Raw genomic sequence first — 117,931 nt, 5'->3', positions numbered from 1 at the left:
GCACAGAATCGACCAGATTGAAAGCTGATAAAATCTTACAGTCGTTTCCCAAGATAACACATTTCGTGGAAGGCAGCGTGAGGGGTACCACGTAGCTGTTCTGTTTGCTGATCCTGGAGCATCATCCGTCTGTCGTCTGTTCATACCCTTTATTGCTATGGCATCCTAATATAGCCAATAAACACAACAACCCGGCCAAATGCCCGCTCTTTGCCTGTCAAACTCCCCTAACAGAGCTCCAGTTGGAGATCCCCATCCCACGGTAAGGGAAGATAAGCTCCAAGGCTGGAGAAGAAAGGAAATTACAAACAAGTATGCAATAAGCCAGAAGAAGCCTGATCTTGCGTTGCTTCCCAGTATCTTTGTCGGTTCAACAAGCGTCAATCTGGAATGCCAGATCGGAGCCGGAGCCAGAATGTCTTTGGGAAACAAAGCATCTCCAAAGGAAAAAATAAGCAATTTTACAATTTCTGTACAGAACATCCCTCTGGCCCTTGCAGCACAGAGCGGCCAAATACTAACTGTAGGCTTAACCCCTTTCAGAGCACTACCTTTTGGAAATCTCCTTTAAAACAAAATTTTCTTGCTTTTTTTTTTTCAATTTCAGACAGCTCCTTAACATGGGTTTGATACAGATCTTCGTTTTCATGTTAGTTAGGGATGTCAGGTCAGAAGAACTTCCAAACCTGAAAGGGACTGCTTCTACATGTTCTCCAGATCACGGGTTTTAACAAAAAACTAATTTATTTTACCCTGGGAAAAAAGTCACTTAAAAAAAAATAGTACCCAAAGCATTGGTAGTAATGCAGGGATGTTCTTGCCTGGCCTGCGTGGTTGGTTGGAGGGGGAAGACTTGGCAGAAGGGTGACGAATGTGTAGAGTGGGATGGTGGGGTTAGCCAGTGAGGAGAGCGAAGAGACTGTTTTAGCATGTTGAAGACATAATATCCTAATGTAGTTGGAGGAAGAGAAAATTGTCAGGGAGGGGGAGGCATAGATGAATGCAAGGAGGTTTAATGAGGGGTAGTATGACGAAAGGGAAAATTTGATATGAATCTCTGAAGGAGCTTCTAGGACATAACCCCCACTAGGTTGCCAGGAGTAGCAGTAGATAGCTCATCGCTTGGGCCTTTATGGTTAGGTTTGACAAAGCTCGAGTTCTCAGCTTTGGATCAGATAGCATCATGTCCGAGATCCGGACATTTCCAACTCGTACTTTTAGCTTTAACATGGTTTCCTACCATATCTCACCAACTAGGGTCTTGACAAATATCTTTCAGTTTTTCCTGTGCAAAGAAAAATAAACTCTGTCGTCTCTACTCCTGGATAACCAGCCGGATTTAAGGAGATTTTTCTGGAGAAATGAAGTGGAGGGGCAGTTTCTCTGTGGCTATTAGGCTGGCATGGACAGAGCAGAAGCTCCTGGGGGCCAGCAGCTGGGACGTGGAGTTGTGTGCTGCGCACAAGGGGTGACCACTTGTGGCCTGGCAGGATCTTGTTTTCCTCATCTAGCCTTGGTCCAGTTACACCCTCATTGCAATCAAATTACGGTACCACCATTAATGGCATAACATCATCTTAAATATTAACTGGTTGTTCTTTTGAGGCATTCACCAAAGCCCAGTGAAATGCCTGGAAGGCCTCCCATGATGTCAGGGAGTTACACAGTCCTGTCCTTCTTCCTTCTCGGCAGAAGGACCATGTAAAGGCAAACGAAAAATGCATGTGCTCTCGCTTTTTCTTCCTGCTGCACTCCTAAAGCCCTCTGTAAACTGAACATACATCAGAGAAACTGTTTTGTGTCGGTTATCCAGACAGTTTCGCTAAAACCTGAGCAGACGACAAGCAAACAAGAAACAGCCCCGCAAGCCTTCGCATGAAGTAATCGGGCTCGGCCCTCTCCGTTCCGTCCCAGGAAGAAACTGTCACTTGGCTGGATTCACATCGGACTTTTGTTATTAGAGGAATAGAGACACGATGGAACGTTGCCACGAGATCCATGTCTCTTGTTTTTAAAATAAACATCTTGGCTTTGACTTGATGTTTATTTTCCATAAATGCCTCAGCTTTAATTTGGCATTTCTGCAGCAGCGGGAGGCTGTTTTCCTGTGACAACACGCAATTCCAGTGACATTATCTCCTGATGGCATGTGAAAGAGTGCGCCAGACACTGCATGTAGTTGCTTTTAGTTGAACAATGACATGAAAATGGACGACAAATGTATTGAATACCAGGAGAGGACATACTTACCAGCACCATACCATGGGTGTGACACCACAATGGCATGAGGGACACTGTCTTGTAGGGTGTGCGGGTCAGTATGAGCATGCTGAGCTTGGCTTGGTGGTCTGGGCTACTGAATGCCTACCAGCTCTTGTTGGAGCCTTGGTTAGCACATGCAGGACCGAGCATACTGATATTTTGAAAAGCTCTGAACCAATCTGAACACACACAGATATGACCTGCCACGCTGGAGCACTCCACCATGGTAACTCAGCCTCGTAGAGCAGATTTTTATCAGGAGATCCTCTTACAGACTGCCGATTTATTAGTTACCTCCAGTGATTCAAGAAGTGCCATTTCTTCCGTCTTTCTGTCTTTCTGTCTTTCTGTCTTTCTCTGGGTAAAAAGATGCTGAGGAACAGCCAAGCTGGAGGCCTCCTCATCTCCTGAAATCTGTCTTGTCCAAACAGCCGGACTGCAGGAAAAGGCTGAGTTTGTCCAGTAAGTTCAACTCCATTCAGTCCCCCTCAACTGGACCAAAGGACTCTGGTGAAATTTGTGTTTCACCTTTCTCAGTTTGGTACCTCCATGACCCACACCTGCTGTTGCTGACCAATGTCTCACTTCACAACGTGATGTTACCGTTGTGTCACCAATCACCCTGCAGAGCTGAGTTCTCGTTGGGCAGAAACAACATTCAAACATTAAGAACAAGCCTCGTTTGGTGTTTCTGGAAGCAGAGTGGTAATTTTGCTATTGATGCAATTTTCATAAAGTTGATTCCCCTTTTATTTACAACCTGGTCTAGTATTAATCTGGAGCAATACTGATGCAGTCTTTAATCCAGATTATAACTAAAAATTGCCTTCAGTTGCTCCATCTGCCAAGTCTCACTGTCTCCATCTCCCTATACTTTTTTGACATCCAGACTCCTAGACAGAGACACTGGCACTGTGAGAAAAGCCTGACTAAGACTGCCTCTTTTTTAAGCACCAGCGATTCCTTAGAGAGGGGTAGGAAAACATTTTACAGCAGGCCAGAAAACACTGGTGGCCAGAGGCTTTGTTTATACAGAGGGAATGTGGTCGAGGGATCAGAGCAGAGGAGTGATGACTAGGAGTCCTCTGAGACTTCCTCCTAGTCTATTCCTGCTTCAACACATGCTGCCTACAAGGAGTTGCTGTACTTCTCCGTACCGAAGCTTACCCATCTGTAGGACAAAAGCTGTATGCTTCAGGAAACATCATCTCACATTGTTATTGGAACAAAAAGCTAACCTTTTACAAGCACCTGCTGAGGTGTGGGGATGTGAGGTGCACTGGAAAGGCACGGTGATGGAGTTTCAGTGCCAAGCAACGTGCTGGCTAGTGAAATGTGCATGCCAAGAAACCTTTTCCTTCCTCTCCGCATCACGGAGGACTACAGCTCCCAGGCTGATGTCTGGGACATGCAAAAAGACTAATTCAAATGGCTTGTATGTGTTCTGGATAAAAAGACTGACCTGAGCAGAGTGGCCGTGGGTCCAGCTCCAGCTGCCTGTGCTGGTGTGTGCATGGCTTGCAGTGATTTTGGTGTCTGGGCAGCCCAGTGTCGTTGGCTGAGTGTCTCCAGATGTAGGACCAAGGCTAGATCCTGTAGGGAAATGAGTTACGGCTCCCACTGGGAGAAAATATACTCAGGATTTATTTTTTTTTTAAAAGCAAGAAAAGTCAATTCCAGTTCATGCTAACTTAAGGCAGTACCCTGGGAAAGAGCTCTGAATAGCTGAGACTTTGTCAGAACATGTGAAAAATTTAGATGGTTGTTCCTTTCTGGTAGCATTAAGAGTGTGTTTTGAAGCTTTTAATTTTTAGCTTTTAAATTTAAAATTTTGCAAATTTTATTCTTCAGTCAGTATTTTTCACTGTTAGCATACACCTGTAGTCCTGTGCATCCTCTCAGCAAGCTTTCAAATACACAACATCAACCTGCCATGCCACATACTCAGGTGGATGCTGTCTTTACTACTCATGGCACAAAACAAAGCTATTTTGAAGTAATGAATCATGCTTCCCTCCAAAAAGTGTTGGACCCCGACTGCTTTTATTTGGTGCAAATATTCATAGGATTAGTTGAAAGAGAAAGAAGCAGTATGATGAATCAATGTTAGGTGGGTAGCACGCAGAGCTGTGTGAGGTTGCTATTATCTAACCCCAGACAGCCCAAAAGCTAACAACTATCCTAAAAATCCCTCCATTTAAATCTGTGGAACAACTTTGGTCTGTTTCTGTGGTGCTGTTTCTTTGGTCCACTGATAAATGTTTTTAACATTTAGTTCTGGAAACTGCTGAGACAGTTTAGACATCGTTAACATCAGTCTTAGATATAGTTAGTGCATGGCATGGAGTGAAAGCTACTGTGGCTCAATTGTCACAGACTGAACTGTTGACTTGCACCTACCTGAGCTGTGGGTAAAGTAGCCTGCTGCCAATTGATGCATTGCCCCTGTTGACTTGCAGGCTGCTGGAGTCCTCTGGCAAGTGGGAGAAGTGCTTGAATCCCGTTATACCTGCTCCTTCCGCGCATATTCCTGTGGCCGGGGTCAGTCCCCAAAGAGAGCAGTGGGTAGATGGTAGCTATAAATGAGGCTTCTGAAATGCACGTTTCTGGGGAATGCAGAGCACCCCCAAGCTGTAGGCTCCTCCAAGTTGGATTTCAGTGTGCTGCATCCCTGGGGGATCAAGTATAGGCGCTGTGTTTAAGATACTTGAACCAGTGCCATTCTCTCTATTCATGTGTTTTGATTATGATCACCAGTTTCCACAAATCAGTTTATTGCATTGCTACCAAGCATGCACAGGAGAAGGCTTGTGCTGTTATCTCCATTATCTGTTTAAAGAGCCATAAAATTAAGACAGTGGTTGCCAGCCTCATATCCAACCAGACAAGATATACAAGTGATAATGAAATGAATGTGAAGTAAGAGAAAGGATGTGCATAGTTCAGCATCGTTTTATAGTCTCTAAAGTGCAGCCGTAATGTAAGCAGTTTGTCTTGCCCGTGCGGACTCGAGTACATTTAGAGTGATGTTTACTTTTGTGAAGAGGTCTGGCGTTAGTTCCTTCAAGGCTTAAGTGAAATATTAAAGCCTCTTACTGCCAAGTCTGTTCAGCTAGCTCTAGTCACTGGAGCAAGGCTGGTACTCTTTGACAGAGCCACAGAACCAGAGTGGTGATGTTCATGAGAGGTGTGAACAGGGCCCTTTTTGTGTCCGTATCCTTTCTCCTCATAGCAGTGACAAGGAAAAACACCAGATTTCTAGAAGACAGCAAAATTCCAAGTATCACCTGGATGGCCCAAAGATGAAGGATGAGAGATCTCAGAGATTCACCTAAATCAACTAACAAGATCCAAGTCTTTTTTCATTGTGATAAAAAGCAAAAAGTAGCTGTTATGTCATCACTGGCAAATCAGTAGATGTATATATGGATAAAATATATATAAGTTACACATATATATATATTAGTCTATGTCTGAAGTGGCCATTAAAATAGACAGAACATTTCTGCAATTACGTTATTGACTGCTACTCTGAGTGGAAGGGTCAAAGCAAATGACCAAAGAAATTCACCTGCCTATACTAACTGCTTTTCACTGGCTTTAGAAATCTCTGCCGACCCTTTCTAGGTGGCCTTGATACCATTGCTTTGGATTAAGCTATTTGTCACATATACACATTTTGTTCTTCAGCAGTTTTGGTCTAGGGCATGCACTTTTTTCTTCTATCTATAATGAAATCATGCTGAGATAGTGAAAAAATATTTCACTGTTCACTAGTTTGCTTATTTGTTTGTAATAGCAAATTAAAGTATGATAATTGAGCTCTGCAGGTAATAGCATATTTCTGATATCAAATCCTCTGTGTAGGTACCTCCCATTGGGAAGCATCTGTTTGGTCTGCACCTAGCAGCAGATACCTGGCATGGTAAGCTGAAGTGCTCAGCCTTCCTGTTTCCTGGAGGAAAAGTGGATAAACATGTACTTTCTACTTCTGAAAATCTGGCCCAAATTTAATGCTATATAACTAAATATTTCAACAAAATTACTGTGGTCTTGAAGCACAGCTATAGCTTAGGAAATAAACAGCTTATAGCTTTAGGAAATAAAGCTGAAGTGATCCTAGGTCTGGCTTTGGTCTCAGTGTTTCTCTTTTCATCATAACTTGGCCCAGAGTTTTTCATGAGCCAAATTACTGTCCTGTGTTTAAAATCCTGTGTTGTGTTGGCACTGAAGTCTGACTATAGTCTTTGCTGCGAAATTTGGATCTGATTTTCTCTCTCTGTGCTGGACTCCATAAAACCCTGAGTAGCAGGGCCTAATCCAGATGTCATCCCAGTGCTGGCAGCCCCCATCTGTCCCCACACCTTAACCATTCCACCCATGCTTTGCATAGAATATTTACCCGAGTTACAGATTTTTGATTAAAGAAGATGGAGAGAGAGGGGAAGGCAGTCGGCGTGGGTAAACCACCAAGGTTGTAGGGATTTCACTGGAGCTTTACTGGAGGCATCCAGCACGGCACTGCCAGCCCTGCAATCCTCTGGTTGTATTCAGCCTGATGAAACATCCCTGAGTCATTCCCGAGTTTGATCTCTATTCTCATTTTAAGGGCTTGATTTTTAACTCAGCTTAACTAGACCTCCCTTTCCCACTTCCTCTTAAATCAGCAAGAAATTTAATAATCTACAAATACCTCACTGTGGCTTCAAGCTAAATTCATTTGTGACCAAACAACATAAATGACACCTGCAAGTAGTTCTTGATGCACCTGCTGTTTATGCATAATGCCTTTGGACAATAAGGGAGATTAACCTCTTTCTTTGTAAATTTTCTTTGTTAGCTATTACACTTAGTGCATACGGCTCCCTCACATCTGAGTAGCAGAAACTTACATCTGCCAATGATTTTGTAACATATTAGTAACAATGCCGTAACTGCATCTAATAAATATTCTCTCTGCCCTCACAAGGCTTTTGTGAAGCTGAATAGCTGTGCGCCACTTTGCTGACCTCATCTGAATGGTCCCCTATAGACTGAATAATATCACTATTTTAAATAGCAGCGCTGTTAGTGAGAGCCCTCTCTGCTCAAGCTGTTCTTGACAGTAACCACAGGCTGCTCTTCACAGCCTCAGGATCTGGAACTGCTGAGCTCCCAGTTAACGTAGTTATTCTCACTCACTAAACACCTTGTTCTTTATGATTTATTTATCCCCTTATTCCGAAGTCTATCCAGGAATGAGGTTTTGGTTCCTTTTTTATACATTAATTATTCATAATGATTCAGGGAGCTTGTTTATGCAAACATATTTCAGGCCACGGGCTCCCTGTGAACTCTTTGCCTTCGTAATTGCTTTGTGTATTTGCTGTTTGTCGTGTGCTGCCTGCAGAACTCGCAGATCGCTGTGACTCTGTCGTGTGGCATTGCTTTGTACTCCCACCGATGAGTCTCCAGCCCAGGAGACGTGTTTCTGGAAGGCACGAGAGTGCTTCTGACAGGAACATCTGGGCATCTTCCTATTTTCCAGGTCTGCAGCTCTCCTTCAATTCTTTCTGAAATCACAGATTCATTCTCATGTATTTTTGGAAAATGGGCTGAGCAGGTGACATTGCTCACTCGACTTTTTACTTCACGTGCTGCTACCGGTTGTATTACAGTGGAGGTCAGTAGTGAGATGGGAGTAAAACAAGTGCCCTCCTGCGGACCTAAACCAGGCCAGTTAGTTAAATAAGAGGGGAATCAAAGGGACAGGCAGGTTAAATGGCTTTCCCATTGGCACCCAGGGCTGCTGCAAGGTTAGAGCCAGACAGCTTCAGCATCTCAGCCTGTGTTTGGTGTGTTGGATGCTGCCTGCTGATCCCACTAAACTTTTCGTTCTCTCTTTATACCCACTTCTGTCTCTTGTTGCTCTTGGCAGCAGTTACCATACCATGAAAAGACATTCCTGTGGGAGTAGGGCAGAGGGGGTGGTGCCTTTGCTTTTCTCTCGGTGAAAAGGTCGAAGCATCCTGGCGTGCTGTAAGGTCTGTGAAGAGTGGTGACCACTGTAACACAAGCATCACAAGCAGGACAGCAAATACATGGAAGACGTAAAATAATCCCTCTATTCTACTGAAGGTCTAGCAAATCAATGCCTGGCATTACTTTGCTGGCAATGCCTGTGTCCAGACTTGGGTGCCAGCTTTCAGAAATATGTGAGCCTAGTGGAGCGATCCCAAAAGTGAGTACTGAGAATGGCCAGGGGCCTTGACACCGTGGCTTCAGTGGAAAGACTGAAAGGACTGGGTTTGTTTACTCTGAAGAGATCACTAAGGGGACGCTTGATGACCGTGTAAAATGTTCCTGCAAAGAGGAGCAGAATAAACTGTTCTCTGCTGGATGTAGGACAAGAAGGAACAGAAATATATTGCAGCAAGAGACACTTAAGTTGCAGCAGGCACTGCTGGACTCCAGACTTTAATAAGACTTTAAAATAACTTTGAGCACTTAAGTAATGTCTCTAGGTTAGGAGCATTGTTGAACTTTAGGGTTTAGGCTTCTTCTATATGTAGCAAAGAGAGGCGGTAGTTCTGGCCACTAGTTTTGACTAGTGAGGGAGCTCGGTCTCCTGCTTTAGCTGATTTATTTAAGTGCCCAAGTTAGAAGGGATGGATCTTTGCTCTATGACTCATCAAACCCAGTGGGTCCCTTGTCACAGTCTCCAGTTCCTGCCTTCGTCATTGATTTTCAGTTTCCTTGCTGTGTTCGGCAGTGAATCTCTGCTTTACAGAAGTTTGAACAACCTTAGCATAATACATATTTCCTGTTCTTCAGGAAGGTTAATGATTTGTTTACTGCATCAAAACGTTTGATGACTTGCCCCTTGAATATATAAGCATGATTCTGTAGGCTGCATCAGCTAAACCATTTTTGTTTTAAAATAATGAATAAAATAATTGATAATGAATAATATTTTACCTGGTGGGTTGTATTCCAGTGTGTTAAAAAGCTACATAAATGTAAAATAGTTTTAGTCTCAGTTTTTAATGTATCTTTACAAATACAAATGAGTAAAAAAAAAATAGAAAAAATACCATGGCAACATCCTAATAGTCTGACTGTCCTACCAGATCAGAAGATGTAGCATTAAAAAAGATCTATCTATAGCCCTGTTACTGTGGATCAAGGCAGTATTGGGGAAATGTCTTATGCTAATTAACAACAAACAATGTTTTTTAGCAGAGCAAAGATCCCCTTCCTGGAAGAACCATATTGGCCTGAAACTCTTGAGGTCGTACATATGGAAAAACTGAGGTGGTCTGATTTAAACGTGCTCTGTTTTTTGCTTTTTGTTTTGTTTTGTTTGTTTGTTTTTTGTTTTGTTTTGTATTCTTTTGCTTTGCTTTTTTTTCTGAGTCTTTGGGGTCACAACAAGACGCCGGTGATATGGCACAAGCTACCCCCGTCAGCACGACAGGCGTGCTTCCACGCTCCCTGCTAGCGGCAGGGTTGGATGCTGGTAGGTGAAGGCACAGCGTGCCGATGCTGTTAGCCTGTCTTCTCAGGGAAACAAGACCTACAAACTCAACTCTCTGTGACGTGTACATATATGTGTTTCTGCCTGTTGGCCAACTTCAACCAAAACTGGTGGAGGACAAGAGATTTCCAGTAAAATAAATTTCTGTATATGTTAATGGCAACAGGAGTTGGGTAGAGTGAAGAGAGCCTACTAGTGTCTTGCTTAGGGAAAGGCAACTGCAGAGCTCCTACCTCAGCAGATATTAAAGAATCCACACAACAGAGACCTATTTGAAATGAAGCTTCCTGCAGTTTTAATTTTCACGGGAGTAGTTATTTAAAAGAGGTTTAGTTGGAGTCATGACAGGCAGGGGCTCTGCTACCACCTACCCATCTACTCCTAATCTCCCCAGCCCCAAGCACTTTGAACCCTTTTACTTCCTATCAACAAAGGAAAAAAGACAAGTTAAAACATTTCCTGGGAATGACATTTCCCTGTCCTGTATTTGTTCCCTACACTTAATTTTTATTTTATACTCACTGCAATTATCTTTACTAATCAGTTTTTTATTATTATTTATTTTTATTTACTTTTTTAATTGCCGGCTCAGCCAGGTTTACTTGCTATCTTATAATCAAGTGTATTTTCCTTCCAGCTCTACAAACAGTGAAGCTCCTGGACTCGGTTAGACCGCGGCTACTGCTGTTGCACTGCTGTAAAGGCATGAACTGTATCAGAGCACAGCCTGCTCCTGCAGCTGCTCTGGCTTGAGAGGGGTGTTTGTGTCAGTAAACTAATCACACATGACTTGGACAAGAGGCAGGCAGGGAGCAGATAAGGGGCTGTTTTTGCAGAGCCCGTTCTTTGTCCATGACTATGTTTTGGTGAATGAAATCATCGCAGTGCAGACAGCAATGTGGCTGCACAGGAAAGGAGCCTGGTTGCCCCTTAGTTACAATCCCCACTTGGTTATGTGCTCCCAGCCTTGGCCAAATCACTTAACCCTTGTGCCACTTCTGCTCTGAGCAGTAAAAATACATATAAGAGCAGTGGACTGCTGTCTGGAGATAGTGAGCTTCAAAAATACCATATGTACAAAGCAGCCAGATGGGAAACATGCTTTAATTTCCACTAAAAAAAGAGGAGAAAAGACCTTCCCAGAGATTTCTTTATAAGTGGGATAGAGTAGGGAGAAATAGTACTTTTTTTGCAATATTTCTCCCTCCTTTGTGACTGGGGCATTCTAATTTCAGGGTTGGTTGTGTTGGTGTCTTCTTTTCTTTTTTCTTTTCTTTTCTTTTCTTTTCTTTTCTTTTCTTTTCTTTTCTTTTCTTTTCTTTTCTTTTCTTTTCTTTTCTTTTCTTTTCTTTTCTTTTCTTTATTTTTCTTTTCTGTTAGTACAAGAGACTGGTACTAGGAGCTAGGTATTGCACTGTACTTTCATTACAAAGAATATACATCATCAGGCATTTCATAATGGCAGCTGGGAAACAAAAAGGAACTTCAAATAAAGGAGTCAAAATAACTGGAGGGCTTCCTTCTGTGGCCAAACTGGGAGGTAAGGCCCTGATGTTCACTTGCATTGTCCATGGGGAAGTGAGGCATGTCTTCAGTGTGAAAATTCTGGTTTCACCAGAGGTGAAAGCCAGCCTCGCACTGACATCAGGAGAGCCAGGACAGTGTCTAGAAGCCCAAATGAGCCATTGCAGCAGCCACAGCAAGTGAGCTATGACAGTCCCTGCCAGGCTTCAAAGTCTCTTCAAAACATGACCTAGCTTTGAAAATCTGACTGACTGCATGTATTGCTAATTACACAGAAAGATAGGAAGGAAAGATGTTCAGAGAAGCTGTAAGGAGAAAGAAAACGAACACTATGTTATAGGTATCAGCCCTGTTGTAGTGATGAAGACTACTGCAGTGAGCATGGATGGAGAAGAACTTGTGAGAACTTGGAGAAGAACTGAAATGGAGTGAGGTTGGCAACACAATGGGAGATACCCTGAAGAATGGCTTTGAGTAAGATGCCTGAACATATCTAGGCCAGCTGAAGAAGAAGGAGGAATATCAAACAAAAATCCTGCCAGTGTGATCTGGTAGGCCGCAGAGTGGTCTCAGAGAAGCAGTGGAGATCCTCATCCATTACATCATTACAAAGCAGAACAGAAGAACTCAAACAGAAAGGAATGGACTATTCCTATTTTGTGAAATTCAGCATAGCAAGGGCCATCTGCCTTGAGAGAGACAGAGACAACACTGAAGTTACAGGACACTAGCTAAGATTTTTATTTTTTTTATCGTAAAAACAGAAGGGTTGACCCATTCAGTTTATTAAATATGGCAGCTCGCCTCCATAATTTTTTATCATTTGATATGTGTTCCCTGTACAGCTCAAAAATATAAGCTTCATCAATTAAGCAATGCTGGAAGTAGTTTTAAAACCTCGCTCAAGAACCACATCCAGAAACTCAAGACAGCTGTCTGGATCTGAGCCAGTGGGTTTTGACTTGAAAACAAAGAAAACCCTCCTATGACCTGAGAGGTCTATTACTATCAGTTTGTCTTTGTTCAAAAAAAAAAAAAAAACACTTTATCTGCTTCCTTAGGATCAAAGGTAAATAGTTCACGGACACAAGAGAAAAGTAAAAAGGAATCATCTAGCCAGAGAACTGTACATTTGGAGGCAGCTTGTTGTTATGCAGTCATGGCATTACCATTGCTCCAATTAACCAGGAAAATACATAAAATAAGGAATAAGTTGAGTTTTTCATAGCACTAGCTTCTTGCAGTAGTTGGCATCCAAGGTCATCATGTTGTGGCTGTTGGACTTCTGCCTTTTCCCTTCAGTTTCAACTTACCCAACCTAAAGAACGGAAGAACAGTCTGCAAAGAAAACCTGGATAAGTATGTGATCATGTAGTGGGCTCGAGAGAGATGTGGAGAACACTTTGCAGAGCCTCACATGTAGTGTGTGTGTTTCTTAGCATTTTTGTTGAGTTCTCCTCTTCTCTCCATTCTCCACCTCTTTTCCAATCTCAAGGCATTAGACTGTACTATACGTTTTACCCAGAGGTACTTATTGCACCTTATCCATCCTGGTTGGACGGATGAAGCGTGGCATTGTAGCCTTGCAGAAGAGTTAGTTTGCAGAGGTTAGGTCTGGCTGGATCAGCTTCTCCTGTACAAGGTGAGTGAATGAAGACAGAAGGCATGATGTGACTGAAGGTCCTCAGCTTCCATGCCTGCTCTTCCTAATTTGTCTCTGTTTATCCATACCCTGCTGAAGTAGGGCAGGGATTTGGGTTCTTCACCAGGCAGATATCACTGACCTGCACAACTGATCTTCCCTTGTGCAGATCAGCACAGGTTCTGGAGAGTCTCGCACATCAGGGAGTCTCTTACCAACGGGAAGACAAATAACTGTTGGATATTGAAGCCTAGCTAAGTGATACTTTTCACCCAAGTAATCATTTTCATCCAGGAACCTCTTCTGATGTTGTTTTCCTGAAAGTTCAATAGTTCAATCCATGGCTGGGGATATGCGTGGTGACACAATAACCTTTATATTTCATTCTACAGGGTGTAGCTTAATCTGTAGGTTAGGTTTTGATTTGCTGCAGAGACTGTTACTTAGTTAGGAGGACTTTGGATTAGTCTATGAGGACTAAGCTGGGCTATGGAAACTGCCCACACAGAGCCTTTTCTGTGCCTTGGTGCTATCTCACGTCCATGAGAGCACTAGTGTCCGTCAATACAGATAGGAATATTTGGATCCTTTCATCAATAACAGATAATATGTCTCTGCTGTAATTAGATTTTGAACACCACACAGCTTTGCTCTCCAACACAATGAAATCTATCAAGTGTTTATTGCTGTCCTGGTTAGCTTTCTCTCAAAGCATGAGCCATGAAGAGAAAACCCCATTTTTTTATCACACTCATTGTCATGACAACAGATCTGTGTTCTGCTGCTTGCCATTTTGTAGCCTCTAAAGCTGAGGAAACAACACTGCTGTACTTCAACTCCATGAGCAACAGTACTTTAGACTCCTCTTCTGACCTGAGTTCTTTTGTGAGCTCATGCCAACTTCAGTTTACTTCTCCTTCTCTGGGGAAAACAGGAGGAAGGGACCAAACAATTGTTTGTATGGGATAGTGTCAGGATGCCAAAGTGGGAGTGAAGAGAGAAAAAGAAGTAGTATTAAAGTGATTGAGACAAACCTCTAACGCCATTGCACTGACATACAGGACTAATCCACCCATCCTCCTCTCACTTCGGATGCATAAACTTGACAACAGGTTTAGGTGATCCATTGTCTCTTAACTCACTGCAAGGTGCTACAGTTTGATGGAAGGACTTTTCTCTTTCTTAACCTTCGTTTCTCCATTTGTAACTGAGGAAGCATTTTTAGCCTACCTTAATATGCTGTCTGAGCCAGAGGTTATGTTCCAATGGACAGGGGTGTATTCTGATAATGGGATCATGGCTAGTGCTATATTTTCTGGCTGCTTTCCTAATAACCACTAAAGACCTCATCTAAATGATAGGAAACAAACAAACAAACAAACAAAAAGCAGCCTTGGTAAAGTGAAGATTTGTTCAAATATGTAACTGGAAGATGAGTTGTCTCTGGGAAAAGAACCTAAACTATCCCTAAACTTCCTTGCAACCTGATCATGACAGTAGGACTGTTTTCTGCATTATCAACACTTAACATAAAGATTTGTGTTATTATATGGCCATTCAAAGCAAATGAAAGGCACCACATAGTAAGATCTACTCTTCAGGGTGACAGACTGAAGACAGATGAGCCAGGTCTCCTAGTAAGGTTCTTGCCTTCCCTATTTTCTGTCACTCTCTACAAGTGATGGCAGGATCAGGCCCAATGCAATTGTCTGGGTTGAGTTTCCCCAGCACGCCCCAAGCTCTGGCCTTGCTGGTGTGCGGCCGTGCTCGTTGCTGTGCCCAGGGCCTCAGACATCATCCTCACGGCTCTGTCAGCACTGTCCCTCAGCCTAGTCAGAAGGTTTGGGTGCCAAGACTTGCAGATCCTCCCTCTCAGCAACTGATGTGACTTCTGCGTGAAGAGAAAACAAAGTAGGTTAAGCTTGATTTTAATTAAACATTTCCTGCTTTCACAATGAAAGTGGAAAACACATGTGGGTGTCTCCTCACTAAGTATGAAGGACAAAACAATGCTTTGTAGGAATGGCGCAGATGTTAAACACTTTGGCACATCTTGTTCAGCTCCCTTTCCTTTGAAGTCAGGCTGGGGTGATTTACTTAAAGTGCTTCCCTCCTGTGCATGTCTCAGAGTCCTGTGGATGATTAGGAAAAATGAAGACGTCCTTAGCAAGCGTGAAAAAGCACTCTTTGAAACAGAAAGGAATCTTCAGAGAAACAGTCTGTTTTCCCCTGTTCGTAGCTCTGTAAGGAATGAGAGAACATGAAATATCATTTAGGTTCAGCCCTGGAAAATGAGATGATATTTGGATATCTGTAGGGATTGTTCCCTATAAGTCTCTGTGTAAAGCTTCTGCAAGGCTTCTACCTGGATTAAACCATTCACATCTGCACTGCTGCTCTGCTGTGGTCCTGCCAGTCTTCAGTGTCTGGAACCACCTCAGGAGGTGCCTTTCTGGAGAAAGCAGCTGATTTCACAGGGAAGTAGTGCACAGGGGCAGTCAAACAGCAGCCTCGGCCTGATTAACTAGATGGAGTACTGCTCTGACTCAATACGGCGCTCTCTAGGCCTGCATGTCTCATGGGTGTGATAAGGGACACTCGTATGTGTGAGAGATGTCTCCTTTTCCTAGAAGACATAGTTAGTGGTTGCATCTATTGTTTTGGCTTAAGCCCCGTGACTGAACCCAAACTCCCCGATGATGCGAACTGATCCCCGCTCTGGCACTAGGTTGGAGTTGGCCCCTTGAGCAGCGGGATTAACTGAGGATACTAAAGATCAGTCAGGGATGTTTTCCTTGGAGTGCTGCCTTCCTCTTCATGTTGTGCAGCCTTTTAGGCAATGAATTAAAATGAAGACACTTGGAGGAAGTGCATGGAAAACACACTCTTCTGCACAACCCGTGATCCTGCACAAGTCATGTGCATGCAACTGGCTCTAACCCTGGCTAGCTCTGAGAACTCAAGCCCAAAATCAAGTCCAGCAGTCAAAGTCCAGCAATCAAAGTCTGAATCTCCAGTGTTGCACCTGCTGCTGCAGCTCAGGTGTTCCCAGTCCCATGCACAACAGGGTTACTCCACACCTCTGAAGCTCGAGCCCAGGCATCCCACCACGCTGCTCGCCTGTTTTGCAAAGGAATATCATCGAGCTCATCTTGCAATTCAGTCTACCCACTTTTCTGCAGCTATGTTTCATAGTTTCCATTCTGCACTACTCCCTACAGAACTACCTTTTCCATTTTTTTTTTCAAATTGCCAAAATACTTTTATATTTTAATCTTGATTGCCAAAATGCTTGCAGTCCCCTATCACTTCAGTGGCCTCTGTAAATTTAGCAGGTGTGGTCTCTCTTGGTGGAGTCCCTCAGTCTAAAAAAGCTTTGAAGCTGGAAGTGAACATTACATCCAAATTGCCCAGCTCTCCTCAAACCCAAGGGGCATTGGTTGGGCTTTTTCTTTTAATAGCCTGCATTAACATGAAGGAATACAAACAATTGTGGCCTGACACAAAGCTATTGTCAGAGATGCTTGCACTTTCCTAATGGAATATAAATGTCCTCTGAAAACAAAGCTTCAGCAAAGCTTTTTTAGAGCAGACTAGTGAAGCTCAGTAGATGGACAGGCTAGCTAAAGGCTTTCAGGTGTGTGCCTTTTGTCTTTGTCTTGCACTTTTGTTCCAGTGTTCATATTATGATTTTGGCATAGATACAACCTCCATTTGTACGTGATCAGGAAGCGATACTTGGTAACTCATTTTTGGACACTGCTGCAGAGGACTGAAGCGTAAATCTTATACACAGACAGATGTTTCTGGAAAAGGTAAAAGGTGGATTATACTTAAATATTAATGAAATAACTTCCAAGAAGAATTTCTATCCTTCCCAGTACTAATCTTGATTTTTTTGTTATTTTAAATTCAAACCCACTATTTTTTTGGACAAGGTTTTCTGTGATGCACAGTGCTGCAGAGATTTAGGCACAGAGAGTTACTGTGACAGCACAAACCATAACACTATCCATCTAGGCCATCAAACATATTTCCCAAAACACCCAATAAAAGAAAGTGGTATTCTATCCACTTCCTGATTGCTTTTACTCAAAAAAAAACAACCAACCAAACAAACAAAAAAAAACAGAAACTGGATGAGAATTTGCTTGAGGTCATGAAAATTGAGTCAATGCAATCCCAACTCCAAACTCCTTGCCTTTAAGATAGATCTACTGCAATTGCAGATGATGATGACATTAGGATGGCTTTAACTTCTGTTAAAAGACACACTGCCCTTTCACTCTCCCTCCCTTAATTCTACTTTCCCTCTTAGTAAAGCAGATCCAAGAGCGGGGACAAAGACCTGAATTCTCCTATCAGGTTACCTTAATGCCCTGCGGGTCTCCTTGCCAAGTGGTAGGAGAACCTGACTTGGAATAAAAATGGTCAGAGCTCTGTTGATTTCTGTAGAGTCAGGATAATTTGTGCCAGCAGAAGTTTTCTCAGGACTCTTAACAAGAAAGAAACTAGAGGATTACAGGGAAAACTGTACTGGTATTCATGGAAAAGGCTAATCTCGTGTGTGAATATGGTCATGCTCTGGCTAAAGTAATTGCTGGCACTGGAGAATAGCAGAAGTTAGAGCCTGTCACTGAGAACAATCTGTCCTGGCTCATCTCGCACTGGTTATCATGAGAGCTGTGGACGGGGGCAGACTGTGCTGCCCCACTCCCATCTGGCAGGGCTGGCTGTTGGTGATGCCCTGGAGACAGTGCAGGGGGATAAGTGCAGGAAGCGCCTTCGCTCTTTTGGAGCTACCGATCCTTGCTCCCTCATGCAGCCTTCTGCAGGAGGCAGCAACAAGCAGAGCAAGATGCACGGTGTCTGAAGACAGACAGCCTCTTATCCATGGCTTGTCAATGGCTTTAGTGAGGCCAAGCAGCTGAGAAAGTTTGGAGGTCTTGGGAGGACAAAATGGGAGAAGGGGAACCGTGTGATGTGAGACACGGAAAGGGGAAAGAAAAACATCTTCCTCTGTGTCGCAGTTACCAGGAGCATTGCAGTATTTGTTAGAGCAGAGCCCAGCTGAGGTCGGAAACCCACTGCTAGAACACAAACACAGGCAGGGATAGCTACAACAATTTAGCTGGCAAAACAAAGGGTTAGTAAATGCACTGAGATACCCCAAATCCCACCAGAAGTCAGAGAAAGAGCCAGGAAGAAACCTTTTTGAATGATTGATGGTTTTGTTTATTTTAAAAAACTATTACAAGCCCTCCAGCTCCCCACTCCACAAGTTTCTGGAACTCGATGTAAAGAAAACATTTCATTTCAGATTCAAGCATTGTAGCATGTTCTAACATCTATTTTCTTGAATAAAGTGGAATGAAATTTCTAAATGAAGAGCCATTTCCAACTGGAAACCAAATGTTCTGGCTGGAGTTGCCAACATGAAAAATATTCAGCTTTCACCATCTATTGCGGTTTGTTATTCATGGACAGTTAAGCAAAACGGAGACAAATTCGCAAAACATTTACGTTGCTGGCAGGCCTCCTGACGCTCTGCGGAGTCCCACCACCAGGAGCTCCTTCTGCGTGCTGCCTGCCAGGGCAGTTTGCTTAATCCTACACTCCCCACTGGCACCTGCCTTGCCAGCAATGCTACCTGTAGCCTATACCACTCGACCCAGTAGTAGCAGAAGCCCAGAGCCCCTGTATGCCACCCTTCTAGAGCTGAGGGCTCTAGACACCCAAAGGGGTGTTAGTTCATGCTCACTAGCGTTGGTTACAGGGTGAGCTGGGGCACACAGCCACCCACCCCACATACACTACAAATACTTGGTGCTACTGCGCAGAAACCTGCACCAGCATCTCGGCCAGAGGCTGCTGCTGTAGCAGAGGCTGGTTTGTGGCCAGCTGGAACCTGCAACTGGAGAAACTCCTCAGTTTGCTTGACTGATAATCACTCCGAGGCATCTGCAAGCTGGACTGCCTGCAGGCTGATCCCGCTATGGCAGCAGATATTCAGTAGCCAGTGAATCTCTCCTAGGAGTCTGAGAAGCCTTTGTCTTTCCTGGGAAAGGAGGGATTAAGCTCTCCTTGTCCTGTATCTGTTTTAACGAGTTCATACTGACCTGATTTTTAAAACTGATTTCCTAGATTTGTTAGCTAGAGAACCTGATTAATTTTGTCACAGAAATATCACCACAGTGCTAACAGAAGCTTATTAAACTGGATATTTGAGTGGAAAAAACATATTTAGCAGCTGTTCGCAGATGCCTGTGACTTGACAGATATTAAAATACCATAAAACTGTCTCCTCGTTCAGACAAATCCTAAAGCTATTTATAACTATTAGCTATTTATCTATTATCTGTTTGCTCTCCGTAGCTGTTTATAGCATCATGTAGTGCACTACAAGGACACGGGACTTCGGCACCACTGGGAGTTACCATGGTGTTTGCAGGGAACAGAACACGGGGACCTGAACGTTGCCACTGTTTGCATTTTGCAACACACACACACATGCACTTGTGGTGCCAAATACTTGCTGGTACAAAAGAATGAGACTCCCACAGTGTGCCCAGAGCAGCACCTGCTTACATTCGCGGGGCATTTGGTTGTGTGATCCATGCCACACTGTCACATGCAAGTAAGAGTAAGATATCTGCTGAAGATGGGAACGAAGAAACATACACATGGGCTTTTACCACCCTCTAGAATAAATCCTCTGTTAATAATGTTACTAAGAGGACAAAATTCTGGTTCCTTTCTCTTCCAAGAACCACGGTCATGTTAATTTATTTTCATTGCCCAGTCAAGTAAGGAGTTGGCTTCATGTTCCTCCTGAACACTGGTCAGAGCTACTTGAGAAACTATTTTTATTCTCAGACACATTCCTTGGATAATATTGCTATAATTAATGACGAAATACTCTCAAAACATTTGAGATATTCACAATGCAGGCAAATTCTGCTGTCTTATATTGTAGACAAGGCAGGGACAGATGGAGTTAAACATCCTAAACATCTGGAAATTACCACCATAAAGCCTTGTTCTACATTTTGAGTCAAAGAAAAAAGTACTGCTTAGCACTCTACTCAGGCTATTCAAATCAAGGAGCTTGCAGGAACAGCACCGGTCTTCCTAGGCATTAATATGACCCAGACAATTATTTTTTTCATTTCCTTTAGGATAAAGATAATTCAAAGATATCCTGGTGTGTGAGACATAAGTGAGAGAAGTAATGGACCTTCTTTGACATGTTGTGAGTGGATGCAAGGAAATTGAGGTATCTACAGTCAGCAAAAGTTGGTGTGAGAGGAGAAAGTTCAACTAGCCTGAACACAGATAAGCAAGCTTAACAGCTGAAGCAGGTTTTAAGAAAGGTTAGAAGTAGAATAGAATAGCAGCATTATGAATTTTCATTTGAACTTCTTAGGAGAGAGTCATGATGGGAACTGAGAGACACGCAGCAAAAGAGATGAGCAAGTGGTACAAGGTTGCTCAGAGAGCCCATGAGCTAAAAGCTGGCTGACACAGGTGGGGAACACAGACAGGGCTTTCAGACAAAGGTGCCAGTTCACCTCTGGGGCAATTTTCTCTGCAGCAGTGACCGTGGAGCAGCCAACAGGTTGTGCTGGAGCTGTTACAAGTGCGGCAAAGCCCCCAGACTTCAGCGGCCATGGTGAGCTCTGGCACAGCGACCTCTCAGCACAGGCTGCCACTGTGCAGTGGGATGCTTGGAGAAAGGGAACTGCTGGGAGCCCTTAATGGCAGACCATTGAGTTCCTGTTTTTTTCCCCAGCTTATCTGAACTTCTGGACTGCCTTGTGTGGAGAAGGAGAGAGAAAAAACAGGAGTTGGCACTTACTATTGTGTTTTCCCTTTTTTTTTTTTTCCCCCAGCTGACCCGTGATAAAAAAAGATCCATTTCAGCTTAGAATAACAGAAATGGTATCAGAGAATTTACAAGCAGAAGGAACCATCTGTTTTAGGTGCCATTAGACTTAAATGGGCTGTGTTCCCTGAAGCAATGCATCCGCTATGTTTCCTTCAGGCTATCTCACATCAGTACCTGGAGGTGAGTCCCCTGTGTAACAGAGGGAGAGGAGGATGCTGAGGCTGTGTTAGCCCCAAATGCCATTAGCTACCTGATCATCAGTATGCCAGGTGTTGTTTTTTTCCCTAAAATAAGCACAACTGTACTGTCAGTTTAGGAAAAGGAGTGCTCAACAGAAACTGCAAATATAAGGCACAAAATTTGGGAACTGGAATAGGACACACATGTTGACAGCTATGGAGAGATACCACAGAGAGCTCTGGAGTGCTGGTGAGGACCTTGGTACAGAGTCTCCGTGTGAAATGGTGCTGTGGTACATATAGCACTATACACTGTAGGGCATGGTGGGCTGCCTGGATGTGTCTGTCTTCTTACTATGGAAATGGGAATCTTATTAAGCATTTTGAGAATGGTTTGGTCAAAAAGTCTTCATAGAGCCCACAAGAATAGGACCACAAGCCCCAGCGGGAGACTCTCATTACCAGCACAAGTTTTCCACCAGATAAAACACTGGGTTTTGAGAGTCCTTGTCAGTGAGCTCTCTCACCTCCAGCTGCACTGTCTTTATTTTTGTCGTACTTTATGTAAGCATAAGTGTGTGGTTTTATTAATGATAATGTGAGTAGTAAGCTTTCCATTAGCACCAAATATCCAAGTCACATATTTCTCTTTGAGTGTTGGTTTCTGTTGCTCTTATCTTGAAGATTTTTTTTTTTATTATTATTATTTCACATGACATTAAGCCTTTAATTACTTTTAAGAACAAAAATTATCCAGATCAATTTTTATGTAACTGCAGGTCTTTACAAAGGAGTTAAAATAAGTTTTAAAAGCAGAACTCAGCAAAGAGACATGTTAGATAACCTTCAGGTCTACCTAAAAAGAGGTCCTACACATGAACATGTGGATGTACACTTATGTATTTTCCATTCATACAGCACTTCCCATCTAACATTAAACTTTGCATGATGACTCCATTCTGTTAATGAAGAGTTAATTCCTTGCACATGTTAGATTCATATAACAGCGATAAGAATAATATTGAAAAGCAGTCAGGCCTAGGGACATCAAGCAGCATTAGCAAAGGAATAAGACTTTCAGGTCTGTGTTTCTGTGTACAAAGGGTGTAATACCTGAGACTTCTACTGTAACTCTGGATCCAAGCACCTATAAAGTACAGTGGATACTCCTTTAGCCCATATTTTCCATGGAGATGAATCAGGTATCACACTTTCTGTGGAGCTAATGGTTGAGAATTAGCAGCCTGTGGTCCACATTTTTATTATTAACAGTGCAGTGGAAATTGCACAAGATGCATTTAATATGGAAGAATTAAGAAAGTGTTTGTCCCAAAGAATTTTCTGACTTGAGACAATTTACCAACAGGAAGATGAGAACAAATTGAATTCAGTTATCACCCTTAGAGAAGTGTGGCTGTCTCATGAGATCTGTGAACCTTTGGTATTAAGGACTGTAACACTTTAGAAAATAAGTAGCCAGCCCCCTTCCCCAAAAGACTACTTATTTAACCTTCATGATTGCAGGGAAACTTGAAAACATAATCCGTGAAAGCAAAATATCCTCAAACATAGTTTTTAAAAATACTTTTTTTTTGATTTTAAGTCAAATTTTTGACCTGAAGAATGCACGAGGGTGCATGCATCAGGTTTTGGCTGCATGATATCTGTATACTGGTTGTGAAATGAAATTAGATTCTTTTTGAGAAGCTAGAATACAAGTCTACTTTGGAACAGTTTTGTGATTTCTGCTGAATTTTTGTCGGTGGGACTGTTAACTGTGCAACAGACACTGGATCCTGCTAGACTGAACTGGTAAGATCTTTGAAAGGCAGTGAGCGTAAGCCTCCTATACAGTTCTATTTATAAAAATCCCCAGCAGCTGGTGAAAAATGAAGTCTGTGTACCTTACGCTGCCCCAGAAGTTGTGAACAGCAGCTAAATGCAATCCTGACAGGCTGCAAAGATGCTGTGAGCCAGAAGCTGCATCTGTTCAGTTCCACCCTGGGAAATAGATGAGTATGGAGGCAGAGACTGGGAACCTTCTTCTGGCCCTTTCTTCATTGTTTACTCTAAAGAAGTGCTAGAGGAAAACAACAACAATGAAAAAACTTACAAGGGCAGTCTGAAGGTAGGAGGAGGCAGGACTTATTCCCTGCCTGAGGATTTGGAGTCCTCTGAAAAGTGCTACAGCTAGTCCAGGACATACTTCAGAAACCTTAATTAGGAACCCAACTGGCTGTTGCCAATACGGCTTCTTCAAATTGGCCAAATTCTTAGAAGAGCACAGAAACCAGAAACCCAGAGCAGGGCAGGAAAGTCTGTGGGGTCCTCTGTTCTTCATCTTGTCTCCTCCCACTGAAAAAATAAAAAATAACAAAAAAAAATGGCAATACTACTTTTCGTTAGCTAGCCATTATTTACTACACCTAATCTGTACTTCATGGCACAGATTTCACATTCTGCAAAGTTAAAATATCACTTATTGCACTAATAACTGATTTTTAAAGCTTTGCAATGTCACTGCTCCTTCACACAGAAATCAGAATGCCTGTGTACAACAGTGTGCTATTATACCCGCGTTGCACAATAATGTTGCAATCATTATATTTAAACTACATGTCAGAAGCACTACATTAGAACCAAAAAAATGATGCCCTTCTACAATTTCAAAAAGTGTTAACATGAGGATGTTAAAGTCTCATGTGCCTCCCCGAAGTGGAGAGGGGTTCCAGCATTAAAAACTAAGGGAACAAATCAACTTGCTGCAACTGTTTCTCTCATCCCCTGCTGAACAGCAGAGAAGGCTATAAACAGCATTTGCACACCCAAAGTGATCATTTGTCCTAACAAAAGTTCTGTTGAAATAAGGCTGGAATCAGTCCCACAGGAATTACTCTCTCCTCCGAGAGGCAGGGAGGTCTCGGTGACCTTTCTTCTAGCGAGGGACAGCCCGTCTCCTCAGCTCGCCCTTCGCGAGCTCCGCTGGGGGCTGCCGGCCTGGGGCAGAGCTGAAGATCTGAAGATTAAATACAAGGAAACTCTCACAACTGGCAGCACAGCCTTGCCACAGTCCTTATGCTACATCCCTAGAACAGCTGTCTTCCCACCAGCTTGCCACCACTCAGGTAAGTTCCCTATTAACTCACCCCAGCTGTAGCACAGGTCCAGATCTTCTGCTGACAACTGCTGTGCCTGTGGCAAAGGCTACAGAGAAATTTTTAGAGCTGGCTAATGCACACCGAGCTCTTTGTGTAGCAGTAAAATATCACAGGAGGGTGATATGAAGCCCCTTCATTCCAATTAAAGATTCGAAAAGATTAGAAAAGAGGACCATGAATGCATGATTGTGGAAAAAGTCACAGAATCACAGAATCACAGAATCATCTAGGTTGGAAGAGACCTCCAAGATCACCTAGTCCAACCTCTGACCTAACACTAACAAGTCCTCCAGTAAACCATATCACTAAGCTCAACATCTAAACGTCTTTTAAAGATTTTCAGGGATGGCGACTCAACCACTTCCCTGGGCAGCCCATTCCAATGCCTAACAACTCTTTCGGTAAAGTGTTTGTATTCATCCACTTACATCATGCACATTCAACAGAGAAGTTTGTTCTCACCTCTAGTTACCTGACACCCAAAGTATCTGTTTTCCTCTCATACGTAACAGAGGCTGCCTTCTCTTCCCTTCACAGACTGTTTTATTGTAGCTGGCTTCACATACTCTGTCAGTTATGGTTCCTCAGACACAACCAGTGTGCAGGCATGCAGCTTGATCCTTTCAGTCCCCACAAGCTTTTGGCAGTTTGTCCCCAACAGCATCTATTGCTGGCTGAATCTTCTCGTCATGTTGGATGACTTCTGCTCTCAAAAGGCATAGACCTGAAGCAACTTCAACATAAATTTTCACTCACCTTTCTGAGCATTTAATAGGTGAGAAATCATTACCACAGGCTGTAATTTCAGCCTAGGGTGGGATTCAGAGGCTGCCTGGACCTTTCCATGGATAAACACCATCACCTCTGGTTATACCAATCCTGTACAATCCCAAGATGTTAGAGGAAAAATTGCAAGCTATAGTGTCACCTTAGACTGTCCAGATGATGAACCAGACAGTAACTTTGTCTAAGACATATCATCGTCTCGTTGCTTTTGAGTTTCTTGTACTTTTTTCTTACAGTTTGTAACAGGCACCGTGTGCAGCTACCCATTACCCAAACGTGCAGTTCCCACTTCTATCATTTCCCTGTGGGTAAGCAGTCATTCCTGCAACCCTTAATACAGCAGAGCTTGCTCTTGCTGCTCATCACCTCACAGCTTCCCTTGCTCAGTCACCCTTTCACCCTTGCTGCTCATCATCCCACTTTTCAAGCTAGCCAGAATGACCTGTCATGTACTTAGCTGCATCTCTTTGGTGAAAGCTGTGTGTATCGTCACGATCTCTTCCTAAACACTGTGAGTTGACCGAGATTTCTCAGATATCTAGCACTGTAATGGTTGCTTTGCACCCCAGGGGAAAAAACCTTGTGGAAAGAAGAAGTGACCTTGTAATTAAAGACTGCATTGTAATGTAAACATGTAAGAGAAAGAAATACGATCTGCAGAAATTATTCAAATTCTTGCATTTGCTGAACATGAAACCTCTGATTTTCCTATCAAAGTATATTTCCCATGCAGTCAGTCAGTCAGACGACACTGATTGGCAATAGGAATAAAACGAGTTTGTCTGTTTCCTATTCTTTGTGCCTTTCTTTTATGACTTGAGAATGGCATTGTATCCACACTGTTCAAAAGCCAGCATGTCTGACTTGAGCTGATACGTGGCAAATGGTATCTGTTTGATGTGATACACGCTTCCCCAGGCTCTGACAGAAAGACTGTGGAAGAAGAAAGCCTGTGAGGCTGTGAGGCTGAGGTTGCACAGGCTGGAAGGCTAGAGCAGCTGTAGAGCAGAGGAGGAACCAACCTCCCCCCACATGAAACCCATGAATTTAGTCCTTTTAAGACTGTGAATGTATTTACAGCGTATTTACAGTGAAGCCTTCTTGCAGCATCATTATTTGTAATAACCCACTGCCCTCTTCCACAGGACTGGCAAAGGATTCCCTTTGCAGCCTGGGGTAACTGCACGGTGAGCTTGACCTTGCTGGAAGCAGAAGTTTTTTCTAGTAAATTCTGTGCTGCTGAAAGATTAGTACCATGCCAGACTGGGTGGGTGTTAAGCTGTGCTATTTAAGGTTCTAAGCTGTGCTATTTAAGGTTCCAGTTGAAACAAAAAACACACAAATACACATGTATTATTTTATACACACAAATCTCTTGGAACAAAGAGCCAAATCCCCCTCTTTTCCAGTGTAAACGCTGGGTAGTCCGAGGTGCCAGAATTCCACAGGAACTTGCTTATGGGGGACTGTTTTTTGATTTCATTTCTGCACCATGAAAAAAAATGCTGTCCTGGGAAAATTAATAATATCTAGATCAGAGACATGAATACAGAATTGTGGGCTCCATTCCCACCCCACCTGGATTCCTGGGGTCACCTGGAGCAGTAAATTAATTCCTCTGTGCCTTAATTCTCCTTGACAGAGAAAGATAACAATCCTTGCCTGACAAGGACTAGAGAATAATTAGGAAGTGTTCAGATGCTTACAGCAGAAGGACTAACTAATGGCTTGGAAAAAAAGAAGTGTTCACACAACCTTAAAGAAGCAAGTTCAGCTCTAGCCCTCAGAAACACCATCTACAGAGAATCCCATTATATTCAAATACCTGCTTAAATACCACAGAAAGCTTCAATCTCTGGTTCACTCCCCTTCTTGTCTTGGAAGGAAAAGACAGGATTCTTATCTTTGATGACTCTGCCATGCATCTAGGTTATTGTCTAGATCTTTTCAACATATGTGCCTGTGGTGCTATTTTCATCCACAGGAATTTTTTTTACCTGAAAGAAAAAATACTTTATAGTTGTACAAAAGCAAGCCACCTATGGCTGGAAGATACATGACAGGAGTCACTTTATTAGTATGAGAACCAGATATTTCACTAGGATTCTAATACTTCGGTCCCCAACAGGATACGTGCTGTCTTTAAGAGAGAATTTACAGCAATTTTTTTATTTAGTCCTCCCTCAGCATTGTGTCTAACCAGCTGCACATATGAAAATTCTTCAAAGGGTGACATATTTTCTTATGGTACCTGGGAAACACTTAGCTTCTTAGCATTAGAGGCATGGAGAAAAAATCACACAGCAATTAGCTTATTGCTGAAAACTCAACACCTCCTTGATGTTTGATATGATTTCTTGCCCATTGCTGTGATGTTTTGGATGTAGAAAAAAAGTAATTCCAGAATCACTACCTACTGTAAATGGGCACATAAAAAAGTATTTCAGAAGCTTCTTATGTGTGCAGTGCTATATATCCTGGATAAAGACTATATGTACAACACTGAAGATGATCTATAAGAAGAAACAGAGCCTGAAGAGATCTGAAGATACAAAGCAGAAAGCTTTGGAGGAACAGAAAAGTATGTATCAAAGCAACCGGCTTGGAACAGAGTCCCATGCTGAACAACTCTTTTATCTGCTTGACTGGCCCTGGGGATGTAATCATGCCGTAGTTGTACTGACACTGGCAGTGAACAGAGAAAGGTTTTACATTCTTTTTCCTTTACTGGGAAGGGATACCATGTTAAAATATGGTAAAAGGATAAGACTGGAGGCAGAAAAGAACAAGACAAATCTTGAAATATTCAAAACATTTTCCTATTAAAATTAAGAAATGTACCAGAATTTGAAAAAGAAAGAAACAACCCTCAACTGGCCCAGTGACTGACTGAAAGGGGTAAAGAACTGCAGGGATACCTATGTTTTTCCTTCAATATTTTCAAAATACAATATAAAACTTCACCCATATCTTCAATGTTTGTTAATGTAAGAGAACATACATACTTCTGATAGAGCAATCTTGCTACTTTTATTCATATGGTTGAAGTTGGAAGGGAACTCTGGAGATCCTCTTGTCCAAATCCCTGTTCAAGCAGAGCTGTCCAGGACCATATCCAGTGGATCAAGTCCACTTCAATTCCCATGTGAATAGCTACTCTGGGGATCAACACTGGGAGATGGGTTTGCAACCTGTTTCTCACTTGATCTCTGTGGTCCATTTGTATATAAACTTCACAGAGATAACCAGATGTTCTAGATCAGAAGGAACAAGTATGACAGCACAAGTGAATGAAGTTCTTGGGCAGGAAAGATAACACAAACCAGCATGTAAAGCCATTACCTTTGAATTTTCAGCATGTAAAGCAGAGCATGCTAACCCTCAGATAATTTGTTAATTTGTTCTTATAAAAGCACACAGTACGTTTTATACTGCGTCAGCAAGCCCAGCATGCTACATTTACAGCATCAAAGGGACGTGAACTTGAACCTCAGCTGAAAGAGAGACCATTTGAGATAGTGCCCCAAGATTAAACCATGTTTTGAAATAGAGTTCAACGTAAGCCTTCTGTCCTCTGTGGAGTAAGTTATCACTAGTTCTGCAAACAGCAAAAATATTGTACGTTTCTCAGAGTAAAAGGGATCCTGCATACTGAGACTCCAGCCAAAATCAGAACAATCTCAGTGTATATCTTGTTTATTTTAGTTGCATATCTTGAGCTAATGAAGTAATCACTTTTGCAGTGGGCAAAAGGACAATGTTTATAAAGGTTCAGGCAACCAAGCATTTATGAGTTTAGTGCAGAGGCATACATCTTTCTGAGAGAACAAATATACGGGAGATTGAGTATTTTTTTTTTCATTTCAAACAGGAGAAAATCTGAAGGGGCTGAAGAGCAATTACATTTCAATTACTGTGAAAAGGATGGGTGTTTTTCATACCTGTTGCACGTGAAGGTGTAATATTTAGGATGTTGCATCTTCCACAGACCAGAAAAGGCGGATACCCACCATGTCTGTGTGCCACATGGGTACAGATGAGGTGCTTCCTTGCATGTTTAAATTAATTGATGTTGAATATAAAGTCATACTGGCTGCACTGGCAGGTGTGGCCACTTGTTTTGCACCTGTGAAGTAGGCTACAAAAGATTGGAAATACCTCCCGGCATTGCTGTCAAAACAAAGGAGTCAGTCTGACTAACAGCCTGAAGTAAAATATTTTACTAAATTTAAACACACACGTTATTCAGTATTCTGTCTCCTCTGCCTTTGTCCATGTGCAGAGGTATGACCAATATGCCTGGTGACTCACACCAAGAGACAAGAATAGCATCAATGAATTACTTGAGTGTTTACAGCAGGACTTGCCAGAAAGGTGCCTTGCTCACAGCTTTAGATAAGGCTCTAACTGCAGTTTGTCATAGAAAGTTCAATTGCTCTGAAACATGAAAAACTGTGGCTTTGTTAAGCTCGTCTCAGCTAAAAGTTGCTATTTCTGTCTCTTATGTTAGCTGAACTTCCACACAGGTCTTATATTATTGTGAGGCTGTCAGAAATCTCTCAGCAGGAGCAATAAATGCCAGTGAACTGTAAAAGTGAACCATCCATCTCTAATAGCATTCTGAAGGAGGGCGATAACATGTTGAGTAGATAATCAGGAAACTTTCTTACATGATAAAACTCTTCAGCCATTCAAAAAAAAAATGGGGAGACTGAAAAAGATCAGGAGAAAACAACTTATGTAATGCATGTTCAGGATTTCCCAGAACCATCAGATGTTTCCGTTTGTGTTGTTGTTGATGTCTCTGAATTTTAGTTTTATTACCTGCAAAGAAGACTGTGCATGCCAGATCTATGGATAGTGTAAATGTGAAACAAGGGTACCAATTCAGATATTTACTATTGCTCCAGGTACTGGAACAGCAAGGTTTCTGCAAAGAATATTCCATTCAGGTGCAAAGGCACATTATTATTAAAATTATTAATTTTTAATATATTATATATATATATATAATTAAGTTTGGTGGTAATAATCTTCTAAAAAGACAAACATTTCATGCTTTTTCTTTGGGTTGTTTCTGAAAGAAGCAGCACCTGGCTCCCTCTTAGATGGAGAACTACATCCATAGATGAAAAATAACTCCTGAGTTTCTCCAGAATTTTCCAGGAAAATAATAAAACATCTACCTGACATTTCTAGTGGTTTTAAAATACATGATGTACCCTTCTCCTTTTTCTTCCTGTGGGCTATTATGAAAAATAATTCACTTTGAATCAACATTTATGTGACAGAAAATTCCAAGAACTGTGAAAAGGCTGCTTTGTGACTTGGGCTTCACAGACGTCTCCATTCAAGGATCTCCAAAGTCTCCATGCTCCCATGATCTGAATTGCTCTGCACAAATACACCTACAGATGGAAATTCTGTTAACTATGCTGCCTTGTCTATGTCAGCAGTGTGTAGCTGTACCTTTCATTTTCCTTTACATTTTCTGGAAAGGCCATCGTGCAGTTGCTGTTTCTCATGACCATTACATGACTCCTCTGAGGCCATAGCAAAGCTTACTCATCTACATGTCTGCTGTGGAACTTGTGGTTTCATAACTTAGCAACTTCAAACAAAAACAGGAATGAGATTGCTCTTCTACCTCTACCAAAGTAAATAGCAAGTGACTGAATGTGCTGTGACCTGGGTGACACAATCAGGTGTTGTGGAAAAAATGGTCTCCTCTTTGCAACCTCTCCCTCCGTTCTTTTATTTCCTAGTCCTATCTTGTATGTTTGTCCAACAGCTGATCAGTTTGTTGAATAACGTATTTTAGTTCTTGTGGGTAAACATCTTGGAGAACATGTTTGTTTGGTGCTGTTCAGAATAAGAGCATGGAGCAACGGACTCACTTTTCCTGATCTTTATGCGGTCCTTTGTGTTTCTCATGTTCCTGGCTGAATGCTGTCTTTTTTGGTTTCTTTAGCAAAGCTAAAACTCAGCTCCCTGTGTATTTTCTTGTACTTCACCATTCTTAAATGCAGAATCTCTTTTCTCTAAGTTTTCATCCTTTACATCTCAGATGATCTGTGATCAGTTTGGTCATTGTTAGATGGAGTCAAGATCAGAATCCACCGTAAGTGTGGGTGCCATGCTTACAGCTTCTAAACTAGCACTTACACCTTGGGTTTTGTAGCATCTACATGTGTCAGATAAGGAAAAGAAGTGGACAAACAGTGGGCTCTGTAATGATGGTAGGTTCAGATGTAAATCTAAGTCACTATTAGATCCTACGTCTTCCTCTAAAATCTCTCTCTCTCTTTCTCTCTTTTTTTTTTTTCTTTCATGAACCATGTATCTGGAAAGCCCTTATTTAGCACTGAAGTTTTCAGGTGACAGTAGTTCATTTGGAGTGTCTTCGCCATAAAATCAGCTCAGTTGAGCAAGTGGAAAGACCTAGGCTGAGCTGGGAGAAAACTGTCACTAATGTCTATGAATCACACAAACTTAATTTGCATTTCAAGCCAACCTCGTGCATCTAGCTGTGTCTTAATGAGAAATATACTGAAATGGTACTGTGTCTGTCCACACAGCCCCCATAGCAAGGCGCTGATTGCACTGGGGATCAGCATGAGCGGTTTTCTCTGCATTTTGAGGTACTTTCCAGTTAAAAATAGAAAAATACAATACCTTGGGTTTTTTAACTGAAACGTTGTTCAGCGGAGGAAAGGAGCAGCACTGCAGATCCTCAGAGGACATTTTGCCATGATACTGCCCTGCTCCCCTCCTGTAAGCACTCCCCATGGCGGGCAGAGTTACGGGCAGACGAGTGAAGCCTGAGCTGACCGCTGTGCCCAGCTAGGTCTGATAGCAAGGGGCTTGTGTCTCCATGATGCCTAATGCAACAGTCTTCCACTAATTGCAGCCAACCAATTTCCTTCCTTGCCCTACAGCCTGCTGGGGGTGTGAGACGCCGAATTTGCACGTCTGAGCCCCAGTGGCAAAGAGACATGCTAAGTGATGGCAGGTGCTTGCTCTGGGTCTGCACGTGCATTGCTTGCAAAGGCTTACGAGCGGAGAAAGAAAAAGAAACAGCACGCAGCGCTGAGCTACAGTCTGCCTTTGCTTTTGGTTTAAAGTTGGAAAAAGTATCAAACAAGATAGATGGAAAACTTGAGGAGAAGGTGATTGAGGAATCAGGTAGTTGGCAACTATTTTTGGATGAGACGACTTTTAGGGGACTGTGAAGCTGAGTTGAATGCAGTTGTATCTTATGGCTAAAAAAAGCTGATCAGGGATTTTTTTTTCTAAATGTTAACAGATTTGCCTTTGACAGCTTTTTAAAGGGAATATTTCTTCTTGGAAACAGTCAAACTTTTTTTTTTTTTTTTTTTTTAACGTTTTCTAAATGAAATTTCCCATTTTAGAAAGGCATTTCTTTTTCTAAAATTGCATTTAAAACTAAATGCCTAAAGAAGAGCATTAAATGAACTAAATTCTTCCAAAAAAAAAATAGAGCTTAAATGTGAATGAAACACTGGGGCTTGACCCTAGAATGAAATGTTTGTTTTTTTCCCTGAAACGTTCCTGCTTTATTTTGTCCAGAATTAAGTCACCTTCTTCTGATTTTTTTCTAGAGCTTGGGTAGGCTGAGTGACAAACCTCAGCTTTTTCCGACAGAGTAAAGGACGTCAGAAATACGTGCAGAACATGGGTGAAGGTTAAGCTATGCAAAGGTTGAGCAGAGACAGACGGCAGCAATAAGCCTTTTCACCAACTACTGCAAAAATATGCCCTTACCACTCTTAGATCTTTTTGTTTGAGGAAACCAAGGTAAAAAGGCTTGGAAAGATGATGCTCCGTGTGTCACTGGCAGCCAGAGCACACAGGAGGAGATCAGCAGTGGGAAGTTTATTCCCTCTGGAAATGCTGTGCATACCCGGGCTCTTTTCTCCTCACAAACTAAGTGTTGATCAACAACATCTCCTAAGCTAGACAAGCTCTTATGACTCTTAAGAGGCTGTCCCAGTCCCACAGAGCTTTTCTGCCCTGTTGGCTGAGGTACCGACACCACCTCTGGTTGCGCCGTGTTGTGGAGTATGACTGTCCTGAGGCCTTTATGGACAGAGTGATCAACTCAGTAATTTTTATGTATCTTATCTAGGGATTCGGGAAATGCATTTACTGAATTTAAATGGAGTTAGTGATATCCTTTTCATTCATTGTGTCTTTGATATAATTTTTGAAAAGTGAACTATTGCTTTGGTTTTATTGTATAACAGAGCGGTATCTCATTCTCATTCCAATTACCCAATGGCTAAAAGACCACAACATGACACTATCTATGAAAACAATATCTTTCTACCCATCATGAAGCAGAAAAGGTGCACAGCTCTGTCAGTCCTTCCTTTACAGACTGGATATCTATAGCTGCCTGAGTAACTTCTCATGCAGATGACAAACACAATGCAGATGAGAAGTCACAACAGCTTACTTGGCAAATCAGTATATTTGTATTTAATATAAATATAGGGGAAATCAACTCATGTGTAGAATACATGACATTTCAATTTTATTCAGCAATGTGAAAACAATTCTAAAACAACGTGAAAGTACCTCTGGAGAGTGTCAGGAGAATGGTGGTTTTAATATCAGCTTCATATAGCATTTTATAGGTTTTTAATTGAGGGCACCACAAATATTGTGTGTCTGTGTGTGAGAACACTTACCTACTTTCCCAAACACCTAATAGATAAGTACTGTAGTAGGGTTTAGGAAACCAGCAGCTTTATTTTTTAGCACTACCATTGAAGATACTGATAAGCTGATTTTGGCCCGACAGCTTGATTTTGGCGAAATCAATTTTCTTACAGTCCACATACATCAGGCACTTTGATTAGGTTTCTACATAATTAGGATTTAGATTACTGACAGTGTTGTTCAGTCAGTAAGAACGCCCGATCTGGCCAGCTTAGCATAAAAACTGGAGGATGCTTATTTCTGTGTTCTGGGTCCTGTGGAGGTCACGTATGGCCAGCCCCATCATTTGACCCTAGATCAACACCCAGGCCCAGGTGTGGTCTACAGCGCAGCTTGGAGCTAGATCCCAAAACAGTTCAAGGCAGTGGAGAGGAGCAGGGCACGGGGCAATCCTCTGGAGCCAACCAGCCTGGCTGTGCCATAAAAGCTGGCTGGTTATGCATGCCATATTTTAATGAGAGCACTAAGTTCTGACCAGGAAATCTGGGATGGGTCTGTAATTAGTAGCTCACATTTAAAATGAAAAATTAAGTATGGCCAATGTCCATTACTGTAGGAAAGTAGGTGGTTCTAAAACATTTTTCTGAGTAAAGAAATAAGATCACAGTGAGTTGAATGGTTTGTGGTTTCTTGAGCATGCGGCTTTCTCCAGCAGAAACCAAAGAAGTCTCATTTAATTGATGTCTTCTTTCCTGAGAGGAATGTGCTCATTTTCACTGTTTGGATCACAGACAGGTCTGAACGAGACCACCAAGCGGCACAAACTTTGGCTGGTGGCTGAGGTAAAAGCAGACTCAAAACCATGAGTGGGTCCCACTTCTGTCATTTGTCAAACTCAAGCAATTTGGGAGTATACGAGTGCCAAGGCTGGTGAAGTACCATTTTCTCTAAATGGCTTAACAAGAACCTGGAATTTAAACTCAGCTCAATGTATGCAAACTAACGCAGAAGCAATCTTAGATTTTAAGATTGTATCTCAAGTGGATCTTGGTTTCTGAATACTTTTTTTGATTTATTTTGCAACTGGCTTTCTGTAACGAAGGAGAAAATGAGGCAAAACCTGCCTCTTCTGATCTGATAAGCTCTTTGAAACATAAATGGGAATATAAATGGGGAAATGGTCACAGGTTCATTCTGACTTGATTTCTGACATTAGTCTGTTCTGCCATGCTGTCTTCTGGAATACAATGTCTTCTTTATGCCCTAAATTTCTATTTAGCCGTAGAAATGCAAGGTTTTGTATTAAATCAACATTGGTATCTTGTGGTCCCTGTGAACTGCAATGGATGGTATAGACAGTCATTTCCAGCTCCCTTTGAATACGTGGTAAAAAGCAAGCAGGTGGAGTGCAGCTGCTGTCCCTGCTGTTTCACGAAATACTCTATCAAAAGACTGTGAAAAGGAGACCTCTGTCTCTAGTTTCTAAGTTCCTGCTGGGACCCTGGAGACAAACTGTTCCCAGTCTTACTTTATATCCTGTCTCCAGCTTGAAAATGGAAAAAAAAAATAAAACAACAACATATTTTTTCACATACCTATTCCTAGGTTATTCCTTGGTTTAGATCAACATTCCATTATGTTAGATGTTTAATATTAGCACAGCATTAAATCACAGATACCGAGCTGAACCTACAGAAAGCATTTCCAGCCGGGGCAGTCAGGCCAGTGGCTTCACTGAGCCTCGAGCTTGATGGAAGGCTCCTGGCAGTGTCCCTGCACGGAGGGAGTCTGTGGGAGGCAGGTCAGGCTGGCGAGTAGCACCACCAATTCCAGAAGCAGTGAGCAAAGAGTGGGAGATAGGCAGCAGCAGAAGCAGTGAAGAAACAGCCTTTCAAAATTCAGGTTAACTTCTTACTTGAGGTTGAGCTTGAGCATCACTTTCCTACACCCTTGTGTTGTAGAAGTGTTCTTGCTGGATATACAAAAGGTGCCAGACAAAACAATGAAGAAAACACAGGTGGTAATCAGATTTTGTCCTACGCTGTGAATCAAAACCCAGACATTTCGGGTGACACTTGGCAGTAAAAGAGTGAGCAGAATGGGACCACAGAGTCCCTTTTGTGGACACGCACTTGTGAGGGACCAGGAGCCTGAGATCTTCAGCTTTGATAATTCAAGTCTCCGACCTAAAGAGACCACACGGGAGCAGGAGGTCCCACATGTTGATGGCCAGCTCCACAGGCATGCAAAGATGAGATTTATTAGACTTAATCAATGCCCAACTGAGACGGTGTGGGACAGTTCATACTTCTCAAACTTTGTTTCTTCCTTGCAGAGTTTGAGAAATGCCATATCAAGTGCTCACTCCAGTGTTTCTGCCTAGCTAAGAGCTTGGGGAGAAAGAAGCCCCTCCACTAGTGCTCATGTTTTCTTTACAATACAAAAGGAAGTGAACAATTACTTCAATTAAACTCTTTGGAAACTGATTGAGTCACCAGAGGAAGGTTGGTAGGGAAGCATCACTTCAATCTGACAGGCACACACTGCGAATACAAATTGCCAAACAGAAGTTTAAACTCCATTTTAAGGGAAAGCGCAGAGGGAACATGAGAGGCGTCAACTTCCACAGTCGCTGGAACAAACCTTCAGGTCGAATTGCACTGTCATGTGCCAACGCTCCTGCTAATGCTCATCATCGCCCACAGAGCAGAAAGCGGATGTGCTTCCTCTTCCACGCACCCCTCACCTCCACTCTTCCCTGAATCCCTTGATGAAAGACAACAGATATTTTGAGATCTCACTTCTTTACCACGATTTTCTTTGCTCAGGTTTTGGGGCTGCTGTAATTGGCTGCGGTGATATTCCTGGGGAAGGAGGTGTGAAGAGGTCGGTCTCCTGGGGCACCCTGTGTGTCTGCGCTGCCTTCCTCAAAACTAAAACAGAACAGGAGATCGCAGAACGCTGGTCTAACTAATACAAGTATGTATGGCTTGTCAGGGGGCTTAGATGCAAGGAACAGTAAAGGGGAATAAGACACGGCTTTTCAAAAGGACTTAGCTCAGCCTGTAACGGTTTACAGACATATCCAGCAAATCTCCAGATAATTAGGCCTGTTTCTGGCATACCAAAGCAAATTGTTTAGATCTTTTTTCCCTTTAAAATCACATTATCTGGAATGCCCTTATTGATAGCAGATGTATGAGGCTCAGAAGCATGAAATCCTTTGTGCAAGAAGATGAGGGAGCTGTATTGGTCTTTTCTACTAATTTCCATGAACTTCATTCTTTTTCTTGGGGAGGCTGTCACAAGACATTCCAGAGTGTGAGTATTACCTACCTCTGCTGAGCACGAAACCTGGAGCAAGAATGGGCAGCAACATCTCAGATAGACTCTTGGAGAGCAGCTCAAATGCAAAAGAACTCCCAGACCTGTGCTCTCAGCCTCTGCTTTCTCAAAGTCCTCTAATGTATCGTCATTTCCATTACTACTGAAATGGCCTTCCTACCTATCGAAAATGAATGTACTCTCATCTAGTGCAGATATGTGAAGCCAAGCCAAAATTAGTAAGAACTTGATTTTAATACCATGCTGGGAAGGTTTTATTCACTGAGTCTGCTTGCCTCAAGACACGCTGCTGCCTTAGAGCAGAACTCCCACACATTCTGGTTTATTACCAAAGCTCACATTTTATAGGCAATTCCTAATCCTCATGTTATTTTGTTACTCAGACAAATTTATCTAAATCTGAATTTTTTGCAAGTATGGACTGTGCTGTCTGAGGATAGAGTCTGGGACTAACTGCATAATGCAATACAAACAACACAGTTATCCTTTGCTAAGAAGTTTCATGTCAGAAAGCTCCTCAAGCCCACTTGTAAACTCACAGAGGCAAAGGTTAGCAAAACTGGGCTTACAAGCCCAACCTCAACAGTCCAACTCTTACGGTAGAAAGTACTGTGAGCTTAGAAAAAGAAACTCCTGGTCTCTGTTCCTGACTGTCACTTTTTAATTCTGTGGGGAAAACCTACAAATTCCTTACAACTTGGTTTTAATATTTCTAAAATGATGGTATCAACGTGCACCTTCATCCTATACATCAGGCTCCTCAAATTTGACAGTAGAGTGTATGACTTAGATTTCCCTTTGATGTGAATACTGACTTCTGATCAGTTTTCTCAGTTTACCTCAGCTTAGGATCCATCCAAATAAGTGTCAACATTTGTGTTTTATTTTTATTTATTTATTTATTTATTTTTCAGAGTAGCTCTTGCTTCACCAATAATGCATAATTTAAATGCGTCCTTCTGTTATCCCTTTAAAAAGTCAAAAACCCTATGCTACATTGATTCAGAAGGGTGCAGCAAAAGGGGTTTTAGGAAGAGATTTGATTTGTGAGCATGCATTTAAAAATGTTCTAAAGTTTCCTTGGGGTCAATCAGGAATGTTGAAAACTATGTCAAAGCTTATACAAATATTTTAAGTGGAAGGCTTTCCAATGTAAAGCTAAATAAAATGAAATCAAATATGTGGTGCAGAAAAAAAAAGAACTAAATCATTACTTCACTTTTTTTTTCTATTTGTCTATTTGTAAAGTGTTTTCCAATGGATGCACAGATCTGTTTATGGCAAATTGAAGCTGGCCAACATTACTTTCAAAGAGCCTCACATGATATTCCACCAAGCCTTAGGGACCCATGGATCATTAGGTAGAAACAATTGAACTAGTTTTCCAAATATTTCCTTCTGTTGCTCACAGATACATCCATCAGCTCCCCAGACTTCCCTTTACAACATAACAAAATGGACCTGTAATATCACATGGCTCATATAGTATGTATGTTATAATTCAATGTGGCAGAGAAGAGAGTGATTGGTAGGACAGCTCAGGGCATCGGGTACTTACTGCCAGCACCATCATTAAGCTAATTTGCTTTAGACAGTTCTGTTCACCTGAAAGTTTCTGTTACCATGGAAAGAATAGAAAAGAAAAAAAAAAAAAGGAAAAGGATGGAGTCTCTGGAAAATCAGGGACTTAACTTTACCCATCTCCTAATTACAATATTGAACCTAAACATCTTGTTAAATACTAAAGTTGCAGAACAGTGGTAGGTAGCAGTTATGGAGAGACATATAAAAGACATGCACTGTCTTACAAAAATGGTAAAAATCAGTAAGACATGGGTTTTTGTATAAACTGGTAAAAACTGCCTAGAGGATTCTCAACACAAAGCGAATGACAGTGCTCTGGGCTCCCAAATGCTCTAAGAAACATTGGTCAGTTTACATGAAAGTAAATGTCGTTATCGTTAGTTTTCAGATGTGAGACACTAAGAAGTAGCTTAAAATGTTCCCCTTTTAAATCTCTGTACATTACCTGTGATTTGACATCTCATCTCTTACACTCTGCCAGCTGGGAACACTAATGTATAATGGGAAGTTGCTTTCTTGTTTTCAAACTGGAATAACCAAACAAGGAAGGTATACAACAAAGAAGCTGTGAACAGAGAAATAAATGCACTTAGTGCTGCATGAGGTTTCTGATTGAAAACTCTATGGAAATGTAGCCAGAATAAAAATAGCACGTAATAGCTAGCCCAGACTTTTAATGGAAAGAGGGGAGAAAGACTATATGAGTATTTGTGCTTCTAATGTTTAGGCTGACCTGTGATAAAATAAAAACAATTTAACCAATTTTAGTTGGTCTGAAGAGGAGAGAGGGTGCTCCTCCTCCTCCTTTCAAGCTCTGCTTGTTGCTAGAGCATCTGTTTTACTATTGTTATTAGAGATGCATCTTACTCATAAAACTTGATCTTACCACCATCTATGAATGCCACGAATGCCACGAAGGTAGCTTTTTCCTCGTGGGGATTCATACTTCCTGTTAGGAAGACTGACAGGGCAAAATGATGGAGTCAAGTCATTCCTAAACACTAGTTTATCCTTAAACTCTTTGATTTACTTAGAAAATGGCAAAAATAAAAATTTAACCTCTGTGTCTACATGTTGTTTGAGGACAGCAAGAGAGGGACTGCTCCCTTCGATGAGCCTGCCATCCACCTGCACACAGACAAAGGGGCGAGGAGCCCTGGCGTGGGCAGGTGCTGGGTGCTCTTCCAGGGAAACACGAGCCAACTCTGGAAAGTTACAGACGGCTTTAAGATTGAAAACGTGAGGAGTGAGTCCATCCCACTTCCAAAACAAAGTTTTGGAAAAAAAAAAAAAAAGTTGATATTAGGCCTAATAAATGTTGATATTCTCAAAAGCCACTTTAACAGCCCACCTACACGGACCATCTGCCTGTTCTTGCTGCAGCCTCAGTGAGTGCTGGGCCACCACCAGGAGCTGGGTACAACCTCGCAGCCAGCCCCTGGCATGTACCAGCTCCCGGCAGTGAAGAGCAAGGGGGAGAAAGCATTCTTCTTAAGAGAAAAGAATAAACATAGAGAAGGAATTCTGCATAAACAAGCAGGCTTCTAGATGCAGCTCTGTAAATGAGCAGATCAGAAGAGCAAACAACTCTTGACACTGCCAATGAGTCACTCCCACTGCGCAAAGGACAGGGATTTTGTGGAGCTGTTATTTCATAGCTCCTCTACAGAAGATAAAATCTGCATTAGGTTATATTTCTTCTGTTCCATGCTTCAAGAAAAAAGAAGCTCTTACAATAATAGCATGGGCTGAGAATTCAGAATAAAACTGAATTCTGTTAGATTCTTTCTCTTTGAAAGCCAGTTATTTTCTCTCTCTGTACATCAGTACCTGAGGCATGTCATTCTGAGACAGCCATACCCATGCACATACCAAGTTTGATACATCAATGTTTGAAGGGCTATTTAAATAGGTACAAAGATAGACCTGCATTTAAACTAGGATATATGCACATCATCACTACATTGATTCCTATTCTTCGTGTAAAAACTTCTAATAATCCCATGGTGTCTAGTGGGTCTACTCTGGATTCTCACTGTCATAAATAAGATTGAGATTCCACCTTAACTAAGAAATGACTATAAGTGTGAAAGGATTGAACAGTGTAATTCTGATTCATTTAGTAAAGGAGTATAAAGATATGTCTACAAATTAATATCATTTGCAGGAAAATTTTCAAATGTATGATGTTGGGAAATTCAAACTTCCCTTTTTAACCATTTGAAAGTGTTTGATGACATTCTCTGTGAGGTTTATTAGGAACATAAGTAAGTCGGCAACAGGATACATACATAAAACATCTATGGAAATCTTGCTGGTATTCATGTGACCTGTAGAACTTAAGGTCAAGCCTTAAAGCAAAATTTAATAAAGCCAGCTTTCTTCAGGTCAGTTTCTCCTTCTTTAGAAAGATACCTGAGCTTATTTTAACTCCAAGTAAACTTTTCAGTTTAGGTGGTTTTGTTTGTTTCTGCTTCCTTCACTCATATTGAAAGAAATTTGGGAGGAAATCATGGTAAGTTCAAGAAAAGAGGATAAATATTGTTCTCTGTGCTGGAGAACTGTGGCTTCCTTAGAATTGCTAGCAACAAGACAGCAACTCCAGGAGCCAGAAAAAGGGCAATAATTTTAAAATTTCTAAGCACCTCTGAAAATTCCTGGCAATCAGCATTGCTCTCAATCAACTGAGGATGGAGAATAGGTTGACAATTCAAGCTATCTTCTCCAGGGCAGCTTAGGCCCCTCTCAAGGTGGTAATGACCTGCAAGTAAAGTAAGGATGCAATATTTCAAAGGTTACAAGCAAGCAGAGAATAGCTTTTTTAAAGGGCTGATATCATCACTACAAGGTCCAGATGAGAAAGCAAAGGGAACAAACTGACTATATAAAAATTTCCTTGGTAATTCTAAACAATGCACTATTAACTTTCATGTGAAGTAACCTTTAAAGTGTGCAGTGATAAAAATTAAATCTTCAAAATACACTGTTATTCAGTGTTTAAACTAAGATCTATCTGGAAAAACTAATTTCACAGGTCCTAGAATTACAGAACTGAGCAATGGAAATGAATTACATGTCCCTGCATTGCTCAGGCTCATATGCTCTTGTACCTTTATTAATGCTTTGTTTAGCCTCGTTTGAGCAAAGTGAATTTCCGCATTAAATTCATTTCTATGCATCTCAGAAACAAAATAATCTACGTTTAAAAGCATGTTCCAATGACAGCAAGCAAGAAAGAAATCTGTAGGCTTAATAGAAAATGGCTCTAGTGTGTAGAATAAGTAAAATGGTTATATTAGAGATGTAAGTAAGGTGGTGTTTTGCTGTGCTCAACTATTGTAATGGAAAGTACATTTTAAGGCAGAAAAGAAGAAGGAGGAATTAAAAAAAGGCACAGAGAGAAATAATAAGCCAAATAGTCATCAAAAAAAATCTATAACTGAGCTGGCAAAGCTACATGCCAAGTTTCAGCTAAGGACATTGAATTTCAGCTGACAGGTTCATCTAATTTACTGCTTTGTTTTGGACATCAGGTTAAAACACTTTAAAGAAAAGCTGGACCAATGCTGCTATGTCCTGAGTTTTCCAAGCATGATGAGCTCAGCTTGGAGAAGGAACTGAGTATTTGACCTTACTGTGCAGAACTTGGGCTCTTAATTTTCTTGTTTTCTTTCTTATTATTTTTTAAAAGGCTATTAAATCATGTATGCTATCAAAAGAAAATATTCTGAAGGCAAGGATTTAAAAGCTCAAAACGGTCTTTGGACAATAGTGAAATGAGAGCACACAGTTAAGAGTGAAATTCAGTCTGCTTACTCAGGTGGTGTCTAAGTCCAGTCTTGGAGAGCAATTTGGATTGCTTGCACCCCAGCAACACCCAACCCCAGAAAAACTTTAACACCATTTCCACCTTTGCTGAAATTTCTGCAGGCACCCATGTGTGTTGGAAAGGCTAAAGCACAGAGGTGCTAGTACCTCCCTTCCCTCTGGGACAGCAGGGAAGGCCCAACTGCCCATCTTAGTGATAAGACAAAAGGAAATGGCCTTAAGTTGCACCAGGGGACATTTAGGTTGAAAATTAGAAAAAAAAATTCTTCACTGAAAGGGTTGTGAAGTATTGGAACAGGCTGCCCAGGGAACTGGTTGAGATACCATCCCTGGAGGTCTTCAAAAAGTGTGTAGATGTGGTGCTTAGGGACATGGTTTAATAGTGGACTGGGCAGTGCTAGGTTAAAGGTTGGACCAGATGATCTTAGAGGTCTTTTCCAACCTAAATGATTTTATGATTCTATGATCTTGAGCACTCCTGTTCCACCACAGGGCTTATGGGGGGGAGTCCTGTCTGGATAAAGATGAGCCTTTGCTCGGTTACATGCCTGTCCTCTCAGCAAAACACATTCATGTTCTATAAACTCAAGTGGACAAATGAATGGTGAGAAGTCTTCACTGCTGCGCATGGCCAAGTGAAGAAAGGGAATTTACTTTTCCCACACAAGGCCTTTGTAAGCATTTAACTTTCCTGTACAGTCAACAAGGAGAGAAGAATATCCCATTCTTTGTCTTTCATTGGTGTTTTCTACAGTTGTGTAGAGAAGTCTTAGAGAAGTCTTAGAGAAGTCTTCTCTCTCTCTCCCCCCTTTAGATATTCTCAGTAATTTACAGGGGTAGGTATCTGCTGTTGTGGGGTTTGACATTCCTGCAGTTCAGGGATTATAGGTCCCCAAGGTGGGGTGCAGGACTTGGAAGAAATCATCTAAGTAGGTCTTAGAGGTTGATTTTAAGCACATGCCTAGCATCTAACCTAACACTGTTATATTAATTGTTTGTTGAAAACTCACTTCCACAGATCCTTCTCTCATTCAGCTCTGTTGAAACTTTAGCTTGAATGCTTCACTCCTAATTGCCAGTATTAGTGTCATTCCTCACTTTCCAGAACCCAAGAGCTGAAGAGACACTTAGCATATGGACAAAAAATTCCTGTTCTACTCTGCAGTAGATTGGAAAAATATCCTTCATTGTGTAATGTGTCTCAAACAAAAATTAGAATCCCAGGTTGTTACTCGCTCATTCCAAGTAGCAGAAGTCAACTTTTTCAGCTTCAAATGGCACGCCTGAGTTATCATGAGCTGCAGAACCATGCAGCTCCTGAGGACTTCTCTTTGCAATCGATAATACAGATAGCACTAGCTTGTCATTGCCTCCTAGGTCCAACTTCAAGAGCAGACCACAAAGGCAACTATAGGTGGTCATCCGATCATATTCTCCATGGGCAAATACCTCTTTTTTTTTTTTTAATGACAAATGCAAAACCAACTGAAACATTTTGGAATCCTACAGCATGACCGAAGTGCTCAACCCCAGGAACATCTAGTAACCACACAGCAAGCGATGCTGCAGTTGACGACTTCGATGAGCTGGCAGAACAGCCTAAGGTCCGTACGCTGTGTTGCCTAGCCACGTTGTTAAATCATTTTAATTACCGAAATAGTCTAGAAAGTCTGCTCTGTCTCTCACCTTCCCAACATAAATAAAGTCATGAACATGTTGGCTGGATCATTTTGTGTATCTTTGCTTTCTGCACATTCTTTCTGGTTTGGGATAGAGAAGTATAGTCCTTGTATCCACAGAACAGGCCCAGTCCTGGCAGCAGCTATTCAAGATTAACCACACCTGCAAATGAAAAGCACTGCGTAAAAATGGCTGATACTGTCTCTTCAGAATGGCGCTTCAAGTTAGTTCTGGAAGAACCCACTCAGAGACACTTCTGTTTCACACATTTCTCAGTATTTTACCTTTCTACAAAGTCAGTCCAAATATGTTAGCGATGATGGCGTTTTCTTGGAGGGTGGCCACATGGCTGCTGAGAATAGATTGAGGCCGCTAATAATAGATCTTAAATAGGTGTAAGGTATGCAATGCTTGTTTGCTTCCTATCTGGAAGTCTTCCAGCCAACAAAAGTTCTGGTTTCTCAGATGAATGAACCTAGTTTTGGTAGATGTAACCCAGCTGAAAATGTAGTCTGTATGAATGAAACCTGCAATGTACTAAGAGTGCTTCAGTCCTCCTCAGCACCACAAGAAATTTCTCATTTCCTACGAGAAATCTTGTCTTTTCTGTTCATGCCCATTGTTGAGTATCTGCTATATGTTCTTCTGCAAATTTAGCTTGTGGTTTTCCTCTCAAAATTTTGAATCAACTTTATGGTGAGGTAAGGTCTAAGGATTTGCAAATGTGGTGATTTAATCAATTCCAGAACCACATGCCCAAATATATATTTTCCTACAGTTTCAAAATAAGTTTTTCACTGCCGGATGATTCATTTTGCTTCTTACCCATTGCATAATTTTAGCAGTGTTACTTATTAAGGAAAGAAAAATACACACAAAAGTTCAAGCTTTAGATAGAAAGTGATATGCAGTTTTGAGGCACTCATCATTGTCAGAGGAAGTAATGTCAAAATAGACAGGGAAATGGAAATTAGTTTTGGATTCCAAGGCTGTGGAAGTATTTATTAAGTATCTACATTGTACAAGGGTCTTAGAAGTGGTATTCTTCCAACACTTTTTGTTCTCTGTTTTTGTAAAAAAAAAATAGTCAATTTGCTTAAAATTTCTCAGTGTGTCTGTGGCTAGATTTTCCCATAGCATACAGGTAACTTTGCTGCCACCTTGAAGCTGTGTGGACTTCTAATCCACAGCAATTGAAAAATAATCTAAGTTACTGTAGCTTTCAGTGAAGATAAGCTCATTCAAAAAACCTTGCTTGTGACAGGCCACAAATGTCCAAATGACCATCTTAAGTTGCTGTATCTTGGCTCAAGATATAGGAAAGTTTAAACTTTTTTCCAAATACTTCAGTGATTTTGCCGCTAGTCCCATTTCCAAAGATCTGAAGGGCTAGGAAACTGAACATAAAACAAAAAGACTTTGGGTCTGATGATGAAAATACTCACAGACATCTACATTACAGCATGTTGAGGTGAATGTAGCCCATGAAAAGTTAATGCAACTGTAAAGCTAATGTAATGGAATATAAATATAATGGGAATTTGTAATGTGTTAGCAGCCACAAATCTAAAGCTGGGCATTTTACTATTTCCACACTTAAATAGCTGACCTGATGTGGCAAAGGCTCAAAGTTACAGCTCCCTTCTGAGAGCCAGGAGCAAGACCAGGATCCCTGTGATGCTGACGTTGTCAACACGCACGGAAGGTCCCACTGTCACCTCCACTTCCTCAGGTGTGACACCAGGGCTCTCCTTCGGGACGGTGAGCTCCAACAGCCCCTGGCAATTTGGAGCTCACTGGAAGTGGTTTCATTACTGTCACTTCTCATTAATCTGAGCTCTCCAGGGATCCGCTACGAATTGCTGATCTATCGAAGTGAAAACCTTGAGCCATAGCCATCCTGGAAAATGTTGGCAGAGCTACGTTCAAGCAGATTTAAGAAAATCACTGATAATAAAAATTCCAGTATTTCCTTTGTATATAAGTTGGTATCTCCGTTTCCCATTTTTCCTGATACATTTTATTCTGTAATTTATATCCCATGTAGAAGCAAAGCCTTTTAAACATAGGAGAAAACCTAATGTTTCACAGATGTTATTGGGAGTTTGCAGTTAAATTGAACATATTAAAAATGTGTTATACACTTAAAAAATGATGAGTGATCTTTGTTGCTTCTGCTTATAGATACCAGAAGAAAAACAGCCCGCTATTCAGGAAACATTAAACAGCCATCTTATGAAAATTTGATCCATTTGAGGGAACATTAAATTGGGTGTCCCAAAACTGAGGTATCATTTAAGCCACTTAAAAATATTTAGAACAGAGAGGCCGCCTGAAAACTAGAAAACTAGAGTGCTCCAGGACTTGCAAAGATGAAAGACTTTATGGTAGACTAGCACTGCATTGCCAGATTCCTGCCTGATTCTTAACTTAATTCTCAACTTAATGCTGTTTAGGTTATTTGATTTTTTTTTATTATGTTTATTGAAGGATGTGCTCTATGGAAGTGCTTATAAATTTCAAAATTAAAGGAAAAGAAGGATTCCAGGAGATTAAAGATGAGAGTGAGCGTTAGCCCCTCAGATTTAGGATGACAGAACATTGTACAGTGAACAATATCTTGCTTACGGGATGGAGAATGTATACTACTGAACTGGCACGCACAAACAATTTGACAATAGATATTAACCACCTGGCCACACCATTGAAAGAATCTGTTTTAAGAAGTTGTGTAAACAAACTTTGATAGTTTGCATAATAACATGCTCTTATCAGCTCTGAGGCTGATGAGTTCAAACAGCAGGACACCGGAGATCAGCAATGTGAGCCTTTCTTTGGAAGTGGGATTCAATTCATCCAGACTTTGAACTGGCTGGGGCATTTTTTGCCACCATGAGAAACTCCCATAGGCATAGACATATGTTATATATATATATTTTACATTTTCACGTATTTATTTTGTATGGTAAGTGGTGACTACAAGCTAAATTCAGTGCTCTCATCTCCCTTTTCACACAGCAGAAAGTTTTCATTAAGAACACACAAAATGCAATGCAACCTTTTAAACACCAGGCAAAGAAAAAGAACAACCTAGGAAATGCTTTTTATGGCAGGGCTATTTAAATATAATCACATATCTGTCATCAGACAGGCCTGCTTGTAACACTTTGTCAGTTCTCCTGAAGAGGAGGTGGTCTGCAGTCAGGGTTTTTGAATAAGTCAGAGTGTAGGATTTTTTTAAAAGGCATAATGAGCAGCAAAGAAATAATCTGCAATTTTCATCATTTCTTTCTATTAAAGCAGCACTCAGCTGTCCTAAGTTAGGGCTCGAGTCCCACTGTGCTAAGCACATGAAAAAATTAGTGTGTGCCTATGCAGCTGTGTATTTATGTACGAGCAGACCTCTACTAGGGTGAACAAGCTCCTTGCTGTCAGCAGTGATGCTCCTGGACAATGAAGCACGTACGTGTTCGTTGAAAAAATTGAAAATAAGTAGACTCTACAAGGATCAAAGCCTTCCAAAACAAACAAATTTCCCAGTGCAGGTGCAGACCGTGGTCATGTTGGGAATGAATTCAGATTCATGTACAGTGTCTGTGGCAGGGGACAGGGAGCAGGTGACAGGCTGGTGAGGTAGGCTGGGCTCTTGCTTCCCGTGCTGATCTGAAACATCTCACTCAAATACTTTGCTTACGTTCTCCTTACTGAGAAATTAAAATGCCATTAAAATTGTCAGTTTGGCACAGAAATTTTTAATTTGAGGATACAATAAGCAGAAGACTTTGCCTCAAACATTAGTAAGCCAGTACCAGCAAAACCAGTGCTTAATTTTGGCCTAGGGAATTAGGAAACTGATATATAATCACAGAGAAGCAAGTACTCTCAGCTCCCCCTGCCATAACAGACAAGACCCCTCTTGTGCTGTTTTTTTCTGACATTTTTCGTTATTCATCCTTACATTCTTGACTAAAATAATAGTTGTATTAGTTATAGCGGTTCTTTTGTTTGTTTGTTTGTTTTTGGTTTGGTTTGGTTTGGTTTTTAATCTTAAAAGATTTCATAGAATCATAAAGGTTGGAAAAGACCTCCAAGATCATCTGGTCCAACCAGATTTGTGTGTGACGCTCCTAGGACTGTAAAATAAATAAACCAAAGTTAGCGAATCCGAGGGGGAAAAAGTTCCTAAACTAATATCTTAAAATTTTTGCTAAATTTATGGGTCTGAGATGCTTATTTCCCATTGCTAATGTTATGTACTAGCTGCTTTACATTTCAAGTACCTTTATGGATAAGGGAAAATAGCATATTTTTCTTCCCAGCATTTTTCTCAGATACTGCAATGTCTTAAAAGAAGAATCAATTCAGGGAAGGTTTGGAAGAGTTAAAAAGGCAGCTTTTTGGGAAAAGCTGAGCTTAGGATCCCACGCATACTAGAATGAGGCTCTGTAAATTGGTTCTAATAAAACACAAGACAACAGGGTTAGTACATCAGACAGGAATTCTTCAGGATTAAAGGTAAAAATAAACCAGGCCAGGCTAACAGATTTATGTATGATTGCAGAATTTCCTCCAGAAAAAAAGGCTTCCTGACTGTTTTTCTGGGTATTTACCTCGCACCTGGAGCCCTCCTGGATTCCTTACAGACACTGACTGAGGTCTCACACAACACCATCCCAGGGCCATGCCTTCTGCTTTCTCCTTTTGATTCGGAGATTTCGGTGCTGGTTGCCTGCTGGTGTGTTAGAAATGCCTCTCATTACCTCTTGCCTGGACTGTAGCCATATTGAAGATGAACTCATCACTGTTTGATGAACTACAGCAAAGTCACAGGACAGGTCCCAATGAGTAAATGAGAGCTCATTACACGTCTCCCTCCTCTACCGAGACAGGCTTCCCACAGAAGAGTGCCATCCAACTGGCATCAATGGGACTTGGACCACTGTCTTTCCTCAGAAGAGATGACTGATGGTGCAAACTGCCAAAAGCCTCCCCTGGGCAGAGGGAGCTGAGTCTGCTCCATCCCCTGTCACTCTGCAGGACAGCAGTAGGATGTGAGCCCCGCAGGAAACAGGAGTGATGGGAAGTGGCTTCTGATGCTGGGAATAGAGAACTGTGGATACAACGGTTTATACAGAAGATCTGTGACTGAGGAAATTGAATCCTTCTGCTCAAAATATCGAGTAAAATCCATGAAATTGTTCACAACCTTCTAGATGCTCAGTGCCAAACAAAAAAAAAAGTCAGCTGATGAGAAAGAACACTGCTCAGTCACTCACATTTCTATTATAAGGGTAATAGCCAGCAGTTCAGGAGACATCTCTGTGGCTCGTTCAAAGTCATAGAGTGAACTTCTGTGGGATCTAAACATCACCTCACCTCCTACAGGCACTCCAAACATGGCCTTGCCAAACCATTTCTTCCCCAGACGAGAGAAGGAGAAAAAGAAAGAACCACAAATGATGATTCCCGCTTGTATGTTGATTAACACACTAATGAAGATGCTCAGTCATTATGAAAAAAAAAAAAAAAAAAAAAGCTGAAGAATTCAAGTATCCTTTCTGAGCATTGTACAAATTACACCTAATGTCATCCATAAATTGTCAGCTCACAGTCTCAGATCAGCTGTAAGCTCGTGTCATGCAAGATGGTTTGTGGAAGTGGCACGTGCTTCCACAGTGGCTTCTTCTAGTCCTCACCCTAATTATATACAGGGAGGCCTGAGAGGTGTTTTGATGGGTACTCTTTGGCAGTAACTCCAGAAGCAACCTTGTCTCTGGCCATATGTACTACTGGATTTATCTGTCATGAACTCAACATGCAGCAGCTGGTTGGTGTGATGGGGTTGTTCCTTGCTGAGCAGACTGAGCCAAAATCTCAGGAACGCTGGTAAGAACTGAGCAGCTTTGCAATGACCTGCAATGGAAAGGCCTTCACTCACATGTGTAGGACCTGTTGTATTTTGGAGAAGGACAGATGTACCACAGTGTAAATCAAACCCTATATTTAATGCTGCTTTGTTTTTCATTCATTCCAATCAATCATCTCTTGAGTAACTAGAACAAATTAAAATAAATAAATAAATAAATATTGTGAGGACTGCTGCATCTCTGGCCAACTCCAACATTTTTTCAGCATGTGATCAAACATCCGCATAAAAAGTCTGATAAAATCTTGGACCCTTTGGGGATTGAACCTGGAGGGACATGTAGTTCAGCCGAACTCCACAGGCCCTTCCGGAATTCCTGAACTAAGGACTTAATCCTCCCAGGTCAGGAAGGTTTAATGAATTTGTTTGCTTCTCCATTACTGAGGCTTCAGGAGGAAAAGCAACGGGAGATCTGTATGTGAGCAAACAGGCAAGAGCAAGCCACTGGCATGATGGAAGCAGAACTGCAAATTTCATAGAAGTCATTTATTATTCTGGCTTCTGCATCTATTTTTAAAGCTATTTTCCTAAGAATAAATGGTGCTAGGGAAATAAACCTGCCCTACCAAGTTTTATCATCATTTATATTACCAGAGTGTCTAGGAGTCCTTCTCAGAAAAATGCTCCATTGCATTAGGCGTTACGCAAACACGTGGGAAGAATAAAGGGGGCTTCCCACCGAGAGCTGGAGGCTGGGATGATGAGAAATGTTCAGCCAAGGACATGATGAAGGAGCAGTTTCCACATCAGGCAGAGTACCTGAATAAAGTGACATACAGAAGCAAATAGAAATGGAGATTTCAGAAATAAAACGCAGGTTGTATATGTTGAAGGCAATATGTTGGCAGGTCAAGAAGATGGAAGAGATTTGGCTAGTAATAGATCATTAGAAACTGTGCTAAGAGCAATTTCAGTGGTCTGCATGGGGACACAGCCAAATTAGTGGGGATGTAATACAGAAGTGAAGCACAGGAAGCAGGAGTTCTTGTTAACAGCACATTTCATGAGTGTCAAAAGAAAAGGGAAAGGGATGTACAAGTTAGGAATATTTTCTTCGAGTATAAGAGAAACTAAATGACTTTTCTTTTGTGAGTGAAAAGAGCTACAAGTGGGTAGTCACTGGGACTTTGGTGGAGGTAATTAGAGAAATGAAGGTAGAGTGAAAAGGGTCAAGTGATGGTCATTAAGAAGAAACTCAGCAGAGATTAGAGACGAGTGCAGCAATGTGGTAAAAAATGCATCTATTTGCTGTCTGGGAAGAAACGTATGAGGTCTATTGCCCAGTCAGAGGCAGGCCAGTTTCTGACCCACGTGAAATGCTTGCCTCCTCCTGACTGGGACAGCTGAAGTGACGTTGGAGGCTGACAGCAAACATGAGGGGAAGAAAGGTTTAGCTGACAGGTCAGAGGCACTGGTGTGGTGCACGTCCACCAAGACGTCGTGCTTTGAGGTGCTGCCGTCCTCCTGCCCCTCACTGCTGGTTTAGGCCAGAGCTGTAGTGACCCCTCTGAATGCATGAAGGTGTTTGGGACCCACCATGATGGGACAAATATGTTCCTAAAGGGAATAACGGATTTATTCCAAAGGATTCAGCCTTCACATTTTATATCGCTGAGTTAAACTTACTACTGAATCTCTTCCTATTTTGAGGCAATTTCAGTAGACATCAATGCTGATATACACTATCAGAGTGCTACCCAGGAACATTAGGCTAGGGAATTTCCCTCACTAATTTCCTTGGTTGACAAAAAAAAAAAAAAAAAAAAAAAAGGATAGGATATTAGATGGCTTATGGTAGTTCCCAAAACATATTGTTAAAGCAGAAAGGTCAGAATTGCCTCAGAATAACATTGATAAGTTTTTCTTGAAAATTTCTTCAGTTCACTGTAAACACTTCTCAGCTTAAAATATAAAAGTTGCCTAAGCTAGCAACATAATTTTTTTTTGATCGTAAATACAAATTTCTTTCAAGATTGTGTGAAGCTTCAACACTGATTAAATCTAAAAGAATCCTCATCTTTTTTCTTTTTTTTTTTTCTTGTTGCTGTAACAAGATGCCCCACAGGCTTTCTACATATTAGAAGTTGGAAAACAATTGCCATGACCAGTTCATCTGAGCTAGACCATTCTCTGCAAAAAAATGCATGCCTGTTGTCAGGTGTCTATAATAACCTAGTCCATCCTACTGTCAGGACCAAAACTGTGACATGCAGAGTCCCAGATGGCACAACAGCAATCAGACTACCATAGTGTATGAAAGGAGAGACCCTGTCCTGAGCATCTATGAAAACTGTCCTCATGAGAGGGTACATACTTACACAGACCAGAAGCAGGTCACAAAGGTGCTGAGACTCCAGCCACTAATGTTTCAGAATCTTTATTTTTTAAATCAATGGGTTTTGTGCATATTAGAAAAAGATGATTATATATCTCTCTAGAAAAACAAACAAAAAAGACAAAAAAAAAAATCAGCATTCATCTTTCTTCTTGACTTCTCAGTAATTTTACCTGTATTTTATGCACTCCTTGTAATTTAAACCTACTGTAAAGAGAATTGCTTTGTTCAGCAGCCTCAAGTAAATAAAAAATGTTAACCCCCTGCTAAGTTTAATTTCATGACTACTCCTGTTATGATTCAGTAGGTGTTTCATTTTGCAATTCCAAAAGGCAAATTTTGTCACTCTTTACTAGGGATTCCATCTCTGAATGTCCCAGCATATCCTCTGCACCTTCCACATAGTCTAACAAGTTCTGCCTCATATGCCTCCTTTGATTCAAGTCTGCAATAACAACAGCATTTTATAGCACTTACACTGCTAAGAGCACAGCAAAAATGCTAATTAAATCCATCTTCCTCACTCAACTGCATAAAGGAGAGAAAAATTTAAATGATGGGTTTCTCAGTAGCCCCCAGCAAATTTCCCTTGGATTTAGCTGCCATTTAGAAATCGATGCTCCTACGCACTGTTTGGCACGTTTCAATTTTGTACTCTCTTGTGTGATTCCATTTGCTTAATGGATAAAGGTTCTGGAAAACAGCTCCATCTCTCATTCTTAACAATCTCTGTAGTTTAGTGTTAAACCCAGATAACCTGTAAAACATTACAACTTTAGTCAAGTCATTAGCCTGTTAGTGTGCATAAGGAGAAGGAGGGAAAGCGCAGAGGCCTTGATCTAACTACTACTTCCACTGTTAGACGGGACTGTACTTTCTGTGAAACACAGCAGGCTTATCTGCTGTCATCTCAGACACAGAGCTCAGACCCATGCTAGGGAAGTGATGTGCTTTCCAAACCCTGCTGCATAAATAAGATATTAAAACTGTTGTACTGCCTTCTCATTAGAATATAGAGATGATGTTAGAACAACTTCTCAGTTCTCAATGACAATGCTTGCAAACTTTAACTTCAAAGATCAAACAACATTGTTGTTCCGCAGTAGAATTTACACACAAATATACAACACAGAGGTAATTTTGACTAAATATTTGGTTTTACTACAGCAACCTCTTCATTAATATCTAACTACTCCTTAATGTTACAGTTTCGTTCAGCTTTTGGAAAGCATATCCATTACTTACAGCCTGTTGATAGGCTCTCTGAGCATTGATAAGCCCACGTGTTCTGCTTAAGGGAATGCCTGACATAGGACAAATATAGAGATTTAACTGAGGGTTACAGCGTGCTAATGCTTTTCCAGAAAAGAAACAATATGCATTGCTGTAGCAGTACATTAGAAAGCTACTCTTTTACACTTCAAGTCTGAAATCCTTGCCTCTGCTTTCACATCTTTCCTTAAGGAAGAAGGCAAAGGCAACCAAACCAGCTCTAGAAAGCCCAATTACAGCTAAGGTAAAATTTTGCTACAAACAAAAGCATGCAAAATTGCGGTCAAATACTGTTTTCAATTTCTGTTGGGACTGCTTGCACAAAATACCAAGGTGACAGGTGAAAAGGAAAAAATTCAGATGAGGAAGCAGGGTCGGGATTTTGAACACCCACAGAAAAACAGACTCTCTAGATTGGAGGGACAGGGAAGGGAGAGAAGCCTTTTAAAGACTCATCTATCCCATGTCTGGGTAAGTTCTTGGCAGGAGACTGCAGAATCCCTTGCAATAACAAGAAAATATTTTGGCCCCATCATTAAATTTCAAACGAAAGGCTCCCTTCCCCTGCCTTTAGGAAGAATGTAAGTAATTGCTTCTTAGAGCAGCCACTTTGAGGCCACGGAAAGGGGCAGTGCCTTCCTCAGTTCTGGCAAAATGCACAAATCCAGCTCAGTCAAATATGTCATTGTACACAATGGCATTTACTACCATGCAAGAATCTATAGGTTTGTACATGCAGGTTTATTATTATTATTTAAATTAATACTTAGATTAAAAATTGGGGGTGAAGATATCATTTCAGATGAGATGAATGAAAATAAGTGAACTTTCAGCTTTATCATTCAAAGCGAATGCTCACTAAGATGCTGAGATATCACACAACACCGCTTAAGCTAACTGGGTTAGGTTTGGCAGAAGCTTTATATGCACTTTATATGAAAACATAGAAATGCAAATAAGTTTGCTTGAATGTTTGTCAAATTCAGTCTTAACGCATTAGGCTACACTGAATATATTTCATCTGGATGGAAAATCAAAGAAAATTAGTTGAGTTTTATAGGTATTTGAATAAAAATTAGCAATATTATTTAACAAGGAGGAAAAAAATCAACTTAGCTACACTACTAATGCTCACCTATTGCAGTAAACAAGACAGAGTTTTTCTGCATACAATACTTTCATCAACAATTAATTACTGTATCATTAAGAACACGATTCAAAGCATAATAGATTATATTTGTAGGTATGCTGGTATTGCTCCTCAGTTGTATCACTGCACAAGAAGCCTGTATTAGTAGTCTATATCCATATGTTCTTAGTCAAAGCTGTAAAACTGTTATCCAAGTGAAATAATTATAATAGTACAAGCTGTTGTTAGAGTATGGTTCGACCATAATTATTACAATTAAACATTTTTACTATGATAGTTATTGTCAACAGAACAAAACGTTCACCTCTCTAGGCAAATGAGGAAGAAATGGGGGAAGGTTGTATTCCCTCATTCCTCACATTAAGGTCTGGGTGAAGCCAAACCAAGCATTTGCTTACAGCAACTCCCTTCTTTCCAGGGGCCATGCAACGTCAAGTGGAAGGAGAATAGCTGTGTCTATAAGCACCCACACAGTGCAAACTGTGGCACAGTTTACAGGCTAATATGGCTAACCTTGCTCTAAAGCAGACCTCAATGCACCAAGACCTGTTCCAGTAGCTAAGATAGTTCTGAGCATCTCTGAAAAAAAACAACTAGAAGTCTGCAAACAGTCTGTGACTCATCCAGCACAACATTTTTCATCTCTCTTATGTGCACAAATGGAATAAAAACAGATCTCTTGTTTCCAGATCACTGGGTAAACCTGAAGCTGGAGAGTCTTCATGACTGCACCCTGTTTTACCAAACCTCAGGTCCGTGAATGGTCAGTTGACACCCATGGCTGCAGAGCCCTGCAGGAAAGGGAGTGTGAAACAAATTGTACTTGTTGTTTACAAGATTTTAATCAAGTTGCAATGCCTTATGGCACACACATTTCATTACTTCCACATCTATGTTGATGTAAAGATTGACAGGCAAGCCAAGATTTGAAGGAAAAGATACAATTTTTAATGTTTATTTTTCCATGAAAAAGCTTTACAAGGAGAAATAGGCTTCATAGGGGAGAGAATACATTCTTCAATCACTGTTTATTTGCTGAATTGAAATCTGAAGCTAGCATTTCTTCCACAGTGTATTTATTTGTTCTCATAATATTACAGGACATTTACCTTTTACTTAAAAAGGATCATAACCCATGAATATTGTTAAGAACTCTATTAGGTGATGCTGTGTATGAAGAATCTCCACAATCTACATCAGCTGCAGATGATGTGCTTTCAGTTCTAATTCTTCACATACTTTGTACTAACAAATATAAAACATACCTTTTAAACGTTCAGATATTTGAAAGGCTTTGCATCTCATGCAATGGAAAAAAAGAGGTTTAGTATCTCAAAGAGCAGACAAAAATATTCCCATGTCCTTAAAGCAACACTGTAGTACTCAAGGAAGAAAAAAAAAATACTCCCCATGTTTCCATCTAAACAATATAAGCCATGTACTAAGGTGTTAAGTGCTCAGCTGTGACTTTCTTCACTAGTGCTATACTGCAGGGATTTTAAAACATCCCAACATCAGAACCTAAATGACGTTACATGGTTTCACAGTGAGAGAACCAGACCCTTCATAGCTGTCTCTATACACAGCCCTCTGCCGTTTAAATAATCTTTGCTTATAGAAGAAAAAAAGGAAAAGAAAAAAAAACAACAACAAAAAAGCAGACCAACTCCCTGTCCCTCAAATGCCAAGAAGAATCATCCTTGCCCTTCTAAATTAAAGTTTTAACCTCCATCTCACTTGCATCCCAACTTCTGCAAGATGTTTTTAAATGTACATAACAGGTATGTTTGCAAGACAGAGAAAAAACCTTTTGATAGTAAAAGTACTTCACAGGAAGAGTAGCTCGAATAAAAAACACTTCAATTTCAACTTAATTCTACAAGATAACAGTGAAAAAAACTTTACAGTTTCTGAATTAGTACAGAATTTTAAAAAACAACACAAAACTCACAAATCATGAAGGTCAAATAAATACCTCATTTCAATCAACACTCCAGCTTTTCTACAAATACACACTTTCAAGTATTTTTATTCAAGGCACTGATTTCTTCCTTCAGTCATCATGATGTAATGAAAATGCGGAATTTCTGTCACATTGGACTGAACTACTGGCCCTAAAGATAGTTGTTGGTAACCTTGGAGAGAGCCTGCATTTCACCTGGTTGCAGTTTTTCAATTACCTTATTTTTCCTTATTAATATCTATACAAAATCACACAAATCCATCATAATTTAACAGTACAATGATTTACAGAAGAGAAAGCTTTAAGTGCACTGATTTTCTTTTAAAAGCAAGACTGAGTATTTTTGAAGTTAGATACTGTAGATATAAAACATTTAGCATTTCTGTTATGGAATCATTGAACATCCCAAATTGGAAGGGACCCAAAAGGATCATCGAGTCTAACTCCTGGCTCCACACAGGACTACCACAAAATCAAACCCTATGTCTGAGAAGTTGCCCAAATTCTTCTTGAACTCCAGCAGGCTGTCCCCAGAGAGCAGAGCTCAGCGCCTGCCCCTCCGCTCCCCTCGTGAGGGAGCTGCAGGCCACCATGAGGCCTCCCCTCGGCCTGCTCTGCTCTGGGCTGAACAAACCAAGGGACCTCAGCTGCTCCTCACACGTCTTGCCCTCTAGGCCCTTCACCATTCCTGTAACCTTCCTTTGGGCACTCTCTAACAGTTTTATGTACTTTTTATACTGCTGTGCCCCAAAGTGCACAGAGTTCTTGAGGCAAGGCCGCACCAGCGTAGAGCAGCAGGGGACAATCCCTGCCCTTGACCAGCTAGCAGTGCTGTGCTTGATGCACCCCAGTGCACTGCTGGCTCTTTGGGCTGCCAGGGCACACTCGTATTGACTCATATTCAACTTGCCATCAACCAGAACCCCCAGATCCCTTTCTGCAGGGCTGCTCTCCAGCCTCTCATTCCCCAGTCTGTTCGTATACCCAGGGTTGCCCCTTCCCAGTTGCAGAATCCAGCACTTGCTCCTGCTGAACTTCACTGAGTTGGTGATTGCTCAGACCTTTAATTTGTTGTGAACTCTCTCCTTGCAGGCCTCTCTTCCCTTGAGGAAACCAACAACTCCTCCTAACCTAGCGTCACCTGCAAACTTACTTACTATGCATTTGAGTCCTGCATCCAGTTCATCTGAAAAATCAAGAGAGCCTGTCCTAAAATTGAGCCCTACGAAGCCCCACTAGTGACAGGCCACCAGCCATTTACTGGAACTCCACTTACTATAACCCTTGAGCCTGATCTGTCAGCCAATTGTTCACCCATCGTATTGCGTACTTGTCAAGCTGTATGCTGAACATAGGTGAGAAACAATACTGAAAGCCTTGCTAAAATCCCCCCAAAATCACACCTATCAGCTTCCATTGGTCAACTAGATGAGTAACCTTGTCATAAAAGGAAATTAAATTATTTAAGCAGGACTTTCCCCTCATGAACCCATGCTGGCTATGTTCCACCATTTAACTATCAATTCCAAAATTTTAAAACCTGGAAGTTATCCAAAACAGCCAACTCTCAGCACACATGCCTTGAATGGGTGGTTCAAAACCAGGTATTTCAGCTTCATCAAAAACGTGAAGTACAAGCTCTTATTTTTTTAAAAAACCATAAAACCAAATGGGGAATAGTTATCTTGCTTACTATGAAGTCTGACAATGTCCAGATGGGTTGAATTTCTAAATACTTAGTCAAGAGGGGAAAAATATATTGTGGAATATTGCTCTTCTGAGGCATGTGGAGTACAAAGCATTAAGTTAAGGTAGACTTATAAACAGATTTCTATAAGTGTGATTTCTTTAACTCAAAATTATCAGTGTTATAAAGGAACCAAGCAAGGCTTGAAAAACACTTGTAATTATTTTTCTTATCCCTAGGGCCTGCAGTTGGACAAAAAGTCCTCTTGTATGCCTTGAAAGCATTGGACCAACAAGGCAGTACACTAAACAACAAGTAACTATAGGTGCACAATCTAAGGTTTTAGCCTTTCAGCTGCAACAAAAGTACGTTACCCTGCGATAATAATTAAGCACAACCTTCAACAAGATAGCAAGCTGGGGTATCTTTCAAATCACCTAATACTCCCAAGTATTTAATCTGCAGTTTCCTGAAACTAAGAGCCAACAAAGTCCATGTATAGGCTACTCAAGTTTGAGATGCTGTAGGAGATCTAGAAACAACTTCAGAACTTCATTGAATAGGGCCAGAGATAAAGGTAAAAAAAAAATGATGGTAGCTGCATCACTGTAGAGTTTGATGAAGCTGACTTGGTAACATTAAAGTAAGATTATGTCCTCTAGAACTGTACGGAAGGCTCTAGACAGGTCCTGGATTTCAGTAACTATTAGCAGGTTATCTTAAAATAAAGAGCACTAATTAATCAATTGATTAAATATTTTTTCCAGTGAGAGTAAGGGCAAAATTCTCACCTTCTGTATGGAGCAAAATTTTGCAGGTCATAAAGAGGAGTAGACCTAGGAAGCAGGTAACTCCAGAAACCCAATATACACTAGATCTACCCATTCTGAGGATCAGTGCTGTGCGACTCATCTTGAAACCCTCACCTCATTTGCACCCGTTCGGAGTGAGCTGCCAGGTAACATTGTCCTTGTATGGAAAAGCCCTATTGCACTTTCTTTTTACTCCCCTGCCCTAAAGCAGGGGAGGGTCAAGATGCTGGTGGAGGGAATTATCCTACTTGGATCCCTCTATGGTAATAAGATACTGGCCATATTTCAGTCCTGGGGAAGCTACAGGAGGAAAAGATAGACACAGAAACCTGACCAACTCCTCTCCCCACCCTAAACCCCCTCCAATATTATGACAAAAATCAAAATAAACCCAGAAATTCAAGTCATAGTTGAATCCTTAATAAGAATGAAAGCTAATCTTTAACAAGAGTAAGTGATTTTACGTACGATAGTTCAAAATCTACAAAAATATAGGAACAGCTGGTTGTGATGGAAGACAGTAGTCAAGCTTGGTTATATGAACATAATAGAATGTAAGATATTATTAGAAATATTTCTGAGTTAATGATCTGCTGCAGAATGCAAAGCCAGAAGTGATGGTTCAATTAAAAAACAAAACAACAGGTCTCACTTTTGCAGTGACTGTCTGCAACTAACTCTCACTGTTCTTATATCTTCCTGATGAGGGACAGAGAAGCTCATGTAACCCCTGACAAACTTTTTTTTCAGTGAAAATGATAATAGTTAATTTTAAATACTAGATCTTTGCTAACTCAAATCGGTTATCTTAGCTGATTATACAAACAACTGAGCTGGCAGATTTGAGCGTGCAGTTATCATCAGGAAGGGTAGGTAACAAACTGCTACGCATGGTAAATTCTTCTGTTAGAAGAACTACAGCCCGGAGGACACACACACACAACCTGTTACAGCATCTCTCACACATCATACAGTGAAGAAAACTTACTTTTGATTTGCAACACAGTTTATGAACACACACTTCTGTGGATATTTAGCTGCAATATGTCTTTGAGGTAAGTGTTAAGGAGGAACAGTAATTTTCAAAAAATACATAAATCTCTGCTATTGTCTGCTAAACTGTAAGCCATTTTATACTAGATATATCACTGATAACTCTACAAAGTCAAACATTTAAGGCTGTCATGTGCATAGCAAACCTTATTAGGAATCAAAAACTCAAGAGAACTTGAAACTGTTTTCAATAATGCAACTCTCTTTGCTAGAGTGAATAGTCAATAATTAAAGGAGCAAAAGGACATGCCCCTGTACAAGAAGGGAAGTCACTTTGTTCTGATCATCTCCCTCCTCTAAGCAAGAGATAAGGAACAAGTTTTTCTTGATGCTCTCACAAAAGATACTTTTACTTTGAACTACAAGATTTGCCCATTGGAATAAAGAAGTGCATAAAGAATATATACAATGTACTGAAAGCCATATGCACTTTTACTCTGGCTAAACAAACAAACAAAAAAAAAAAGAAAAAAAAAGTGCTGTTCCAGGAAAGCAAATGCTAGAACTAAAAACTGCAAACGCCTCTGAACTTTTTTCCATTATCCAATGCAAGCATGACCAATATTCTTTAGAGATTTGCTACAGTAATTTATGACTTTATAGGTCTGATGCAAAACCTATTAAAGTCAGTGGGAAAGCATGATTTGAAAAGGCCTTGAATTACATACTGTTACTGTAAGATACGAATCTGGGAGTGCTGAGCCATACCAATATGCTGGTAGTTGAATTTTTTTTTATATCAGGAAACACTATAAACTACATTACCATACAAAAAGATAGCAGCCATTTAATTTTTCAGTATTTAGAGACAGTAGTAAAATTTACTATTTTTCTGAATTGTATTTTGAAGATGGTTTCTGGTAACTTAACTGAAACTTCTGTAGCTTGTACAAGCTATTGTTTTTGCCTGTCTGGTTACATTTATGGCACTTCTTGCTTTAGTGTAACAGCATCTTATAAACCCTGGAGAAAGCAATGGAAATAGCATCCCTTTTGTAGAATAAAAGTAAACATCATAAGCTTTTAAAAAGCATGTTATTCTAAATATAGAACATTCAAATGTCTGTACGCCACAAGTGAAACGTAAGGAGGGACTCAGTGCTGTGTGTGCTATTCCTTGGACAAACAAAACAGGCTGTGTGATAAATGCCAGTCATAGTGAACACACAGACTGAGGACCAGAAGATCCCCAGTAACATCATCAGGAAGAACTGGAGCACACTGAGAATCAGTTACACCTAAGAAGATGGACAATGATTACAGCAGTGTCCTTGTGTGAAACCCACTAAGAAAAGTCAGGGAAAGAGGCTCTCCCTTGTAAACTGAGGGGGTTATTGCATAGAATGGTTTAGGACTTATGGGGTGCAGGGGGAAAAGCATTTGAGGACATTCACCTTTTCTTTCAGGTCAAGTTTTTGAGATGGTCTCACACCTTTTGTCTCTTTTTTAGGATAAAGCCATTACAGATTCTAGGAACAGAATCACAGAATCATTTAGGTTGGAAAAGAACTCTAAGATCATCTGTTCCAAACGTTAACTTAGCTCTGCCAAGTTCACCATTAAACCCCCTGGTTAGTATACACCCCTTAGTTTATATAGGATTCAGTCAACTGCTGCAAGACATCGACTTCAGAGAAAGAAAAAAAAATGGTTCAAACGCATTTTTCTACTCTCCGCTAGTAAAGCAGAAATTGTTTCATTATTTAAAATATGGCTACAACTAAATATTTAAAGGTCCTTTACAGTCTGATCCTGGACTTCAGCGTGATGCTTACACAACAGTTTTCCTACTATCTACTATCATGTCTTCCCAATAAGCTACAGTGGTTCTGAATGCATTTACACACAGTAACTAGAAGCTGAATCTTGAAAAAAAAAGGATATATGACCTTTAAACATCTGTTTATATTTTCGATATAAATGTATGTATATGTCTACAACACTATATTTAAACACTATCTACTGTAGTTAAAGTTAGGAATATGTGGCCTTTCCCTACTTTAATTAAAGTAATACTTAAATTAAAAAGTGTCATTAAGATAACAGATTTGTTGAGACTTACTTTTTTCTGTATGCCAAAATACAAGGTAGGATTTGATGATCTTGTCCAATCAAAACAGACAAATATTTTAGTTGGAAATAAGAGAAAAAAAAAAGAAATCTATCTGCTGAGTTGTATACTCAAGATAACTATAAGAATTTAATTTGTTATTCTGAACTTCTGAAACTAACGCTTGCTTTTTACAGTAAGCAACAGAAAAATTGTGAGCTAGCTGGAAGCTTATCTAAGGTTTCCTGGCTACCACCCAAAGTTAAATAAACAACAACAAAAACTCTTAAAGATTTGTAATAAAGTGTGAGAAGTGATTAATGCCCCATAATCGGTTTCTTTACCTTCATCCTTTCAACAGCATTTGCAATCTGTGAACAAAGTAGCAAAGCTTTATCCTTCTTCAAAATGGCATGTGAGATTGAGAAGTTTACTCAAAGGAACTGAAACACTGAATTAGAAAAGTTGCTTAAAAAATAAACACAAGAAAATAATAGTTCAGGCCTTGCCTTGCTGACAGGTGAGATAACTACCATTTCTGGTCCTGTAGAGAACTCACAGATATGCTGGCATTTCAATAGAAGGAAAAACCACACCAATCCATATGGTTCCCTTAAAACAAAAGCCTCTGGAGTTCATGACCAACATTTCAATCGGTTTTCAATTAGGAAAGAGCAAAAACAAATCATACCAGGGATTTACTGACAGGTGTCAGGAACAATGGTGACTGCTTTAGAAAAGACAACATAAAATTCTTTCATTAGTATACATCATACTATATGTAAAAATACTATCTTCAAATTTAAAACAAATTCATCTTCTCAGAACTGATCCTCATAATCAGAGCACTGGACCTAATCCAAATACACTTAAGCACTGTGGAAATCCTTCCAATTCAAGTAAGAAAATTGCACACCCTCCCGTATTCCTGCTACTTCCTATGGCAAATTGATCAAATTTTACTCGCAAAACATTTAACCACCAAAGGCAGAGTTTTGGGAATACAACTTCAAATCAAAGCACTTTACTCAAAGATTGAATCACCAGCTTTCTAGCAAAAGCTCAGAACCTCTAGACATGAATGCAACCATCCATTATTAAACATACGGTTCTGATTCAGAGGCCACCATAACAAATGGGTGGACAAACAGCAACTTCAAAAGACTTTGAATCACACTTTAGGAGTGTAGTATCATTCTTAATATTGTATGTTTCCAAGACAGAAGTCTTCAGACTGGGTTTTACAAAGAAATCATAAAAGTGGGAAAGGAAAGTGATTCACCTGCTTGAAATGGTTGACATTTAATTTTTGCAGTTTAGATAATCAACCATTTTCTACCACTTACATAAAATGCAAATCAGTATATATCAGAAAGATTCCAGCATTTTCTTTTTCTTTACAAATATACACACACATTAGAGAGGCACATTCTTTGTTAGAAATCAGCATGACTTTTTTTTTGTAGGAACTCAAACATTTCCTTTCACAGAAATTTTTCCATGAAACCGTGCTCTTCGTATAAGGCAGTCATATCTAGTTAAACAAAACAATCAGTTTGCATAACATTAGAGCTGCACCTAGTTTCAGATGTATTTTCAAAATACATGTGTCATAAACGCCACTACAGAAAAATAAGCAAGATGCTCCTTTTATAGCCTGGAGAAAGAAACTATTAGGTTTGACATTCTATTAAAATTTAAGGGCACAAAAGGAATCTGTAACTGTTAGTCTGAAATGATCTAATTATTCTAACAGTACGTATAGTGCAAAGAATTTCTTACAGTATAATCACAAGGCAATAATAACTCTTTCAAAAGGACACTAAAAATTTTTGCTCATCGCTTAGAATAGCATATGTCCAATGTATTCACAAATGGCAATGGAGTCTGAAGTATTACAGTATCATTGTTTCTACTGCAATGAAAAGAAATCAGGTTGTGATTATAAATTTTCATGTTAAACTGTAAGGAATTCTACTGCATTTTACCAAGAATATTATTTCTTAGGTTTGTCATAAGCTCCAGGAAAATGGCCAATGGAGAAAAATTATCTATCCATATTTTCTCCTACAGTGGACAGCAACATATAGCACCACATTAGCTGGCTTTGGGTTAGTTAGTTAAAAATGTGTATGTTAGTTCAACTTGAGTCAAGCTGGCTTGGTTTTCACTCGTTATCTGTAAAGGCTGACTGAATGAGATTCCTTTCATCATACAGGCACTGCTATCTTTGCTGCAATAGTAGAGGCACGCTTTGATAGCCAGGACAGCTTCAGCTGACAGACAGCTCCTTGGTAACTGAAAGGGAATGACAGTTTGACAGGAAACATCCTTAATTTCTCCAGACAGACTCTGTCCTTGAAGCAACCATGTATCATCTGCAAAAGAACAACAAGTTTTATCATTAGGATATTTAATACCATGTCTGAAACATATAAAAAACACTAATTTTACTCATATGACAACATGACCTTTTTCCATATAGAACATCAGGGGAAATCTCCCTTCTGATTTTTTCAGTCTCGGGGAAAAAAAGGAAAAGTAGTTTACAAGTCCTTCTTTAGTTGTCTTTTAAAGATAATCCAAAGCTTTGCTTCAGAAATGTGGGTATATCTATCTCCACAGAATACCTTAGCTAAATGCAACGAATCTGCAATTTGTCCTATACACTTTTAAGAGGATATTAAAATTTCTTCTGATACATAAGCAAAACTCCTGAAATAAATTGGCTGTAGTATGTTTGTATTAGAGGTCTAATACTCCAGGCAAGACGACTGCCATAAATTAACAGGACTGCAGGTACTTTATCATGTTTCCAAACAGAAAGGTTGGTTTTATAAATAGGTTGCTGTAATTTAGCTATGTTCAGGCTGACTATTACAACAAAACTTGAGTTTCACATTTATTTAAATATTTAAGAGTATGTGAACTGCAAAATAAACTGCACAATGCATGTACCTACTTCATTGCATTGCACTCTGTACTCTATTGTACAGTGAGATGGATGAAGTGCTCTTTCTGGCATTTTTAAGAAAATAACTTAAATTTGGCTCTAGAAGTTATGAGCTTGAAATGTCTTGTTGAGTTTAAGTTGCTTATCTTCTCCAGTTTTACTAACCCTTGAAGCTCTGACATATATCTTCACCTCAACAATATTTGGAGATTTTTATAGGCCAAAAAGTGTGCTGGAAATAGTCTATTTGTACTCCAAAAGCAAACTGCGATGAGAAACTGCCTTAAATCATGAAGTGTATAACCAAATTGCAGGCCCTGTACAGTATTTGTTGATTGCTTTTTAAAACGACCCATTTAATTAAGCTACCACATGGATATATAGACGCTTTGAAAGCTAGCCAACAAAATATGAGTCAGAAGATGAGATGTTTAGCTGCAGATCATTTTAACTGCATCTACAAGCAGTAATGACTATTAACATGTATTTATTATTGTAAAAGACAATATGGCATGTAAATTCAGGCTGAGAACAATTACTAAGAGTCAGTAGAATTTTAGAATCCAGCAGCATTTCCAAAAAAAGGAATGTTTTCCAATGCAGTATAGTAAATGAGCAAAAATAATTGAAATAAAAATGTTTTGTCCATTGCTTCTAAAAATCTATTGAAGGTCCACATGATGAAAACTCAACATCAAGAACATGACAACAAAACTAAAGAAAACTATATATTTTTATTTTTTTTTAGCTGTTTGGCAATGCTTTCCTCTGCTCTATATAATGGCTTATTTTATTATTTTATTTGGTTCCTCTAAGAAGTAATAAATAGTTCTCTGTGCATCACCTACTTTTAGGGTGCAGAGAGTCTGACAGCAAATGTGCTTACAAAGGTCAGAAATTTGTCAGAGTCTGAATGAAAAGTATCCTCCCTTCACCCACAAAAGGCAAGTTCTTTGTGGCAGTCTTACTTAGGCACACATGGTAAGGTACAGGATACTTTTTAGAAGCCTTGATTCCAGAGATCAGTAAATTATTCGTATACCATGAATATACTAGACTTAAAGTAAACGAGTCATACCTGAGTAACTCAATAACCAGACAAAACTGTTTCGACACAACGTGAAAAAAATAGGCGTTATTATGTACATCAGCTTCCATACAGTACATCCATATGTAAGCCTCTTCTTTCAAATGGTACTGCCAAGGGCACTGACAGATACTCCCTTCTGAGCACAGCTGGAACACTGGGAAGCACTGTTCCCAAACACTTGCTAATGGTCACCCTGTGCAAGAAGGTGTTTCAGATAACCTTACTATTTTTGTACTGAAAAGAATTTTAGGGAACACACAGAGTTTATTCTACTGGTCATGCTTCGTGCATAGTAATACCCAGCGTAAGGATGGCAACGATGGTTAGAATTAAACCATTCCAGTCACATGCCACATGAACATGTTCCATGTGTTCTTTTAAAATACTTCAGAGTTGAAAGGGATTAATTAAGCCTCACGACGCTGCTCTAACATGAAATATTATTCCCATTTCACAGTAACCAAGGCATGCAGTGACTGTAAGTGTTGCCCAAGGCCACATAGGAAGAGAGTAAAAGTGGCCTGCAATAAATGCCAATTATTTCTGCTGCCTTGACATACCACAATTTTCCTCCTATATGAAAGCATGCCTTATTATAGAAATATTCAAGTACAAATATACATATATGAAGTATAACAAAGTAGGTTCAAAGTGGTTAGGTAGAAATTTACTTCAAATAATTTTTTGAAGAGACGGAAGGAAAAAAAGGGAATCTTTCTGGAATATGCTTCAGCTTCACAGCAACCTTTCTCCCAGAAGCAGACAGTAGGGCTGGGATAAGCCTTTCATGGAGACAGCGTGGTGAGAGCAAGCATCTAAGGAGGAAAAAGCTCAACTGTTCTGGGAACAGTTCCTCTGCAAGCCCTCGTTGGCAACTTGTTTAAAGAAAGTTTTAAAAAAATTAATGCAGCATGTATTAATTCAAGCAAGAAGCTACAATTATCAAGTTCTTTTTTTTTTTTTTTTTTTTTAATTCTTCCCACTCCAGCTGTTCGATGTATCAACACTAACTAACATTTACCACATGACAGTGTCATATAGGAACAGACTGGGAGGGACGTTTTGGTTCATCACACTGAGATCCCTTGCATGGCAAGCACATCCTGATATAATCTACTTTGCTTCTTATCTACTCCTCTTCAACTGATAAAACAACACAAGCACTTTACCTTCTGCTGTGATAAACCAGGAGTTGGGTGCTTCTTCATTCAGTGTTGAATCTGGAGGGAGGGTCAACTTCAATAAAAACTGAATTGTCTGGCCAGGAGCTACAGTCAGTGAACAAAGTTGAATGTTTGGTGCAGATTTAGGCAGTTTTGGAAGGTTTGCTGTTTTGTCCTTTTGCACAGGCAGATGATCTGGAACATCGCACATTTCTGGATTCAGGATAGGCAACTATCAGTAGAAAGCAAAGTATTAATTTTCATCTGTCCTGGTATAACAAATAGGCTTTCACAATACAATCACACTTTGATGGCTGACATGAACTCAGAAAACTAACACATGACAATATGGTTGCTGTACTGAAACTTTCTGATGGAGCACAATAACAGTGCAACGATACAAACAAAAAGGAGATGACAAAATAACTTTTTTAATGTAAGAGATAAAACAGATTGATACAGATAAAAATATTTACTATTAAAATCATAAAATCTGTAACTACTTTACAAAATCCACTACTTAGAGTATCCTTTAACTTAATTTTTTAACATTTGCATTACATTTTTATTTTAAATAAAATTTATAAGCATTTTCTCCCCATGGGGTGGTAACTGTATCCTTTGGTAATAAAACCCAAGATTCTAACCATGCAGATTATGCAGCAAAGTAAAGGACGATTTCCCAGAAAAGGCACCAAGATATTACATGGTATGGAAATTTAAATACACATTAAGATTGCATACTATTAAATGCAAGAAGCTTAAAAGAATATAGTAAGACTATTATCTCATATATATACACGAGAACACCAAGACATGGTATCATTATAAGATAGACAGTAGTACAAATTTGTTTTGTTTTCATGTTTACAAGCAAATTGAGCACTGCTGTATTTGAAAGTGGTTTCAATTTGACAACTTGAAAGCCACAAATAAAGAATATATAAAATTCTGCATGGCACTCATTAAAAGTTAAACACCATTTAAATGTAAATTTTAAAGTTCAGCAAAAAGTTCAGTACCATAACAGCAAAACAAAGACATCGCCGTATCAATATTTTTGTCAAATTTAGAAGAATTTGGATTTAGAAACTTGGTTTTGGAACTATAAGAGAGTGATGACAGCTCTTCTGCTCTCCCCACAGAAGTCATGTTAAATAAACTGTTGTTGACTTTTCTCTCTAGACCACTGTTGCAAGTTAACTTTGCTGTATTTTATATTCTCAGTATTCTGCATGGTTTTGGATATTTTTATGTAAAAAGTTTAATATGCAAAAGTTCCCTTTTCAAGAACAGGGCTATCAACAAGCATGCTAACAGGTAATGCTTGTTTGCTAGATCATCACAAAACATTGTATGAATATAACTACTGTCCCCAGAAAGTTTATTAGCTATATGATTTTTATACCACTTGCTAAAGTCTGCAGTAGTAATTTACAAAGAAACACCACTATCAGCCTGTTTAATAAATATTACTTGCCATGGAAAGAATTTTTGTTTCCAAATCCAGCACTTTAATCTGATGATTATTTGTGTCTGCAACATACATCAGGCGGCCATTCTCTTCAACACACAAACCTCCCGGTTCATTAAAAGTTGACTGTGTAAAGCTGGAACCAATAACATTGCTTGCTTCTCCTGTGCCTGCCAGGGTAACACAGTTCTTCGTTTTGGGATCTACAACCTTAATCTAAGATAAAAACAAACAAAAAAGACTCTCTTTGAAAAAAACTACCAGAATGTAAAAGTTCTGCATTGTCTTACAGCCCATATTTTCAGAAGCCAGCAATAACTTTGATTATCTTAGCTCACGAGCATGTGTCCTGGAAGCTAGGTTATCATACTTTATCAAAAGACATCTCTCATCTTTCTTCCTAGTCCTCATTGTATGTTCTCTTTCTAAGGCACCTACCTCTTTGGTATAAAAGTATGCTTGCTGATCAGATTTATTTTTTTTTCCTAATATTTGTTGCCTTCCTGAAAACATTTTCAAAATAGTAAGAGCATAATAAAACTGTCAGGGTAACTTTTTTTTTTTCCTAAAAATAGATTAAATTTTTCTTAACTTTTTTCTTAAAGTAATAGCAAAAATGTTGATAATGTTTTATACAATACTTTAAACAAAATTTCATATGCCCCACGGGTTTTAATGAATATTTAATGATATATATACCTTATTCTGTAAAACAAAACAAACTACTTATTTTTTAATACATTTAATCAACATACAGTTAGGAACCTTATAGACATTAAAGCTTGAGAACAATAACACAGAACAACCTGTCTCATCTTTGAATTCCATGGGAGTAACCCACAATACTTCTTCTCAAAATATGGGTGGTTTTTTGAGGAAAGAACAAGTCCTCTTGCTCTCCTGGTTTTATCAAACCTGCAGTATTCCTGGCTAAGCATTCCTAGCTGTTTTGCCCCAGTTTAGCCTCTTTGGAAAGATATAAAGAAAGAGTCTTTAGTTGGAACTGTAACTTGTTACAAATTCACCTTACCCAAGGGACTGTCATATCAACACAGCAGCATACAACAACAAAACAATGGGTAAAGAGAAGGACCCATACGGGAAGGAAGGAAGGAAAAAGAACTCACAAAAGAATTCTTATCATTTCTTTCTTCAGCTCAACCAAGTACAGTGTTTGTATGTTCTGAAAATAAACTCTAATAGTAGTAAAAATTGTAAAGCCTGCATATGTCAAGCTACTCTATATGCTTACCTTATGATTATAGGAATCTGCCACATATAGCAGTTTTCTTTTCTTGTCCCATGTTATTCCTAGGGGATGCTGCAGCTTCGCATTTATGCCTGCTCCATCCACATCACCAAAGGCAAACAAGTTCTGGAAAATAATATTATTAAATTAAAATATTTGATTACTCAATGTTGACTTGAATTTAAATGATTGTAATTAAATGGAAATTCACTGAGAAAAAAAAAAGCAAGACAACTTTATAACAAGGATACTGAGAACTAGGAAATAAGGATGCTAATGATGGAGATGGAAACTACCACATTTAAATTAACAATATGAATCCAGCTGGCTTTAATAACAATACAACACTGTTTCAGTTTGGCTATTTTATAAATAAGTGAAGTAATTTTGTATCTGAGGAGCAATGCTCTGCACTACAACTTGAGCACCACAACTGGTACACATTTGCATTCCAAGCAGTGAAGTTAAGAAACTGATGGCCACGGAAACTAATTTACCCTCTCACCCCAAAAGTGGTTCCTCCAGGTCAGGCTTGAGGAATATTAGTAGGGCAGTGTGGGGAAGTTTGAAGTGATTACCAATGGATCTCTCTCTCCTCCTACAAGGTGCTTCACTGCTCCGTCTTTCAGAGAGATTGTTCGCACGGTGCTGCTCTCACTATCCGCTACAAAAAGGCAGTTCCACGGTTCCTCGGAAGCCAGAGAGAGACCTGAAGGTTGTGCAAAGCCTGCCTTGTGAGGGTAGGTGTTGTTTCTGTTCTCTTCATTTCCACTCCCAGCAAATCGAAGACAGGTTCCTTTCTTTAAATCACTAAATGAAAATAGTACTTATATTCAAGAACAAGTCTGAAATACTTTAGACATTATGCATGAACAGAAATCACAGGAAAAGCACTTGTGAATTATAAAACCAACTGTATTGCAGCACAAGAAATTATTCCATGCCTTTATGCTAACTTTTTTCACCTTAGTTAATCATTCATCACTAGATAATTCAGCAAATGCAATGAAAAGTAATATTCAATTATATGTACGTTACCAAGTCATAGCTTTATAGCTAAAGTAGAATATTTCATTTCATCTAACAGATGTGGGTAAAAGCAGGCAGGCTTTAACGGACACAAGCCTTTTAAGTCTGAAGAGAAACAGCAAGCTTCAAGCTAAGTACAGGTTGAGAAAAAATACTTTTAGTTTAATTGGATTATCTCTTACTGTGGGGTTTGAAGGCTGTTTATCCAGACAAACAGCAGTTTCACATGTCTTGTATTAAAACCGCTTACCTTCCCTTTGGCAGTTTTCCACCTTCCAACATCAGTGCCCATATCTGATGTGTGCCTGCCATCGCTATCCATAAAACATCGTCTTCCTGGGTCTCTGAAACTTTTAAAGAAATGGATGTATAAGAACAGATGAAAAAACCTCTTTGGGAATGCTTCATAAAACAAAGAAGTCAACAAACAAACCCTACCATCCCCCTTACTCCAGCTCACCATTTGCCACAGGGAAAAACAAACAAACAAGCTACAGAGCAAGCAAGCAAGAGAATGTCTTTCATTTATGAAGAAATCTGCTATTGCTGTTTTATTCTCTTCCTAAGGATATTAAAAACACAATAAAAATTGTGTATCTTTGCCTGGTAAAGGCAATACTTCAAACGGGATTTGCTCTTTGCAAGATTTTGCTATTGGCTCCACATTTCACCTGTTATTTTGGCATCATACTGGTTAACAAATATGTACATATTTTTCTTAAGCTATGTTTGTGGGGTGTTCTTTTAAAAACAAACAAACAAAAAACCACCACGCACTATGCTGGTGATAAAATTAGATATTCCAAAATGCTATTGAGAACTGTTAATACATTTTAAGACAAATAACAATGGCAGTACCTTTCAGACCATACGCTCCTGCTAGTTCCTGGTCATTTATCCTGCAAATTCTGATGTTCTTACCATACTACATGTAACAGTCCCACTGAAATCAGAAGTACTACTAATGACAGTAAAGAGAAGGTACATAATGTTTTTAAGATAATGGAAATTGATGCTTGGGCATCATGGAGATTTATGCTCTGTAGAGCAACAACCACTGTTCAATCAGAGATGTGTGATGTGTGCAGTTACTGATTTTCCTCTGCACTACGCATCTGGTTTCCAAGTTGTACTCCGCATGCACATGTGCTATCACAAATGAAAGATGCAGGTCCACGGAACAGCGACTTTCTCAAGAAGATTTCAAGTGTGTATCAAGCATCTAATTTTTTCAACTTGAAGTATAACATTAATATTCACCAATCCAAATCTATAGAATTAAACAAAGCTTTTCTAGGTAACACTTCACAAATACAAATGGAAACAGAAGAACATACAAGTGCTTTACAGCTTAAAATGTGTCATATTACAGCGTAAGAATGCATGAAGACAAATTGTGTAAGGATGTTAAAAAAATATATATCCTTTTCTGAAAAAGCTAAGGAACAAGAAAGTTGATGTCTAAAAACTGCATTAAAATGTGGCCAGTGTTATCTTTCTAACATTTTACTAGTTCACATACATTGAATGGCTCTCTCTGATCTAGTTAAAGACAACATTAAAATATTTTCCTAAATGAATGTATTGGAATGACTATTAGCTAGTCAACAGAAAAACACAAATTGCTCACAGAAGCTTTTTATTCACACTAACTTATAAAAATGTGCATCTCATACTTGTTCCTGCAAACAATCTCACAGTCCAGCCCCTGCCACCCTCCCCATTCCTTATTCCTTCAGAATAAAAGCAATTATATGTAAAATGCTTGCAAACATTTTAAATCTGTGAAGTTAGTGCAAATCAATCTTTCTGAAATGAAATTGCCACTATCCCCCCCAACTGAGATCCTGCCGCTTTTCTTTCAATCCTAAATCTCTCTCACATTACAACTGCAAGGAGAAAAAAATAGTTTCCTATCTCCAGAATCAATTTCCTCATTCTGTGAGCCCTCCTCGGAGTACCATTGGTATGGTTTTAATGCAGTTTATCTTCTGCCTTTTCTGTTTCTTGGATCAAGATACAAGTTTCCAAGGCCATGATCAAAGGAACTCGCTGACTCTCTCCTGCACTTCCACATGGCTCCATGTTTTTACACAAACTGGAGTTCCAAGAATAAAAGTCAGACTTCCAAAGCATGTAAAAGCTTTTTGTTGAGAGGGAAGGTTTTCAAAATGAGTTGGAAAACAAACGTTTTAAGTCACCAGAGACGTTCCCAAAGTATTGGTAATACCAACACACACACCCCAGTCCCCCTAACAAAACCCCAAAACACAGAATCCCCTTTGATTAGAGGTTGTTTCTACGAGATTTAAATCGAGAAAATTGCTTAGGAAAACATTTCACTACTTTCTATATAGTGCACGATCCATTTCCAGGATTTTGTTTCCATGCCGCATAGCTTGCATTTTTCAGATGCTGCTACTCTGAGTACCCCCAAAAGATCTACGGTAGAATCACTGGTCACTCAGAAACGGAGCTTTTCATCTTACTACGTTGTGCCATTCATTCTGAGGGATGTCAGCAAGTGCTTTGTTCATTATTTAATATTCACTTCATCCAACAATGAAACGAAGGAGTAAGACTAGCACTGAGCACTTCAGAAAAATCTATTCCATAAAATCCAATTTCTGTAATTCCGCCCACTCGCACTCCCCTGTGACAGCACTATGGTGAAAACATGAAAAGGTGTCTCACTCTAATTCTGCACACCAAATGTCTCTTCAAACATGAGGAAAATATAAAAATATTAATTTGAATTTGACAGAATATGCAAGATCAATAGTGACAAGGTCCTTTCTTCAACTAGAGAACAGGACAGGAAAAGTAAGAATTCTGCAACTGCAAATTTTAACACAAATATTTTCTTCTGGATAGCAATTAGAACAAAGGGATTGGGTACAGGCATGGGAACAGTACGAGCATACTGAATTGTGGAAAATGTGTCAAGAGCTTTAATAAAAAAAAATTATACAAAACCAGAGAAGTAAAAACAATTCATATGGCTGCAGAGATAAGGTATTTTATCACACAATGGTCCTGACACTACAGGATTTAATGTTTTATCTTCTGAAACAAAAGATAGAAAACTTCTTTGAGGATAAAACAATCTGGAGACATGCCACCATTGTCATCCTCGTACTGTGCTTGCAGGAGAAGGGGGACAGGGAGAACCAACATGTTAAAGTTATGATAATGCCATCATTACCATAACTCCTTATCATCCCTGAATGGAAAGAATTTATTTTTAAAGAATTTATTATAAAGCAACATAAAAGAACAAAGCATTTATTTTACATTGATTCAATTAAGCGCCACATTCCAAACTATCTCGAGCTGTTTTAAAAATCCACTTTAGTTTCTCCTTATTAGGGTATGGACTTTCTTATCTTTAGTGCTGCCTGTATCAAAGCAAAGTATGGCTTACAAATATGATATACTTAGGTTATAAAGATTCACTACTAATGAACTAGAGCTCTGAATGCACTTGTGTGATGTAGGATGGTATTTCAGTGCTTTTCAAGTTCCTGAGTCCGCCTCTGCTCTATATCCATGTTTTAAGAATTAACAGTCCTGTTTGTGTACACACACAATTTTAAACAGTTCAGTTAATGACCTTTTTAAGGCACTATTTCTGAGTAAATCTGAGCACACAAAAAAGACTTAAACAGCAGGCAACAACACCTAATTGAAGAGACCCCATTCCCAGGGCTTCCACACACTTCCAGTTCCCCAGTCTAGGGACTGGGGGTTAACTTCCCGACTGAGAATTAAAAGTCTGGGAATCAAAATCACATTTTGTGGCTGGCACTACTGTTATTTTCTAAATAAATTGAAGTTTGAAAATATTATTCCTGTCTTCTCTGATTTTATCTTTTAAGAAAGCAGTAACAAGGAAGAAGCCTGTTGGTACGCTCATCCGCTGCAAAAACACAAGCAAAAAGGGCTGCTCGGCGGCCCCTCCTGCTCACAGATACATATGGTGCATACTTACACATATGAATGCGAGTATCGTCTTCACTTAAGTCAGTGGAAGTTTAGCAAATTATATCCAAATCTAACTGACAAAACAACTAGAGAATCACTGGTCTTCAGTGAGACAGACGGCAAATCCCAAAAAGGAATGCTTTAGCACGAAGTCTGGACTGTTACACGTACACGTCATCTTTTTTGAATGAGTAAAAATTCATTTTCTCCTTTTTCCCTGTGCTACCCAGCACTCTTTCACATACTGTTGGATCATGCAAAAAGCATAACCCTTTATGAAACCAAACACTTTTAGAATTTTCCTCCTTAGTAAACTACCCCTACCATCCCATCACGGGAAATCTCTTGGACGTGGATACCGAGAGGATGTCATACAATGGGAGATAAAAGGGAGATAAAAATAACAACTAGGATCAACTATTTTCTTTCTATCCCAAGTTTTCTCATTCAGGTCTTCTGACTGTAATGGAATATATACTTAAATAAATAAACAGAAATCCCAATTGCAAGTGATGGCATTTTTTAACATGAAAGTACTTCTGTAGATCATCTAGTGTTGGGATACTTTACTATAACCAGTCTTAGCTTTCCTGTAGTTAGGCGTTTTATTCATTCCTGTTTCAGAGCAAGCACATACACTTGAGGGTACCTCAGCACTGCACTCCCCCCATCCCCAACAGACCTTGCACACTGGGAAGCACTTTCAGCACCAGATTAGACCAGTTCAGAAGCGTGTCTCATTCTGACCCTAGCACGCCCAACAAAGCCTCTTTAAGACTTGTCAAGGATGTTTACTTTCAGCAGCTCTTCATCTGGAACTTTACATTGAAAACAGTATCTAGTACCTAAAACAATGTTTAGGAATCTGGTTAGTAGTTTTAACTCCTTTATCACAAACATGTACCTAATTCACGAAACAAAACATACAGACTGTGGAAAAAAGAGAATAAGAAACCATCATTCCAGGTACAAATCTCATCATTCTATACAGAGGGCACATAAAAGGCACAGACTTTAAAACGTTACTAAGTTTGACATCTGTTAAGATGCTAACTTTGCTAATCCAAATGTTTCTTTTACTGCAGAAAGTAATCATCATCATCATCCACTTTGTCAAGATTTAGAGAAGTCCAATTTACTAGAAAATGAGTCTGTCAAACTGAATTGTGTGGGATTGCTGCTGGAAATTCAGTCACAGCTCCCATCGCATTCTTATGCTATGTATATGTCAAAGGCATGCTTATACTAAAATATTAATGCAAATATCTGATTTCTTGACCTACTTCTACAGGAACATGTAAAAAATTAATAAAGCCTGTTGCTTTACAGCCTACTGCTGTAAATTAAGCACTACAATAAAACCCTTAATCTCTTTGCTTTGGTCTGGAATACAGGAACAGGGCATTCAGGCAACGGTTTAACTGGGTTGCTGTACAGAAAGTCTGTTGGGGCGATCATACCAGTTCTGAAAGTTTCTCTCTCCTCAGTTTTCCTTCAAATACTTAAAGGGAAAAAAGAAAAACAAAAAAGAAAAACACACAAATGCCAGTTTAAGAGCAGAAATGAAAGCTGCTTAGGGATGACAGAATCTGTGCATAGATTCAGCTGAAGTTTTCACATGTCCTAACTTAATATATTTGTCCCTCTTTGGGATTCTGCCAACAGTATGAAGCTGATTGACCCACTCGGACAACACATATAAGAACACAGTGCGCTTCAGAAATCCTCCCAAAACATTCCTGTATAACCTTCTTCTTCTCTGCAGTCCTTTATTGCAACTACGTAATGTCACATTTCTCAAAAGACTTTTTCTCCTCAAACAGTCATTACATGGGAATGAAACCCTACAATGTCTTCCACTTTACTTTAGCCTTAACTTTAATGAAGCTTCTTTTTCTTTTAAATTTGTAGTATTTTATAGAAAAAAAAATGACCTTTTGCAAGTAGATTTAGGATCTAGTTGAAGAGAAGACAGACGATGCTTTCTAATGTCAGTGATGCCTCTAACGTGGTTTTCTGTGCCATTAACTTTTACAAGGGCAGATGCAGCCCAAAACTGGGCATGGGATCTCTGAGCTTCTACTTTTGCACTGGAAACTGCTGAGGAGATGAGAAAGTCTTCTGCATTTCAAGTTAGTCTACGCTGACACATCATGCAGTCATAGCACATAAGCAACATACATTTAGAGCAATTCAAATTTTGAGTTGTCAAGAAAAATGGTTCCTAATTAAACGCTGATGATCTCAAAAGGAGCTCTTTTATTTTCAGCTCTCATCAAGGAAGATTCCTTTCATAAGGCAGTGAAGGCTAGAGCCTCAGTGCCAGAAGGAGACCAGACTAGAAGGGAAAAAAAGTGACATGTAGAAAGCATGCTTTCAAGATAAAAAAAAAAAAAAAAAGATTAAAAAGAAAAAAGAAGTATTTCCTCCGGAATGCAGTTGTACTAAACAATCCTCTAGCAGAAACACAAGAAAAAAATTGTACGTGCTTTTGCCTTTTAAGGGCTATAAAGATTGCACCAGTGTGATAGGTACAGTACTTTCATTTCAATAATACCTATGTAAAACCTGTATTGACGTAAACATTTCCAACTAATTTGCTGAACACATGGGCAATACTGTGCCTGGGAGTTTCTATAAATAAAATACAACCATGCAATTTCAGGCTGGATTTTGGAATGTGAACCACACAGTTATGTCACCAAGCACAGGTCATCATCCTGTTCCTTCCAGCAAGAATGCAGCTATCAAGAACATTTCACACTCAGATCAACTTTGCATTTAAGTATCACTTGCTTTCAACACCCACTGAGTAAAAATAGAAGAGGACAACATAGAAAGCTAAAAAAGCACACAGTAATTTAATAACGTATTTTTAAGCTGCTGGCCTTCCCCCCTGTATTGTGTATTTCTTACACAATCTATGTCAATGGAAATTTCAGCACCACCTTCAACAGCAGAATTTAATCCATCGAGTTCATTCAAGACTTTTAAAGGGGGAGGATAAAACACAAGTTCAGTAGCCACAATTAAAGAAATTAAAAAGATGACACAGAAGAATACTGTCTACATGAACGCCAGCACAGTTTTTGTCTTGATTAACTCCCTTATCTTAGAGAGACATTTTTATCAGCTTTCTATTAAATTGTATTTCAGGCATTTAACCTCATGGAAGGTGGTTGGGGGAGGATTGGAATTAGATGGTCTTTAAGGTCTCTTCCAACCCAAACCATTCTATGATTCTATGAACTCTTTGCCTCAAACTTCAGCAAAAAATGGGGGAAACAAAAGCTTATTATCTCACAGAAATACTATGATGATGGTTAGAAGTATGACAGAGGTATTTGTTTTAAAGATGAACTTGTCTATGCCTTCAATAACTCTTCTCATTACTTTCATATTTGAAAATATACAGAAAGCAAATTCCAATCACACAGAAGTCTCTATCAATGGGGATACAACTGTTTTTGACAAAGATGGTATCATATCCTTTCAGGTCTTGGTTTTACTCATCAGATTAAATTAAAACTTTATCCTTATGAATGCTGATTTCCAAAAATGTTTTCCAATGTGATCACAGTGAGACCAGATACCACAGTGCTGAACTGCATAAGAAGTTAAGTCTGACTCTTAGCATACTGGGAGGCAAACACACACACAAAAAAAGTCATTCACTGTTTTCTGTATTGTCAAGACAGATGTCAGCAACAGATTTGATGACTTCAGTAGGCTTTGAATCAGGCTCGATGTCATCTGGAATCCACGAAACACTGAAATGTTACAACTTAGCTTTGTATTTACTTCACACCTTTGACACCTTCTGCCTCAAAGTGATAATGACTTGTGAATACAGTGCTGGAGGATTACTGAGCGCTTTTCTTGGTTCTGTGAATGGCATCTTTTATACGATGATTTGAATTAGTTTAATTTCACAACAAACAATACATTAAAAGATATAAGCAAACAATGAAGCCTTTTAACACATATTCCTGGCTCCTTGTGCACAATCTGTTTGGTTTTGTGCTTCATCTTGAGACAGTGTCTCAGTGAGCACCATTCCTTCACCTGCTCAAACCTCCTCTGATTCTTCCAGTTTCCTTGCAAACAGTGACTTAATTGCATCCTGCAGTTTTGGCCCCTTAAAAACAACCTTATTTAGATCAGTGTTTCCAGGCTCTGGGACATTCTCTTGTTAACACTGTACTCAATATAACCTGCACTTTTGACATCTCTCTCTGGTCATAGTTTTCTAATGAGATTTATGTAGATATTACAGTCATTTACATATGGCAGACAACTACCTTACCTTACTGACACAAAACCATATCAGAACTCTAAAAACAAAAAACAACAAAAAACAACCGAAAGCAGCCCCCTCATTTTACCTATCTGGCCTTTTACCCTCCCAAAGAAGGAAATTAAATTGATTTGATCTCCTCTTAAGTGATGGGTTATATTATATTTTGTACAGATCTGAATAGCCAACTGACTGGTAGGATCTGATTGAGTATGAAAAAAAATCATACTGGTCTGAAAACAGTACATTTAGAAAGTTTGATTTTCATATAAACACTGATATAAATTCAGCAATGTTAAATAGATCAGATGACTAATCCTTCACAGGTGACTAATTCAGTGATTACTGTCTTCATGTTGATAACAATCATATAATTTAACATTTCATTTAACAATCAGAGCTCTCAAAAATAAAAGTATCAACAGATACTGGCAGAAGTAGAAGAAAGCATCAGGAAAATGGTAAGTAAAATTAAAGGATATTTTGAATAGTTCTATTAACCAGCTTAAATTTCTGATGCACTGGGGCAATACTTTTCGAGTTAGTATTCCCCTCCATTACTGATCTGCAAAACAGCTCTGTGACAACATCCCACAGCGATCAGCTTGCTGGTTCAAGATACAACGAAAACTACACCATCGAGTCCCACAGAAGTTTACTGGATCACAAAAGTGAAATCAGACTGGATAAAATCTATTAACAGCAACCCAGATCTGGTGAGATTCTCTTTCAGGTACTCCTATTAAGTAGGACTCCCTACTCCTTGACTCTCTTAATTAGTAAGGATCATTAACAAGCCTTTCGGTGTAGAGTGTTTTGTGTGTGTGTGTGTTAAGTCATGTTACTGAAAGTGTGAAATGTGAAATTGATGCCTGTGGCTTACTTTAGTACTCAAGCTTTACGGTAGTACGCTGTCTAAACTGGCAATGTATTTCTACCAGAAGACTTCCATACAATCAGCATTCATGAACCAGCTACATGTTCCCTTAAACTAAATCTGAGTGTTTTTCCTCCCCTGATATAAGGGTTTTAAGCTACACTAAATCATTTTACTGTCGTTAAGAAACTTGCATTTGTAACCTCTAAATTATATTGAGATGGAAACGTAAGAAACATGGCAGTTACGTGATGTAAGGCTCAGGAGTGTGTTAAGTTGATCAGAAACGAAAACCACTTAAATCCTCAGAAGCTCATTCTTACATCCTATTATTCAAAGATTTTATTTTTACGCCCTGATGCTCGCAAGGTGTTTTCTGAGGTGTTCTTCTTCTATCTGTTTGCCTCTATCATGATCTTGAATCTAACAATTTCACATCATCTAAACAGGAATAAGCAGAAGTCACCAGATAAAATTATTTTTATTTCCTGAACTCAAATATTTACAAGTGGTAAGACATATCTGTATAGTCAAGGAAAAGAACTTTAGACAATGTTCCCTTCCTGTAAAATACATCTGCTTCTTAAGCAATCCTGACGTAAAGCACCGGCCCACCAAAGGTAATCACAATTTCCTTCTGTATTTGGATCCAATAACTACGTATCTTGCTACAAAATAATTATTCTTCAGGTCAGGTAACAGTTCATGTTTTTTCAAGGACTTCAGAAACTTCGATTCAGCTGATAACGGCAGTACTTGTGAACAAGAAACCACTGTTTTTAGACTCACATGTAAAGTAATATTTACTAAACTTCAAATTGTTACCAGAGTATGAAAACATTTAGCAAACACTTATGCATGCATAAATATGAGATGTTAAAAGTTCAACTGATACTATACCTGAATTGCCAAAAACCACATCCCACGGAGAGCTGATTGGCTGCTCTTCTCCTTTTGCTCCACCTTCCTTGTCGACACCTTGTATCCCAATGCCTGCTGCAGTAGTCACAATCTCTAATTCCAGGTCAATCTGCAAGAAGCAAAATGATACGTGCTAAATGTACAACAGCACCTTGAGTTAATACAGAGGTAATACAGATAATCTGACCTAGCTATGTTTAAAACAGACGATCTTTGCTTGCAACTAAAAAACAAATCCTAATACTTGTTTATGAAGGAGAATAATTAATTTTACTATGTTTGCTGCTGGTGGGGGACAGCAGGAAAAACAAATGACTGAAATTTTCTTCCAGATGCACCAACAATGAACTGTCAAAATTTGGTCAGCAACTCTGGAAGAAAGTATCAACATTTTCTAGAGAAGTATTCAGATGGACAGTGGATGTGGATGTTTCATTTTAGACTTCTTCTAAAAGAATATGCTATTAAAAATCAGATATTGTAGAAGTATTTCCCATCTCTACATAAAATAATCTATACAAAACATCATTTTTGCAATTAATTTCATGCCTTGGAAGAAAAAAGAATTGTTTAATTTCTGCAACCTAACTCCATGTATCTTTCCTTCCTCCTCTGTTTATATTCTAAGTGACTTCCAATACTTCTCATTAATTTATTGTAATGATTATATAAAAAGGGAGTCTTTCACACATGTAGCATGAAAACTAACTTTTGGAGCAGTTTGCAAGGCCTGTGTCCTGCACAAACATTTGAAAGGATGTCCTACAGCTGACAGATTATTTTAATTCTTGGATACCATGATGGCAAACTTAAATGAAAGGGAACAGCTAGTTATCATGACAGATGCTGAAGCAACATGGCCCAGATCTTCAGCTGTTTCTGTACTGTTAACCGTAACACATAATTATCTGTGGTCACCAGGCTACAGTGATGAATATTATTAAGATGAAGGCATTGGATCAACAGGGCCACTTGGTCCTTTCCAGAATAAAACTGGTAGCCAGTGACAATGAATACAGCACAGAGGGCTTCTAGACTAGTGCTCTGAAGTGAAACACTGAATGAATGTGAACATACTGAACAGTAAAAAAGCTTTTTAAATTGAGTAAGCGTGTACCTCTTCTGATCATGACTCAGACATCCTCCTGGTGAGTAAATCTGAGTAAAATATCTTCTGAGATGCATAAAAACTTTTATTAATACGGTAATATGACATTGCTTCAGCAAACTTCTGATTATTCTAAATTTTACCTAACTGGGTTTAAGATTCAACTCCAGTTTATACTGAGCAACATTCCTGTGTGCTAAAAACTTCAAGTATTTAGTTCAAAAAAAAATCAACACACAAATAATTCTGAAATTAAAGCAGGTATGCTTACAGGCCCAAACAACTAGTTAACAAAAATTCAGATATCCACCAAACCATAAGAGTACAATAACCTTAGATAAGAATCTGAACTGTAAGTGAAACAGAAACAGTTTCTGCTTCCAATACTAAGAATAGATGCTTCTCATAACAGGAAAGCAAGTCACAAGTTAAAAAAAAAAAAAAAAGCTATCAGTTATGCTAGAACAAGTGGCACATTCTTCATTTCTAGATGATCTTAGAGGTCCTTTCCAACCTGAATGATTCTATGAACGGAAGTACAAAAGCATATGTAGCCCTTTAAAAAAGGAAATGCACAACAGCATTTATTTATAAGATACTAGTCCAAATTTCTTTCCTGATGTTGAAGGTATTTATAGAATAATTAATTTGGTATAAATTTTCACCTGTGTAAGTAGGGAAAGTACAAGAGGTTGGTTCCTTATGGAAAATTTACCTTTCTAATTAGATGATTTTCTGTATCAGCTACGTAAATAACATTATTTTTTATAGCAATTCCTTGTGGTGCGTTAAAAGATGCCTCTGAAAATCTTCCATCTTTTCTTCCACTGTTTGGACCTATAAATGAAACAAAGCAAAACTCAAAAGTCATTTTGGAAAAATAAAACTTAAAAAAACCAAAGTGTATGTATTTAAACCTGTAAGATAATTACATATTCTAAAAGATGCTTTCATTGCACCTTGTATAGCTTTTTTTAAAATTCCTAATTAACAGCCAAACCATTACCAAAAGCAGCCAGAAGCAAAGATTTTAAATTCCAAAACTCAATTACATTTCAATGATTTAGATTTTGCTGTAATTACAATGAAACTAATATTTGATTAGCAGCACTTTCTTGTTAATAATAAAAGCTGACAAAAAGATGACATGCAACTAATTACACGGAAGAACAGTGAGAATGATGGAGTGACAGTCTTCTGTATGGCACAAAGAAGAAATAGAGGGAGGAACATGAGCTGAATAAAACAGCGTGAAGGTAAGCATCGCATTTTACATGGAGTAACATTTAAAGTGCATTAGCACTGTGTGTCAGCAAAAGACATTTAGATACATGAGTTATTATGTGTGCATCATGATTTGTGATGCAAATATAGTAATTTCAACCTTTGTGCATGCCCACATTTATTACAGTATTACCAACTTTGTTACACTATTTTCTGCCCACAGAATCACTTAACTGAGTCACTGAAATACACAAACTTTTTACAACTTACTCTCAGAAGACAATTCAGACATTAACAGACATGAAACATTGAGGTGCTGGTGTTTCAGTTTCCTATAGTTCCCCTTGGAACTACATCAGGATGCCCATTCATCGGGAACAGCACAGAGTGCCAAAGGAAGGAGGGGTACCCGTTAAGAGATAAGGAGACTTCCCTCCAAGTTGCTATTTAATGAATATCCCAGAATACTAAAGGGTCTTTTGTTGGCAGAGACTTCATCTCACATACCAAACAGAAACCAAATTGTCTGACTCTTGTCATAAGAAACCTTGTTTGTACTTCCCATAGAAGGGTATTAAGGCCTTTATCAGGTTAGCTTGGATAATTAGCCTGTCTATTCAATGCACTGTTCCATCAAATAATGAAATATTTCCTTCCTTTCTTAAAACAACAATGCCACTGGTATTTTTCTGATGTTTGTGAATCCTATTGAGGGATGTTCTTCATTTAAAACAAAGAAAAAGCACCCCCAAAACACACCATCACAACCAAAACTCCATGTTTGTTTTTTCCTCTTGGAAAGGGAAGTATTTTTCTCTTTTCCCTATCTTGCTGCTGGATGTGAATGCATGTCACTGAAATCCAAACACATTTGAAACTCTTTCAGAAGATACTTGGACCGGATGATCTTGGAGGTCTTTTCCAACCTTAATGATTCAATGACTCTATTCTTTTGTAATTCATATTGGCTATCACATGAAAGTACAAAACTTAGTCAATGAAATAGCAACAACAAATAAGGGACACCTCAACCAGTTGCATTAACAGAGCCTCCCACTGATGGTACTACGCTATATTCCCTCATGTCCTGCAAAAGTGATTTCATAAGAAAAAAAATTATCAACGCTTATGAACAGCTAGGTCCTAGCACCACCACAGAACATAGTCTACTCCTAAATAAAATGCCTATAATAAAACTTATATAACCTTACCTCCAATAGTGTGTAGAATCTGCCCATTTTTCCGAGTAACCAAAATCCTGTGATGTCCAGTGTCTGCTATTACCAGCCTTTCTCCTGAATTATCTACTGTCACTTTGCCAGGAAACAGCAGGGGAGAAGGTGGGAGGGAGTCTCTGTATAGCTTTATTCCAATATTGTTGTCCTTGATTTGTCCTCTCTCCTTGTAGAATTTCAGTGCTACAGAAGTAAACAAAAACAGCTTCTCCTTGTGGCCTTCTCCAACAAGCGAAAAGAGCATGTTTCCACGAGGGCCAAGAATGACGAGAGTTGGCCAGCAGGACACTTCTAGCTCGTGCCACAACGTTGCATCTGCATCATTTACTACAGGGTGGACAATATTGTATCTCAGAACTGCACTCTTGATGTTATCCAGGACTTTTTCGTTTGGGAATTTCGCTGAATGGACACCAATAATAACAAGGCCATCTGAAAGGGAAAATGAAGTATTGTGTTGAAACATATTTGTATTTCAATTAAAAAAACTTGTAAGAGGGAAGCACAGTTATCCTACAACATTACTAACTGCATTCCAGAAAAGAAGATTTGAACAAATAAAGAGCATAATATGTTATAAATTGTTCTTAAGCCCTGAATCTCTAAGGCAGAAAATACTTTCAAAATGAACTGCTACAGCTCACCCACGTTTAACTGATGCTTTGTTCTTTCAAGTGTTTAGGATACCTCTTTGACTTTTGCTTCCTTTACATAACTATGGTGTTTACAGAAAACTAATTCTTTTCCACTGTAAACAAGTGATCACAAGTCCAGAGTTATCCTGGCACATCTAACTCTAGATAGACAGTTAAAAAAAAAAACAAAACAAAATGTATAGGCGCCTAAAATCAAAATAGTATCCTGTATTTAAAAAAAAAAAAAAAAAGAATTAAATCAATTAAATTATCATTTTTGCCCCTCCCCTTACAGTTTTTAACCTAATTTCTATATTTGGTTAATAAAGACAATGAAAAGTTCAGGCTTTTCCACAACAGAGATAACTACACTTGAAATCCTAGTGTGAAGGTGCTGCACAAGCACCAAGTAATATAATTCAGCTTACATACACAGAATACATAGCATCAGCCCTAAAAACAATCAAAAAAGCACACGATTACCGGAGTCCTTGAATTGCTTTGTTCCTCAGTTTCATGAAATTCAAACAGAAATAAAAATTTATGGCTCAGACTTCACTTGCTTTTCTCTGTGCGACAAAAAAGAAATACACATCCACCCCCTGCAGACATTTACGTAAGCAGCCCTAAAATTTCCATTCCCCCTACCTACTCAACAGAAAAAGAATGACGAGCCTTCCTTTAGTCGAGTCACTTTTCGGTACGTCCTAGGAGCAAAAAAAGGACCCCTAACAAACAAACAAACACCACTACAGCCTTTTTTCAGAGCCTTAAATTCCGTTTTACTAGCATAAGCTCTACCAAATGCAATGAGCTACGTACATGACATCAACCCCATATTTCGTCTCACTTTATACCAGAGAATAATTAGCAAAAAGCATAATCTTGTTATAGTCAGAATAACTTGTCAGATCTGTGATGATTTGAATTTGGTGGTATTCTTATTAAACTTCAGAGATCTGAGCAAAATAAACGAGACTGTCTGAACCATGACATTTGATTAAATTTCAGAACATTCCATTTCCAGAGTCTGCTGCTCACAGCCATCATGAGACATTTCGGATTTTTCCTCACTGAAGCAAGGAAGATAACAACAATAACCATGCAGTTGTAGAAAGATGTAATACAATTTTAAACCAGAACTGTTGATCTAAAGGAAATCCCTACATACTAACCTTCCTATGTATCCAAAAATCACTTTCTTTTTGGATAGTGCAAGCTTTTTGTATCCACGGACAATGAGGATCATTCTACTACTTTGTCCAAGTAAAAGTTTTAAACTTTTTATCTCATCATTTGTGTTATTTTGAGAAGGGTGAAATTAACTGGGAAAGAGAGTAGCCATACAGTTGACACCCAGCTTGGTTAAATTTACTCCAGTATTAGAAAATATTTAGATAGCAACAACAAAAAAGTGTTTTCGTCCTCCCCTCCAGTCAGGTCTAAACAAATATCGAGCATTTATAAACACTTTTATTATTAACATTCAAATATCTGTAGCATTTCCTTCCCTCCCTGAGTCACCAATGTCTATAGGTGGATCCCTCGTAGCCTTGTAGTACAACATTTTTTTCAGTCATGCAAGTAATATCAAAAAAAAAAACAAAAAGAACTTGGAGGCCCTACAGGGTGGCACGGAAGAAGAAGAGACATTATCCAATCTAATCCAATTCTCACGATGCTTATACTTTGAAATAAAATCAATGTAGACCCCTGAAGAGCTTCATGGCTCTTAAACTATATTTATCTTGAATTACTACATTATATCTTAAATTCATTTGTGCTCCTTCACTGCAATCAAAAATGTTGTATTGTACCACTACAGACGAAACAGATTTGGTTAACAGCTATTAAATTTATATAAGCAGGATACAATTTGCAGTTTGAAAGGATAAAGGCTGATGTGCAAAGTCAATCAACTTCCGTTATTTGGTGTTGACTTGAATAATACGGTTATGTTTTGTCCTAAACAAAATCCAATGGAAAGAGCCCTCCCCAAAGGTCTCTAATTTGGAAAAGACAAATTTTAAATAAATGTTTTCTCAGCGAAGTTTTAAGAAGATTGCAGAGCATGAACTATTTTAGTTACTTGAAGCAGCAGTTACTTAGTTTTTAGAAGATGTTTTCTGCCCTTATTCAAAAATAAGCATTTGTTACAAGGGAGTGAAGATTTCATCAGTTTACCACAAATCTAAAAGGAACAAAACCTAAATATTTTCAGTAACATCGCTGGCAAATTTATTTCTCATCTTCTAGTTTCTCATAGTTGCCAGAACAAAGCCTCTTTTCCCTCTCCTGTTTCTCTTTCCCTCTTCCACTTACAACTGCAAATATCAAAATCCATAATTAGTTCTTTAAGATGGGAAAAATTACAAAGGAAATAACTTTTTGCAGCTTGCATGATAATGCATCTTTCTCCTTATCAAAGACATTCATTTTATTTAACAGCATTCTAACATTTTATTTTTTTAATTCACAGGAAATGTATTTTTTTTCCACAATAACTCACCTATCACATATTTTATTTAATTTAGGATCAACTTACGTGTCACAACTCATTCTGAATTGGAAATTTACCTGTCAGATCATTCCTGTTATTTGGCATTTTCTACCTTATCCATTAAAACACTTCACTGCTTATAAAACCCTGGACACGTACGTAAAAGCAGAACGCCTTTTTTTGTACAACCGTTCTCTGAAAGCAGTGCAGCTACAGCCAGGGGAGTTCAGCACTGCAAGAAGGGTGACACCAGCCCTCTGATCAGAAAAGGGCCCAGAAGACACCTGTAAACAACCACATGCAAGGAGATGGGTTTGAACAGAATGCAGTATTTGGTTTTAGGTTTTCCTCCTAGCTTTGTGGTAGGGGTGGGGTCTGGTTAGCTGACGGATCTTTCTTCTGCCCCTGTCTGAGGCAGGAGCCAGAGAGCTCCACCATCCCGCCTACGCCTGCTACTCTCAGTTACTAGACCATTTCTTTAAATCACTCTTCAGTTCTGTCATTCGACCAAATTCTGACCAGACCGGCCCTTAGATTTAAGCAACATTTCAAATCCTGCTTTCAGTAAACACTTAAAATCAGCCAACAGTCCCACATTACGCCAACACTGAATTTGACTAAGTTAGACTAAAAGTAGTTAGACTAAAAGTGAGGTTTTTCTTCTCAAATTCACAGTTCTTGCCTTCACTGGCACACGAAGAATGCTTACTTTTACACAAACCCATATGAGTTCAGAAATCTTTGCTTTGCTTTCAGGTAGGGATTATATTCAGGCATTCGCTACGTTTTGCCATTGTTTTTTCCAACGGCATTCCAAATTCCTCAGGGCCTGACTGCCAGCACGGTAATCCATGCTGAGTTGGTCTGAATTTAGGATTGCAGCCTCTTTCTTTAGGTTGCTCTTCTTCAGCCTACCTAAACGTACAGCTGCAAATCTCTTCTTTCCCTGTTGCTCAGTGGATCTTTTTTTCAAATTCACTTTTTGTAAAAACAAAAACAAACCAACAACATGAATAATAATGCCAAACCTTCTCACAGTCTTGAAGATTTCTACAACTCGGGTGATATTAAATCATGACATTCCCCTGAAGTTTTGCCATTTGATCCTATCTAAACTGTCATCCCAATGGTTTTATTTCCAACACCATGTTTTCTTCCCAGCCATTAAAAACATTTGATGTGATAGGAACACATGTCCAGCTTGCTCTATTCTGCAATGCAAAAATCCAGATGCTGGCTTCAGAAAGCATTCCTGTCATGAAGAACTCTATGCCAATTTGTTTCTAGTGCCTGCATTGTTTGTTTGTTTTTTTTTAAATTTTGAGGCTTAAACCAGTATGTAACACAGATTATTGAAAAACTCCGTATTACCACAAATGACTGCAAAAAAAAAAAAGCTATAAAAAAGTTTGTCTTTTTTTTTTTTTTTTCAAATGTATTATAATGTACAAAGCCAGAGCAGAAATAATCCCTTTCTCCAAAAAGGGAGTAAGTGTTTCAGGATGCATTATGGTTGTCTGACACCTGCTGAAGGAAAGAAGTTTTCTACAGCAATGCACACTGCATTGCTAGCATTTGATAAATTAGCTCTGTAAAAATGGAAGGCTGCCAGAGCTGCTATTGTTTTGGCAGCACAATCCGTATTTAATTTTTATTTCAAGTCAATTATTTTGATGGTTTTGTGGTAGAAATGTAGGAAAGGCAATTACTTCATATCTTAAACAGTTGTATTATTGAGCTCATAGGAGTTTAACTAATTTAATGTCAGATTGGCTTTTTATTTGGTTACAGAGAAATTGAGAACTATTTTTCTATTTTGGCCCTTGTCCCCAACTGTAAAACAGTATTAATGGAGAAGAATAGCATCTGCAGGAGTGGTAATATTTCAATATGAGAACAAGAAACAGTAAAATTCTGCACATTAATTGAATAAAACAAGTACACAGATAATTTTTTTTTTAAATCACTGATATTGTCTTTGCCAATCCTGCCCGCACAGTACATTGCTGTGAGACAGCTCAAGTTGTAGTATCGTAAACTGTTGAGCTCTGAACAGCAAAGTCAAACATTTTAACTACAGTATGATTAACAGCAGTGCTTATAAATTTGTCCATCAAAAATATTGTTAGAACTAGAAGGACAATGCTATACTGGACACCTGTACAGCATATATACATTAAAATACGCTCTCATGAAGAAAACTCGTGTGGAAACTGACAGATGCTACACTGTGATATAAAAACATGCACACCGTTTAAAACACTTTATTTGAAGGATTATAGCAGAGCACAACACTGGACTTATGCCAAGCTATTTCTGAATATTAAAAAGTACTCCCTCTTATAGAAGTCATTTCTGGACTGCTGATAACATGAACTGAATATGCACTGGAGTTTAAAATAACTTTCTGAACGCCACTTGAAAAACAGAAATAGCTCCACTGAAGATAGCAATGAGAACGTATCGGATAAAGATGCTAGGCGACATTTAATCCTATGGAAAGCAGTCTTTATTTTGAGACAAATCTCCTTGAGTTCCAGGCAATAGAACTGTGTGCGTATATACTAAGACATTTAATGGCTTAGAAACATCTTAAAACTACAGGTTCTCGGGTTCGGACATCTCACGTCTGATGATCACATTGCTGAAGTTTCAACATACTCCACATACGCCAGTATTTGAACCATGTGAACAAGAAAAAAAATAATCAGAATATCAAAAAATATGTACAAAAGGTACAATCAAAAAAAGATACTGCTATTAATTATATCAGTATTAAGGTTTGTTCTCAGTTATGCAGAAAGATGAAGGCAACACTCCTTCAGCTGTTCAAACAACAGATTAAGATCCAAATGCACAGTGACATTGATGTTTTGTCAGAGTAAGATGCGTGTTTTCACTCTATCATTGTCTGCTAGATCAGGATCTTCTGTCACTACCACAGCTCTGTAAATATGTTGATGAAACGTGTATATAAATACTATGTTTACAAATCTGAAGTTTAATAAAGTTACAACTTCACTATATATTTAATCTCTTTATTTTTCCAGTTACGAGGCAAGAGACTGGGGAACCAGCTGAGTGAAAGTGAATCTGCCCCCATCCTGTGAAGGGAGAAGGGACTTCCATTAACTAAAGAAGACAGCAGAAGACATTAAAGTGTAATGAAACTCCAGAATCAGGATGAGTATCAAGATACCTGCATTAATATATCTTGATATTCTTACACTATTTTTGGTACATCTGCACCCTTTCAACTTCAGTCTTATTCTTCCAACCTTTTCTCAAGTTTCTCAAGCCAAACAACTTCCCGAAGTGGAAAAATTTATCTATTTGAATCTTCTGTAAAGTGCCATTTAAGCCCACAACATATGAGTGAACTACTTACACTTGCAATTTCAAAGACTCGGAAATTTTTCTAGTGGGAGTAGGTAACACATGAAAATAAATGCTGGCAAAATGAAAATCAAATCAGAAGAGCAAATGGAGAATCAGAAATGTAAACACTATAAGGCAAGGTTATTTTTATTATAGTATTTAATACAAGATTTTAAGGACCGAAAGTAACACTGTTCATCTCATCATTTAGCCTATCAAAATAGCCAAGTTAGTCGCTGATACATTCCTGGGTAAGACCACATTTTCTCTCTGACAAGTCATCAGGATGACAAGAGACTGAATTCTAAATAGCAGTTACCCTGCATCTTCATTCATTCAGAGAGAGATGGAGATTTTATCTCAGATGTGAAATTAAAGAGATTAATTCCCTCTCCAGAACAGAGAACTACTAACTGAAAAGAAGGCAATGCAAATACCAAAAAATAAAAAAATCTTAAACCATGTTTACGTATTTTGCTATTTCAGTTAGAAAGGGGGAAAAAAAAAAGTCATCTAAACTACATCCATTCTACCATCTGTGTAACATTCTGCTCAGAGCTGGCTACTAAGCAAAGTGTACATCTATCAACTTGGAGCCCCCGTCTTACGTCCTCGCATTTTGCAAACCGCCCTATTCATGAGGATATCAGATTTGGGCTTCAAGCACATATCCCGTTTCCTTAATTATAGAGACACAACAGATGCCATATTTAACCCCATCTAAAAATGTGATGAAAGCATAGCCAGTAACCTTTTTTTTTTTTTTTTTTTTTGCAATACTTAAAATATTAGAAGACATTTTTAGGCACCCCTGAAATTTTGCCAGCTGTTTAGTAACCAACAAAGTGACTCAGCTACTCCACCTGCAACACTGCCAGGAAATTTTGTTCCAAGCCAGCCAAGGCTCTTTTACCTTTATCAGAGTACTGCTGCTCTAACTCGTGGAGATCAGGCAGCAGGTGCAAGCAATTGATACAGCAGTAAGTAAAGAAATCCAACACCACCACTTTTCCACAAAGGTCTTTGTGAAGAGAAATAGGACCTTCAGTGTTCAACCATTGTAGATCTGCAATTCAGAGAGCAGAGATACCCAGTTAGGGGAAGGGCAGGGAAAGGAAGATATGCCTAATTTGCATGACAACACACATTCCTAGTATATTTCACTAAAGAAAAGTTACAACACAACTTTCTAGCAAGTACAAAAGCAAAACAGAAGTCTCATATTTATCAAACCCACTCTTATATTATACAATTCTTCAAAATTAGTAAATGAGAATATTAACAAAATGTAATGTAACAATGAAAGTGTGGTTTATATAGTTAAATTGGCACCTTTTAACTGAAAGAACATGGAAACCTCAGAACGATTCCCATAAAAACATCTTGGAACATGATCTACATTATTCAACACCTAACAAAGACACAGGTGTAATACCTATTTACTTAAACCTCAAATAAATGCAAATAAACTAAAAGCCTGTTAAACTCTTTATGATTTTATAACATTTTTGTAAAGAACTAACTTCAGAAATGACTGCAATATTTTTGTACTTAGAGTTTTGATCTTGATTTTCAACAGTTTGAAATGACAGGTATAAAATAACGCTGCCACCTGGGAATATAACCCCCTCATATATAGCCAGCAGTACTCCTGGACAATTATTTCAATTACTTGATGAGACATTGAGGCAACGTTTCCTCACTGGTAACTAATATTCCTTTGGTCCCATAAGAAACTGGTATCAAGACATAGATGTCCTAGACTATGGTCTGCCATTATTACCACCCAACTCTTCTGGAAATAATGGAATAAAAACAGATAGCTAAGACACATTTTAAAGTTGAACTAAGTTTTTGAAGAACTAATTTTTTTTAATATAAAAATTTACTCTGAATAATCTAAAAATACTCACAGCTTCCACCCTGTCAGTTTCAGCAAACTAAGTTCTTACTGCCCCAGGAGAAGTTACAGCTACTCCAGTCAGCAGGTTTGTTTCCTCCTTCAGTAAGCAGAAATTTGGTCCCTACCTATAATAATATATACATATATATCTAAAAGCATAAATGAATGCACACGCATTTCAGTTTGGTGACAGTAATTACAATAATTTATACATTATTTCCACTGTGTACGGGCAAGGCTTTCCACTTTGCTTTTTCAAAAGAAAAGAGCAAGTTATTTGTTTCATGACACATCTTCCTTCTTCAGTAAAATTGGGATATCTTTCCTAAAAATAAACTGGAAATAAATAACTTTGGCTACTATTTGAGCTGATTCCTGGAGAACACAAACTTTGACAGAAGACAGAAACTGAAACGTTACTGATGATGAAAGTGAAAATTAAATTCAGGAGTCCAAATCTAGACCGAAAAAGCATTCACTTTGCTCCATCAGTTAGAAGTCAGAATTCACTCCTATGCTACGCATGTGATTTTAATCCCCTAGTTTATCTGCTTAGGCCTCTGTCTTGCAAACCCTTAATCTCTCAGAGTCCCAGAGAGCCCCACTAAGGTTACAAGGACCCTGAGCAGGACTTGCAAGACCTTTACGTAACCCTTGATTCACACTTTTTACAAGAAGAGATGGAGAAATATGTGAAACACGAAGGGGAAACGGGCAGAGCACTGAACAAGGACGATGTCTCCAGCACAGCGTGCGTTATGGTGCACGGACAGAAACCGACGAGCACGGGTAAGCCATGGAGAGAGAGCTGAGAGCAGGAGGAAGCTTCCTGTCAATACACTGAAGAAAAACGAAACGCTTTATTGGAGGGAAAAATAAAAAAAAAGAAGTTAATGAAGCTAAGAGAAGAAAGAGGATTTAAAGAACGTGATTTTTGCAACCGGTACCTAAGCGAGCATCCATAAGGGGTTTCCCTTCTTTTGCCCTTTGCCCCCCCCGGGTGCTTTCAGGACTCACAGCCCAATAACCAGATAAAAACCACCTTTAAGGAGAGCAGCTCCCGGCCTCAATCACCCAAGGAACCCCTCAGGGCGAGCCCGGCCGCTTCCCCGGGGAGCACCGGGGCCCGTCGCGGGCCCCTCCACCCACCTCCGCCGAGCTCGGGCACCGTCAGGTCCCGCTCCCGGCTGTCGGCCTTCTGCAGGTAGCCGTAGACCAAGGCCTCCTTGTCGCGGGGGCTGTCGGCATCCAGCAGGCCGTACTCCAGCTGCGTCTGGGCGGGCCGCAGCCCGGGCAGCGCCCCCGCCGCCATGGCGCCTCCCGCCCGCCGCTGCCGCCGCCCTGCCGTTTGGCCGCCGCACATTCGGCACGCGGGCGGTACAGCTGTAATTAAAAGAATAAGAATAAAAATAATAATGAAGCGCTGCGCACAAGCCGCAACTCGGCTGTGTTAAAGGGAGAAGCTGCTAATTCCTCCCCGATTTTTACGGGGCTTTTGTTATTCGGAGAAGCATATTCGTGAGGAGAATGCCCGGCGCCAATGATGTCTCAGCAGATTCAACACATCCTTTTATTTTCCCGCCTTTCTCATTTTTTCTTTTTCTCTTTTTTTTTTTTTTTTCAATAGATTAAAAGATGGGAAAAGCGGCGCAAACCAGACAGTTAGGGAGGTGGGATTTTTTGGGGGGAGGCGAGGGGGATGCTGCGGGAACGGTGACGAAACTGCGGCCGTTGGTGTGGAAAGCCTCGGTGCCCGGGGCCGCTGAGGGCAATGGCGCCGCCCGGGGCTCCCGGGGGCTGCAGAGCGTGAGAGAAGCGGTCGTCAAATCCTCTGGGGGTTAGGGGCCACCATGCTTCTGTCCCATCGCGGGCTGCTGCTGGGTTTGGGGCCCTGTGGTGGTTTGTTAAGATGGAATCGGAGTGCTTCGCTGCCGGGCGGAGGGGAGAGAGGATGTGTTAGCAGAAAGCAGGCTGGGTGTATGAGGTGTTCCTGGAGGGAAAGGAGAGCGGTCCGTACGTTGCCATGTCTGAGGAGGACTTGTTGGAAGAGGACATTTGGGAGTACAAGTCCATCAGGAAGCAAAAGCAGCAGAGCGCTTCGGAGAGTCCCTCCGCTCCTCTGCAGAAAGTAACCGATGGCAAACGCAGGCCGAAAAGAAAGGGAAATGGAAATAAAAGGAAATCGGTGGGAAAAAATGGTACTCTTCAGAAAAGTGAGCCGAGATCGAGGCCAAATGAGGATCCAGAGCCGAGTAAAGATGACAGCAGCGTGCACTCCCAGGAAAGCGCGGGCAGCCAGGCAGAGCACGGCTCACAAAGTGCAAGGCCGGTTCACGACGGGCACTGTCCGAGCTGTCAGATGCCCTTCTCCTTGCTGCTAGTCCAGACACCTCGGTGGCACGTTGCCGAATGTTTGGATACTCCAGGATCCACTGAAAAAGGTATGAGTAGGGTAAGAAAAAAGTCTTCGGGAAACAACGTTAAACGTTAAACACATAATCCTGCTATTAGCTTTGGTTTTTGATACTTGGTTGGAAACGTGAAATGGTAGTTGGTATGATTTTTAGGAAGTTGTTACTGATCGTTTATTGACATTTTCGTATCAAATTTTCAGTTCTTTGTGAAGAACGTGGAAATCTGATACGGAAATTTTAGAACCTAATCTCAAAACTTTGTGGAGCATTGATAAAGATTCATGAGTGTTTAGCAAACCCCACTTTCACTGGCTTGAAGAAATCAAAGGTGTATATTTACCAGTCTAAAATAATGGAATTTGTTTCAATCATTCAGTCAGTGTTCGCCAAAAATCTCCTTCAGTTAAGACTTTACTACTTTTAACACAGAATTTCCTGAAGTATAAATGTCATTATCCTATATCCATGTTGATGTGTGATTTGTTCAGTTCTCTGAGGACAGCTGTAATCAGAGATCAGTCCATTAGGTTAATTTGCTTGAAACGTTAGCCGCTGGTCAAGTATGCTTTAGAATTTTTATCCAGAATTATACACGAACATTCTTGTATCATAAGATAACACTGTTTGGTTTTCAGTTCTGCACAAGAGGAATAGAAATGGAATCATTCCCATGACTAGTTTCATGTGAGGAAATACCATCTTTATAAATATCTGCAACTTGTCTTTTCATATCTTTTTTACTTTTCTTGAAGTTTCTTAAGAACGATGAAATCGGAGCCCTTATTCCTGATGTTGGCAGTGGTTTTGACGTGAGGCAGATGTGTTAACACCTGATTTCCATCTCTTCCTCCCATAATTAACAGATAAAAAATACTGATTGATTTGCATCTGTCTTTAAATTCTCAAAAGTTAGGCTAACAAACTCAAAAATGGTTATGGAACAGCCACAGGTCTTTTGTTGGCAAATAGATCCTGAATACTTTTTGGACATAAGTTAATACACGACAATTTTAAAATTTAACATGTAACCTAGCGGACAATTTTAAATGCAGTTTCAGGTTGATTCAGAACCTCGGCTTAGTTTGTTTTGAAACATCTTGGCCTTTTCTGGTGCTGTTGCTCTGAGATCATTGCTTGTGCATGACACAATTCGAAACTAGAAGCCATGTAACTACGTTAGCACAGTACTGAAAGAGGGTGCCGTGCCCTTCTTGTTAGAAGGGTGAATGAATTCAGGCTTAATGCTGTGTTAGTATCAGCCTTTCGGTTTTAGGTCGGAAACATTCTTGTTCTGGCCTTGTCTCTGGAAAGAGATCTGGCAGCTTGAAAATTACTTTTTACTTGTGCCTTCTCTCCTCCAATAGCTGCATTTATAAGAAACAATTTTTAAGCAGTATGCCATATGTGTTTTTTATTTTAACGATTATGCCAATTATATGTGCAAACTTATTAACAGAACTTCTCTTCTGACCTGTTTTCATAGAGTGTCCTGATGGCTTACTGTGCACTTCTACCATTCCATCTCACTACAAGCGCTATAGTCATTTCCTACTTGCAGCAAGCAGGGCGGGAGAATATCTGGTAGACTCTTCGGCGGACACTTTGGAGAGGAAGTCCACATGCTCTGCTGCTGCAAAGTCTGGTTGTTTCCCAAGTTATTCAGAAGAAATTTCACGGAATGAGGAACCATCTAATAATGTAAAAAACGTCCCAAAATATAAGTGTGCGCCAATGGTACAGAGCTCACCACAAAAGAAGTCTCTAAATATAACCAGTGAAAGTACTTCCTCTTTTGCACATGCTCAAAACCCTCAACAAACTTTTCAGCTCACACAAACCACAGATAATAGTTGTAAATTTGAATTTTATGACTTTGCGTCCTCTCAGGAAAGTGTTACAGGAGAGGATCTGAGTAGTCAAAAAGATACAAATCAGCCAAGTCTACTACAGTCAAAAGTGGACTTCAGTGACTGTGAAATTTCTTACTCTCCACTGAGTACTTGTGAGGAAAGCGAAGATGAAACTGAAGAAGAGGAGAAAAAAGTAAGAATATCACAAAATAAATTATTCAAAGTCCAGAACTTTGAAGATACAGAATCTGATTCTGTGGAGGTCAAAAAATGTGATGGATTTTTTTTACAGCAGAAGCCTCAGTATAAGCATATTGAACAGGGAAATTTTTTGTTAAAAAACCAACACTGTGAGGGAGTAAATACGTGGAACTGTCAGCATTATAGCCTAAGAACTGCTTCTCAGAGTCACATGAGCAGCAACTTCCGTAATTCAGCATGTGTAGGTAATCAGCATCAGCAAGAGACACTAGCGACAGACTCCTCTTTTCCTTTTAGTTGTGATGTACTTAAGGAGGAGGTTCAACAGCCAGGATTGATTTCCTTGGCTGCTGGTGCAGGTAACGCAGAGTTGAAAGGTAGTGGTGCTTGTGCTTTGGATTCTGTGTACGTGGGTCTTGCGGATACGCCACTGGTGTCCGTCGGAAAAGGTGCTGGCTCTCCTCCGTCACAAAAAAGTAGGGTTAGGAGGGACCCAAGTAACGTTTTAACCAATCCAGGTAAAATGGCTGCTGGTGCAATTGAAAAAGCTGCACGCCAAGAGAGCTTGCAGTCGGTAGTGAAGAAAGAAGAAAACCTTAACGCAGCTGGTGTATGCTTTCCCAGCCCTGTCTCTAAAACAGCGTCATCTCATTCTTTAGCAAGTGTGAATGCCAAATCCAGTTCTGCCAGAGAACTCAAACAAATGGACATTGGTGTTTTCTTTGGGTTAAAACCCAAAGTAAAAGAGGAAAGTAAGGAAGAGACGTGTTTGAGTGAGGAAAAGCAGACACCAAGTTCAGTAACTCCCAATGGAAAGAGGCCCAGACAGAAAAAAAGGAAAGCTGAAGGATCTGTGGAGGATGTAGAAGGAGCTGAAGAAAGTTCAAATAAAAACGGAGAGCTGGCAGATGTAACTTCTGGTGGCCAACGAAAGTGGAGAAAAAAATTTAGAGAATTACCTGCTACAGGTGAAGGAATAAGAAAAAAACAGTGCCCCTTCTACAAGAAAATACCAGGTGAGAGATAATTATTTCTTTTTGTAGCGATTAACTAATTTGGGTTGGTGTGTTGTATTTTTCCCTAATGTAAGCCTTCAGCATATTCACTCTCCATAGTCATTTAGACTGCAGTCTGTCACGACTTTTCCTTCTTCCATCCCAGTCAATGAAGTCTTGTTTAGGTGCAGATAACCAGAAGAAAGTGATTGTAGAACCAGAGTCAGCAATGGCCTCATCAATAAAGCACGCTGACACAGCCATCTCAGGAAAGTGATTTCAAGGACAGACTTTTGCATGTGTTTGACAGAATAAGAAACATGAGGAGTATTTAAAGACTGATTTACATTCTTATTTTTTTGGATATATCCCTTGTTAATATGCACTTCTTTTAATTACCAAATTTAATCTTCTACGTTGTTTCATTTGCCAGTGAAAATAGGGCAGTCGATAACAATTATTTCCTTACAGTAAGTAAAAAAAAAAAAAAATCATTTTGTATACGAAGCTCACAAATAGTAGAAATACGAAGTGCTACAACTATGTAAGCAAAGAAATTAAAACCAAGCAGAAGAATTTAGCTCAGAAAAACAGACAGGAATCCCTCAGTCTTCTCAAGCTAAATACAGAATAATACACCAGGAACTTTAAAAAACAAACGAAAAAAAACTTCACATGCTCACAGGTCTGTTTACCACTAAAGGATTTAGTCTTAGTAAGGTATCTGAGGAAGCCAAATAGAAATACATCAGTGATTCCGAGTGCCAAGCTGCTGCTTGAAGATTGACCTACAAGCCTCTGTGAGGTTACATCAGTATCTTGGGTTCCATGGGCTGAGAGCATTTCCCATATGTAATAAATGTGAGGAGCAGAGTTCTGTGCCTACAATGAAATTCTAAAGTTGCTTTGCTATTATCTATATTATTTTTTGTTCTCAATATTATTACTAGACTTGAAGCGTATTTTTGTTTTCTTTTCTTTTCATTTCGTTTCCATTAGCAGACCACTCTATTTTTTTTGGAGATGCAAACACTTGGAAGTTCGATTCTCCAGTGAGTAGAACTGTTTCTAGTTCTACTGCAAGATCTGGGAAATTTGCATAACAATGAAAAATATTTGAGTGCCACCAAATGCACTAGTTCTGTGCAGTATTTGGTGGTTTTACAAAAGTATAACCCAATGTGAAAGGACCATCTGTCGTACATTTACACGTTTTAAAAAAAAAAAAAGAAAAGAAAAAGATTTGCAGAGAAGAGAGCTGTCTTTATACAAACAGCACCTCACTGAAAATGTGGAATAGCAGCAAGTCGGTCAAGTTTCATCTCAACAAATTTTTTTGAAGACCCCGGATCGCTTACTTGGTAACTATATGGTAGCATGTTTTAGGAGGAATATTAACCATAGAGTAATCGAAAAATTACAGTTTGATCACAAAACGCATTTTTTTAAGCTGTCACTGTCCATTTTATCTTGTGTTAAGATTCTGGTTTTAGATTTTAATCCACACAAACTTTCAGAAATACCAGTTGAATGCAGATAGATGTTTTCTATTTGCTTAACCAGTTGCCATCTGTGTAGGATGGCAGCTGAACAACAGATATGTGGAAGGCCTTTGAACATATTTGCACTTGGACGCTTTGCTAAATCTTTGTTTTAATGAGAGAAAATCTTTTTTGTGACTGTTGACTCATATGCAAAACATGTTCATCCTTAAATCCTCCCTAAAACTTTATAGAGTGTAACTGTTCTCCCTTTTCAATCTGGAATAAATAAAAAAATAATAATAATGAAAAAAAAAAACTAGAAACTTGTTCTGAACTGTGCATGTTTACTGACGAGGTTCTTTTGCCTTTTTGCTGTAGGAACTGGTTTTACAGTTGATGCTTTCCAGTATGGAGAAATTGAAGGCTGCACAGCCTATTTCCTTACTCATTTTCACTCCGATCACTATTGTGGGTTGACAAAAAACTTCATGTTTCCAATCTACTGTAACAAGGTAAGGGCTTTCAAGGTTAGTGGATATTATCCAACTATTTGCAGCTATAATCACTTCTACAGTGGTGAAAATAAATAGAGGACCAGAAGTTCCATTGTTGGGACAGTTAGGCACAGTGGATATTTATAGGGGAATGTGGGATGCTCCTGCGAGAAAGCTTCGGGGTGACCTCATTGCAGCTTTTCAATGCTTAAAAGGGGCTTTTAAAAAAGATGGAGAGTGACTTTTTTTTCAGTCAGACAATGACAGGACAAGGGGGAATGGTTTTAAACTAAAAAAGGGGAGATTTAAGTTAGAAGTTAGGAGCAAATGCTTTGCTCGGAGAGAGGTGAGGCGCTGGCACAGGCTGTCCAGAGAAGTTGTGCATGCCCCATCCCTGGAGGTGTTTAAGACCAGGTTGGATGGGGCCTTGACCAACCTGATCTAGTGGGTGGCATCCCTGTCCACGGCAGGGAGGTTGGAACTAGGTCGTCTTTAAGGTCCCTTCCAACCCAAACCATTTTGTGATTCTTGACTAGTCAATCTGTAACAGATGTTCGCTGTGTTGTTCCTCCGTGTTGGCCTCCTCTTGGATTCCAACCCATAACCTGCTGACAGGCTTTCAGAAGTTTGTTGTTTGTTTTTTTTTAAGACAGCTTTTCTTCAGTTTGCTTTTTGAGAGCTGAAATGCTACTGAAAGGCTTGATTATACACGGGATCTCATAGTTTCTCTCAAAGCCAGAATGTCTGGCTTTGAGAGCCTTTGTTTCTAAAATAAATAAAGGCTTTTTTTAGATTCTGTTCCTATTCCATATTAAATCCTTTTCTTGTTACAGATAACTGGCAATCTGGTGAAGAGCAAACTTCGAGTCAAAGAGCAGTACGTCCATGTGCTGCCGATGGACACGGAATGTGTCGTGAATGGGATCAAAGTGGTGTTGCTCGATGCTAATCAGTATGTATCACTGCACTGGTTGTATAGAATATTAAGGATAGGTGTACAGAGGCAGTTTTTATTTCTGTAGTTCTTAGGTGTTAGTGGATCTGAAAAAACAAAGGTAGAAATTCTTCAGATACCTGACGTGACTTAGTAACGTGCATTTTCACTTCACAAGCAAACTAGGCGTGTAGAAACCTAAATTTATAGCAAGTAGCTAGCTTTTGAAATAGGTGAGTTGTTTTTGAAAATCAAACTTAGACTTTTTTGATAACTCTACCTTATTTTTATTTTTGCTTGTAATGAGTCCATTAGTGTTAACCACACATAGCTCCTTAATTTTTACACTTTTGAGAGCTTGGGTGATTTTCTACTGGTCTGGACACTTCAGTTTTTATTATCTAGCTGGGAACATCCTAGAACTGGTTATCAGATCTGTTAGGTTTCAGCTGAAGATAGTGAGATAGCTTCAACTAAAGACAGTGAGATCTTCAGCTAAAGAAAAATGTGGTCCTTTGGATCCTGAGAGAGACAAAACCTAGCCAACATTTTTAAATTTGAACAATAAAGAAAACCCTGTTGAAATCTGGAGGGGAAAAAAAAATGTCTACCATGGATTTGATGATAAAGGGTGAGATCTTTGCCCAGCATTACACTGTCAGTGTGTGGTAATGCTGGATTTAGGGTTCAGTAGCTGCTGGATTCTAGCCCCGTGCTCTTGCCATTCTGTCTCTTGGTACCTTATTTGGCTATGGGCTCGAAGAGAAGTCCTTTTCCTAAACTATATATTGACACACAGCACTGTGTCACAGCTGGGTTGAATATTACTTATCTTAGGATTTGTTTATAGTTGGAGAGATAAGATTCCATGAAGTCCTTTGAGAACCCTTTCTGGGAATGAAGGAAGCCTTGTTTCTTATGTAATTTGGACACTTTTCATTTTTCCTGTTTGCCTCCTTGATCCCCTGCCTTCAATTTAAAAGGCATGTAAACCTTAGGTACGAAGTTCAACTTCTTGGAGAGTTTACCAATTCTGTCATTTTAGCTCTGATTCATGCCAGTTTTCCTGGTTTCTGAGATTTCATTTACCCTTTACAGATGATTCATGTCCAAAATAGTCCCAGTCTGGTTTTCCAGTCTGCACTTGCCCTTCAGACAGCTTTGGTGAGGAACTGCAGAAGGCGCAGTGGATGCATTGTGGCCAGCACAAGAGTTGTATTTATAACCACTGAATTCTGGATGTTGGATGATGTTTAAAACCTGCAAATAGAGTTTAAAAGGAAATGCTTCAGTAAGTCCTCCAGGAATGAAGATACATCTGAAATAATACAATAATGTTTCTCCCAAATAAGAATGCTGCTGCTTTTTGGTGTGCTGTTTCTTCTTTAAATCAAGTCTAATAGAATCTCAGAGATTGCAACTGATGAGGCAGCATCTTTGTTGTACCTAGAAGAAAGAACATCCCAAAAAGGAAATAATGCTTGATTACATTATTGTTCGTGATTTTTCTTCTTTCCATCTCAGCTGAGAACTCAAGGCTACCTTGAGGCAATAAGGATAGCTTTAGAATTCCTTTATAAAACAAGAATTTCTAGCTAACTTAGGCAGCGTAGTAGCTGTGATTTTAAAATGCTGTTCTGCATCCTTTCATGCCACTGGAGAGTGGTTTATCTCTTATCTTAAGGCACTACACCTGTATAGAAACTAACATCATTTGCGTGGGGTTTTCTTGTTTTTTGTTTTTCCTTTCCAGTTGTCCAGGTGCAACAATGATCCTTTTTTGTCTGCCCAGTGGAACTGCTATCCTGCACACAGGAGACTTCAGGGCAGATCCTTCTATGGAGCGCTATCCTGCTTTGATTGGTCAAAAAGTCCACACCCTGTACCTTGATACCACGTAAGCTGCATTTAACGTATATTTTTTCAATGTAATGTTCCTCTTTTCAGTTTAGTAAGACTTTAGGTGAACCACATAAATGTAAGTATAAATGACCTTACCGTTTTAACACTTGTTAGCTAGTGTTATATAAAATCAGGTATTTTTTGAAAGTCCTTATATGTCTACCTTGTTCATCTCCTATGCTGTTACATGAGAGATTAAAAGTGGGTGTTGGAAAAAATAGTGAAGTATTTGTTGAGATGACCATCTTATTTATACATGGTATTAAGTTCTGGGTTGCAAAATTTGTACATCAAGTGTTCAGCTCTAAAACTGGAGGATCGTGGAACGTCGCTTTTATGAGTATTCAGCTATATTATGAAAGGGTTGGGGGGGAAGAGAGAATTCAGAGAGTGAAAGAATGCCAAATGGTTGTCACTTATCCAGGTTTTCATTAGACCTTTCTGTGACTCATGTATATAAAATTGTTTTTCTGTGTATGATGACTAATGCCCAGCTGCAGTCTTTCATTTCTCTTCCATATGTTTCTGCGAATGAATAATGCTTTATGTTATGGTTTGTGTGCATGAGGAAAAATAGACATAAGGATGTAATTAGTACGTGCTACAAATATCTAGCTTGAAAGAGCACTTGGTATTTATAGAGGAAAAAAGCTACAGAATTGAGTGTCAGTGTCAGACAAGTGAATGGTTGTAGGGTTGTACAGAGAAGACTGATGTACTCAGTGTAAATTTTATTCCAACAGTTTCATCTGAGCACTTCAGTGGTTTCTAATAAATAGATTTTAAGTAGACTGAAGTTATATTTCAGAATAGCATCTTTGTCATTACTTTGTGAAAGTGTACGTGCAATTTGGAGGTCCTTCTTGGTAAATTCAGATGTCTTCTGTCTGGTGTAATGAACTGGTGTATCTTGTTTCCATGCCCCAGATACTGTAGTCCTGAATACACTTTTCCTTCTCAACAAGAAGTTATCCAGTTTGCTGTCAATACTGCCTTTGAGACAGTGACCTTAAACCCACGTACTCTAGTTGTCTGTGGCACCTATTCCATTGGAAAAGAAAAAGTTTTTTTAGGTATGTAAAAAAAACAAAACTGTAACTCATCAAATAACTAAATAAATGTCTAAATCAGTGTTAATGACCTTTTTCTTGAAAGATATAAAAGGTGTCTTAGTGGTCAGATATTGCATTAAGAAATTAAACACATTTAATAATCGTACTGTTAGTACTTTATTTTTCTAATCAGTAAGTTTAAACTTTCTGATAGAAATATTTTTCTGACGTTTTTACAACCACCACGCCCTACACACATACGCAGAAGGCAAATTTGGATACCAGATGAATGGACCTGTTTGTTGGATTGTGGCGAGAAAAGGGCTAAAGACAATTTAAAAGCATAAATGACATTTTCAGTTTTAATAATCTCATTTTGTCAGAGAGAGCGGGGGGGGATGTAGTTATTCTTCAACTTCTATATTGCTAATGGTTTTTCCTTCCAGGTCTATATTATGTATTTTTGTGACTATGTATAGTAATCAGTTCTAATGAAATCTGTTTTACCACAGCATTCCCCAAACCAAAACACATCTTTTCTGTCTTAATGAAAATCTTGTATGCTATGCTTCACTCAGTTACAGTGTTAGACAACAAATTGATTGCCCAGATGTATACCCCGGAGCAGGCAGCTGTGTACCATTTGTGATTTGAGTATATTTGAAGTCATCAATACAAGAATTTCACACTGAAATTTAGTTTATTTACATTGTTTGTAGCATATTCCAAAAACTAAGCATTTCTGGCTTATTTGAAATAAATAACAATTCACTCCAGTAACATTTTAGCAAAGAAATACGACTTAGAACTTATCAAAGTGCTTCTATTCTCCTTCTCTTTCCAGTTGTCATACTAAATTCTGGTACTAAAAAATATGTTTAACAGCCATTACAGATTTCTCTTCTTAATTTTAGGATATGAAATACTGTTCATCTTGTTGAATATGGATTTTTTTTTCAATATTAAAAATAATTGTAGAATCATAGAGTATCCCAAGTTGGAAGGGACCCACAAGGATCATCAGCTCCTACTCCTGGGTCTGCGTGACACCACCCAGAAAATCAGACCCTGTGTCTGAGGGTGTTGTTCAAACACTTCTTGACCTCTGTCTGTCTCAGTGCTGTGACCACTGCCCTGTGGGGCCTGTCCCAGTGCCCGACCACCTCTGGGTGCAGAACCTTTCCCTAACCCCCAGCCTGACCCTCCCCTGTCCCAGCTCCATGCCGTTCCCTCGGGTCCTGTCGCTGTCTCCAGAGAGCAGAGCTCAGCGCCTGCCCCTCCGCTCCCCTCGTGAGGGAGCTGCAGGCCGCCATGAGGCCTCCCCTCGGCCTGCCCTGCTCTGGGCTGAACAAACCAAGGGGCCTCAGCCGCTGCTCACATCTTGCCCTCTAGGCCCTTCACCATCCCTGTAACCCTCCTTTGGGCACTCTCTAACAGTTCTATGTCCTTTTTATGCTGTGGTGCCCAAACCTGCACACTGCACTTGGGGTGATAATCCAGTGCAATAACTAGGAATGTCTCCAAAACAAGTAACAAAATAGCTCTTACTTTATATTTTTTTTTCTGCGTGTTCAGTTGTTTGTTTATTTTTTTTCCAATTAATCCTAAAGCAATCGCTGAAGTTCTGGGCTCGAAAGCAAGCATGTCCCGTGATAAATACAAAACACTGCAGTGCTTGGAGTCAGCAGCTGTTAATTCCCTCATCAGTGTGGACTGGGCTGGTACTTTGCTTCACATTCTTCCCATGATGCAAATTACTTTTAAGGTAAGTTCTGAAAATATACTGTTAGTTAACTTGCTAGCTAATCTTACTGTTGGTTCCTCCCAGCCAGTGTTGTTTGGTGCTTTTTACCCTCTTGTCAGATCATATTTATTTAGTAGAGTTTTGACATACTGCAATACACTGAAAATGAAATGCAATTAAGCATTAATAAATGTCTCCAAACGTGATGCACGGAAAGTGTAACTTCAGTACAGTGCTTGTACAAGATAAGGTAAGGTTTGTTCAAAGGCTTGCTCTTTGCAGGGCTTTTTGAAGTAGGTTTATGTAATGACTTCAGGATTTATCCTATTAGCAATTAATATATTTTGACATTGAGTCCTTGTTTTGAGCCTGTCTTTTACTTTGTGTGATGTAGGAGAAGACCAGAAGGATTTTCTGGCTGAGACTTCCTCTGTTTTGAGGCAGCCCGTGAACATTTCCTAATTTCAGCCTGATGTTTGACATGAAAAAGGAATAGGGTTCTCCATGTTCATCTCTCAGGTCAATTTCCTCGGATTTACAATCATACTTTCATTTGTTAAAAGCATATTCTTTCTGCTCCTGTGCTGAAGAATGTGGGTATGGATACTTGGGGATACACATGAGAATACAGATATTGGAAAATCAGTGAAAAGCCTTCCATAAACAAATGCACTCAGTAAATGAATTGAAGGACACTTCATACATACACATGCTTTAGTTTTTCTACACAGAAGAATCTTCTGTTATTTGTAGCAAAAGCAAGTAAAGCAGTTTTTGTTTAAGACATTATTTCTTCTTAGATGACTCTAAATACACATTTCAGTCAAGAGATTTGAGACAGTAGGATTTTCTTGTTGAGAGCTTCTGTGGGGATTTCTTAGTTAGGAAAGGTGATTAATGCCTGGGGGGGTAAAGGTGTTTCTAAATAGACCACAAAACACAGAATGGCATTAAGGCAAAGCAGCAGGCTCTAGTTTAAAGGTAACCTGAAAGACAGAGAAACAGTGGTCACTTAGGCCTCACAAACTTTTGGATTTATTTTGCTGCTTTAGTGCGGGCCTGCTGTGCCATCCCAAGCAAATTCTTCAGAGCAAGATGGTATTTAGCTGCAGACTCAGTCAAGGTCAGAGTTGACCTAAAAAGGAGAAAAGGAGGCTGTATGATTTGGACAGGAGCTACAGGAAAAAGAACTTAGTGTTTCAGTATTCTAAGTTGTTCTATAATCTTTTCCATACTGAGACAGGAAATGAGTGATGGGAATGTATATGGATTTTTTTTTACGTGTTGTCTTAATAAACAGCGCTATATGTTAGTTTCTTCTGCAGCTTTTTGGCTTGTTACATGATTCTGCTGCTGCATCCCAGTGTGTGTGGAGTACTCACATAGTTGGACTTTTTTGGGCAGAGGGCGTGATTATACCACAAGGATGTCTTACGCAGCCTTACTTCTCAGGGTGAGGCAGTCGTATCGTGTGCAGGGGCTCATCTCTCAGAGTGGGGATTCTGGACAAATTTACAGCGTGCCAGAAGCGATGCCTGGACCCTGCAAAGGGCCAGGAAGGGCTAAAGGCACAGAGATGCAGTGGACAGAGATGGGAGGCCTGGTGTAGCAGCTGTGGTCCTCTGCACTGGGACTTTCACTTCATATGTGAAGTTGTTGAAATGTTGTCTCACCCTCTCATTACAAATTTTGTGTCCATGTGAAGAAGGCATCCAAGTGGTCTTCCGGAGGCTAGGCTTCTGATGAGGCCAGTAACTAGGTGTGAATGCCCTGGTGAAATGTAGTATCAGTAAACTGTGAGAATGTTAAGTGCTTAAAGAGGAGTTCCCATCGCCATTTATCTTATTTCTGCTCCGGTAGCATCAGTAAACAAGAACTCAGAAAATAGTATTTCAAGAATTACCTGATCAAGTACTGTTGACTTTAGCAGCACTAGATAACAGCCTGTCGTGATTGAAGGAGCTTGATTTAGCAGTGAAATGTATTTTCCATTTTAAAAGGATGAAGGTTTAGAATAGTGTTGGCCAAAGAAATAAAAGAGATTGGAATGTGTATTTAAAGTGAGCTTGATATGAGCAAACACTGTAGCCATTTGTTTTGTGGAAAGAGGCCCTCTTTTCTACAGTGCATGTATGTTTCTCTTGAAACAAAAACAACATTTTATAAGTTAAAAGTTGGGGCTTCTGCCACTTGAATATGCAGTGGAAGATTTCCAGAGAACTGGGGTCTTCAAGTCCATGCACCTCCTTCACGGTGCTTAGCTCCGTAACGTCATTCACTGAAAATTGAGGGGAGATGTACAAAAGCGTCTGTGATTGAAATGCACAAATTGTTTTTGATAGGATTGAAACTGCATCCTTAGTGTGAATGTTGCACACTTGATTTATAACAAAAATCGAGAACAAATTAGCATTGGTTAATATCATAATTGTTGTATTTGAAGTACTGTATTTAGATCTCATGAAGGCAAGGGGAGGAAATACAGTTTTTGTGAATAGTTGCCTTAAGCTCTGTCAGTTTTCTTAAATGAAGTGTGAAGAAGCAGGCTGCTGCAGTTGTATTTGTAATCTAGTGAAGATTGGACTTCTGCAGTGCATTAAGAGCCGTGGAGGCTGGCCATAATTCCTGTCGCAAGTGCAGTGTGTTGTGGTAGGGTGTTTTGTAAGTCTTTTACGTGCCCAGATTGATGGGCTCTGTATGTTGCTACTGGGCAGTGTACTGAAGGTGCTGCTAAATGTAGCAGTGTCGCAGGCAGCTTTCCACTTCTCTGTGTAATGACTTTCAAGTGTCTGGCAGGGTGGTTAGTGTTCTGTCACAGCCTCCTCATCTCCACCTCCCTCCCCTTTTTTATTCAGCAGTCTTAATTTTTTGTGTTCCTCTTCCTGCTGCTGACATAAAGTTTATGATTTTGAGTTCTAAAATCTCCTAAGTCTTTCAAATGAAGAATATGCCTTTAAGGTTTTATACAGGACACATGAAATTGATTTTCTGCTTTTGGTTTGAAATAATACTGACTTCACTTCATCCAGGAATAAGATTGTACATTCCTTATACTTCTTTCTCATCTTCTTCCTGATCCTAGCTTAAACAACATCGAAGGCTAACTTAGCCAACTTGAAAACTATTTAAATTTCAAATTATTTTTTTCTTTTTTTTTAAGAGTGAAGAGATGAGAGCTAGTTTCCTTCCTATCATGACTGGAGACATGATAAAGCACAGTTAGTTGTCAGAGCAATACTGTACTTGTGCACTGGCTTGCTGCAATTTTTTGGGTAGTTTACTTAATCTTTGAGTGCTTCTGGAAACAAACGGATATCAAGATGTCAGTGGTACTTTAAATTAACCAGATGATTTTGCATTGAAGCTGGCTTTTACTTTCTTTTATCAGAACTCAGCTGCAAGAGTGCTGACCTCCAGCTGAGCGAAGGAAATGAATAGCTTGAGGACAAGATATACAAGATGTAATTATGCCTCGTGTTCTGATTTGTAATGCGTAGCTATTAATATGCACTTGTTCAGATGAAGCAGTTGAGATCCTAACGTACAAGGTGTTCTGCAAATGTAAATATTTATCATTATTAATTTGAAGGCAGGTGGTATTTAAAAGAAAAAAAGTCCTTATCAAAACATGAAAAAATAAAATTTAGTCTGAGGTGTCTCCATCATAAAATCTCCAATCTTTACACTGAAGAGGCATTTAATGGGACTCAGTATGTGCTATATTCTTTTAACAGGGCTTGCAAGACCACTTAAATAAGTTTTCTGAGAATTTTGATCAAGTTCTGGCTTTCAAACCTACTGGATGGACCTACTCTGATTCATGCCTTTCTCTGCTGGATATCAAACCTCAGACGAGAGGAAGGATCACCATTTATGGTATAAGTGTGGTAAAGATTCAGTGCATCTGGTTGTGTGAATGATTTTCTTATTTTTTGTTCTGGAAACTCCTACTGTTCATTGTAACTAATGCTTTTTCTGATAAATTCTTGAGAAACCGAACAGATGGATCTCTCCAGGAGAACAGTAATCGAGGACACTGTAAACGTAGATTTTTATGTACATTTTGCTCATGTCCTCCTCTTGCAAAGGCTTTTATATGATATTTGCAGAAACTTCAAGGATGAAATCTTGGCCCTAGTGATGCCAGTGGCAATGCAGTTCCAGAGCCAAGATTTCATTCCATACCTTGCTCCAACACTGGGGAGACTGGGGATGTTTCTCTTCCTCTTATTTCTTTTCAGTGCATGGAATTTAATCTCTTAAAAACTTTAACATTCATTTAATTGAATGTTAGATACTGTTCATTTTGCACAGATGATTGATTTGTTAACATAATGCAAGGTAAATTTTCCAGAAATAAAATCTGGATTTTCATTTTACCTTAGCTATAAGATTTAGATCTCCAGTTTGTTGCCTTTTTTTTTTTTTTTTTTAAATAATTCAAGTTTTTCTGAGCTGAAAGTTTGCAAAAGTATTTTGGCAAGAAACTAAGTGGACTGATAGATCGCTCTGATTTGTTTTATTTCAGGAATTCCTTATAGTGAACACAGCAGTTACCTGGAAATGAAGCATTTTGTTCAATGGTTGAAGCCACAGAAAATCATCCCCACTGTAAATGTTGGTGACTGGAGAGCCAGAAGCTTGATGGAAAAGCATTTTAGAGACTGGATGACTGAGGGCAGTGGACATAAATAATTATAAAGAAGAATGTACATTTCAAAAGAGGTAGGCTGAAGGGGAAATTGAGAGTTCCTGTGAAATTATGTTTAACTTGTCCTTTTTCCATGGAGCTCTGTTTGGGAAGGACTACGCTGCCATTCTCCTGAGAGAGCTGGATTTGGAGGGGGGGGAAGAGCACCTTGTTTTCTGATGTACCTACTAATTTATTTTCCCATAACTTAATAACTTGTTTGCAAATGTATTTTGCAGTTTATTCAAATCTAACTCTTTTTTTTCCATTCTTAATTTTTCCTCAGATTATGGAGATTCCTAGATGTATGATGCTGGGAGTGAAACCACCTCCAGGTTCATCATTTTGGAAAATAATTTATTGCAATAAATGCAACAATATTATGCTTACGTCACATGCTGCTAATTCAGGCTTCAGAGAAGCTCATTCCATGAGGCAGAACTGGCTGTAGTTACACCCACAGTTCAAAACTTGTAAGAAGTTTACCTTATGACAGAGGATTGGCAGAGGTTTCTGCAACATACATACTTAGAAGAATGAATTTTATAAAAGATGTTGCTACCTACATTCTACTCAAGATTTTCTATGTTGTTTTTTTTTTTTTTTAAATAAAGAACCTCCGTGAAGCCTGTGTGTTCTTTCTAAGAGCAAAGTACATTTCTTTTCAGTACTGTAGTTGCTAATCTGAGAAAAGTCTTTAATGCTTTCAGTGAACATGCCATATATGTTGCTTGTGTTGCCCTTGTAGTGCAAATTCTCAATACGTGGTCAAAGCACTGGAGTGCTTCCTCTTCATGTAGTACAGAGCTTCTGGGTTTGCAGGGTTGTATGTACAGGTTTGCCACTTGAAGTCTGGAAAAACAAGAAAGGTAAATAGTAGTGCTGGCAACAGAAAACTCATTTTCACTTTGTGTTTTCCTCCTGAATCCTGACAGATTCTTAGTGCTGCTTTTTCTGTATCTGCTTAGTATTTATTACACTGAAGTATGTAGTTGCATGCAGGCACACAATTGTAATTTTAAGCATTAATATAAAAGAATGCCAAAGTTTCAGGACTTAAACAGAAATTTGGATCATGCATAAAGAACCATCCTTCAACTCTCTGGAATGGCTAATCTGAAGTCTTCAATGCCTTTTCTGTCAGGAAAATGCTTATCAGTGTAAGTATAAACAGATCCGTGTCTTTGAATGATGAGCTCTGTAATGTAAAATCACTTTTTATCTTCTCAGAGAAATAACCGTGCAACACTCTGACAGAAGAAAGTTCTTACACTGATTCACGATTCTTTCAGTACATTCACTGAAATACGACATTGTTAAATGGTTCTGTTTAAATTAGGCAATTAAAGGCATCTGAAGTTTTTATTCTACATAATGCATTATGCTCACTCCCCTGTTCATTGCCTTGGATTCGGCATACTCATTTCTACAGTTCCAGTCCATGTTGGAGTAGGTGTGTTAAAAAATTATCTGTTAAAGTGCTTGCAACTACAGAGCCTGAATTACTGTCTCATGTACAAGTAGGAGCAAATTTGGGGGTACAGCTTGATAAGTGAATGCTTCTAACAGTTCAATCGTTTAGGAATTGTTTGTGGTTTTGGGCTCCTGTGTGTTTTTCTTGACTTATTTTGCACAAAGTATGAGGTGCTGGAGTAAGCACACTGAGGTCAAAATGGTAATCGCAGCTCTGACATCATCATGCTTCCATAATTGCATTTTCAGGAATGAATATCTCTACAGAGAATGAGTATGTGCGTGGGCTCGGAACATGCTGGTGCGGTTACAGGTTTGCAACTCAATTAGTTAGCCTTTATGCAAATAGTAGCAGAGAACCAAAATAAACTGGCTTTCACTGCAGATGGTAGGTGAGACACCTGTTGCCTCACGGTGGCTCTACCTTGTGCTATCGGTTTCTACGCTGTTATCTACAGTAAAGGGTTGTGTGGGTGTGGTTTTTTTTTGGGGGGGGGAGAGGGAGAGGCAGGGGGCTAAAGCAAACTTATTTCTGGAACTAACCACAAAAATGTGTCTTGGAAGATGCTGCCATTGACATCTACGAGATTGACTCAGTTCATATTGTTCTGATTTGGAACAGATGCGGATAGGCTCACAAAGCAAAAGCAGAAGAGGAATGGCTTTTGTACCAGATTCCTTTTTAGTCTGTATGTGCTGGAGTCTGTTTTCAGTTGTCTGCTCTGCTGTAGGTATTGGTGCATCAGCCCTCTGGTTGCTTTCATTCCTCCTCCTTTCTGGTTTGTATTTGTACTTCTACCAGCTGTTTTTCAAGGGTAGCCTTGAATTCTGCAGCATTTCATCCTCCTTCATGTTAGGAGCTCTCCATGTTACCATTTACATGGCCTCCTTCATATGGAAAAAAGTCTTCTCAGAATCCAAACTCAGGAAATAAAATATTGTTTTTATTCTCCATATTGTAAAGGAAGAAGATTAATAACAGGATTAGATTTCTTAGATTGCCAAGAAGGGCAGAGTAACAGCTGTGGAAAACCATTTAATTAAACAAGATTTTTGTGGGAAGATTTATTGCAGGACCTTTTCTCTTTCCTTTCCTAGATTGTTCCTCGGGAAGGCTCTCTGATCGCAGCTGATTAAGTCCTGTAGGGGGCACAGACATATGATAAACCTTATTTCAGAGTTGCTCAAGTGTAATTAAGTAGGACTTGGGGAGTCCTAATGTCCACTTTTCCTAATGATGGAGAAAATGCTTCCTGTCTTTAGGCAATGTTGACATGAGGGATACATGATTGGAGTGGAAAAAAAAATGTTATTTTGGTTACAAGTGTTCACTCTAACTGAAGATACCACTTTCTCAAAGTCAATAGACTGGAGGTTATTTGGGCTTTCTTTGTTAAAGCAAGATTTGACTCGAGTCCCCTGTGCAGGGGGTAGATGAGGCAGGCTCTGTACTTACCTCCACATCAAATGAGTGTCACACGTCAACATAAATAACAGATTTTTCTAAAGCAAGATGGGCTTGTGAACACCCTGGATGTTCTTCTAATTTGTTAAGTGCTGACAGACTTGGGGCAGAAGGCAAAGCAGGCAAAAGGGCAGCTGTAACCTTCTCAATCAGTGCCCACTCTAAAGGATCACTTTGTATTTCCCATCAGGACTCCCTGCTCTGATTACATATCACCCTAATAGGCAGATAAATGAGCTAAAAGCAACGCTGTTTGAAAAGGGCAGCAGGAGGGGAAAGGGGAGAGGAGGAAAGCAACGTGCTCAATGCGGCTGAGTCAGGCATGGGCTGTGAGAAACAAAAATCAGAGTGCTTGGTGCTTTCCATGCACACCTTACTGCCCCCAGGCACGCTGCCTGCAGGCTTCCACACTTCAAAGGGGAGTCACCACCACGTACCTGTATGAAGCCAAGAAGCAGTCCCAAGGGCCCAGAGGAGGATTCCTCCAGCTGGTTTGTCTGCTCCCTGATCACCAGGGAACACAAATAGAGAAATTATTGGGTATGTATTTGAAAAGGGGCTCATCACATGAGTGAGTCTGGACTTTCGGTCTGGTCTCCCACCTGCATTCAGCGCATAGTGTGAGGTGCTGGTGGGTTAAGAGTGAGATCCTAAATCTCTGGCCAGCACAGCCACCGCAGGCTCATGCTTGCTTTCAGGCAGAGAGGTGCTGCACGGGCGGACCCGTTCTGCTGTGGTGCCAGCAGAAGCCTGGGAAGCCTCGTGTGGAGCTGCAGCCTGCAAAGGCAGACCCTGCACCGCCTGGGTGCCTTTCCTGGTTCCACTTTCCCTGAACCCTTACCCACTGTTGTACAGTGGCACCTCATTATCGAATCTCCAGCAAATACTTTGGCAGGGAAGGGTCTTTTCCACTCGGTCACATTTACATGTGCCGTGGTATCTCCGGGCAGATAGCATCCTGTTTGTGCCAGTTTCCAGCAAGTGCTTATATAAAAGAGTTTTTAAAAATCCTAAATTTTCCCATTTTGCATTTGAATTTAACTTTATTCACCTTTCCTTCTGTGCGCTGTATTGGTTGTTATAGATAGAAGAGGAGAAGATGCACCATTTCAGGGAAAAAAGACACATGAAATGTGCATGTGAGGCAAGGTGACACGAGGACACAAATGCAAACAGGGTGACTTTGGAGCTGAGTTCAGCAAGATCAGGGCTGGCGATGAGGTTCTGCTCGTGCTGCCTCCCACCCCTCCTGGCTGCCCACCAGCCTTCATGCAGGGAGACGCTGGTTTTGGTGAACCATGTTGCGAGAAGCAAAACTTACTTTTTCTGGTCACTCCAGTCATTTGTGAACTCCTGGCAGAGACCACAGCACCGCCAGCAGCAGGCTCCAACCCGTGTTTCAGCTCCCGTTTTGGAGAGGAGATGGGTTGGTGTGTTTATCCCAGCAGGGCTTCCTCGGCCAGGAAGGCAGGTTGGGCCTCACCTGGTGTCCGAGCTGCGTTACTTGCTCAGCTCTCCACCCTGCTTTGGGTTGGATCTGCCTGAACCAGGGAGCTGCAGCTGAAATCCAGTCCTCTGTGCTGCTTCCCAGGCCGAGGGAGTGAGCTCTGGGGCAGAGCAGAAACATGGTTTGCCTCTAGGTCCTTCATGGTCACTCATGGAAGAGGTAGCGCCTCCCAGGACTTTAGCAGGGCCTGTGGATAGCTGGGGCAGTGACTGACAGCTTGGGGGTCTGAAATGGGGCTCTGAGTGGTGGGCAGGGACACTGGGAGCTACTGGGGCCTCCCGAGAGACAAACGTCTCCAGCAGTGTGTAAAGGTGCCTGGATTTCTGCCCTGTGACAGCAGGCCCTCTGATTTTGACAGCAGAGACAAGGGGAGAGGAGCAAGGGTGGTACGACAGTGGGTCACTGCCTGATGGCTCATTAGGTAACAACTAACTACCAAAGCACCCAAACGGAGGGACAGGGTGGGGGAGCAGGCCACGGCCTGATTTATATCCCTTCTGTCAAATGCCACCTGCATGGAGCTGTCAGTGATCCACTCACTCGTGGGTGAAACCAAAAGGTCCATGGAAGAGCCCGGTGAACCATCAGGCACAGCACACTCACAAAGCACCTTGCCCACCAAGTGACCATAATCAAGTCATTTCCTTTCTGTTGACAACCCATTTCTTTCTTCCTTCTTTCTTCCTCTCCTTTTTAACCCCTTGGGGAGTACCGGTTGTGGTTTGGGATGCTAGCGTGCAAGCCAGAGTCCAAGCCAGCAGCAGATACCATGTAGAGAAGGAGCTCATTGCACCACAGAAAGTTCAGGAAAGGCAGCGAAGGGATCTGTGTGCACCTGGAGCAAACAGGACAGTGGTGAAGCTTGCCAGAGCAGCCATGAAATGTGATGCTTAATCAATTGGGGAAATTTCGGGGATTTCACAGTGACAGAACTGAATGGTCAGTGACTTACTTTCCAGTCAAAGCCGGCAGATGTGGAGGCTCTTGTTTCCTGGTTTGGTGCTTTCCAGTTCCTTCTGGGGATGTTTACTCAACCAAGCAGCCTGATTTCTATGCCCCCTGGGGACAGAAAATTCCTTACCGTTGTGTGCTATAAACTTGGCTGCAGCCCCAAGCTGCTGTTTAGGAAGCTCTGGGAATGAGCACGAGGAGGTAAAGGTGCACAGGAGCCGGCCAGGCAGGATGGCCACTTGCTGAGATGAGGCTCAGATCATGCCCTCAGGTACACCTCCATCTGCTGCTTTTCTTTTCTTATTCTTTACAGATGTTACAATAGCGCCTCAGACCTGGGACAAACCAGTTCCATGCCAGGAGAAGACCAGACACTGTGACCTAACAGAGGTGCAGGAGACTCACAGGTGCACTTCAGGGGCCTGGGGTGGTTGGTGTCCCAAACCTGCAAGGGGTCCTGCAAGCAACCAGACCACTGAAGTAGCACTCAGGAGTTATCCCAGAGGTTCCTGGCCAGCTGGCTGCCCAGTAGCTCCTGGACGAGACAGTTGCCTATTGACTTTGTTCTGTAGGGGTACACTGTGTTATATTATCCTCCTGTCTTCTTGCTGCAGTGCCAAAATCTCTCTGCACTATTCCTAGCCTCTTGATCTCCAGCATCAGCAGGACTTAAACAAGACAAGTACAAATGGATGGAAACTCTCAGGGTGCCAGGAGATGTTGATTTTAGCAATGCTTCATCACGCTGCCAGAGAGACTGGACACGTATTTACTGTGAGTTACTTTGATGCTTCAGCTGGCCTTGAAGGGCAGGAACTGCTGCTTGTCTGATGCTAGGGAATAACCTTAAGCTGTTTTTTAGTGTTTTTGTTGTTGTTGTTGTTGTTGTTTTGTTTTGTTTTTCAAATCACCAAATATAACAAAAATGTATTTACAGCAGAGAACTCCACTTTTACTGCCTTTGACTTGATTTTCTCCTACCCCTGTCCCTCTTTCTGTTTATAGTTACTCCTCATGACTCAGTTTTCCTTCCTCTATCTGCGTTCTCCCCCCAGCTACCCTTCCACTGCTGGGAATTTCTTAGAAATGTTACACTACCAGCGTTCACCTTTGTTCTGAGAAAAAGGAGCACAAGAACATTTGCTTGGAAGCAGAATGACATCTCTGAGGAATGACACAGGCTTTGGACATCGAATAAAACTGAAGAGGGGCAAATCTGAGGGCAGAAGGTCTGCAGGGCATCTAACCAGTCCAAGGGCATTTAGCATGTAAATGAGGTTGTTTTGGCAAAATACGCCCTGGTGTGGCATACGCCACTGATCAGTAGGGGCTGCAGAGGAGCGAGTACACGAAAACATGGGCTCCTCTTGGGTGCAAAAGCTGTGCCACCTTCACAGCTGGCGGTGGTGGTACCCTTCTAACAGCCCGCA

At 39.8% G+C, this 117,931-nt stretch overlaps 2 protein-coding genes and 1 long non-coding RNA gene across 3 annotated transcripts; 2 read left to right on the top strand and 1 right to left on the bottom strand.

Annotated features, from left to right (window-relative positions):
• Nucleotides 1-55,692: 55,692 nt before the first annotated feature.
• On the bottom strand, nucleotides 55,693-94,897 carry NHLRC2 (NHL repeat containing 2). Its single transcript, XM_040563391.1, has 11 exons — nucleotides 94,495-94,897; nucleotides 92,356-92,508; nucleotides 84,906-85,361; nucleotides 83,186-83,307; nucleotides 81,342-81,471; nucleotides 71,534-71,633; nucleotides 70,833-71,064; nucleotides 70,258-70,380; nucleotides 69,012-69,221; nucleotides 67,538-67,763; nucleotides 55,693-64,703 (listed from the first exon to the last, which is right to left on the bottom strand). Exons 1-11 carry the CDS (start codon nucleotides 94,706-94,708, stop codon nucleotides 64,438-64,440), a joined length of 2,232 nt encoding a protein of 743 aa, XP_040419325.1. The 5' UTR covers nucleotides 94,709-94,897; the 3' UTR covers nucleotides 55,693-64,437.
• Nucleotides 94,898-95,049: 152 nt separating this feature from the next.
• DCLRE1A (DNA cross-link repair 1A) lies at nucleotides 95,050-111,730 on the top strand. Its single transcript, XM_040563390.1, has 10 exons — nucleotides 95,050-95,786; nucleotides 97,243-98,826; nucleotides 100,668-100,801; nucleotides 101,617-101,735; nucleotides 103,471-103,614; nucleotides 104,547-104,692; nucleotides 106,282-106,436; nucleotides 110,150-110,291; nucleotides 110,944-111,140; nucleotides 111,392-111,730. Exons 1-9 carry the CDS (start codon nucleotides 95,369-95,371, stop codon nucleotides 111,108-111,110), a joined length of 3,009 nt encoding a protein of 1,002 aa, XP_040419324.1. The 5' UTR covers nucleotides 95,050-95,368; the 3' UTR covers nucleotides 111,111-111,140; nucleotides 111,392-111,730.
• Nucleotides 111,731-114,376: 2,646 nt separating this feature from the next.
• LOC121073139 lies at nucleotides 114,377-117,406 on the top strand. Its single transcript, XR_005821523.1, has 3 exons — nucleotides 114,377-114,583; nucleotides 116,815-116,891; nucleotides 117,116-117,406. It is a non-coding gene; the product is annotated as an uncharacterized LOC121073139 (long non-coding RNA).
• The last annotated feature ends 525 nt before the right edge of the window (nucleotides 117,407-117,931 follow it).

The sequence above is a fragment of the Cygnus olor genome, chromosome 7 (assembly GCF_009769625.2).
Source record: "Cygnus olor isolate bCygOlo1 chromosome 7, bCygOlo1.pri.v2, whole genome shotgun sequence".
Lineage (NCBI taxonomy): Eukaryota > Metazoa > Chordata > Aves > Anseriformes > Anatidae > Cygnus > Cygnus olor.
This window is presented reverse-complemented; position numbering and strand designations above follow the sequence as displayed.

Bases quoted from the DNA above. Each gene is read 5' to 3' on its own strand.
- DCLRE1A (XM_040563390.1), top strand. From the start codon at position 95,369: ATGTCTGAGGAGGACTTGTTGGAAGAGGACATTTGGGAGTACAAGTCC. The intron at 95,787-97,242 runs GTATGAGTAGGG...CTGTTTTCATAG, and splicing joins TCCAGGATCCACTGAAAAAG to AGTGTCCTGATGGCTTACTG. The intron at 98,827-100,667 runs GTGAGAGATAAT...TTTTTGCTGTAG, and splicing joins CTTCTACAAGAAAATACCAG to GAACTGGTTTTACAGTTGAT.
- NHLRC2 (XM_040563391.1), bottom strand. From the start codon at position 94,708: ATGTGCGGCGGCCAAACGGCAGGGCGGCGGCAGCGGCGGGCGGGAGGC. The intron at 83,308-84,905 runs GTAAGGTTATAT...TTTCATTTATAG, and splicing joins GATTCTACACACTATTGGAG to GTCCAAACAGTGGAAGAAAA. The intron at 71,634-81,341 runs GTATAGTATCAG...TTTCTTTAAAAG, and splicing joins TGTGGTTTTTGGCAATTCAG to TTTCAGAGACCCAGGAAGAC.